This window comes from Gopherus flavomarginatus, chromosome 10 (assembly GCF_025201925.1).
Source record: "Gopherus flavomarginatus isolate rGopFla2 chromosome 10, rGopFla2.mat.asm, whole genome shotgun sequence".
NCBI classification, from domain to species: Eukaryota; Metazoa; Chordata; order Testudines; family Testudinidae; genus Gopherus; species Gopherus flavomarginatus.
In genome coordinates this window covers 44,396,552-44,540,730 of record NC_066626.1, presented here as the reverse complement: position 1 = coordinate 44,540,730, position 144,179 = coordinate 44,396,552, and the positions used below count along the sequence as shown (strand labels likewise).

At 43.6% G+C, this 144,179-nt stretch overlaps 3 protein-coding genes across 9 annotated transcripts; 1 reads left to right on the top strand and 2 right to left on the bottom strand.

The window, feature by feature from the left end:
- Positions 1-6,776: 6,776 nt before the first annotated feature.
- Positions 6,777-14,334, bottom strand: SPC25 (SPC25 component of NDC80 kinetochore complex). 3 transcript variants are annotated; one of them, XM_050916300.1, is made up of 7 exons: positions 14,163-14,334; positions 11,673-11,830; positions 11,527-11,592; positions 10,381-10,527; positions 9,719-9,823; positions 8,613-8,711; positions 6,777-7,056 (listed from the first exon to the last, which is right to left on the bottom strand). In XM_050916300.1, the coding sequence occupies exons 1-7, from the start codon at positions 14,261-14,263 to the stop codon at positions 6,932-6,934; spliced, it is 801 nt and encodes a 266-aa protein (XP_050772257.1). In that variant the 5' UTR covers positions 14,264-14,334; the 3' UTR covers positions 6,777-6,931. The 3 variants fall into 3 exon arrangements, with proteins under 3 accessions (XP_050772257.1, XP_050772258.1, XP_050772259.1); XM_050916301.1 differs by lacking the exon at positions 14,163-14,334 and adding an exon at positions 14,056-14,156; XM_050916302.1 differs by lacking the exon at positions 9,719-9,823.
- On the top strand, positions 14,280-43,853 carry G6PC2 (glucose-6-phosphatase catalytic subunit 2). Of its 5 annotated transcripts, none has more exons than XM_050916290.1 (7): positions 14,280-14,347; positions 18,259-18,330; positions 32,090-32,199; positions 32,527-32,631; positions 36,044-36,155; positions 41,391-41,506; positions 42,595-43,853. In XM_050916290.1, exons 3-7 carry the CDS (start codon positions 32,133-32,135, stop codon positions 43,104-43,106), a joined length of 912 nt encoding a protein of 303 aa, XP_050772247.1. In that variant the 5' UTR covers positions 14,280-14,347; positions 18,259-18,330; positions 32,090-32,132; the 3' UTR covers positions 43,107-43,853. The 5 variants fall into 5 exon arrangements, with proteins under 5 accessions (XP_050772247.1, XP_050772248.1, XP_050772246.1 ...); XM_050916289.1 differs by lacking the exon at positions 14,280-14,347 and adding an exon at positions 14,394-14,483; XM_050916291.1 differs by lacking the exon at positions 18,259-18,330 and having other exon boundaries at positions 14,303-14,347.
- A 17,467-nt stretch (positions 43,854-61,320) lies between these two features.
- On the bottom strand, positions 61,321-121,817 carry ABCB11 (ATP binding cassette subfamily B member 11). Its single transcript, XM_050916263.1, has 20 exons — positions 121,752-121,817; positions 120,356-120,530; positions 117,123-117,236; positions 116,102-116,212; positions 112,930-113,055; positions 111,316-111,519; positions 108,108-108,278; positions 104,682-104,883; positions 103,851-103,926; positions 96,005-96,137; positions 93,296-93,457; positions 85,296-85,400; positions 85,016-85,177; positions 77,414-77,617; positions 73,717-73,958; positions 73,447-73,603; positions 72,467-72,664; positions 70,564-70,770; positions 63,725-63,871; positions 61,321-62,036 (listed from the first exon to the last, which is right to left on the bottom strand). Exons 2-20 carry the CDS (start codon positions 120,479-120,481, stop codon positions 61,836-61,838), a joined length of 3,048 nt encoding a protein of 1,015 aa, XP_050772220.1. The 5' UTR covers positions 120,482-120,530; positions 121,752-121,817; the 3' UTR covers positions 61,321-61,835.
- Positions 121,818-144,179: the final 22,362 nt, after the last annotated feature.

Below are 144,179 nucleotides of genomic sequence, written 5' to 3'. Positions count from 1 at the left end.
TGGATATTCCATACCTAGTGGGTAGAACAAGAGTGATCCTTCAGTACTGAGGATCCTGGCCCATGTTAAGGCTGAGAAGATGCCATAAGTCGGCAGCTGAAAACTGCTGTCTATTGTGCCCTACCCATTGCCTCCTGAGGCTATTTTGCAATACTTGCTCTAATAATTATCTATGCTACAGGTGAGGCAATGGGATTACCCAAGAAAGGATCATAGATCCCAGAGGCAGAGATCCTCTGGTTCTGGGTTCAGCCAGCTGGCCCACCCTCCCTGTCATAAACAGATAGTTAAGGGTTAATGTCTTTTTTACCTGTAAAGGGTTACCAAACAGTGAACCTGGAACACCTGACAAGCAGACCAATCAGGAGACAAGATACTTGCAAATCTCGGTGGAGGGAAGCCTTTGTTTTGGGCTGTTTCGCTGGGATTTTGTTCTCTCTTGAGATTAAGAGAAGCCAGACATGTAACCGATTTCTCCCATCTTCTGAAACAGCCTATTCTGTTCCATTTAGTAAGTACCAGCTAGAAAGGCGGTTTAGTCTTTTGGATTGTTTTATTTGCAAATGTATATTTGCTGGAAGGATTGCATCTCTGTTGCTGAAACTTGTATTTGTGCTGGGGGGAGGATTCTCTCTAGTGTCTATAAGCTGAAAGACCCTGTAACATTTGCCATCTTGACTTTACAGAGACAACTTTTACCTTTTTCTTTCTTTCATTAAAAGCTTTTCTTTTTAAGAACCTGATTGATTTTTGGCTATCTTGTGTAAGACCCAAGGGGAGGGAGTCTGCACTCACCCAGGGAATTGGTGTGAGGAAGGAGAGAAGGGGGGAGGAAAAGCCTGATTTCTCTCTGTGTTAAGATTACCGTCTCTTTCTCAGGGAGAGTCTGGGAGGGGGAGAGAAAGGGGGAGAAGGTGAATTTTCTCTCTGTTTTAAGATTCAAGGAGCTGAATCACAGGGATCTCCTAGGAGAAGGTGAATTTTCTCTCTGTTTTAAGATTCAAGGAGTTGAATCACAGGGATCTCCTAGTGTTACCCAGGGAGGGGAGAATCTGGGAGGAATAAAAGGAGGGGGGAATGGTTTATTTCCCTTTGTTGTGAGACCCAAGGGGTTTTGGGTCTTGGGGTCCTCAGGGAAGGGTTTGGGGACCAGAAAGTGCCCCAAAACACTATATTTTTGGGTGGTGGCAGCTGTATCACTTCTAAGCGAGTAATTAAGCTTAGGGGGGTTCATGCTGGTACCCTATCTTTTGGACGCTAAGGTTCAGAGTGGGGTTTCGTACCATGACACCCCCGTATCCGCAAGAGCCCGTTTTAACTTCTGCTTCCAGAGAAGTGATCCAGTTGTGACCTCTCCAGCTCTGTCCCCCTATTCAGGGACAGGCTAACTCATTTTTAGTGGTTGGGACTCAATTACCATGGACGATAGGATCCTAAGCACCATTATATCAGGTTATGCTATACAGCTTCTCTCATCTGTTCTCCCCACTCTCCTACCCCATCCCTCTTCAGGGACCCATCTCACGAGACATCGCACCTCAAGCAGGTTCAGTCCCTACTAGCTTTGGGAGCTGTAGAGGAAGTTCTTCTGCTGCATCAGAGTCAGGGATTCTGCTCCTGGTATTTTCTGGTTCCCAATCCCAAGGGAGGGGTGAAACTTATTCTCAACCTCAGGCTGGCTGAGGCAATGCTGGTTCTCTGGCCTCCCACATCCCTACCTCTTCATCCTGACCTCCTGACTCAGCATGACAGTCAAGTTTTGCATCCGACACTAAGCTCCCTGCATCTCAGTGTGGATGCTGCATGATTAAATGAAGAGGAACAATATTTGGAGGCAGTTCAACAAGTCCTGCTCAGTAGCCGGAAACCCTCCACTAGTGTGACCTGTTTGGCCAAGTGGAAGTGGTTCTCGGTATGGTCATTGGCCCAGGGAGTTCAGCCTAGGCCTGCTTGTATCCAGGACATCTTGGAGAATCTGTTACCTTCTGTCTTCTGGTTTCATACTAAGTTCATTGAGAGTGCAATTTTGGCATTTTATCCACTCAACTAGGGGAAGCTGGTGTTCTTGAATGCCGTGGTAGCAACATTCTTGTCTCTACCCACCAGTGAAAGAACGTAGGACCTTGTCCTAGTGGCTCTTACTGATCTTCCGTTCGAACCTCTGGTATCTTCCTCTCTCCCTTCTGTGCCAGAAAACTGCCTTCCTCGTGGCAATAACATCTGCAATGAGAGCATGTGAATTGCAGGCCATGATGCCAGTGCCTCCTGACACACAGTTTTCCAAAGACAAAGTGTCACTGCAGCCATGCTATAAGTTTTTGCCTAAAGTGGTTTCTCAATTTCACTTGAACCAAGTCTTATATCTCCTGGTGTGTTTTTTTTCTAAGCCTCTTCACATGTTGGATGTCAGGCAGTGTCTAGCGTTCTACCTGGATAGGACTAAACCCTTTCATCTCTGTATGTGTCATATGCAGACTGAATGAAGGGTCAAGCAGTCTCTTACCATATGATCTCCAGATGGATAACTTTACCACATCATGACAGCATATGAAGTAGCTCAGTCTATCAGTGTCCAGGAGACATCAATTGCATTTCTAAGTGACATTCCCACTTGCACCTCTGTACAGAAGTTTACAAACAACTATGCCATTGCTACTGCATCCCGCTCAGGTGCACACTTTGGAAAAGCAGCCCTGCAGTCCTTGTTTAAACAGACTTCTCCTGCATGTACTGCTTGCGAGTCACCTACATGAATACATGGCTGCATCTACTCAAAGAAGAAAATACAGTTCTGTGCTGTAACTGTTGTTCTTCGAGATGTGATGCAGATGTATATTCCACAGCACATGCTCTACCCCCTCTGCATCAGAGTCTTTACTTCTGACATTTGCTGTGAAGGAACTGATCGGAGTCGGGGCAGTGCCACCCTGATATGGCCAGGGGAGGAGCTAAGGCCACGAGATGAGGACACCACTCCTCCGGGTACTGCTAGGCAAAGTTCTCCTGCTCCAGCGAACTGGGCACGTGCTCTCCTACATGGAATACATGTCTGCATCACATCTCAAAGAACAACTGTTACAGTAAGTAACCAAATTTTAGTCCTCCCAGGTGGGATTCTGAACCTTTGCTGACCCCACCCACTTGAAGGATTGAGGCCTTAGTTAATCCTCTTTGGATATTCTTGAAAATGTACTGCTGTGCTTCCTTGCTATAAAACTTGGTTTTCACACACAAGATATTTCAGGGGAAATTCTGGTAAGTGATTGTCAGGAAATAAAATCAGGCATCTAGAATTGATTGATCACTACAGAGACTCTTGCAAGCACAGTACCAAGGCAAACTCATTGCCATCAACAGTTGGCCAGTTCAGATTAGTTATCTTGTTATATCATAAACCTGCAAGTTTGTAAACAAGGCATTTCAGTTAACCCTGGCATCTTTCTTGTACCTAATCTACTGGGCCAACCCCCTCAGCAAACTAAAGCTTCTGTGGGTGGCAGTCTCCTAACATCAAGTATTAGTGAGACCTCCTTCTTTGTTCTGAACTTGCTCTTGTTTCTCTTCATAAAATTCAATCCCAGCATCTCCAGTGAAGGTTTTAATAGGGGTCTTATTTCTACAGTGTGGTGTCATCTGAGCTGCACATCTAAATGTTTTCTGTAAAGGAGGAAGAGTTTACAAATGGAATGGATAAAGCAAGATGAAAAGCTTCAATCAAAGCAAAAGTGCTGTGACTGCAGAAGGATCTAAACAAGGCAGCGCAGGAAAAAGAAGGTTCTTGTCTGTTGCTATTGCACTGAATGTCTTAATGGATTGTATTAAATTATAGGCCCCGTCACAGTGCCTCATGGAGAGTGGGAAATTGCAGGTCGTAAATGAGAATCCTCTAGGCACACTTTGGGTGTAACACAGAGAGATTGTCATTTTTTATTCCAAAACACAAATACTGTGCAAGTGAAAGCAAACAAAAACACAGGACAACAAGAGACTATGTCATTGCAATCTTAACTTTGGACCCACTAGTTGATCTTTATATTAGGTACCAAAAAAAAAAAAATAGCCCTTTAAAAGTTTCATGCCACTATTGCACCCCCCAATCTTAGGGCTATCTGGGGGTTGAATTGGTTCCAGCACAAATTAAAGTAACCACAGGTCTGCGCTAAAGTTGCAGCCAGCTGCCATGGCCCCAAATACTCTTTTGGGCAGTCAGGGATCACAGGAGCACACCAATATTCCGGCCATCTCCCCTTTCCATTGGGAACATTCTACACACTGAATGCTGCCTGGACTTCCTGACCAGACTTACCAAGCTGAGCCCAGGCTGGTCCTGGGAACAACAGCACATAGTTACATCTGAGACCATTTAGAAAAGGACATTAAAAATAGCAAATGGCTAGACTGACTGACTTGAAAGAAAAGATCAAAAGTTAAGAGTATACAGTGTAGCTACAGGATTATTGGGGTTGGTAGAGAAGTCTATGAGTAACAGAAAAGTTTACATATGAAGGAGGGAGAAAATATTGAGAGTGGAACACAGTGGCATATAAATGGGAGTAATAGGATGAGATTAAGGAATGAGAAATTTTAGGGTGAATATGACAGTAACAGGGTAAAGTATTAGCCAACGTGGACTAGATGACCCAAGAAGTCCTTCACACCTGTCAGTTTCTTTCATACTTTTCAGGACTGGAGCGGATGCTTAAAACATACACAGAGACCCCCTGATTTTCAGATGTAAAGAACCCGAACGAAACTGCTGTGCTCCTGGAGCAGGTACATTCTTATTTTAAACGTAGCATTTTTAACAACTGCAGCATTTCATTTTGAGAACCTGGCTATGTCTAGGTTTGACTCAATGCTTAGTTATAAATTCTTGACAGAACCAACTGGTGGCCATTTAGTGTAAGAGTACCAGAGTCCAAGAATTAGAGATCTGAATAATGAGTATCCAGAATTAATACAAATGTTTCACAGATGAAATAGGAGAGAAAGGAAGAGGAAAGACACTTTTTTAAATGTCTCAGAGTAAGACTAAAAATGTAAAACCAATTGAGAGGGTGATTTTCTCTTAGAAAAAAACTGCCTTTGATATTTTCATCAAGATACCTTGTAATATGAGGTCACTTCATTCGTATTTACTGTAATCACTTGCCTGCAGACAAGCCTAGACACCTATAACAAATTGAAATCAATAGGAAAATCCCACTAGGTGCCTGTCTGCATATGTAAGCACCTAAATACCTTTAGCCATAAGGCTATAAAAATGAACTTTAAGAAACACTATTTATTATTACACAAGACATGTTTATTTCATCCTGCTTTACTTGTGCTGTTAGTGATTGTATTCCAATGACTTTTACACAACCAGGGGACAGCAATCCTGCAAATGGTATCTGCAAGGCTTTGTATGACTACCAAGCTAAAAGAGATGAGCTAAGTTTGCAAAAAGGTAATTAACATCTTCCTGTTTTTTCCAAATCCCTTTTCAGCTGAAATGCTAGCTCAGGGGTAGGCAACCTATGGCATGTGTGCCAAAGGTGGCACGCAAGCTGATTTTCAGTGGCACTCACACTACCTGGGTCCTGGCTACCAGTCCAGGGGGCTCTGCATTTTAATTTAATTTTAAATGAAACTTCTTAAACATTTTAAAAACCTTATTTACTTTACTTACAATAGTTTAGTTATATATTATAGACTTAATAGAAAGAGACCTTCTAAAAATATTAACATGTATTACTGGCACGCGAATCCTTATATTAGTGAGTAAATGAAGACTCGGCACATCACTTCTGAAAGGTTGCTGACCCCTGTGCTAGCTTGAGGAATGAGACTGAGTGCAGTGGAGAATAGGGCCCTGTGATATAATGCTGTAGTAAATGTAGTTTGTCATCTAATTTTAATTCCATCTTAAACTAGCCAACAGACATATAAACTTAATTAGACTGTGCTACAAAGGAGGCAGGGGAAGAGAGAAATTTTAAACAAGGGTCCATGCAGAAATGGCACAATACACATGTATAAATCCAGTTGAATTAATAAAAATACATTCTCTCAACAGGTGACTTTGTCATCATTCACCAGAAGGATGATAATGGATGGTGGTATGGGACCCTAAAGGAGAGAAAAGGTCACTTTCCCACTACGTATGTGGAAGAGTTCCCTACTTCCATAGATGAAACATCCTCAGAAGCATAAGAAAATAATTAAGATCACTGAGGTGCCTAAAGATCATATTTCTTTAAATTGTTCAGTTTGTTAAATAATCAAGGTCTTTTCCTTGCCAAAGTGATTCAGATCAGACATTAAATCTACCCATTGTTGCTTGAGTTTGTCTTGACTCTTTTGTTGAACCCAGTGTACTGACACCTTTCTCTCCACTGATGTAGAACGGGAGTGTGATGAATGTTTCTATTATTGTAAGCCTTTACTGAAAAACAAACTAGTGACTGCTACTTTACTCTTGGGCTAAGTTTCTGAGTGAGTAGAAACACCATCTCTCTATTAATGTGGTAGCCTGATTCTTTTGGAAGCTTTTAAGTGCAAGACTCAAATCCTTTGAAGGTAAATTTAGCATAGGCTCCTGGATTGCTTTAGCTTTATTTCCTTGAAGATGATGCGCTGGCTTTCTTTTGAGTTACAAGTTTAATGACTGGATTTACTGCTAGTCCACAGTTACCTGTGCAGAGACAGTGGACTGAAGAAATATTTGCTTCAAATTATATTGTTTAAAATGACTTACCAAAAATACATCTGGCTGATAAAGATGGACTAAAACGTTTCACCATTTTTCTTTATTTAGAAAATGGAATATTAAAACAGACCTAAATATTACTTTTCACTCCACTGTTATGTTAATACAAAAAGGAAAAGCAGGGAATGCACACAGGGACAGGAAGAGAGGTACGAAGCCAATTTCACATATAGTTGCAGATTACTTATAAGACAAAGCTGTAAAAGCTTTTCTGATGTTGGCAATAAATGCAGCAAAGTTGTTGGTTTCTCTCACTTTTAGCTGGAGTTCTGCTATACAATCCAGAGGAGGAGTGCTGCTTGTCACTAGAAGGAAACAATTAGAAAACAATTTGTATTTCCAAGGTAAGTGAAGCATGCTGTGATACTTTCTAGTCTCAAGTATTCTTCCCCCGAAAACAAGAATGAGTCAATTCTTTCACAATGTTTGACTTGATTTTTTTCATTTAATGGGTTGGGTAAACAGCTACATGCCACCTCTGAGATGCACTTTAGTTCATTATATTAAGGGTCTCTTACCCTTTCACTGCTTTTAGTGTCTTAGTAATCTAACCATTTTCTGTAGCTTTGCATATGCTCCATTTGTCTATTTTAAGCCTAAAAATCCATGGACTGATTTTCAGCCAAGGAGAAAATGGGAAGAGAGAAAGATTAAGAGACGCTGAGGATTAGAGTATAGTTTCTACCTGAAATAGTAAAAATAGAGGTCTCTCATCATTGCCATCTGCTTCATTAATTTTGGAGGAATAATAGGGTTTCTATTGTGAAAATTAGGTTTAAGAAATGCCAGTAGTAAGAGAGCAGTAAGTTGAAAAGCAGCTCCTAAAAGCTGTATTTCCTTAGTGCGTTTGGATTATGGTGGAAGGAAAGGATCGTTAATGCTGTCTGAATTTGAGCAGTACATGGAAACGTTCAGAGGGGCATGAGTGAGTTCCCTATATTTAATGTCTCTCCCATTTAATGCACAAATTTCGATTTGTTAGCAGTAGGAAAAAAGGTTGTGTTGTTGTTAATGGGCTCCCGAAGTACAGATTGGGAACTGCCTCTAAGTTTTGGCATCCCAAAAAAATTTGAAGGTGGAAAAAACTGAGATGGTCACTCACACTCCTTCATGCTTTACTCACTTCTCTTTTCTCAGCTTTCCCCCAGCCATTTTTTTCCTTAATATCTCAAGGGCCAATACTTTAAACACGCAAAGGTGGGAGAGGGAAACAGTTGTGTATTTATTTCATAATTAAAAGAATGTTAGAGTTACAAATTCAAGCATTCAAAAGTTAGAAAATGCCAGAATTAAGGTTGTTTGTGCAATCTTAATTGAGCCCTCTTGTGCATCAGCATGGTGATTTAATAACATGAGCACATCCTACTTTTTCTTCTGAAATCCTATTTGTTTAAAGTGATGTGATGTTTTCGGATGGGTACCCTAGGCCAAATTCATTGATGCCAGGGAGTTTGCATAGAAGTTAGAAGGCCAAGTTCTGTCCTCTATCTTCTAATACAACAGTTCTAATGCTTAGAAAACTGGCCGGTCTAAGGTTTTGGAGAAGGTTTTATAGGCACTGTCAGATGGGTTTTGGGCACCTTGAACTATTACTTACAGTAGGAACCGGCGGGGGCAAGGGCTGATAGAGCTTAAAGTGTGGTCTGTTTCAGAAAGGCACCGCAGTGTCTGGGAGGAGACTGCCAAAGGATGGCTGCAATTACAGTGCTTGTTGGGACACACCTTCATCTGTAGCAGTCTAAAGACTGAACGGTTCGGTATGGAACTTGCAACCCCTCTGTGTATGTGCACGTGCATCTCCCGCATGAGACTGGTTCAAAAACCACTTTAAATAAAATACACATTTAATCTCTACACATACCTTCATAGTCTCCCTGTTCGTTTATAGAGAGAGTAAACGTGAATGGCTTGTCAGGATCTTTGTGGTCAATACATCGAAATATAAACTGTAACTGTTCATCTAAAGCAAAAGCAGAAATAGAATTCAACAAAACCACTAACTTCGCATAGGATACTAAATGGCATCCACATCCAATTAAATTTCAGTTAGTAAAAGATATTCCTGAGCTGACAAGTGTAATAAACCTAGACTTCTTTTTTTGTAAAAAGAGAAACCCAACTTTTGGACTTAAACTATTTGAGTATCCCTTTAAACCACTTGACTGTTGAGTATAGGTCCAATGAGTGCCCAAAATAAAATTAATGTTGGATCTTTTATTACATTTATATAGTCCAAAATATGTATTTTGGACCAAACTTTAAAGATTTTAATCATTATAAATTGAGATTAGTTTATCTGAAACATTTATAACTATGTGTCTTATTTCACCTCTATCCAGTCAGAATCGTTCCTATGCCAGTAGCAGACATTTTTATTGCTTTGTAGCTATACAGAACAGCCAGAAGAAAGGATTTCTATTGCTTTGCAGCAAACAAATCAGCAACACACTGTTCAGACTGACTATAAGTGCCAGTGAAGATAAGTCACACTCATAACCATGTAAATACTACAGTAAGTTTTTTCCTATGTGCAAGCACAATTTAAGAAAAAAAATCTACCCCATTTGTCTAGTGTGTGAGGGTGATTGTGTTTTGCCAACTTGTCAGGGGTATGACTAAGGCAGGGATTGGCAACCTTTCAGAAGTGGCGTGACGAGTCTTCATTTATTCACTCTAATTTAAGGTTTCGAGTGCCGGTAATACATTTTTAGAAGGTCTCGTTCTATAAGTCTATAATATATAACTAAACTATTGTTGTATGTAAAGTAAATAAGGTTTTTAAAATGTTTAAGAAGCTTCATTTAAAATTAAATTAAAATGCAGAGTCCCCCAGACCGGTGGCCAGGACCCTGGCAATGTGAGTGTCACTGAAAATCAGCTCGAGTGCCGCCTTCGGCACGCATGCCATAGGTTGCCTACCCCTGGACCAGGGGAAGTAATTGAACATGTGTGTGCTTGGAAACGTACCATAAATTCTGCGTATTTCTAGCCCAAGCCGCTCTTCAAACAGTTCTTTAGATTTATTCAATCTTTCCAGCCTCTCTTTGGTGGCCTTGTTTTTAGCAGATATAACTAAAAAGTGTCAAAGCAAGCGAAAAGCATTTTTAAACAAATTTTAGAACACTGGAAAGTCCTGCAGAATAAGTCTGTTAAAAGCAAGTGTATTTTCTTTTTTGAATCTCTCTGGTCATGACAACTACCCCATTTCTATTCATGTAAATCTGAGTAGCACTAATTAATTACACACTCTAGTGTGGGGCTATTTAGTTAATATTATGAATGCTATTTTAAGAATCAAATATCTGCTTTAAAGTATACTTTGTCATTCAAAGTATTGTTCATGTAGTTGCCAGTTATGAAAACATAGCTTGTTAGAATGATGAGTTACAGGATTTTAGTTTTTTTTAATTCAGTGCTCCACTGATAAGTGACCATTTATATACAACTATTCAAACTAAGGACCACCTTATCTCTACATCGTAAGCCACTGCTGTCTGTATTGTACACACATTACAGTATCGACATGCTAATTACAAAAAGATTTGCAAAGCCACCAGTATACTCTTTAGAAGACTTCATATTCTAAAAGTCTTGGAGTGTTTTCATGTTCATTCAATTTTACAACTTACTTTCCTTTTTTCTGGTCAACTCTTCCTTGAGCTCTTGGATGCGATTAATAAAGTCTCTCTTTTGTTCTTCTTCATGCTTTATTTTGGCATTAATTTCAGTTAAGTTCTCTTGCTTTTCTTCAGTGCGTATGTTCTGCTGGAGGATCTCTGCGAGGAAGAGAAAAAACTAGAATATTTACAGTTAGCCTTAGTTAAATAAGTCCCTGATTCTGCACACTCTTTTGTACATGTACATAGCTTTATGCACAAATGGTTCCCTCACAATCTAAGATTACTCATGTGAGTAAAGTTACGCTTAGGTGCTACAAAAACACATGTGTATAAGTTATTTCACGGAGACAGAGAAGTCAGCACTCTTGTTTGTATGAGGCAGCCCTTCAACTGCAGGCATCAAGTACAAACAGAAATTATTCTGAACGGTTTACGTGCTTAGAAGGAAAGCACAGAATAACTTCTAAATGAAGGCCCTCTGGCATCTCCTGGCTATTCAAAAGTGCAACGTGGCTTGTTTTCGGTGACAGAACTGCACAGTTCCTGTCGCTTTAGGAGGGTGCAATGATCCCATCATTACACATTTTGTGTCAAGAGATCTATCTGTAACAGTAGACTACCTATAGCTAGTTACATTGTGATTTTTTTATCCCTAACTTTTAACAGTGACTTGCAAAGCTAAAATGAGTGAGTTAATCCTAGATTTACAAGATGACTTTGCCCATTAATCAGGATGTGGGAGGCAGTTAGTCCAGAAATAAATTATTAGCCGTGCAGAACTGTGCTCTGCTGCACATGTAAACTTTGACAGATAAGTAATTTTTTGTTTTCTTATCACAGTAAACTGACTTTGTACCACAATTGGTATGTTTTCTTGAGCTTTGCAAGGCTCTTCTTTATTCATTTCTTATTAAGTGGCAACAACTTACTCAGTGCTATACAAGTCAGATCGTTTAACTAGATTTTGGGATTTCTGGGTTTGAAGAACATCCCCTATTCTGTTAATGAAATCATTTTGACCAGAAATCCTGGTCTAATATCTTCATTTTAGCTTTGCAGTTCACTTTGAACTGAACAACTTTAAGATGAAGTGTTTTGTTCTGACAGAACACATTAGTTAATTTTAGAAGTAATAAATATGAGCCGAGACCATACCATTTCTGTATTCCTGAATTTTGTCAATCATTAGATCCCCTTCTTTTAACTTCTTGGACCACTTCTCTGTAACAAAGAGATTTATTTTAATCAACTGAAGACAGAGTTAAAAATAAATTAGCTATGTAAACTCATGAATATTGTACCTGAGAGTGCTTTTATGGACTCCTTGCATGATTCTCTTAGTCCCAAAGTCTGGTTGGCGTGTTCACTTCCACAAATGCTTTTGAATTTCGTCCAAAATTCTTTGATCTCTTTTTCAAAAAGGATCAGTTCATCTTCTGTTTTTATCTGGGACATAGTGCTGCAGCAAACATAAAAGCACAACACAATCACACAAGACAATCTGAGCTGTTGTAGATTAATAAAGAGATTTATTCTCCCCAATACTGATTGCTATTGAAGCTTTAGGTGCTGTTCTTCTTGTATGTTTTTGAAAGCTCTATTGGTGACTTTTAAGCAACAGTTAGGTTACAGCATTCAATAGAGCTTACTTGTATTGGCCATATTATAAGTGATGTGCTGTTTAGATCAGTTTACTCTATTCAGCACGATTATGAATATAAATAGCTCTAAAACTGTCGAACTAAAAACCAAGGATGCAACATCATGTTTACTTCCTGTTTTGATGTGCTATCATGCACATATAGAGCAGAATAGAAAATATATGGAGGTGTGACATCATATTACCGTGCATGTAGTTTTTCCCCCAAAACTCCAAATACTGTAGTCCACTCAAGTAAAGAGGGGAAACTGCACCTGCTAACTCATTTTGAACTGAACTAAACGTATTTTAGATGGGGGGTGGAGTTGTCTGTGGAAAAAAGCAAAACATTTTCCCCTTCCAGAATGAGAATCAGTTATTAAATACTATCCGGTAGGAAGATTTAACTATGGTATAAACATAAAGAATGTTTTGAAATGGCTGCTACATATTGGACTGGTAACAATCATGGGAGTAGGGAGAATTCCTACAAGTTTTTATCTGGGTAGCGTACTGTAATCCTAAAATAAACATTTGAGACAAGTTTTCAAATGGCTTAAAGTTGCTGTTACTTTATAGTCACCTTCTCCCCAGGCCCGTCCCGGAGTGAGTCCTTTTTATGGACTGAGTAATTTTCCTTTTAAAAAAGAGCTATTTACATTTGAAGCATCTATTAAACACCACAGTGTACAAAAAATATTGCACTGACATAATTATGCATTATTGTAAATATTAATACATGCATTATACTAATAATGCTGTACACATAATTAAACATATTTTGTTTAGCCTGAAAGAACAAAGGGGATGGGTGTGGAGAGAGCAAGACTGTTCAGTCTGAGAGCAGTTCTACTCTGAGAATTACTATAAAAGATTGGTGGCTACTTCTTCAGCAGACATTTCTTGTATGTATTTAATTTTCATTCTGCTTACTTTACTAATGCCTTCATCCTGCAGAGTTCGGTATTTAACACTGTGCACTGTGTGTTGTCCCAGTGACATCACTGAAAGTCAACACAGTGCACAAGTCTTTGCTGAATTAACATTTTATTCCTGCCTGATCTGCACTGAAAAAACATAACTTAGGCCTTGGCTACACTCACACTTTACAGCGCTGCAACTGGGGTGTGAAAAAACACCCCCCTGAGCGCTGCAAGATACAGCGCTGTAAAGCGTCAGTGTAATCAGGGCAGCAGCTCTGGGAGCACGGCTCCCAGCGCTGCACGCTACACCCGTAAGGGATATGGTTTACATGCAGCACTGGGAGAGCTCTCTCCCAGCGCTGCCGCTCTGACTACACTCACACTTCAAAGCGCTGCCGCGGCAGCTCTTTGAAATTCCAAATGTAGCCATACCCTTACTCTCCTGGAGCTGTATCACATTATTAACAGAAGGGTGACCTAATCAGGTTCCAGAATCTCTATTGTTGGCAATGTACAAGCCAGAGAGAGCCCAGCTTGACTTTCAGATTCCAGGCTGACTTTGCAGGTTAATGTGAAACCCCATAATACCACCTTTAATTTGTCTGCCTAAAAACACGTTTCCTGGCGGATGCTTTGCACCATAAGGGTGCTCTGCTACTATTCCCTCATTTGCATTCTCGTAACTGCCAATTTTCTTGATTTTATGTGCAGCCTTTGATAATGAACTGCCAGGTCCAGCTTTAACATGCTGTAGGTCCAACTGCAGCAGTCATACATGCCAGTGCCACACAGCTGGCAGCTACATTGGCCCAGATCCTCAAAAGCATTTAGGTGCCTGACTTCCACTAACCTCAACGGGAGTTAGGTGCCTAGATGCCGCTGAGGAGTTGGGCCTTTAAGCCTGGTTAGACAGCAAGGGGCGTGAGCACCGGGGGCAAGGGCGGGAGGCTTCCTAGCAGATTCTGCTTCCCCTGCCCCTGAGCTGTGCAAGACGCCGGACTGTGGAACAGCTCCACGACGTGCCCGTGTTTGCTGCCCCGCGGCCGAGCTCCGTTCCGGGCGGGTCACACTTCCGAGCCCAGGCCGCTAATTCAGTGAAAGCGCCACTAAGCCGCCGCTTACTGTCCCTCTGCTCCCGTCCCGGGCGCTGCGCCCCCTTCTCCTCAGCCCGCGGGCGGGGCCCGGCGAGGCCGCCCAGCGATCACCCCGCGCAGCTCCCCAACACTCACCACCAGCGTTTGAACCGTAACCGTCCTGCCGCCGCCGCCACGGCCGCTCTCTGATTGGCCCCTCCTGCACCCAGCAACAGCGCACGCAACGACTGGTCCATTCCTGGCGCCGCCGGCACAGAAGCTCCCTCGCTATTGGCGGAGCGGCGTGGAGCATGATGGGAGTTGTGGTCCGTTGTCAAACGGTAAGCGGGAGAGTGACGGAGATTGGGGAGGGGTCGCGTACCTAGTCTGGCCCGCCGAGCTGCAGAGACTGGAGGCGGCTGAGGCGCTGCTGGCTGGGATGCGGGGTTCGGTCTCTGGGGCAGCCGCAGCCCGAGGGTGGGGTCGTGACCAGCCCGTGTTTCTACCGCCGCTGCAGCTCAGTTCGTGCCCAGCCCCGGGGGGGCGCTGGCTGCCCCCCTTGGTGTGCTGCTAGCCGGGAAATAGCCCAAGCCAGCCCCGGGCCCAAGGAAGAGAGGCCGCCCGCGGCGGGCGCTAAATGGCGCCGTGTGCCGTGTTCAGGCTGCGTGCGGCCAGCGGATTTGAAATGCTCGCTGCGAACGGACGGCGCCTGCAAACCCGCTCTGCGCGGCCCCGTCAAAAGGCCACTAAGCGGCGAGTGAGGCTTCTCACCGGTTCATCAGCGCAAATCCAGGGGAGGGGAGTGTGGGCCGCCGCTTGGGGCGTAAGTACCGGCCACAGACAGCAAACCTTTTGCAGCCACTGTTGTGTGGTTACAGTGACGTGGCTGTCCCAAAAGAATAGACAGGGCAGAAGATATTTAGCAGTAGCTGGCGCATGCAGCCCTGCACCACCCCTGAATTTCTGTAACAGGTGGCCTTTATCAGCCTAGAGGGAGCACTCTGTAATTGGTTCTCCTTCAGTGCACTTGAATGAATGTTTTTCCTTTCATGTAACTGGCACTGAGTTTAGGAGAAAATTGCATTTTTTCCTCTTCTTCCATTTGTATGCAACAGGGTAAGCAAAGACAAAAAAAAGATCAGTTACAAAAATAGTTCTCTGCAATAGCATAGTTCTTTGGTGGGTTGTTTAGTTACTAGTTCTAAAATTTGTAGCACAGACTGCTTATTTTTCTTTTCCCTGCATTGTCCAGCAACTTGCCAATGTAACATCTCCAGTTTTTCAGGATCTGTATGCAGTGAATAGGTTACTTGCAGGCCTTGTTTACATACCAATAAACGTATATTCTGCTGGTCCATCATCGTCCCAGAGGAGGAGCTGGATCTACATGCACAACTCAGAAGAGAAAAAAGTCTTTTAAAACAGGACTTAAAACAAGATGTTTACTGCATACTCAGTTGAATCTTTTGGACATTTAATTAAACAGTGTACCTGTACCACACAATAACAGCAAATGATTATTTATTTCATCACAGCAATTAATATAGAATGAATACTATTTTCCTGGAACAGGGATGGAGAAGGTTCTCTGAGGTTATGTCTACACTACGGTATTATTCCAATTTTACATAAACCGGTTTTGTAAAACAGATTGTATAAGGTCGAGTGCACGCGGCCACACTAAGCACATTAATTCGGTGGTGTGCGTCCATGTACCAAGGCTAGCGTCAATTTCTGGAGCGTTGCACTGTGGGTAGCTATCCCGTAGCTATCCCATAGTTTCCACAGTCTCCCCCGCCCATTGGAATTCTAAGTTGAGATCCCAATGCATGATGATGCAAAAACAGTGTCGTGGGTGATTCTGGGTAAATGTCATCACTCAATCCTTCCTCTGTGAAAGCAGTGGCAGACAATCATTTTGCGCCCTTTTTCCCTGGATTGCCCTGGCAGACACCATAGCATGGCAACCATGGAGCCTGTTTTGCCTTTTGTCACTGTCACCGTATGTATACTGGATGCAGCTGACAGACACGGTACTGCAGTGCTACACAGCAGCATTCATTTGCCTTTGCAAGGTAGCGGAGATGGTTACCATCCCCATTGCACCGTCTGCCGTTGTAAGTTGGCAATGAGATGACAGTTATCAATCATTTTGTGCCGTTTGCAATTGGAAAGTGGCGATGATAGTTATCAATCATTTTGTACTGTCTTCTGCTGTCATGTGTGCTCCTGGCTGGCCTCGCTGAGGTCGTCTGGGGGCGCATGGACAAAAATTGGAATGACTCCCCAGGTCATTCCCTTCTTTATGTTTTGTCTAAAAATAGAGTCAGTCCTGCCTAAAATATGGGGCAAATCTACTAGAGAGCCACAGAGCACAGCCGCTCCAGGTCAGAGCCCCAGAGATCCCACAGAAATGATGAGCTGCATGCCATTCTAGGGGGTGCCCCTGCAACAACCCCACCCATTGCTTCCCTCCTCCCACACCCCTCCTGGGCTACCATGGCAGTGTCCCCTCATTTGTGTGATGAGGTAATAAAGAATGCAGGAATAAGAAACACTGACTTTTTAGCGAGATAAAATGAAGGGGAGGCATCCTCCAGCTGCTATGATAGTCCAGGCAGGACATTAAAGGGCAGGGGGGAAAGAAGCGCAGCCTCCTGCTGCTATGATAGTCCAGGGAGTACAGAATCTTTTCTTTAGGCACAAAACACAAAAGGGGAAGGGCAGTCATGGTGCGCAGGCTCCAGCTGCTATGATGAGGACGGTTACCCAGCATTTTGTACCGTCTGCCAGGAATGACAGGGAGTCATTCCCATTTTTACCCAGGTGCCCCCGGCTGACCTCACCAAGGCCAGCCAGGAGCACTCATGGGCCGATGACAGTTTTCCACCATTTTGTACCATCTGCCATCAGGAAAGGAAGGGGAGGGGATGCTGCTGTTCAGCGCCGCAGCACCGCGTCTACCAGCAGCATGCAGTAGACATACGGTGACATTGAAAAATGGCAAGAAACGATTTTTTTTCCCTTTTCTTTCACATGGGGAGGACAGAGGGTAAATTGACGAGATATACCCTGAACCACCCTGGACAATGTTTTTGACCCTTCAGGCATTGGGAGCTCAGCCAAGAATGCAAATGCTTTTTGGGGACTGTGGGATAGCTGGAGTCCTCAGTCCTCCCTCCTTTCCTCCATGAGCGTCTATTTGATTCATTGGCTTTCCATTACACCTGTCACGCAGCACTGTGCTGAGGCCCTGCTGTGGCCTCTGTCTATCATAGCCTGAAGATTTATTCAAATGCTTTGTCATTTCATCTTCTGTAACGGAGCTCTGATAGAACAGATTTGTCTCCTCATACAGCGATCAGATCCAGTATCTCCCGTACAGTCCATGCTGGAGCTCTTTTTGGATTTGGGACTGCATCACCACCCGTGCTGATCAGAGCTCCACGCTGGGCAAACAAGAAATGAAATTCAAACGTTTGCGGGGCTTTTCCTGTCTACCTGGCCAGTGCATCCGAGTTCAGATTGCTTTCCAGAGTGGTCACAATGGTGCACTGTGGGATACCGCCCAGAGGCCAATACCGTCAATTTGCGGCCACACTAACCCTAATTCGACATGGCAATACCGATTTCAGCGCTACTCCTCTCGTCAGGGAGGAGTACAGAAACCGGTTTAAAGAGCCCTTTATATCGATATAAAGGGCCTCATTATGTGGACAGGTGCAGGGTTAAATCGATTTAACGCTGCTAAATTCGGTTTAAACGCATAGTGTAGACCAGGCCTTACTTTCTAACATTGTGCCTTGTGTTCTACTGTACTTTGGGCAGGAGGTTAACAAGTTTGATTCTTATCTTACTATTATTTGAAGTGAGGATCACTCATGCAAACATACTTTGTAAATCTTAAATGAATTTTATTTTAAAATACTTTAGATATGTACTGCCAAATGTCATATTTTACATTAAGCAATCATTTCTGTATGTTTTTCATTTAATTTCACTTAAAGTAGCAGAACTGATTAAGTGACCTGTAAATGTCTGAGAAGTTGTTTATATCTGAAATAAAATTTTACATGATTAAACTAATTGCATGGCCAGTCTCAGCTGAAAAAACATGGTGTCAGTCTAATGGCTGTGTAGGTTCTGATACAGACTCCATAACTGTGGTGTCTAACTATCTGCCCAATGATTTTTGAACATTATAACCAGAAATAACTCTCCTTTTAAGATTTTTTTTTCAAATTGCTTTAAGGTTTGTGTGCAGGTAAAGCTGTGTGTATAATGCAATCCTGGGAGGTATAAACAAGGGAACCTTGAGAAGGAGGTAAGAGGTTATTTTACTTCCTATTTGATATTAGTGCAACTGCTGCTGGAAAACTTTGTCCATTTCTGGTGTCCACAATTCAGAAAGGATGTTGATAAATTGGAGAGGGTTCGGAGAAAAGCTATGAGAATGATTAAAGGATTAGAAACCGCGCCTTAGAACAGTTGAGCTCGAGTCTATCTATTTAACATAAAAAAGAGAAGGTTAAGGAGTGACTTGATTACAGTCTATAAGTAGCTACCTGGGGAACATATTTAATAATTGGCTCTTCAGTCTAGCAGAGAAAGGTATAGCAATACCAGAGCTGGACAATGAAACTAGAAAATTCAGACTGGAACTAAGGTGTACATTTTTAACTGTGAGAGTAATTAAACATTGGAACAATTTACCATCTATACAATCCCATCACTAGTAATTTTTAAATCCAGATTGGATGGTTTGGGTTTTTTAAAAGATATGCCCTAGGAATTATTTTGGAGAAAGTTCTGTGGCTTGTGTTGTACAGCAGGTTGTCACGGAGTCACCAGGCGATGCTCTGGAACTGCTCCCCACCAAGCCAGTCAGGACTTTGGGGAGCCTCCTTTCCCTTGGAGCAGACTTGTTCAGGGCAAGAAGCTTAGACGTCTTCACCTCCTGGGTCTGTCCTTGGAGCATTCAGCATCCTCTGCCCCTCCGTGCGCTTCCCACAGCGAGCCCACCCCAGCGGGGTCCTGGGAAAGCCACAGGGTCCTGCACCCCCCACTTCGCAGTCAGATGTGACTCTCAGCCAGCCAGTAAAACAGAGGTTTATTCGATGACAGGAACAGGGTCTAAAACAGAGCTTGTAGATACAGCGAACCGGACCCCTCGGCCGGTTCCATTCTGTGGGGCAGTGAGCCAGACCCCCACGTCTGCCCTCAGCCAGCTCTAGCCTAACAACCCCTTCCAGCCCCTCCTCTCTGCTCAGCTCCTTTCCCAGGCCGGGAGGTCACCTGACCTCTTTGTTTCCAACACCTTCAGCTGGCACCTTTGCAGAGGAGGGGCCCAGGCCATCAGTTGCTAGGAGACAGAGTGTCAGGCATTTAGGTGCACCGGCCCTTGCTCTGCCAGATACTTAAGAACTGCCATGGGGACACTGAGGCACCAACACAGGATTCAGAGAAAACATTAAGAACATTCCTAGTTCGTCACACAGGTCAGACTAGATGATCACCTCCTGTCTTTGGAATCTATAAGCAAAGAAACTGTTTACTTATTGTATTATTTCAGTGGCTCTCAGAACCTACACCTGCTTGTGCAGGCAGTAAGAAAAACAATTTATTTTCTTGTAAACTGAGCACATTTGTTATTGTTCCTCAAGAATTTCCATAATGCCATTTGTACATGAGAATTTTCCATATGTATAATTTTAAATAAGGTCCAGGTAGAGGATAACTATTGTGAGTAAGATGCAAAACATTTTTTCTCATGTTTCAGTAACTTCTATTGATAATTCATTCTGAAATAGTAATGAAAGTGGTATTGTATGTCCACGTGTATAGGATACCTCTAGTGGAAGTACTGGAGGTACTATCCAAACCCACAGCCTTGTTATTCTGGGCATTACTGTGACCTCAGGAACCATTTCCATAGTGCTGATCTGCATCCATGTTAGTGATGGACATTTTAAATCAGCTTTCCTCTTCATTTTTTTCTCTTGGGAGTTAAGATAAACAATAGACCAAGAAGACCACTCACCTCATTGCTCTTGCAATGTGTGTCCGTTGATTAGAAAAAAGAATGAATTACAGTAATAGTCAATACAATGTGCAGGTTCTACATGAAGGATAATTCAGACAGCTCTCAGTGAAAATCTTAACGTAGTATATCTACCCAGTGGATGTATTCCTTCATTCTCCGGTTGTTTTCCTGAAAATCAAAGTAACAGGAACTACACATAAAATATTGTTCATTTAATACTAAATTCTTAATTGTGATTAGAGCAAGGAGTTTATTTGTCTTGGGAGAATGCACTCTAACACTTTGTCCCCCATAGCTGGGCTGCAGAAGGTGGGGTACTAGTGAAGCACCCACACAGTTGAGGGCCTCCATGAACCTTCTGCATCATGCAAAGGTCCATATACTAGTGCTGAATGTATTAGTATGCAGGAATGGGCATGGTAGAGGCCACCGGACTGACACTGGAATCCACTGACCCAAAAGTCCTATACAGGCAGGCGCCTAGCAACTGCTACTTCAACCCCTAGAAGAGCTAGTTAACCTAACAAGCACCTAAAAGTCATTCTCTGAATCCATCAGTTTCTTGACAAATGCTATTTTGGTTGCTTATAGAAACTTCAGCACAGGCTTAGACACCTAATATGTGCCATGTCTTAAATGCATATGTTACATTATCAATTCGCAGCTGCTAAAACTCTTCTTTACAAGAAAAAATATAGCCATTTAGGCCCCATCCCTCAAACACATATGTGGATGCTTAACTTTATTACAGTGAGTACTTCCATGGATTTCAGTAGAAATACTCAACAGCAATAAAGTTCAGCACCTGTGTAAGTGTTCGCTGGATCAGAGCCTCTCAGGTTAATAAGCCCTTCTGTTTTTTCTGGGTAGTACTGTCTGCTGAATTTTCATGATTTTTAGGTATAGCTCAGGGGTTCTCAAACTGTGTGGTCGGGACCCCTCAGGGGTCACAAGATTATTACATGGGAGGTTGTGAGCTGTCAGCTTCTGCCCCAAACCCCACTTTACCTCCAGCATTTATAATATGTAATATGTAAATATGTAAAGAAGTGTTTGTAATTTAAAAGGAGGGTAGCAAGCCTCTGTGTGCAATGTGAATGGGGTCACCAGTACAAAAATGTGAGCACCACTGGTATAGTTTTTGATAAGGAAGTAATGAATACTGTAATAATACTATTCCTCCAGAAGGATGCCAAAGTGCTTATCCTGTGAATTGCTTCTGATTCATAAAATAAGTTGCATGTATATTTAAAATCTGTATACAGTATATACAGTTACCCAGATTTCTTTTTTTGCACAGTTCACATTGCTCTTGCTCAACCTTCTCTGACCAACCCAAGAGCTATATCAATAATCATAGATTATTAGGGTTGGAAGGGACCTCAAGAGATCATCTAGTCCAACCCCCTGCTCAAAGCAGGACCAATCCCCAAATCCTTAAATGGCCCCCTCAAGAACTGAACTCACAACCCTGAGCCAATGCTTAATGGTTTAGCAGGCCAATGCTCAAACCACTGAGATCCCCCCTGAAGGAAAGTGTGTCTCTACCTGACCGGGGACTTGAACCTTGGACCCTTCCATTAAAATATCAGAGGAAACTTTAGCTAAAAGGATGGGTGGATCCAATAAGGCATGTTTGGTAGAGTAAAAAGAAAGAAAGGAAAAGGGCTTCCTGGAAGATTCTCCCCTCCTCTCCCTAAAAAGGGGCTTATCTTTTCTTATGTTCCATTTTGAAGGTATTATTTACAGCCTAAGAAGGCAGCTGTCAGCTCTAATTCATATGTAGAAACTGTACATTTACTAAATTAGTGTGGCAAGGCACCTGTTTCCCCTCAGTGGGTCAGCATTTCCTCTTCTGGCAGTCCATGGGTTGAAAGGAAGGAAAGGGGACTGGAGTAAATCAGTCCTACTCCAGAGTTTCTATTCCTCACTTATCAGAGAGGTAGCCGTGTTAGTCTGGATCTGTAAAAGCAGCAAAGAGTCCTGTGGCACCTTATAGACTAATAGACGTTTTGGAGCATGAGCTTTCGTGGGTGAATACCCACTTCATCGGATGCATCCGACGAAGTGGGTATTCACCCACGAAAGCTCATGCTCCAAAACGTCTGTTAGTCTATAAGGTGCCACAGGATTCTTTGCTGCTTTATTCCTCACTTGGGTTTTATTTTTCATTATTTTACAAGGTGGGCCTCAGGTGAGGCCCAGGGAGCATTCATTGGCCAAACCAAAGACACAAATTCATAACAGAAAAAGGGAACACTCTGGAGTGTTGCTTTGTTCTTACCTCTGGGTGCCAGTTCTTCCCCAACAGGCAGTTAGCTCTGTTGCTTCCCCTATAGGGAGGCAAGTGGCCTTCTGCCCAGGAGAAAACTTTTCTCTTTGTTGTCACTTGCCTTGTTGCAGCTTGTTTCTTGCCTGTCTCCAGCCCAGAGGGATTTTTAGAGGTCACAGGCATCCCTTAATTGGACTCAGTATCCCTTACTGGCCTGAGAAGCCTCTTTAGCTCATAGGGAAAAGGACGTTTACCATTCTATTGCTGATATACCTGCCTTCCAGCACTCTTGCAGCAGTCTGGTCTGACTTTGTCACACTAAGTAATCTTTGTAGCTGGACCAATGCCAGTGACAATTATGACATGTAAAATTAATGTTAGGGCTGCATTTACTAAAACAAGATGTACCAGAAAGTCAGTACATAGATTTCTGTTAATAATGTTACAGAAATCATTGGTTTGATGGGTGCTCTTTCTCTTTGCAAACATCTGCTTAGCAACGTCGAGCTCAGTTACTACCTAATGTTTGCTTTGATAGATGCGTGTAAAGAAATCATGAACATTTTATTTTCTTAGCTACAGTTGAACTTTGATTGTGTTTTTAAGTTATTGTCAGGGTGCATAGAACTTAGGGTGAGCTGCATTTTTGTTTGTCTTTATAAATCAAAAGTTAATGACAGAAATAAAAAAAAAGTTTTTGAACTTGGTTTACTTTCTGCTGAGTATGAAAACATTTAATTATGTTCAAAAACAAAACAAACCCATTTCCAAAATTTTAACCTACGAATTCCAAACATACTGTTTTCACATGTGTATTGTGGTCCCTTTTCAACTCAAGCAGCTAGTCAAAATTCAGGGCCTTGGGATTGTTCCAGATGGACGTAGAAATTGATGGAGCCTGGTATTTTCTTTGATGCAGTCTTTTTTATTTACAAGGAACTTACAAAGTCCTTTGTCTATGAACATAGAGGAAACCAAGAACAAAAGGAGCAGTGTCTTAGTTTACAGCCCCCAAGTCTCTTCAGCCAATACAGATCCCTCTCTTGAACTTTTTCCAGGGTCATACTACACTTACAAGTTCCTACCTGCCTTTCTCTCTCTCTCTCTGTTCTTGTCTGTCTCAGTTTGTGTGTGATCCTTTCTTTATCCCCCTCTCCCTCCCCAAAACAATACTCAGCTAAAAGCTCATTGTTAGGTTCACACACACCTTTTGTTTTAGCTAGAAACTTATGCTTCCAGTTATGTTTATTGAAGGGTGAGTTCACACCTGTCAATCTCAGTGGGGTTTCACTCGATCTATAACAAGGTTTCACCCAGTTTAAAACACTCAGTTTAGAAATTAAGACACAGTTCAAACATTTTCAAACATATTCTTGGTTGTTTATTTCCTTTAGCAATTGCATTTACTGAAAAGATTGTACAGTATGCTGTCCTTTATGTATACTATTAAATGACATCAAAGACCATATGTATTTCAGATTAGGAAACTTTTAAAATGTTCCCCCAACAGGGAGAAAGAAGAGGAGGAAAATCTTGGAACCCTCCAACAAATGAGGAAAATTTCGTCCAGAAAGTGACAGTGAGTTTTTCAAAGCACATTATTAAAGAATCATAACTTCTCCAAGACTCTCCTCAGCTTGTCGCTAAAGCTAAGAAAGCTGGTGTAGTTTAATTTATTATTGTGAAATCCTTTTGTATATAGACTATTTAAATGAACTAACATTATTTCCTAACTAGAAAGAAATACCTGTCTTTATTCTGAGCAACTGTAGAAAGCCCACATTCCACAAAGTCATCAAGATACATCAGCAGTCCTGGAATACTAGCCCAAATGGAGAGAGTGTTTTACTGAAAGCAGCCAGGACAAATTTGGTTTAAGCAAGAGTAGTTCATATATGCAAGGGTCATGACTGCATAGGTGAAAAGGTCCTGAAGAGAGTTTGTCTTTTCTGGTACAAAAGTGTATCACCCTGCAAGCCTTTGTGGGGCTCCTATAGAAGGAGAATGCGCTTCACATTGATGATGCTGGAAAATAAACCTCACCTTTGCATGATCTCACTCTTGAAAATACTAAAGAGAGCCCTGAAGAGTTGCATCTGTGAATGGAGTTCAGCCTGGGCAAATGGAGTTGCATTGTCCCAAGGCAGTGGAAAAGAATGGCCTGTTTTGACCCATTGTTTACCATATGAATGCTACAAGTGTATAGGGGTTAATAAAGTGGTCCCACAGGGCTCTATCTGGCAGCAGTCATTCTTCTAATAGTTTCAAGAATGGCAGATCTGGTGTCCAAGAAACAAATTGTGGTATGGCTAGAATAAGATGGGCTCTATTGCTTGTTTGTAGCTGCAGAAAAGTGGCTCCTGAGGTCATTTTGTACCTTGACAGGTGCCAGAATGCTGTAAACCTACTTGCTGTAAAATAGTTTTGTTAATGGGGCAACAGTTACTGAATAATAACTTCTTAGAGCTCTTTTAACTAAGTACTAGAATCAAGATGGCTGCTAAAGCACCACCTACTGTCACATGACATTTGCACTGCGATTTAAAGCTAACTAATATTTCTAAACCAGCAGTGCATATAAAAGTAGGAGAATGGGTTATTATATTTTTTCTTCATACTAAACCCAAATGTCCTTTGGAGAATTGGAGTTTACTGTTGGTGAGCCTGTTTACCTTATGAGGGAGAATTACTCTAACCTTTGGAGAGAATAATGATTACCCTAATTATGCTATAAAATTACTTGGGAGAGAGATTTTCAACCAACGAGGACATGAATCAGGATTAGTATCTCATTTACATGACCAGTCCACCTGTCAGGCTGTTTCAGAGCTACAAGCAGTTGGGCTCAGCATGAAACAAAAAACCCCAAATAACAAAGGCTCCTTTGGGACAGCTAATTTGCTGAGTCTGAAATTTCCATGTCTTGTGCATCCAAGAAGCTGTTAAATATTTATTGCTGAATTATCCTGAAGTTTTATTTTTAAGAGGATTTTGTTAGAGAAAATGTATGTTGATATCATGTGGTACAAATTGAAATGGACCATTCAGCAGCACTAATATAGGAGGAGAAATTGTAGGAGCAAATGGACGTTGTAAATCATGTAACACTAATTCTACTCAGAAACAGCAAAGAGAAGTCAGAATCATGATTTGGTAATTTATTGCTTTCTACATGGCTCAATGAAGCTAGGAGCAGTAAACAGGCTCAGATCTGAATCTGCTAAAAAGCGTCTAAAAATAGACTCTTAATAGCTAAAGTAAATGAGAGATGGCAGTGGGTAAAAGAGGTCTTTATGTCCATTTAAATCATACCTTCTTATTTGTTAGATCTACTTATAATTTTCCACTTTATTTCATTGAATGCACATCATAAGAATATTTTGACTTTTAAAGCTCTCTTCAGCAAAAACTTGGAAGGTAAGTAGTTTTGACCAAAGCCTCCATTGCTTTTTTCAGCTTGGCTTGAAAAGTCCAGTGCAGTAGGGCACCATTTGGGAAGAGTACAGTGCCTTGTGTGCAGCTGCTTTTGTTTCCAGAGTTTAATTCTGTAGTTTCTGTAATGTTGATCATCTGATTATCATGGGGAGACACTGACTATAGGTGGGTAATAGGGATTTCAAGCAATTTAGGGATTTTCAATGTGATTCATAGATGTCAGGGAGCATAACCCTGTTTCAAATAAAAGGGTCTGTACTGTATTTGAGTCTGTACTGTATTCTGGTGATAAAGTCATGAGTTGTTCCCATCTGTTGACCTGATCAGATTTTAATTCACAAGTGTAAAGTGTTATGGTCTCTGTTAACAGCTTGAGAGAGAATATTGGTTCTGATTACAAAGTCACAGCACAAGTTGGTATAATATATTTTTTCTACAGGAAATCTCAGTGCAGCTGTAATGCTTGTGTTTGTGACTCTAGTATGAGATGCCTTGGCAGAGCTTCGTGGAGAAAGCTTGCTAAGTCCCGGTTGTGCCTCTGTCCCATTTTTATAGTCACTAAAATATACTAAAGTTGTGTACCATTTTCTCTCTGCAAATATATGTAAGTATTACACACACAAAATCTTTGTGCAGTTTTCATAATGTTCTTTTAACAATCAAACATTAAAATTTAGCAAATACCAGAATTAAGGTTGCTTGTGCAACCTTAATTCAGCCCCTTCGTGCTTATTCATTATGATGCAGGCTTTAATTACATGGTCACAGGCTATTGTTTCCAAAGAGTGCCTGACTCATACAGCACATAGGAGGGACAGTGCTCGCTTAATGAGCATCTATTAAATATTTTGTTTTCTCCTCATTGCTCAGTGTGTGGCCCCAGGCCTTTTTACTGCACAGTCTTCTAACCAGCTCAGAACACAAAATTATTAATTCATTAATCATAGAATATCAGGGTTGGAAAGGATCTCAGGAGGTCATCTAGTCCAACCCCCTGCTCAAAGCAGGACCAATCCCCAGATAGATTTTTGCCCCAATCCCTAAATGGCCCTCTCAAGCATTGAATTCACAACCCTGGGTTTAGCAGGCCAATGCTCAAACTTCCTTTTCTATGGCACTCATCACTGTAGTAGCTGAGTGCTTCGCAAACAAACAATTTCTCTTCACAATGTTTCTGTGAGCTCAAGTGTATTATCATCTCCATTTTACAGATGGGGAACTGAGGCACAGACAGATTAAGGTCAAAAGTATCAATAAATTTTTGGACCCCATTTGAGATGCCTAGGACCTGATTTTTTGGAGTCCTTAGTATTGTATAGCACTTTATATATTCAAAGTCCAGCTCCCATTGACTTCAGTTGCAGCTGTGAGCACTCAGCACTACTGCAAATCAGGCCAAGGCTTTAAAGTCAGGTACCCATTAAATGAAGAACACAAATTAGTGACCTCCTATAAAAAGTTTGTTTTAAGTGACTTGACTAGCATCACATAGGAGCTACGTGGCTAGGGTGACCAGCTGTCCTGATTGTATAGGGATAGTCCTGGTACTTGGGGCTTTGTCTTATATAGGTGCCTATTACCCCCCAGCCCCGTCCCAATTTTCACACTTGCTATCTGGTCACCCAATCCATGGCAGAGACAGAATCCCAACCTCCATGGCAGCATTCTACTGCCTTAATCTACTGTCCTTTTCTTTCATGCAATTCCCTGCCTCATTCCCTACACAACTTCCAACTTCTGCAACAAATGAATCAGGGGTCATACAGACAACAACCATCATTAGACAAGCCTGATTCATTTTAAATAAAAAGTCATTTCAAAACAAAAAATCAAAATATTTTGTTCCATTAAGGTCAATTTGCTATTTTGCAGATTTTTTTCAATTTTATTTTTAAAATGTCGAAATCAGCATGTTCCTGTAGAAAGTTTTGATTTTGATGAAATGGCATTTTGCAATGGAAAAAAACATTTAATTGGAAAAAGTTTGAACCAGCTCTAATTATAATGTATACATGAAAGGAGGGTGAATTAAAGTTGTACAGGCAACCTTAATTTTGGTATTTTCTAACTTCAGAGTGCTTGACTTCGAACCTTAATAATGTTCTTTTAAAATAGTTCTGTTGTGTGTCATTTTTAAAAAGCAAACTGAAAAAAAAAACCAGAAATTCCATCATGTGGCATCATACTGACACCCAGATGGATTTTAGCAGGGTTGGAACCTTTAGATCCAGCTCACAGACCTCTGCTGCTTGAGCTAATGGAATAACTGATAGCAGTAGTAGGTTGTTATCCTCTCTATGGACCAGCACTAGAGGAGGCAAGGACACTCTGCTTTTGGGTTTTACAGATATTTGCTGGCAGAAGAATGGTGATTTTGAGTTTCATTCTAGGCTCTGGAGGGGAGTGTGCTCTAGTAGGCACATAATCTTCTGCCCGTCTCCCCCACCCCAGCATGACTTCTGCCCCATTTTCCTCATCTAGCCAGTCCCACTCTCCACTTCTCAGGCTTTGCATCCCAGTCACAGTCTTCTAGACAAGGAAGTTCTAGTCTCACCTCTCCAGACTCCCCATCCAGTACTAGTCTCCTTGCCCAGCTATTCCTAGTTTCCCCATCCTGGCGCCTCCTCTGATGTGTTCTCTCCCACATCCTGCCTCTGGTCATGCCTTCCTATCCCACATTCTTTGTCCCCACTGGATCCCAGTCCCAGTCTCCCTTACTGGGCTCATCATCCAATCTTTGCCCACCTAATTTTCCCAGTCTCCTTGCTCAGCCAGTCCCACTACCATCTAAACTCCAAGTCCCAATTCCCCTCATCACCCAGTTAGGCTCCAGCCCTACCCCTACCCCAAGGCTCCTTGTCCCAATCTACTTCCCCCACCTTCCCAGTAGGTTTTTTGTTTCTTCCTTCTGCATTCGAATGCAGCAGCTTCCTCCTCTTTTGTTCCCTGAACCAAGCGTGGGGAGGAGGAGGTTATTGAGGTACAGTAGAAAAGAGTAGGAGAGACACAGGTCCCCTGCTCTCTATTCAGTGCCCAGACCTGGCACGGTTTGCAGCAGGCCAGAGTTGCAATTACAGGTAAAGTCCTGCTCCACGCTGAGCTGTAGCATGCTCAGTGTGTACAGAATCTAAGAAGTCTCTACTGAGCATGTGTGAAGTACAGTTTTTCAAAAGCCTTATAACTTGGCCAGATTTGGTTGGATTTTTACAGAGATGGCAAAAGGAATATCCCTGACACCAAGGCCCCCTCCTGCTGAATTTCAAGTCCCTTCTTCAAAGCATGGGGTAGCTAGAGCTTTTCAAACAGAACATCACCAGCATTTTTAATATGGGTAAAACAATGTATTTTCCCCTAGTCTTGTTCTCAGAAATGGTGGAACCATTTTAGCTGAAATTTTCCAAAAAGAAATTCAGCCAGAGGCAGACACCCAGCATGGAAAATTTCAGGTTTGACAAATTTATAAGCAATTGAAAACAGGGTCTTATAATGGGAAGTGTTGGACAATCTTAGGTGGGACTGGTATCACATAAAAAGAGCTGGTAAGGGGAGGCTCGATGGGTCAAGTTTCACTTCTGAATCCAACTGGGATTGGTAAATGACTGAAAGTAAATCGATTGGTGGTTTCTGTATAGTAGACAGGGGACCAGATCCCCAAAAGTCCTTCCTTAGTCACCTTAGTTGGCATTAATTGGCACCTGCGGGCAGTCTACACAGAAAGATCAAGAACTCAGTGGCTATGAAGTGTGATGTGCTCTCATTCTAGAAGTGGTCCCTCAGAGTATGGCTGAGGCACAGTGGCAGGGCAGTGTGGAAAGGCTGCTCTACTGTGCCCCTGCTGGACCTTTCTTTAGTTCTTCAATACTAAAGAAATACTAAATTTCAACAATACTAATTCACTTGAAAAATAACCCAAAACCTCAAAGAACTAGTCATCAGTTTAGGAAATTTTTAAAATAAATGTCTTAAATACCCTAAATATGTCTCTAGTGAAGAAAGATATTACATTTATTTTTTTAAAATTAGAGATGGGGCTGAACTAAAGTCCTATATCCAAACCATAAACTTGGATTTGAAGTCACAGCTTGAACTTCTTTCTAGAAAGGACTGAATCCAAGCACCTTGAACTTTGATTTAGACCCAGATTTCAACCCCACCTTATTCTCCATGTTTGGGAATATTGAGATCCGTCATTTTAGGATATGTCTATACTATGATTTAAAAAAACCCATGGCCCTGAGTCTCTGAACCTGGACTCTAGCCCAGCAGTTCTCAAACTTCATTGCACTGCGACCCCCTTCTGACAACAAAAATGACTACACAACACTAGGAGCAGGGGCCTGAGCCTGCTCGAGCCCTCCTGCCCCGAGTGGGTGGGCCCAAGCCCAAGGGCTCCGGCCCGAAGCAGAGGGCCTGTAACTTGAGCCCTGCTGCCCAGGGCTGAAGCCCTTGGGCTTCAGCCCCAGGCAGTGGGGCTCGGGCTTCAGTCTCGGGCCCCAGCAAGTCTAAGCCAGCCCTGGTGACCCCATTGAAATTGGATCGTGACCCACTTTGAGATCCCGACCAACAGTTTGAGAACCGCTGCTCTAGCCTGAGCCCAAACGTCTAAACTGCAATTTAATAGCCCCCGAGCCAGTTGCAGCTGTGCTGTGGGTCTTTTATTGCAGTATGAGCATACCCTTAGGGGCCAAACCAATGCTCTTTGACATTAATGAGAGTCTTTCTATTACTGATTTCAGTGGGCATTGGATTGGGCCTTTAGTTCTGCCTATTCATTAGGTACACAGGTCAGAGCTAGAGTTTTGGTTCAGGTCCACTTTTTGTTTCCTCAGAGAAAGTATATATTTAAACATTAAAAACCAGCTTCTGCAAAATATTACTTGTTTAAGATCTACTATCCCTTTATTGCATTCATATTAGACTATGCAAAAGAATTTAAGGATGCAGAAGGTTATGCTTGAGTTGCCTTGGCAGAGTAGACTGCATAGGCCCTGCTTTATCCTCTGAATCACTCCAGTCAATTCCATCATTATTCTGTGTTAATTCATACTGAAAAAATCCATCCTCAATGTGTCCTCAGTTAACGTGGTATCTTGTGTAAAGGAAATAAATAATTATTTTTTCAACTCTTAGGGGAAAGTTATCACTTTAGAAAACAACCTGTCATTTAAAATTCTTTTTTTAATTTATGTCTGCTGTTTGGATTTAATTACAATTTAAAACATGTGCCGTGCTAAGTAATAAATACAGCAATATAGCCACATTCTATTTCAAATTAAAATGCACAAATTTAATGACTCTTCTGCTAAGAGCAATTAATCATGAATTCTTTCTAGTCTTTATAAGGGCAACACTTAATCAAGCATACAAATTACTAGTGTCCATCCTTCAGAGAAATGAACTGTGTTAAAATTCAAGCAAACATTTTCCGACTGTTCATACAAAGGGTTGCATAAGACAGTCATTGTGTTGCCACAAAACTTTCCCCATGATTTGCTGCTGATCAGCATATACTTCACCTCTTTTCCTCCAATTAAAAATTGCAAACAGAAAAGCTTTCCAGCACTAACAGACCCACGTGTCTCCTCATAGATGTGGAAAGTCACATGTTTCAGGAATGGCCAGACACCCCACTCTGGTACAGTATAAAAGCAATGTTAGTCATTGTCTCTCATTTTTAATAGCTCTCCTTTCATGGTTCTAATTTTGCCATTAGGAACTAAACATTACAGGAACTTTCCTTTTAGCATAGTGTAACCAATAAAGATGGATCTCCTTCATAGTAATGGTGTGCTTATAATTCAGCATTTACAGAAGGATTACAGGTCTTACCAGGATTTTCTAAATTTCATGTCACAAGTAGGAGATCCCCGGAATATATTTTTAATATATTTTCCTCTTTGGTTCCAACTTAACCAAGTGGTTGGTACTAAAATGATATGGGTGGCAGTCATTGGAGATTGGTTCAACCTCATATTTAAATGGTAAGAAGTTGTGTTTCTTTTAAAACTTTGTATTTTTTGTAATGCAAGTTTTTAGCTGCCTCAAGATTATAGTACTTCCTGTAACCTGTAGATTTACCTATGTAGTTTTGCCTTTTAAATATAAAATACAATGTGTTTCAAAATGCAGGTTTAACAAAATGAGAATGTGTGTTTACAGTGACATTTTGGTAAGCGAAGAAGAACACAAATGAGCATTTGTATGATTATTCTAACAATAAAAATGTTCATGTATAGCGTAAGGTGAATTATCCTTTCTGCTTTGTTTGGACCTTTCTACTCAGAGATCTTTTTATTGTATTTGTATAGTATTTACTGTTCTCTTTTTTGTTAGGATTTTATTTGGCCATCGTCCATATTGGTGGGTCCAAGAAACAATGATCTATCCCAATCAATCGAGCCCATGTCTTGAACAATTTCCTATAACATGTGAAACTGGGCCAGGTAAGGAATGTTTGTGGTTCAGTGTTGCACATATTGTAAGTATTACTTCAGCAAGTAGCAGTCAGTGATAGTGATTATACTGTAAATTTTGATATACCTGCTAAAAATAAAGTACAGTATGCAGGCACCTGAGCATAAAAATACTTCAGTAGAAATGTAACAGAGAACCTAAACATTAGATGTGTTAAGAGCTGAGACTACCTGGTCTGCGTATTGGTAAGAACTTTTGTTTCAATGTCTTTAACCTATGAAAGGAATCACTTTAAAAATGATAGTTATTACAGGTAGCAATGCTGGAGAACTGTCCTTCCAATAATTACTTTATAGCCCCAGAAATGCTGGATCACCTTTGTTGTGAAGTCATTCTTGGAGGTAGTTCTGCTGCAAGTGACACCAACTTGCAGAGAAGAGGTCCACAGAGATTTATTGAAGGTAAGTAGATGCCCTAGATTTGTCCTGTTCAGCACATCAAATGAACGAGTGAAATATTTTGATATCTAAGCATATATTCAAGTACATGTTGCCCAAGAGCACTCCAGATTAGAACAGGTGACTCTTATGGAGTTTGAGGATTTCTGAGCTACTGCAGCAATTTTTAGGGTCACAAAAGTAAAACAAATTTGTGATCACTGCTCTGATATTTAACCCCCTAATCCCTCTATTCTCTTCCTCCCAGAAGCTATTTAGTTTAAACAAACAAACAAACAACAGCCACCTATGTTCTAACTAAAGGGAAGCCTGAGTTATCTGTTCAGAATAGAACACCCCACTCCTGTCAAAGCTACAGGCTGGCACAAGAGAATACACTATATATGTGATATATTCATTGTAGTGTTTCACTGAGCACCCTCTCTGCTTCTGTTTTTACCTCTTTCTTAAGTGGAATGTAAATCCAGTACTGCTCAAGTCTCAAATGAACTTTCAAATCCATGAAGTTTGAAATTAAGCAAATTAAGCTCAGACATTCCAACTCTATACTGGATTTGACATGTTTATACAGCTTTAATTATGGCTCTTGTGAAATGGATTTTTTTCCCCAATATATGAGAAATGTGCAGTAATTGTTATTAATGTGCTTTGTGATTTTACAGGCTCTCATATGGATAAAAATGCTGCATTTTCCCCTTCTCTGTTAGCAAGATGCTGCGTCATACTTTACTCTAATTTTGAAGAAGAGACTTGAGCTTTTCTAACTGACAGTTTGTTTACTACTTTATGCATGGACCTGCTATCAGCTGTTAGGGTTGTTCTCTGTCTCACCTGATCATTAAATCACTTGGGACCCAACCCAAGGTGCTAAGAGCCTCCCTCAGCTCCTTTCAAGTGACTTCAGAATTGAGGGCACTCAGCCTCTTGCAATATTGAGACCTTGCTTACATACCAGTTAGTGTGTTTCCACGATTCATTGGAACAAAAATCCTGTTTCTTCCTGTTTAAGAAGAACTCATTTTTATTTTACTCAGTATGGCCTTTTCCAAATGTGTTATTTAAAATGTTTAAATATGTAGTTTAAATGAGAAGACTAGAGCAGCAGATGTACTCTGACATGAATATTTAAATGAGCAAAGTAGATAAAATAGTGAACAACATAAGGACTGCAGATAGCTTGAACTAAAAACCTGTATCTGGACAATCTCAAACTTTGGGATAGAGGTTCTGGAATTTGAATTTGGATCTAGATCTGAATTTCGCAGCTGGCTCCAATGAGCTGAACCAAACCCCCCGATCCAACCCTCTCACAAATATTGGTGGAGTTTCGAAATGTGGGTCTAAATTTTGGAATTTAGGCCTATCTCTAATAAACACATTGCATATGGGGTATGATAAACATTTTAAGATGAAAAGACTAACAATAGCAAGTAAAAAGTGTTTTCAAACACTGAAATATGAGATCATAAGTTGGTTTAACCAATAAAATGAATTCTAATGTGTGGAAAATGCCATGCAAGTACCTTTTGAAAAAAAGAAGGAATGAAGGAATCATGATCAAGAATCTCCTAGCCAAGTCCAGAAAAGGTATGTAGGTGGCACAGAAATCAATGTAATTTTCCTTCTTAGATGCCATTTTCTACCTTACCAAGATATCCCATACCTTTGTGAACTAGGAATTGGTCAGAACATTTTCTCAAGTGAAAAAAATGATTTCCACTGCCTACCAAATAAGCCCTACAAACTTTTCTACTCTTCTAACTGCACAAGAAGCCACGTTGCATCATCTTAACACATACAAAGTCAGATTATCTGCCATGTCTGAATCTCCCCTATCTGAGTTTTCCTGTGGCATAATGGAATCCCCAGAGGGGTTAGAGCCAGCATACTCAGCTCTAAGCTATTTCTGCAGCCCCTAGCTGGGAGGGCATGCTGGGACTGGGAAAGGGTGTGTTAGAGGTAGTGATGTGAGGAGCAGGAGTGGCTGGAGCACACTGCACTCCAGTTATACTAAATGGGTGCATGGATTTGGGGAAGCATTCTGAGCTGACACGTGCTAGAGACACCTTTAGGCAGTAGCCTCTGCACTACTCAAGCCTGCACCAGGGCTGAGGACCAGTGAGAACTGGGAAGCCATAACCTCCCTCCACCAAATGTAAATCTGATGAAGCCAAGAATCTAACCCCTGGTATGTGCAGAGAGAACTGCCATAGTAATTTTATGAATTACTTCACTAGCAGCATTCCACTAGGATTAGATCTTTGGTCAGCGCCACAAGATGTGGGTGAAATCCTCTGCATCTCCACACTGCCTTCAGTATGCTTGAAAATGGCTTCTGTTAAATTTGGGTAAGGTTTGAGCATTGGCCTGCTAAACCCAGGGTTGTGACTTCAATCCTTGAGGGAGCCATTTGGGGAACTGGGGTAAAAATCTGGGGATTGGTCCTGCTTTGAGCAGGCAGTTGGACTAGATGACCTCTTGAGGTCCCTTCCAACCCTATGATTCTATGAAATAATAAAGCATTCAATATGCAGACATTTGTTTATATTGAGTCCCCCATTTGTTGCACTGCTATACAGTACTGTTAATTAATTCCAAAATGTTACAACATTATTTCATGAGAAGGGATCTATTGAAATCTTTTCCCATACCAATTTTCATTCAATTTTCAACACTTTTGGTATTGTGTCAAACTGAACATAAATAAGCCCCTTTCTTCCAACATAATAGAAAAGACTTTCCCCCCTCCCCTTTTGAGGATCTACAGAAAATATAGCTTCCTAACTGAGGAAACGGACAAAATGACAATTTGGAAGGGCTATCTGAAGTCTGAAATTGCTCTAGCATATTTTACAATTTATTGATACAAGGAGATCATTCCCTGCTTCTCCCATATTTCAATGTACACCTGTCTTCCATCTAAGCTGTATTCTGTATATTTTTCAGAGGGCAGCCGTGTTAGTCTGTTTCAGCAAAAACAACAAGGAGTCTTGTGGTACCTTAAAGACTAACAGATTTATTAGACCATAAGCCCACAAAAGCTTATGCTCTAATAAATGTGTTAATCTTTAAGCTGCCACAAGACTCCTTGTTCTGTCTGTACACTTTGTGGCTCTGTTCATATCAGCACTATAATACAAAGTGCTTTTTCTTTCTATCCTAAAGAAACTATCAGACTAACATAAAATGACTTCCCTTAGGTAATTGTAAGGATAGGCTGCCTTCCCAATATCCATCTAATCAATGTCTGTTTTGTACTTGACATGCCACAATCCACCATAAGGTTCCCTTAGGTTTTTTAGTTTTTACTGTTTTGGGCTCATTGATTGTTTGAATAACTGATGATTCTTTTTCTATATTCCAAACTTGTACTAATGATTTTTAAGTTAAAATATTCCTTTTTTTCTTTTAACAGGAAGCCCATCTGGCCATGCCATGGGCTCTTCTTATGTCTGGTATGTAATGGTAACAGCAGCACTTAGCTACACGATGAGGTGGAAAGATGAATCTGCAATTACACTGCACAGGTCAGTCAGTTTCTGATATTCTGAAACCTTTATTTTGATGGATTTATATATTTAGTTTAGATAAACATTATTATAGCAAATATTTGTAATTCATTTTTGGGCCACTTCACTTTTAAATTGTTAACATGTCTTCATTCTTACAGGTTTTGGACAAAGAATTAGACTAGCAGTTCTCAAACTGTGGGTTGGGACCTGTGACGAACTGGGAATGTTCTTAATGTTTTCTCTGAATACTGTGTTGGTGCCTCAGTGTCCCCATGGCAGTTCTTAAGTATCTGGCAGAGCAAAGGGCCAGTGCACCTAAATGCCTGACACTCTGTCTTCTAGCAACTGATGGACTGGGCCCCTCCTCTCTAAAGGTGCCAACTGAAGGTGTTGGAGACAAAGAGATCAGGTGACCTCCTGGCCCAGGAAAGGGGCTGAGCAGAGAGGAGGGGTTGGGGAGGGGCTGTTAGTCTGGAGCTGGCTGGGGTCAAGGGTGGAGGGCAGACCTGGGGGTCTGGCTCACTGCTCCCCAGAATGGACCCAGCCGAGGGGTCCGGTTTGCTGTATCTACAAGCTCTGTTTAAGACCCTGTTCCTGTCATCGAATAAACCTCTGTTTTACTGGCTGGCTGAGTCACGTCTGACTGCAAAGTGAGGGTGCAGGACCCTGTGGCTTCCCCAGGACCCCACTTAGGCGGGCTCGCTGTGGGAAGCGCACGGAGGGGCAGAGGATGCTGAATGCTCCAAGGAGAGACCCAGGAGGTGAAGACGTGTGAGCTTCTTGCCCTGAACAAGTCTGCTCCAAGGGAGAGGAGGCTCCCCAAAGTCCTGACTGGCTTGGTGGGGAGCAGTTAGAGAGCATCGCCTGGTGACTCCGTGACAACTGGTGGCAGCGGTGGGACGTACTGCACCCCGTGAATGGCGCTGCTTGCAGTAAGTGACTGGGGAGCAGTAAAACAAAGGAGGGATAATGAGGACCAGGTGTGCTGAAGGCTCAGAGAGGCACGGTTTCAGGGGGCAGTTAACCTCTGGGAGTGTGTGACCAGCGAGAAGGACTGTTGGAGTAACGGGGTCCCCCTGAGGACTGCAGCGAGCAGTCTCAGGGGCGGAGGAGCTTGCCACTCAACCCTGGGAGAGAGAAGGATTTTGCAGTAGCAGGGTTCCCCTGGGGATTGCAGGAGCAGTCCCAGGGGCGGAGGAGTCTGCAGCTCGACCCTGGCAAAAAGGTGGTGATCACGAGAAGGGCTGGCATACCAGGGGTTCTTCCTGGAAACCATGGGGGAGCCAAGAGCACACAGGCCTGTGAGTCCAGAGCCACTTGGGAACGGTGAAGTGATGGCCTATCACCATCTCCTTAAGAAGGACATTGTGATCCTGTGCACAAAGAGAGGGTTACGCATGGGGAAATTCACCAAGGCACAGTTAATCGTGCAGTTGGAGGAGAAGGACCGCTCTGAGGAGCAGATTCCTGGCCCAGATGGGGCTACAAGAGGATCTGAGAGCAGCTGGAGCATCAGCCAGGCATCCCCGGGAGTCTGGTCCCCAATCAGACGAGGGTCTTCACGATTGGGTTCCCCATCAGGAGATTGGAGACGGATGGGATGGGAGCAGAGCCCAAGAGAGCGAGAGGACTGTGAGAGAAAGCAAGAGCCCGAGGAAAAGCTGCAGGAGAAGCAGCAGCAGCGTGGACTGGTGATGGTGGAGCAGAGAGACATAGGGGGCTGCCCAGGGGTCAGTGGGGAAACATGCCTGTAGGGGCGAGACCCTGGGACAGAGAGAACTGTGGTGGTGCAGCCCCAGATGCTGAGGGACTGTGGGACCTGGGTGAAGTTCCCTGGGGTGAAGCCCCTCGCCCTGCCTATGGCCCAGATCCCTGTGCAGACGCAGGAGGGGTCGGGCTGGCTGGTAGTTGGGGTTCTCCAGGATATCGGCTTGGAGGCCCTGTTGGGGGGTGACTGTCTCCCCATGGGACAGGATCCAGGCCCCGCTCCTGTAACGGCCGAGGGTTTGAATTCAAATCCAGGGAACCAATTGGCTAGGATGGAAATGGTCATTGAAAATGCAAATGACCTGGCTGGCAGGGGGGAGGGGCTGCTGGGCTCAGGATACCTGCCTACCTGTAACCAGCCCCCTGGGGCTGAGTGGGAGGGAGAGATGCTCCCTGCCCCCCTGCACACCGGAGAGGGGGCTCACGCTGGCTCTGTTGCTGTGACCAGAGCAGAGAGCTCGCTGCCTGCCCCCACTGGGACAGCAAGGGCAGCGCTGAGCACGGGGGGAGCTGAGACCCCAGCGGAGTGGGGGGACACCCAGGCAGGGCAGGTCAGCTGCCAAACAGGTTTGCCTGGTCCAGACATGCTGCTGGGAAGTGATTACACAGCAGGGAGGGAGCTACCAGGGACAGGGCTCAGGGGGGCTGTGACCCCAGGCTCAGCCAGCTAGAGGGAACAGGTCCCACTCCCTGCCCCAGCTGCTGAATCCAAGACCGAGCTGCAGAAGGATCCCTCCTTGGAGAAGCTGAGGGAACTTGCTGGCCACAGCGCTGCAAACCCCCTTGGGGAAGGCTGCAGGGACAGAGTCCTGCAGGAGGAGGGATTCCTGTACCGGGAATGGGCTCCCCAAGGGGAAGTAGAACTGGGGGGAATCGGAAGGCAGCTGGTGGTGCCCCAGGAATCCACAGGGTTCTTCCCATTTGAGCTGCTGGATGGGAGGAGAGTGAGGGGACCCCTGGACCTGAAGGGGGAGGATTGGATGGAGAGGGGGGAAGACCCCCTGGGGGATCTCATCCCTGAGGTGGGAGACAATCTCCCCATCAGGTGTTCCCCGTTCAGAGTCACTGGGAAAGCAGCCCAGAACCTGGAGAGAGAGGTCAGGGACATGCTGGCTTTAGATGGGATCCAGCCGTTTTACAGCCCATGGGCCTCACCCGTGGGGCTGGTCCCCAAGGGAGAAAGGATGATCTGGTTTTATGGGGGCTATCAGAAGCTTAAAGCCATCACAATGTCCGATGCCGACACCATGCCTAGGCCTGGGGAGATTCTAGACAAGCAGAGGGCAATGGAGAACTTAGCCCTGGCAGACACTGATAACATGTGCATCTTTAGCCAGACCTGGGAGGAACAGGTGTCCCAGGTGAAGAGGGGGCTGGGCTGCCTCAAGGAGGTGGGACTGACGGTAAAAGCTGGAAAGTGTAAGGTGGGGACGGCAGAGGTGTTGTGTCTGGGCCACAAAGTGGGAAGTAGCTGCCCAAGCCCAGAGCTGGCAAAGGCCAAGATGGGGGCTCTTAACCAAGAGAGCCCAAATCACAGACCAGAGGGCTGGGAAAAGACCCAGTCCCAGCTTGAACCCCAGGGGTATTGGGGTGGCAAAGGGTGTGGGCTGCATAAACCTTCCCACATGCGGCCTGCAAGTGCCATCAAGCACACCCGACCTAAGGGAGGGCGTGAGACTGGACTGTCCTGGTGTAACTCAGACCAAGGAATGGCAGAGATGCTGGTGCATCCATGGGAAAGTTGGTGGGTTTGAACTTCCCCAGGTCACTGGCTGGAGTGACCTCGCTCAGTTCGGTCTCGAAGGGGGGAGAGATGTGACGAACTGGGAATGTTCTTAATGTTTTCTCTGAATACTGTGTTGGTGCCTCAGTGTCCCCATGGCAGTTCTTAAGTATCTGGCAGAGCAAAGGGCCAGTGCACCTAAATGCCTGACACTGTCTCCTAGCAACTGATGGACTGGGCCTCTCCTCTCTAAAGGTGCCAACTGAAGGTGTTGGAGACAAAGAGATCAGGTGACCTCCTGGCCCAGGAAAGGGGCTGAGCAGAGAGGAGGGGCTGGGAGGGGTTGTTAGTCTGGAGCTGGCTGGGGTAAAGGGTGGAGGGCAGACCTGGGGGTCTGGCTCATTGCTCCCCAGAATGGACCCAGCCGAGGGGTCCGGTTTGCTGTATCTACAAGCTCTGTTTTAGACCCTGTTCCTGTTATCGAATAAACCTCTGTTTTACTGGCTGGCTGAGTCACGTCTGACTGCAAAGTGGGGGTGCAGGACCCTGTGGCTTCCCCAGGACCCCGCTGGGGCAGGCTCGCTGTGGGAAGCGTACGGAGGGGCAGAGGATGCTGAATGCTCCAAGGAGAGACCCAGGAGGTGAAGACGTGTGAGCTTCTTGCCCTGAACAAGTCTGCTCCAAGGGAGAGGAGGCTCCCCAAAGTCCTGACTGGCTTGGTGGGGAGCAGTTAGAGAGCATCGCCCGGTGACTCCGTGACAGACCCCAAAGTGGGTCGTGACCCCATTTTAATAGGGTCGCCAGGGCCCACGCCCCACCACTCGGGCCGAAGCTGAAGCCTGCGATCTTCAATACTAGGCGGCTGGGCTCACATTACAGACCCCTCGCCCAGGACTTCAGCTTTGGCCAGCTCGCCCACTTGGGGTGATGATGTTCAGGCTTTGTCCCCCCCGCTTGGGTGGGCTCAGGCTTTGGTCCCCCCCTCTTAGGGGTCACACAGTAATTTTTATTGTCAGAAGGGGGTCGTGGTGCAATGAAGTTTGAGAACTGCTGAATTAGAATATAGAGGAGATTTGTATTTTTCTTTGGAGTGACATCTAATTAACTTGCTGCCATTGCATTAACACAGATCTGAACCTGTCTCCTTTAAACACTACAGGAGTGGGCCAGGTCAATAATGTTGGCAATCTTGATTTATATTCAGTGCCTTTCTTTGTCTGATCTACTGGTTAGTGCATTAAATTTACCACTTTGGGAATGGTCATCCATATTTTATTCTAAAGAAAATACTCATAATATTGGCACAGACAGCATGTTACTCAGTTCTGTGTAAAAGCTTATGACTGGCTGGATATTTTACCACGATTGAAAGGACTGTTATTCGATTGCATGGATCATGAGTTTAATTATGCCTTCATGATGATAAACACATGGAAAAATACATTGGACACTTTAGCTTTCAATTGATATCTTACAGCAAAAACAAAGCATCTGATCTTAGATCCTAAAGTATTAGTGTCTGATCCTGAAGTCTTTAATCGGGTAAAATTCCATTAAAGTAAATGGGTTTGCAAGATCATACCATTATTCTAACTGTTTTATTTCAGTATCTGGCTCCAGGTTTTGATCATCTGTCTCTACACTGTTGAATTTGTACCTCTATCTGCTAAAAATATGGGACCCAGTTGAATGATGCACAATGAAATATAACATTTTGGATTTTTTAAATTTCATATATACAATTTCTTTTTCTTTCATAGACTTACCTGGTCATTCCTCTGGAGTGTGTTTTGGATTATTCAGATCAGTGTGTGTGTCTCTAGAGTATTCATAGCCACACATTTCCCACATCAAGTTATTCTTGGAGTAATTGGTGGTAATATTGCTTATTCTTACTCTTTGCAACATAAATATATTATCTGAACATTTGTTTTAAGTTTAAAAACAAGTCATAGGCATTCAAAGGGCTTTTTATGCTGTCTCTCTAGAGCTGCATGTGATTTCTGGGGAGACTACAGGTTTGAATATATTGTTATTATTATTATTTATTATGTATTTGTATTACTATGGCATGCAGAAGCCCTAGTTATGGGCCAGAAGCCCATTGTGCTAGGTGCTGTACAAACACAGGATAAAAAGATGGCCCCTGCCCCCAGGAGCCTACATTCTCAGTATAATACAGCCTTTGGGTAACATTTTCAAAAGCACAAAAGTGTTTTAGGAGCCTAGTCCCTTTTTTTTTAAAGGAACATAGACACCTGGAAGCCTGAGTCCTGTTGATTTCCTATGAGGCCTAGGCTCCTAAGCCCCAGCTCAGTTGTAAAAATGGGATATGGCACTTTTGAAAATGCTTCCCTTAGTCACTGTCTGATCTCAGAATGATTGGCACATTAATTCCAGGGGAACTCCCTATGCTACTTTCCATGTGCAAATCAGCATGTTTAGTGCTGAGCCAATGGTTTGAAGCTACTGGGGTCCATCTCTGTTCCTCTTCATTGCCAAGAAGGGGGTGAATGAGGAAAGGGAGAGAGATGAAAAACGTCTCCCCCTCCAGCACTCAAAAAGAGAAAAGGACTAAGAGCATAGATAGGCTTGATTCACCCGTGAGAGTAGGGAGTTGCAATCTGCATCCCTCTCTACCGGTGGGGTAGCATCTGAAGAGTATGAAAAAGGAGAGAGACAGAGAGACTGGCCTGTCTGGGTTCATTAGTGAAAAAACTACATGTCTCTTCTGAAACTGTGGCTCTTGGCATTTTAAGTAACGAGGTAGACACATTATTTTGACTTGGCAGTTTTGGAGAAAAATGAGGTTTTGGGGTGTACTATAATAGTGGAAAAACCATACATATTCTTTTTCTTTAAGAGGTTTAATTCTGCTTTTTAGAGGTAGGCCTTGGAAAGCAATATCTTTTTCAATATCCAAAAGCACAGTGCCCAGCCTAATATTGCACTTCTAATTCACAGGAATGCTTGTTGCTGAAGCATTTGAACATACCCCTGCTATCCAGACAGCGAACTTGAGAACGTACATCAAGACAAATTTGTTTCTATTCATCTTTGCTCTTGGCTTTTATCTGCTTCTCAAACTTATTGATGTTGATCTTCTATGGTCCGTTCCAAAGGCAAAGAAATGGTGTGCCAATCCAGACTGGATAAACATTGACACAACTCCGTTCGCTGGACTGGTGAGAAATTTAGGTGCACTCTTTGGGTTAGGTCTTGGCATTAATTCTGAAATGTTCATCATGAGCTGTAAAGGTACAAATGGATATAAGATGAGTTTCAGACTACTGTGCATAGCTGCTTCTTTAGTTACCTTGCAGCTGTTTGATTTTATCAAGTTACCCACACATACTGAGTATTTGTTTTATGTTCTTTCTTTTTGTAAAAGTGCAGCCATACCTCTTACTGTAGTTGCCTTGATTCCGTACTGCATGCACTTGTTAATGAGGCCAACTGAAAAGAAGTTAAATTAGATGAACTTTAAAATGTGGGTGCATTTAGATACAGGTGGTGTTCTGTGACCCACTACATAGGTAATTATTTTGGTACTCCATTCTGAACAGTGGTGGGTGTCACTGTGTGTTTGATGTGCTCCCGGTAAATCCCATGCCCAAAGGCAGTACATCCAGGAATGACACTGTCATGTCAGAACCACTGATTGGCTTGCATTTTGACTTCATTCCCAGAAGTACTGCAAGGATTGACAATGCAGTATGGCTGCCTAACACCACTGCGGGTATACACATGTTTTGATGCGTGTTGGGATTAGCCACAGTTTGTAGATTTTCTAGTTCTTGTACACTTTCAGTTGGATGGTGCTTCATCTCCCATATCATCATTTCATTCCACTTTCCATTTTATATATATATAAATGCTGCATGTTAATCTGCTGGAAAATTAGGTGTGAAAAAATCACACTAACTCAACCACATGAATACAGCCATGTAGTGTGGTGAAGTTCTGTATAGTTTGCCAAACTTTAGATTTAACTTAGTGTTTTCTGAGCGAAGCATCTTCTGAATCAGGAAAGAAGAAGAAAATATTTTTAAAAAGATTAGTCTGAAATAATTTAATTTCAGTCCACTTGATTCTATTTCTAGGGCTATTGACAGAGCAGATAACTTTGTATTGATATGTTGCTTTTTGTATTTTTCTTTCAAAAATAACTAAATGCAAAATCTTGAAATGAAAAGGCAATAAATTCTATTTACTAAAACTACTATACATTTAACTTTGTGGAAATTCATGAACATAGCGCATGAGGGTAGAGATAACTCAGTGGTTTGAGCACTGGCCTGCTAAACCTAGGGTTGTGAGTTCAATCCTTGAGGGGCCACTTAGGGATCTGGGGCAAAAATCAGTACTTGGTCCTGCTAGTGAAGGCAGGGTGCTTGACTCAATGACCTTTCAAGGTCCCTTCCAGTTCTAGGAGATAGGATATCTCCAATTTTTTTTATTGTTATTTTTAAATCAGTGTTATTTGGGTATGCATCTGCACAGGGTAACTGCAGAAAGTCATACAGCGTGAATTCATGTAATCTCAACACACCTCCTAGTGTGTTATGCATGGTCCTGTCTTTCCAACGTAAATCAGTCTAATAATCTCATTTAAAGAGTATCACTATTTGGGGGTGCAATTGGTCAAGGTAATTCTTTGTTGCCATACAGTGAAAAAGCGATTCAAGAGTAAAACATGACATGCTTGTATTTGGCCAACTTTGTTTGCCCGACCACAGAGATAACTATTATTATATTATTATAATAAATGTAACAAACTCATTTGTGAATTGATTATGCTGATTAATTTGCTGCTGTAAATATATAATGTCAATTATATCCCTTTTTACACATTTTAATGCACTTCTATCATTGCTCATTGACTTTCTACGGGAATTTGTACACTACCCGCTGGATCAGCAGGCAGTGATCAATCCAGCGGGGGTTGATTTATCACGTCTAATCTAGACACGATAAATCGACCCCCTAGCGCTCTCCCGTTGACTCCTATACTCCACCGCTGTGAGAGATGCAGGCAGAGTCAACGGGGGAGTGACAGCAGTCAACTCACTGCAGTGAACACACCGCAGTGAGTAAGTCTAAGTACATAGCCTCCAGCTATGTGAATAACATAGCTGAAGTTGCATAACTTAGATTGATCCCCCTCCCCCGGTGTAGACCAGGCCTAAAATTCATATCCCATGTAATTTCTGGGTGTGATACCTTTTCAGAGCACAGCTGAGCTATATTGTATTGGTGCCTCGGATAAGGTTTTCAGATCCTACACTAAGGCGAAGGGAAGGGCTGGAGCAGTATTGAGCCTGGAAGACTCTGCCCCTCAGGCATCTTGGCTGAGGGTTAGATTAGATGACCCTTGCAGTCCCTTCTAATCCTATGGTTCTATGATTCTACTGGCCAGCATGCTCCTAGGGACAGGACCAATATAAAAGAAGCTCCAGTAGCCCCAGGCAGGAGGGAGACAAGAGGGAAGCCATTTCCTGAAGAAGCATCGTTTTGCAACAGCAGAAGAAACCTCTACTGAGAGGGGTCTGGATGCAAGTCTTCCCCTCTTGACACTACCCAAGAGGGAGGTAGAACCAGAGGCAAGGGCTGACTTTAGCCTGTGGGAGTTCAAGGCAAGGACTTTAATTCAACTACTTGTACTCCATTCCCCACTTCCTATGACCATCACTGGAACTTCCATGTGCCCTAGTGATCCCTGGTTGCTGCCATAGCCTTTTGGGACTATTGAAAGCTGGTTTAATTTAGAACTGCCCTCAGAATACTCTAACTTACCCCTGGGAACCAAACCAGTGGGCAGGCACCTTTGCCCTCCCCTCCCTGAGTTGTGCCATGCACTCCTTGGCCTTGGTGGAGGATCTAGAACTGTATATTCAGACATGCACAACACATTTTATATTCTCTTGTGCTAAGCGGGAGCATAATAGGGAAATAATACTGCAACAGCGAAAGCTTACTATGTATTGATTGAGTGCTACCAATGTGCTCAGTGTTATACGGACATCCAAGATTACATAGTCAATCTCACAAGGAACTTGCTATCTACTGACACTGCATCTACTGCTTTTTAGAGACATGAACAAAGGTCAAGTTCCTACTTGAACTGCTTTATATTCTGTCTGCAAGTATCTGAAAACATCCTAAAAACAAGAAGGATGTCAGACATGCATAAGAGCGTCTATATCTGCACTAAGTGCTTTATCTGGCTATTTACAAAGCATTTTCCTCTTCCTCGATGCAATCATTTGTGACAGTTCAGTGCAGAGTGAATAGTAACAAAATTTAGGCAAAGCTTCGTGCACATCCTTCAGCAGTCAGAAATAAAACCTCTAAAGAAAAGTGCTGGAAGTTAATGTGAACTCAGTTTGCAAGGCATGAAAGGCTCTATCTTGTAGCCCCAAATCTGTGAAATACTGTTCATATCAAGGAGGAGACATTTTGGTTTCAGATCCCAATATTCATCCCATGTTAACTGTGCTTTCTATAAAATTGTAACAATGGCCTAAGGGAATTTTAATTGTATTTTCAGCAATGTTGATAGATTAACAGATTGGCCAGAAGGAGGTTATTTCATGACTGTTATAATTATTTTGCACTAGGAATTAGATAAATATGGAAATCATTTTATATTATCCTAGGAACTCTTAATATTTGGGTCTTTCATGCAAAGAGTATCTGTGAACTTGGATGGCAACTTTTCTTGGTTCCAGAAATTGCAATTTTTCCCAGTAAAAGCACATCCAGTACTGAGAACAGGCACCAATGCATAGGAAAGTCAGGAATGGATTACAACATACAGGGATAATCCATAACATTACTGTTTTCCAAGTACTGATGCATGTACTCAGGTACTCTAATTTATCAAACACAGTCAGTTCCAAATACTGACTTGCCTTTAAATATTGGATTCATGTTCAGTTTTGGAGAGTAACAAGGCAGGGTTTTTTATGCATTCCCTACCACCAAAGTCAGTGTGGTAAGTACACTGTAATTACAATGTGAATGAAAAATAACTTTGGTTGTAGCTAGTCTGGGTTACAAGGTCTAATATGCCCACTTTGGTTTGTAACAGTGCGCATGGTAATATTAACAAGAATGGAAATTTTCTTTCCCAATCATTTTCATTCTTCTACCAGCATCTTCCACAATTGGGCTATTCCCCTCCTATCTGCAGCTTCTGGAGGCAATTCAAAGCTCCAGCCATGCTCCCTTTGCCAGCCTACTGCCAGTAGATTCAATCCGAAGCAGTGTAAAAAAATAATTAATGGCAAGATTATTAGTAACAGCAAGGTTATTATTGAACCACCACATACAAGCACCCTCCTGCCAAAGGAGGCTTCTGTGAAAGACAGAAGACAGAGTCTAATAAAGGTGTTAGCCAATATCCGTGTCACTGCTCTGCAGTTTTCTTCAGTGAAACAACATGCTCTTTCAGCCCACAATGTTGCCATAGATCTTGTGGCATGGATCTTGATTCCTTCTGGATGCCTTGAATGCCTCAACAATACGTAGTCCAATCCATCTGGCTAACATACTCTAAGTCCTTGACACCTTGGGTGAAAGGAAATGAACAGAGAGGCTGATCTCTTTGTGAATTCTGGACACTTGATATAAACCTTTGGTACTTATCTGACAGCCAAGGGGGGTGCCATATCTTCCCATTGAGTTGCTGTGACTTTGGACAGACTGAAAGATGGACAATCTGCTGTTAGGCATGAAAAGGATAGTTTACTTTAGGCAGGAACATTTCTGCACCACCTTGACATCATTGAACATACTGTAAGGTTCCTGCATGGATAAGGCTGTGGACATGATGGTGACCAGAAAACAGGTTTTGACAGAGAGGTAAAATTGTGATACAAATGTCAGAGGTTCAAAGGGATGGATGGTTGGGGCTTTCAACACCAGTGGTAGGTCTCACTTAGGCAAAATTGGTCTGACTGCTCTGCGGGACCAAAGGATCCCCCAGGGAGCCAAAGAATCCTGCAAACAGCACAATAATGAGGATTGACACCTGGAGTACTGTGGTGTTTAGCTCTGGATCTCCTACAAATGCACAGATTCACAACAAACACCAAGAAACATTTCATGATTCCTTCAATTATTCATCTGGGTGCGGCAATAGACATGTCAGCAGTGGAGATCTACCCATCATTCGACAGATTCCACAAGATTCAGGACCTGATATCCATGCTAGTCAAGAGCAGGAGCCCAACAACAGTTCAGTACCTTCAACTAGTGGGCCTCCTGTTCTCGTGCTGAGGGATCACTCCATGGATGAGATCACAGATCAGATGTCTCGGGTCTATTTGCTGAAAGTATGGGACCATAGTCTGGCATGGATGCAAGATCGGTACTGGTCCCAGACCAAGTCATTGACTTCCTGAGATGGTAGACAGTCCCGGGCAATGTCCACAGGTGTTTGTCATGAATCTGTGCTCCTGCAGGAGATTCAGAGCCTGGATCATGGCACTGTGCACAGTGGTCTGGGTAGAGTCTAATTTAGATGCCTTCCAGAAAGAGGAATAGATGAATTCTCTGGGATCTGGGTATCGAATATCATCAGCATCTTTGTGAATACCTTGGGGCTATGGGAGACTGAATGGCACTGTTAGCAATCCATGCCATAAGCAAATCTCAGTAGGTTGTCTTGGCAGGGGCACACTGGAATGTGGAGGTATGGGTGATGTGCATCTTGGTGCCAACCGGCAGAGGGCACAGGGGTGCATAAGGGTTACTGGGATCCCCTGGATCTGATATCTTCATACTAGTTCACCCAAGGGTGTCATGTAAAGTCTTTACTGAAAGCCTGTATTATTATTCTCATCATAAACATTGTACAATCTACGTACAGGTAATAATAAGTTATGTATCTGTACTGGAAACAATGTTCTTAAAGCTTTGAAATTAAAGCAGGTCACCACAAGGTGACCAGCCTTGGACAGATTCTGGTCTGCCTGGGGACAGGAAATGCTTCTCACTCTTTGTATCAAGTGTGTATTGTGCAATTGTGTGTCTCACAATATAAGTCTATCTGGGGCAGAGCCAGCTGCTGATTAAAAGGTTGCAAGGTGAACAAGCAAGGGAGCCCAGAGGGAACAACAATTGACAGTGGTGCTCTGATTATGAATAAAGCGCAAAGGACTGATTTGATATATCTGAGCTTGCAAAGAGACACAGGGGCTCTTTCAGCTGAGGAGTCAAGCATGACACATCCGATGAGTGGAAGCTCACAGCCAAGCTTGGCTGTAAGACACTGGAAGGCTTTTGGGGTGAGCTTTTGCACTATATGCCATAACAATGTCATGAAAGCACATTGTGATTTTAATTTACATGTAACCATTTGTTTCCACTATTTCTATTTGCTTCTTCTTGAATATCTATTTGTTAAATAAACTTCTTGTTCTTACTATAAACATAGCTAAGTGCTGTGTGTTGAGTGGGATCCTGAGGCCCATCTGGTAAGCTGGTGTGAACTATTCCTTTGGGAATAGTGGATCTGTGAATTCTGTGAGTGCCAATGGATCAGGGTCTGAATGCTCCAGAGGGGATGCCCAGTGGGTTCAGGGGTTGGAGTATGCCTATCATTAGCCTGAAAAGAGTAAGACCTGTGGAGACCTGGAAGGCAGTGCTAGTGTTGCCAAAGACTGGTGGTGTTGGGGAACTGACCCACAGCAGGCACACTCCTATGTCCAGGTGATGGGAGATCTCGTTCTTGACCAGCTTGCCCCAGTAGGGTTGCTGGTGATGGGAGAGTGGATGAAGAAGGGATGGGGTGGAGCCCTTGTGCATCAAGAACACTACTTCAAGCTATCTCTTGCACCTGTTTTTCTGTGATGGATGCAAACCTTTAATCTGAAAAGTGGGAAATCCTACCTCTTGATCTCAGGTCTGGGTGGACTCCATTCATTCAGTGTCATAATGAGCCCTTGGATGTTGTGGAAGCATCTCTAGGTTATCCAGTCATTCCTTCGTTCCAAGGTTTTCCCTTTCCTCATCTGTTATCTTACCTCTAAAACCTCTATGAGGAAGGAGGATGAAAGATATTTCTATCTGACAGTGAGTTTTTAATCCCTTATTAGAGAACTAAATGGAGAGGGGAAAGACTGTTTGTTTAAGTTTGGCAGAGTTTCCAGCCACTAACTTATCCAGCTTTCCCCAAAGAAGAGAGCCTATGAATTTAGAGGCACACAAGACTCATCTGTAGTGAGTATCTATCCTCACAGATGAAGTCATGTGTGTCTCCTGACCACTGAGCTGGATGCCATGGCAAGGGCAGAAAACCTCATTAAAGCATCTGCCACAAATGCTGGTTCTAGCGAGATTTCTTATGTATAGCCTTAAAGACATATTGGTCTCTGCATTCTTTGCTCTTGCAGCTTGTAGAATCTGAGAATATGCCCACTAATGTGTTTACCCTTGTCAGGAAATTTCCACTCCTCCCTGATTACCTTCTCAAAGGATGCATGTAGGGGAATCACTGGCTCAGGCTAGGATTTGGAAGGGAGACATTTGCTCTGAGATTTGTCATTGAGGACTTGCTCGGGTTGGATCTGGCTCATGGATACAACCTTTTTTAAATATGGTTTCAAACTTGTTGAAGGGAGTAAAACCTTTGTTAAATTTTGTCTGTGTCCTGCTCAAAACCAGTTGTTTGCTCTCCTGCCACAGAAGAGGAGAAGGAGGGGGGCTGAGTCAAAGGACAAATACCTTTTAGAGGGGTTTGTTTGTTTGTTTTTTATTTTTTCTGACCCTTTTTGTTTAGTTTTTGTTTGGCATGCCTTGCAGGCCTGGCAGCTTAGTTATGCCCTGGGTGCGTGTATTTGGGGTTAGCTTTGCTTGGGCCTTGAGCCTTCTAGAAATTTCTCCCTTGGAGTCCTCCCTTATAGGCTCTCACTCCCAAGGTTGGGAGGTGGAGACTAACTGCCAGCATTTTCTGATTGAAGCTGGGGACAGGGCCGGCTCCAGGCCACAGCGCGCCAAGCCCGTGCTTGGGGCGGCACGCCACAGGGGGTGCTCTGCCGGTTGCTGGGAGGGTGACAGGCGGCTCTGGTGGAGCTGCTGCAGGCGTGGCTGCGGACGGTCCGCTGGTCCCGCGGCTCTGGTGGACCTCCCGCAGACACACCTGCGGCAGCTCCACTAGAGCCGCAGTATCATCGGACCCTCTGCAGAAAAGCCTGCAGCAGCTCCACCAGAGCCGCAGGACCATCGGACCCTCTGCAGAAACGCCTGCGGCAGCTCCACCAGAGCCGCAGGACCATCGGACCCTCTGCAGAAACGCCTGCGGCAGGTCCACCGGAGCCACGGGACCAGCTGACCGTCCGCAGAAACGCCTGCGGGAGGTCCACCGGAGCTGCGGACCTGCGAGCGGCAGAGCGCCTCCCGCGCCATGCTGCCGTGCTTGGGGCGGCAAAATGGCTAGAGCCGGCCCTGGCTGGGGAAAAGGGCAGAGCTGATCATGAGCACTGATTCTCTCCCCAGAGCACTTAGGACCTGTTTCAGGATGCAGGGTGGGACCAGGAAGCGTGCTAGGGTCTTAGCCTCGTGGTCCTGAATTGCTCCATTCCCTAGCAATGTGAAAGGAGGAAGGCTAACTGGCAGGACCTAATTTGCCCTCTGTAGAGCCTGTTAAAGCTACCTTGCAGATGGAGCACCTTTTAGGCTTAGCCCAGTTCTTGCATGGCTGCTCTGCCATCTCTTAAAGGGGGCAGAGAGCTTGGCAGGGAGGCACTGCAGAAGGCATTCTGGGTGGCTTCAGCCACATGCTGTTAAATCCCTGGTCTAGGAGAAGGAGAGAACAAAGGCGGGGAGGCAAATGATAGGACAGCAGGGCTGACTCTAGATTTTTTGCCGCTCCAAGCAAAAAAAAATGGCTTCCCCTCCCCAGTCCTGAGCTCCCCCCCTCACCAGTGCCCTCCCCCACCCATGCCGCCCCAGCACTGGGCTCTTACTTCCCCCCTACCCACACCCCCTGCCACCCCAGCACTAGGCTCCCCCTCAAACCTGGGATCTGCTACCAGCACATAGCAGCCGAGCCCTGGCCCAACTGCGACTCTGTCCTCATGCAGGTGGAGCTGCTGGGCGGCGCGGTGCGGGAGTACTTCCAGGTGGCGGTGTGGCTGCGGGGCGGAGCGGAGAACACTGTCCCCCTCCCTGGGCTTCATGGCACTGCTGGTGGCCGAGGTGGATCAGTTCATGCTCACCACCCTCATCCCCGACATGCTGGCGACCGAGGACCTGGAGAGCCCCCCGGACCTGCTACTCTTCAGCCTCATGGTGCCCTGGCCCAGCCATGGAGGCCGGGAAGGCAAGGAACTTCGGCTGTGGGGCTACCTGCTCAGCACCGACGAGCCCAGCCGGCCGCTCTCTGCCTCACACACTCCGGGAGCCCCTCTCGCCACTGCCGCAGCCCGGGCTCGTCTCCAAGGGATCCCACTTCCCTCCCTCTCCAGCTCCTCACACACTCTGGGCAGGGCTGCCCAGAGGATTCAGGGGGCATAGGGCAAAGCAATTTCGGGGGCCCCTTCCATAAAAAAAAGTTGCAATACTATAGTAACATGTATTTGGAAACGTAAGAAATAACTAGTGAAATACATTAAAAAATTAATTTGTAAAAATTTGAAAATACACTAAATACATTATTTAAAAACATTAAATGCTTTACTGGTATGTATACATTTGCAATTATATAATGGGCTATTGCTGGGGGATGGTGATGGTTGGTGCCAATGGGCTGTCGCTGCCTGGGGGTGGTGCTGCTGTTGCCCAGGGCTGGGTAGGGAGCTGGGCTCTGGGTTGGGGGGTGCCCGGCTCACAGGGGCTGGGCTCAGGGCTGTGGGGAGATGGAGTTGCGGGGTGTCTGGCTCAGAGCGGCTGCGCTCTGAACTGGGGCTCAGGGCTGGGGGGGGGGTGCCCGGCTCAGAGGGACTGGTCTCAGACTTGGGGGTCTGGGCTGTGGGGTATGGGGTCTAGGAGGTGTCTGGCTCAGAGGGGCTGGGCTTAGAGCTGGGGGTCAGGGCTGGGGGGCGATGGGGTCGGGGGGTTCCCAGCTCAGAGGGGCTGGGCTCGGAGCTGGGGGTCAGGGCTGGGGGGGATGGGGTCAGAGGGTGCCCGGCTCAGAGGGGCTGGGCTTGGAGCTGGGGGTCAAGACTGTGAGGGGGATGGGCTCGGAGCTGGGGGTCAGGGCTGGGGGGGAGCCCGGCTCAAAGGGGCTGGGCTCGGAGCTGGGGGTCAGGGCTGGGGGGGGATGGGATCGGGGGGTACCCGGCTCAGAGGGGCTGGGTTCGGAGCTGGGGGTCAGGGCTGGGGGGGATGGGGTTGGGGGGTGCCCGGCTCAGAGGGGCTGGGCTCGGAGCTGGGGATCAGGGATGGGGGGGTATGGGGTTGGGGGGTGCCCGGCTCAGAGGGGCTGGGCTCGGAGCTGGGGGGGATGGGGTCGGGGTGTGCCCGGCTTAGAGGGGCTGGGCTCGGAGCTGGGGGGGGATGGGGTCGGGGGGTGCCCGGCTCAGAGGGGCTGGGCTCGGAGCTGGGGGGCATGGGGTCGGGGGGTGCCCGGCTCAGAGGGGCTGGGCTCGGAGCTGGGGGGGGATGGGGTCGGGGGGTGCCCGGCTCAGAGGGGCTGGGCTCGGAGCTGGGGGGGATGGGGTCGGGGGGTGCCCGGCTTAGAGGAGCTGGGGGTCAGGGCTGGGGGGGATGGGGTCGGGGGGGTGCCCAGCTCAGAGGGGCTGGGCTCAGAGCTGGGGGGGATGGGGTCGGGGGGGTGCCCGGCTCAGAGGGGCTGGGCTCGGAGCTGGGGGGGATGGGGTCGGGGGGTGCCCGGCTTAGAGGAGCTGGGGGTCAGGGCTGGGGGGGATGGGGTCGGGGGGTGCCCAGCTCAGAGGGGCTGGGCTCGGAGCTGGGGGGGATGGGGTCGGGGGGTGCCCGGCTCAGAGGGGCTGGGCTCGGAGCTGGGGGGGATGGGGTCGGGGGGTGCCCGGCTCAGAGGGGCTGGGCTCGGAGCTGGGGGTCAGGGCTGGGGGGGGTGGGGTCGGGGGGTGCCCGGCTCCGGCCCTGGTCCCTTACCATCTCTCCCGGACAGCGCTGCAGCGGCCTGGTGTCTTCAGCGGGTCCGGAGTTCCCGCCGCCCGGCTGCAGCTCGCAGCCCCGCCCCCTTACCAGCGGAGACACCGGGGGATGGGGGAAGACGGAGGCGGGAGGAGCCTCCGACATACTCGTGGGGGCCCCTGCGGGGCCTGGGGAAAATTGCCCCTCTTGCTCCCACCCCGGGTGGCCCTGACTCTGGGAGCCCGTCTCGCCGCTGCCGCATCCCGGGCTCAGCTCCAGGGGACCCCGCCTCCCTCTGCGGCGGCAGCGAGAGGGGCTCTCGGAATGTGTGAAGAGCCGGGGACGGAGGGAGGAGGGCTCCTGCCGCCGCTGCCGCTCTGAGTCTCCCCAGGGTGGCGCTGCGTTTCCCCGAGCGGGCTGGGCAAGGGGGCGCGGATCCCGGCTCCCGCGCTGCCAGGGCGAGTGGCTGTGACAGGGCCAGCTCCCGGCAATGCCACCCTAAGCAAAAAAATAAAAAAAAAAAGGAGGGCGGAGTGCAGCCCCTCAGAAAGTGCTGCCCCAAGCACATGCCTACAGCCAGTCCTGTAGGCAGGGCTGGTGCAAGGATATTTTGCACCCTAGGGGAAACTTCCATCTTGCGCCCCCCCCCCATCACATACATTATATAATACATGGTCACAAATTGTGCCCCAGACCTTTTTTTTTTAATCTGCCATGAGGCTGCATCAACTGTAAATGAAAAAAAAAGAAATTTTATTCCTATCAGTCCTTTCTCTTGTTCACTATGAAAAGTAAAGGATAGAGAATGCATGTCACTTACTATAATTAACTATTTGAATTTCATCAACTGTTTGACGTAAATATTGATTAAGAGATCAAGATGACTTTCAAGCTTAAGCCTGAGTATTCAAGCCTTGTTAGGTTTATGTTGCAACCATTACACTAAACAAAAGCACAGATGTAGGCAGATCTTATCCTACTGCTGTAACAGCAACTGCTCTGGATAGGATCAAAAAGTTGTTCCATATTAGGGGTTGTCAAGTTTCTCAGAGGCATTGTGGTGCAGGTTTGTTTTAAAGAAATAGACCCCTATCCTGCAATCACGTATGCAGGAGGTATCTGTTAAGATGTTCTGCCTTGTTCTATTTTACCTCACTTGAGATAGGTGCAATTCAAGCATCTGACAAAATAATAGGAGAGCAACCTTCCAAGTTAGTAAGGAAAACATCTGGCTAGTACAACCTAGGATCCCACTATTGTGCTGCTCTGCTAGAAAGAATGATAAAAGATTAAAGTTCACAGAAGGTACAACTCCAATGTGCTCCAAGCTGTCCAGCTAATCCTTGAACGTTACATTGTAAGAATTCACATGCAAATCCCATTTGCTTGATTCGAAAGAGGAGGCCATCAATGGGAGAGGCCTGGGAGCTCTAGAGATATTAATAGTTCATGTCTGTTCCAGTATTTAGTATCAAATCAGGGCTTTACCTGTCAGCAAACAACCACCACACCTACTTATTTCTCAGCATCGTGCACGTTGTGGCTAGATGGTGATCCTGAGTCACTTGTTACCTTACACAAGAGAAACCTACATTTTAAAGAATTATTTCAAATGGGACAATAAAACAGGAGTAACAAACTTTCTGCTTTTCTGAGGTAATAGCCACAGAAGTTCTTTATTATTTAACAGAGAGCCTGAGCTGAATGCTGGAACAGGAGGCAATATGATGTTGAAGGGCTTCTGTGAAGGAAGAGGAAGAAGTGGCTCTTGGAGCCTCTGGGCCTGATCTAAAACCCATTGAAATCAGTGGGAATTTTTCCACTGACTTCAAGGTCTGGGGATTGGTCCTGCTTTGAGCGGGGCTTGGACTAGATGACTTCCTGAGGTCCCTTCCAACCTTGATATTCTATGATTCTATGAAGGTGGATCAAGGCCTCTGATAACAAGAGTAACTTTTGTAAACTTCTCATTTCTGGGCAATGAAAATACTTACTGAAATAAGGACATGATTGCTGGGGGTGGAAGAGATGTGGAGATATCAGACGATGAGAGGCTTACAGTCACCTGGGTTGGGGATCTGGGCTAAGGGTGGTTGGTGGTGAAGTAAGATAGGAAATATGTGTAAACGACCTCTTAAGCTAAGAAGTGGGGGCTTAGTAGGTTTTAACACATGCAATAGTTTAAAACAACACACAAGGGTGTATGGATTGTTTGTAAGGGGTCTGTTTAGTAATGAAACAGAAAATCACTTCAAGTTTAGAAAACGCGGGAACAGTTTAGATACAAACAGGAAAGGGAATATAAAAAACTGTACAGATTTTGCAGAACATGATGTGAACCTAATAAGTAACTATGTCACCTGATTTTTGTATCCTCTTCTTCCCATTTCCTTATTTTGCTCCCATTGTTTGTCACTATCACTTGGTGTCATTTTTAATTTAGATCACAGGCTCTTTGGGCTAGTGAGTCTCTTTTATTTGTCTGCAGAGATCCTAGAATATTTTTGGACACAGAATACATAAGTAATAATATTCATAACAATAATTGCCAAGTGATATACAAACTTAAATGGGAAAGAGCCCAGGGGATTCCCCTGGGTCAGCGCGCCGCCGCGGCAGCTGTCAGCCCAGAGGATCCCCTGGCCCAGGGAAACCCTGGGCTGCTGGCTGCCGCGGTGGCGCCCTGACCCGGGGGACCCCCTGGGCTGCCAGCTGCCACGGCGGCGCCCTGACCCGGGGGGCCCCTGGGCTGCCGGCTGCCGCGGCGGTGCGCGCTGACCCAGGGTCAGTGAGCCTCCGCGGCAGCCGGCAGCCCAGGGTTTCCCTGGGCCAGGGGATCCCCTGGGCTGCGGGCTGCCGTGGCGGTGCCCTGACCCGGGGGTCCCCCTCGGCTGCCGGCTGCCGCAGCAGCGCCCTGACCCGGGGGACACCCTGGGCTGCCGGCTGCCTCTCTGTCCCAGCAGCAGCAGCCGATCAACCATTTCAAAAAAAAATTGGGGGGCACTTTTTGGCACTCCCAAATCTCGGCGCCCTAGGCAACCGCCTAGTTCGCCTAAATGGTTGCACCGGCCCTGCCTGTAGGCCAAGAGCAAAGAAAACTGCCTCTGACCACTGCCATGGAAGCAGAAGATCTGGCAGCAGGCCAGAGGGGGGCATGCCTAGCATAGGCTATGCTATAGCTTTGCAGTGCTTCTGGAAGCTGCAGACAGTAGGGGACTAGCCCATACCTAGCATCTCCCACAGTTGTGCTGCGCTGCAGAAGACGTAGGTGTTAAAAAGTATTTGTCTATAGTAGTATAGTTTACTGCCTAAATTAAGATTTAGAGTTACAGTAGAATCCTGACTTACCAGACTCCAAATAGCCACCAGGCTAGACTACTTGAACGTTATCAATAGAACAGGAGGCTGCAGACTTTATTTAGCGAAGTTTCTAAGCTCTGCAGAGCGGAAGCTAGGCTCTTGCAGAGATCAGGAGCTTCAGCACCCAAAGGCTCCCAATGGATGAAGACTGTAGATCTCCAGAATTTTCCTATATGCAAACTGAACTGGGGTTTTCCAAGCAATGGGGATAATCAAACTTCAGCTGTGATTTCATAGCATGACCATTTTAAATCAAAGGCCAATACCTCAGTTAGCATAACTAGATGTATCTTCATTTACTTCAGAATATTGCATGCCTAAGCTTTAACTATTGCAGTTTTGGCTGAATAATTTGTGCAACTAGCACATTATGATGGGTGGCCTACTTCAACCCACTTTGGGCCACAGGGAATGAATTTCCTGTTGTGTTTGTATTAGGAATAAAGAGATTAAAGGGCTTGATTAATTCCCTCAGTCTGCTAGTGAAAACTAAACAGGAAGTCTGCCCTCCATGTCTCTGGTGTTGAGAATGGGCCAGTGCAATTCAGAAAGTTGGTTAGCTAGCTAGAGAATGCCTCCCTGCAATGAGATGACGTGTAGCTACAACTGGTAGAGGTATATGGAGCCCTGGCAGTAAATTAATGGGGCCCTTCTTGGCGTAACCCTTGGAGGGGGGGCCGGGGGGCAGTAGTTCCATCACCAAATCAGCCCCAGGAGTGAATGTTCCTGCACATCATTTAATCTGTTCTTAAAATCAGTGGGAACTTATGAATATAGGAATTGTCATACCACTTCGGTCAGTGTTCTGTCATGGACTCCCATTGGATCAGAGGAATAGAAAAACTACCTTATGAGAGGAGGCTCAAGGAGCATAGCCTAACAAAATGAAGACTGAATATAGCTGGGGTTGTCAATTTTCTAATTACACAACACCGAACACCCTTGCCCCAGCTCTGCCCTGCACCTTCTCTGAGGCACTGCTCCCACTCACTCCAGCCCCCCCATCACTAGCTCTCCCCCACCCTCACTGGGCTGGGATAGAGGTGTGGGCTCCAGCTGGAGGGTGTGGGCAGAAGTGAGGGGTTCAGGATGTGGGAGGGGGCTCCAGGCTGGGGTAGGGTGTCAGGTGCAGGAGGGGTTATGGGGTGTGGTCTCTGGGAGGGCGTTAGGGTGTAGGAGGGGGTTCTGACCTGGGGAAGGCAGCTTCTGGTCGGTGGTGTAGTGGGGCTAAGGCAGGATCCCTGCCTGCCCTGGCTCTGCTCTGCTCTTGGAAGTGGCTGGCATATCCAGCCCTTAGGCAGAGGCATGGCCAGGCAGCTGTGTGCGCTCCCTGCGTTCGCAGGCACTGCCCCCGTAGCTCCGATTGGCCACAGTTCCTGGCCAATGGGAGCTGCGGAGTCAGCGCAGCAAGCACAGCTTCCCTGATCACTCCTGCACCTAGAGGCAGTGGTGAGCTGGAGCTGGTTCCCACCGGTTCGCAGGAACCGGCTGTTAAATTTAGAAGCCCTTATAGAATTGGTTGTTCCAGGACATCCGGTTCTAAAAGAGCTTTTAAATTTAACAAAACTTGGGCAGCTGTCCACCTGGCCCTCAGCTTCAGCTCACATCCCCCTCCTCCCCTGAACGCTCTGCACTCCTTCTCCTGCTTCCCACGAATCAGATGTTTGTGGGAAGCCTGAAACAAGCAGCAGGCAGGTAAGCTGGGGCAGGGGGATGCGAGGAGGGCTCCAGGGAGGCCTGGCATGGCTCAGTCCAGCTTCCGCTGAGCGGCTCCCTCCGGCCTGGCCTCTGGCCTGGCCCTGGATGAGCACCCCAGCTCGGTCCTGGCCAAGCACCCCCGGCTCTGGCTCCAGTGGCTCCGGCCCTGCGACTCCAGCCCTGCTCAGGCCCCGGGGTGCCGGGGCTGGTCTCGGCCGAGTGGTTCCGACCCGGCCCGGCAGCACTGGTCCCAGCCAAGCAGCTCTGGCCCAGCCTGGCCCAGGCCCCACAGCACCGGTCCCGGTCGAGCGGCTCCAGCCCAGCCCTGCTCAGGCCCCGCAACACCGGTCCTGGTCCTGATCCCAGCCGAGTGGCTCCGGCCCGGCCCGGCCCAGCCTGGGGAGTCAGGCCCTGTGGTGCCGGTCCCGGTCCCGGCCGAGCAGACCTGGTCCGGCTCAGCTTGGGCCCCGTGGCACCGGTCCCGGTCCTGGCCGAGCGGACCCAGCCCCTGCCGAGCAGTTCCAGGCAGTGTGGTAAGGGGGCAGGGAGCAGGGAGGGGGTGTTGGAAGAGGGCAGGGGAGTTTGGTGGGTTGTGGGGGGGTGGATAGGGGTTGAGGCAGTCAGAGGGCAGGGAACAGGGGGATTGAATGGGGGCAAGGGTGCTGGGGAGCAGTCAGGAAGGAGCAGGGGTTGGATGGGGCAGTGGGGGGGCAGTCAGGGACAGAGAGAAGGAGTGGTTGGATGGGGCAGGGGTCCCGGGGGGCCATCAGGAATGAGAGGAGGGGTTTGGATGGGGTGGCAGGGGACAGTCAGGGGACAGAGAAGGGGGTGGATAGGTCAGGGGTCCCAGGGGGGTGTCAAGGAACATGGGGGGTTGGATGGGGCATGACCCCCCGGGAGGGGCATGACCCCCTCATGGGGTGAGGAGGAAGGAACTTGTTGTTAATAGTTTGGCAGCTCATCAGCGCCTCGGGGCCTGACATGCCAGCCGCTTCTGGGGATCTCCCCAGAACCAGGGCAGACAGGCAGCCTGCCTTCGCCTTGGTGTGCCACCGAATGGACTTTTAATGGCCCGGTCAGTGGTGCTAACCAGAGCTGCCAGGGTCCCTTTTCGAACAGGTATTTTGGTTAAAAACCAGGTGCCTGGCAATCTAAAATATAGCTGAACTGCTTGGTAACAGCAACCACAATGTAATTATGTAGTGGGAAAGTAACAATGAAACCCACCACAGTAGCAACTTCAGAAAGGGGGACTATACAAAAATGAGACAGGTATTTAAATGGAAGTTAGAAGAGTGAAAGATCTGCAGACTGCATGGAAACTATTTTAAAAAAACATAGTAGAGGCACAAACTAAATGTATACCTCAACTACAAAAGAAAACAGTAAGAGGACCAAAAAAAAAAAAAATGACACCATCTAAGCAGCAGAGTAAATGGGTCAGTTAGAGACAAAAAGGCATCCTTTAAAAATTTAGAAGTCAAAATATGCTGCGGAAAATAGAAAGGAGCATAAACCCTGCAAGTCAAGTATAAAAGTATAATTAAGCAGGCCAAAAAAGACACTTTAGAGAAAGATGCAATAAACCTCATAATGGAAAATTATAGAATAACCTTCCTCCAGAGGAAGGCTGTTCCTAACCTTCACTTAGTATTTGGCTTATGCCTTGAAGCATGATAGTTTATATGTACAGAGGTCAACTCAATCTAATATAACTGGGAACATTCTCCTTGAGCAATAGAAATGGAAAGCTTTTTTATTCTTTAAGCTTTACAGAATTTTTACATTCTCCTTAAAAATAAATGGCATGATATGGTCACCAGTGATGAAAATGTGATATTTCTCTATTTATCTAGCACAGTTTCAAGGTAAGAAAGAAATTAAATAACAGTGAAAAATAATTATTGCGTTATTGATTTAACTGAGTATTTATTCATATTCAAATCAGTTAGCAGAGGCCCTTTAATAAAGTGGCTAACTTAGAAGAATTAATCTTTACCAGCTTTCGTTCCTCGTCTCAATCTCTTTCCTTAGCATAGTGGTGTGAAACTGACTTCATTGTTATTAGTTTTTATTTATGTCCCAAATAGCAGCTAGATCCTCCACTGTAGGTCAGGGATCCCTGGTGCTAGGCACCATACAACACACACAGTAAAAGACAGTCCTTGCCTGGAAGAGCTCACAAGCTGAATAGACAAGAGAGCCAAAGAATGGGGCAAAAAAGTTTTCTATAACCACACTGAGAGTATCGATTTTAATTCTGTCTGTGCCCTCGTCCAGACTAACCCGCGGCATCGACGGGTTAAAATCGATTGCTCGGGGATCGATATATCGCGTCTAGTCTGGACGCGGTGTATCGATCCCCGAGCGCGCTTACATCGATTCCGGAACTCCATCAATCCGAACGGAGTTCCGGAATCGACGCGGAGAGCCGCGGACATCGATGCCGCGCCGTCCAGACTGGTGAGTACCTCGATTTTAGAAATTCGACTTCAGCTACGTTATTCACGTAGCTGAAGTTGCGTATCTAAAATCGATTTTAATTCCTAGTCTGGACGTGGCCTGTAAAACCTTCAGGTTAGGAAATATTTGATCCCACCACTAAAATAGAAGCTAGTATCGTACTTGGTGTTATGTTTTACTTGCCAAAAGAAGCAGTCCCTGCTCTGACATGCTAATATTCAGGGTGGATTCTTCCTTGACTAACATTTAGTCCAGCAAGTAAGGCACTGTGCAGCCGGACTACAAAGGCATTTTACACGAGCTCCCTACCCTCCAATAGCTCCACAACTCCCAGATAAAGAGCTTTCTTACCAGGAAATTCCTTTTCTCCCTTGCACAATGGGCTAGGCTATCTCTTGAACAAATCAGCCTACTCTGTAGTCACCATATATGATCCTACAGGGCTTGCCGACTCCAGAAGGCAAGATACATTTTAGGCTTGATAGTGTCCCATGTAACTGGTCATATGACAGAGTTTTGTACCATGCAACAACTTAAAGGGGTACCAGCATTGCCAAACCAACTGCAGAGTTCTCATTTAGAAAACTCATCCTTCAAGTTTACACAGAGCCTGTGGTAAATCAGCTAATTGGTGCTCCAGTGGTGACAAGTTTGTAATAAGCTCCTTCCCTGGCCATCAGTTCATTATGAGTGCCCTTTTCAACAACAATTCCTTGAGACATGACAGCTATGATATCAGAGTTTTGAATTGTAGACAACCGATGTGCTATGACAATGCTGGTCCGTCCTTCTCTGGCTTTATCCAATGCATCTTGCACGGTCTGCAGACAATAGACAAAGTATCAGAATGAAAACGTGCCAGCTAAAAAGGAGATCAAGATCTGGAAAAATCCCTGATTAGTCTTTACCAATAATCAGATGGCTCAGCATTTCTAAAATTTACTGTTGGACATTTGAACCAAAGCTGAATCAAAGGTGAAGTTATTGATGTGCTTGGCTGACCCTTGAATTAAACCGATGGAATATATAGGGGGTGTTAGCAAATATGCATAACTCTAGAAATTATACAGGAGTCCTTCAGTTACATCCTGAATGTCATTTTAGTGCTGATGTGGTTTAAAACTGCCAGTGTTACTTTCATCTCAAGGTGCAAGAAAGCCATGCAAATCCTTGCCTGAGTTCTTAATCCCAGTGCTGCAGTCTTTAATTGAAGTTAATGAAATTACTGCGTGCTCAAGCCCTTTATGCATACAGTAACTCCTCACTTAAAGTTGTAGTTATGTTCTTGCAAAATGTTACTTTAAGAGAAATGATGTTAAGCAAATCCAATTTCCTCATAAGGATTAATGTAAATAGGGGGAATTAGGTTCCAGAGACATTTTTTCACCAGATCAAAGACATTATATACATATACAATATAAGTTTTAAACAATTTTAAACAAACAATTTAATACTGTACTCAGCAATGAAGATTGAGAAGTTTGGTTGAGGTGGTGGAGTCCAGCTGCTCCTCTTGCTGTTCTTTCCAAAGTGCCTGGGAGTGTTCAACCCCCAGCTCTTCCCTAAGCCTGCCCCCGCTCCACCCCCACCCCACCTTTTCCTGCCCCTGCTCCACTCCCTCCTCCCAAGCGTGCTGCACCTCACACCTCCCTCCCCGCACCTCCAGCTCACAGCAATCAGCTGTTTTGCGGCGTTCAGGAGGCTGGGGGAGAGGGGGAGGATGCAACGCACAGCCTCCTCCTTCCCTCCCTGTACCTTCTGCCCGCAGCAATCAGCTGTTTTGGAGCATTTGGGGGGGAGGCGGCAGGCTGCACGCCTCATCCTCACTCCTCCCCCAATCCCCCCAGCCTCCTGAACGGCGCGAAACAGCTGATTGCTGCAGGAGGGAGGTGCAGGGAAGGAGGGGGGAGTTGCTGATCTGCAGGGCCACAGGTGGATGGGAGGCGCTGGGGGACGTGGAGGGGCACTGATAGGGGGGCTGCCGGCCGAACCTGGTTCCAAGCCCGCACAGCCAAACAACATTATAAGGAACATTGCAGAACTTTAAATGAGTATGTTCTGTAACAGATCAGCAACGTAACAACAAAATAGCATTAACCGAGACAACGTTAAGTGAGGAGTTACTGTACCTTTGTTCTAATATGTAATTTTTGGTGTACAATGGCTGTGCATGTGAAACTTGGTTATTGAATGCTTTGAAAATGGAACTAGTGTGAACTACACTGAGAGAGGTGACCTCTGTAAGGTCTAAGTCTAAGAGCAGCTATTGCTGGTTGGTTTTGTATTTTTACAAAATAGAACGTTAATAGTGTTTTAGGGCTGAATTTACTCAAAGAAAAAATACTGTCTGTGATAAGAGGGTATCTCTTTATCTTGTACTTTTCTAAGGTTTCTGTATCAGACAGAAACAAATTAAAATTAAATTTTATTATTGTGGACATTTCTTTTATGAGAACACAACTAGATAATAATACTGCACATGGCTCATTCTCTTTTATTGCACATTTACCTTTTCACTTTCTGTGTCTAAGGCAGATGTTGCTTCATCCAATAATAAAATTTTAGGATCTCGTATGATAGCCCGAGCTATAGCGATGCGTTGCTTTTGCCCACGAGAAAGCTGGGATCCCTGAGCCCCAACATTAGTTTCATATTTCTGAAAAATATACCACAAGGGAAATTTTATTCCCAAATGAGCATGTCTTCAATTACAACAATAGATAAGCTGGGACAATATTGTGGTGCCTCATGGGGAGTGGGTCATGAGTCTCCTTTCTGTTTGGTAACGCTGTTTGCTTCCTCTCCTTTCTGTTTGGTAACGCTGGAACCTTTCCTTTCTGTCTCCTATCAGATTTTGAAATTTTGAAAATATTGCTTCTTCTTCGAGTGATTGCTCACATCCATTCCAGTTAGGTGTGCGCGCCGCGCGTGCACGTTCGTCGGAAACTTTTTACCCTAGCAACTCCAGTGGGCCGGCAGGTCGCCCCCTGGAGTGGCGCCGCCATGGCGCTCAATATATATCCCTGCCGGCCCACCCGCTCCTCAGTTCCTTCTTACCGCCGTGTCGGTCGTTGGAACTGTGGAGCGCGGCATAGCTGTCCTCCACGTCCCTAGCTCTCCTTGTTATCTCTCGTTATCTCTCGTATTGTTATAGTTGTTAGTTAGATTGTTAAGTATAGATAGTAGTAATTAAGTGTAAATAGTTGTTCGCCGGGGGCTTTAGCCCTTCCCGGCACCCGGCACCGGGCTCATGCCTGGTTTGCCGGGCTTCAAGCAGTGTGCGGCCTGCAAGAAGCCTATGCCTACCAGCGACCCCCATGACGCGTGCCTGAAGTGCCTGGGGGAATCGCACAGATCGGACAAGTGCCGCATCTGCAAGGCTTTTAAGCCAAGGACAAAAAAGGAGAGAGATCAAAGACTCCGGACTCTCCTTATGGAGGCGGCACTTGACCCGGCGGCTTCGCAGGCCGTGATCTCGGCGCCGGCACCGGATCGCACCGGCACCGAAAAGACTCCCCGGCACCGACCTTCTCCGGCACCGGGGGCAGAACCAAGACCGTCGAAGTCTGCTACTCCGGCAAGGCAGACCCGACTGGAGCGCCCGGCCTCAACATCGGCCGCGGCGCCGCCGGCACCGTCGACTCCGGGCCTGGCGGGTCCATCGAGTCCAGTGCCGCCAAGCTCCCCCATGAGATCTGGGGTTGAGATATTGGTCCCATCCACGCCGGAGACCTTCGCCTCGGCACGGGACCTCATTGCCTTGACTGAGCCTACTCAGCTGCCACCCCCGGTACCTCCGGTGCGGGTCGCGTCTAGAGGCAAGCCCATGATGTCGGCACCGTCTCGGGACTCGCGCTCGCGGTCCAGGTCCCGACGTCACGGCAGGTCGAGGTCTCATCGCCGCTCGCAGTCCCGGCACCGCTCTCCTCGGCGGTACCGGTCGCACTCGCGGCACCGGTCGACCTCAAGGCGGTCGCGGTCGGACTCCAGCCGCCGATACCGGCACCGTGACTCGAGGAGCCAGTCTCGCCGTCACTCGCCGCACCGGTCGACCTCCCGGCACCGAGCTGGTGGCAGGTCCCGGTCCCGGTCGACCTCCCGGCACCGAGCTGGTGGCAGGTCCCGGTCCCGATCCCGGCACCGAAGCAGCGGCCGGTACCGGTCCAGATCCCGGCACCGAGACAGAACCCGGTCCCGGTCCCGATCCCGGCACCGTTATGACTCCCGGCACCGATCCCCGGCACCGAGAAGATCTTCGGTGCCAACCCGCGCAGACCCTTACCAGCCAGGGTCGGCCCCGCCGTGGCCTTCTAGACAGCCGTCGGTCTCCTCGCAAACGGACAGTGGGTATGCGCTGGGCACCGACCAGCAGGTGGCGCTCTTTCACGACCCGCCGCAACACGACCAAGGCCCGCAGCAGTGGGGGTTTTGGACACCCTGGGCATACCATCAAGCCCAGGGGCCCCAACAGCTTCCTGCTAGGCCTGCGACGGAGGAGCACAGGGTGCCGGAAGCCTCGTTGTCTCGCCCCCCTCCCTCCCCGGATGGGGAGGAAGGGTCCAAGCAGCAAGACTCCACTCTGGCTCCTGAGACAGAGGCGAGGGCCGAGAGAGACCCCCCATTAGACACTCTCTTGCCGGGGGTCTCCTCATCCTCCTCCCCTGATGAAGCGGTGGCTGGTACCTCCTCCAGTTGCCCCCCCCCCCCGCTGGATCTCAGGGCGCACCAAGACCTCCTCAGGCGAGTAGCTCAGAATCTGAGCCTACAAGCCGAGGAGGTCTCGGAAATAGAGGATCCGATTGTTACCATCCTCTCATCGGATGCTCCCACCAGGGTCGCCCTACCCTTCATAAGGACCATCCAGACCAACGCCAATACCATCTGGCAGTCACCGGCCTCCATCCCCCCTACAGCGAGGGGCGTCGAGAGGAAGTACATGGCCCCCTCTAAAGGCTATGAGTACCTCCATATACACCCGACACCGTGTTCCCTGGTGGTACAATCGGTGAATGACAGAGAGCGTCATGGGCAGGAAGCTCCAGCCCCCAAATCCAGGGAGGCCAGGCGAATGGACCTCCTCGGACGTAAAGTATACTCGGCTGGGGCGCTGCAGCTCAGGGTTTCGAACCAGCAAGCCCTGCTCAGCAGGTACGCTTTCAACTCCTGGGTGGCAGCAGACAAATTTAAAGAGCTGCTGCCGCAAGACGCCCGCCAGGAATTTGCAGCCATCTTAGATGAGGGCAAGAAGGTTGCACGCACATCCTTGCAAGCTTCTTTGGACGCCGCAGACTCGGCTGCCCGCACCCTCGCGTCGGGGGTAACGATGCGCCGCATCTCCTGGCTGCAGGTCTCTGGCCTTCCTCCGGAGCTCCAACATACCATCCAGGACCTCCCATTCGAAGGCCAGGGCCTGTTTTCCGAAAAGACAGACCCCAGACTTAAGAGTCTGAAGGACAATCGGGTCATTATGCGCTCCCTCGGGATGCACACACCGGGAACGCAACGCAGACCCTTCCGGCCACAGCAACAACAGCAGCGCAGGCCATATTCCCAGTTCCGCCAACGGCAGGACCTTAATAGGCGCCGTGGCAGGAATGGAAGGCGCAGGCATTCGGGGAACCAAGGGGGGCAGAACCAAGGCTCCTCTAAGCCCCCGCCTGGACCCAAGCCTTCATTTTGAAGGTGCGCCCGAGGGCGCAGTAACAGTTTCCCCCACGGATCCTTCCCCCCCGTTTTCCAACCGCCTTTCGTTTTTCCTCCCGGCGTGGACCCAAATAACATCGGACCGCTGGGTCTTACGCACGGTGCAGACGGGATACCGCCTGCAGTTTGTATCATTTCCTCCTTCCCGCCCCCGTTCCTCGTCCCTCTTCAGGGACCCCTCTCACGAGCAATTCCTTCGGCAGGAGGTACAGACGCTCCTCAGCAAAGGAGCTATAGAGGCGGTTCCGGAAAACGAGAAAGGCAAGGGGTTTTATTCCCGTTACTTTCTGATCCCCAAGGCCAAGGGAGGCCTCAGGCCTATCCTCGACTTGCGAGAGCTCAACAAGTACCTGGTGAAGTTGAAGTTCCGCATGGTATCCCTGGGGACCATTATCCCATCCCTGGATCCGGGAGACTGGTACGCCGCCCTCGACATGCAGGACGCGTATTTTCACATTGCCATTTGGCCACACCACAGACATTTCCTTCGTTTCGTGGTGGGCCCCCTTCATTACCAGTTTGCAGCCCTCCCATTTGGCCTTTCTACGGCCCCAAGGGTATTTACGAAATGCATGGCAGTTGTTGTGGCACATCTTCGACGCAGTTGTATCCACGTGTTCCCTTACCTAGACGATTGGTTAATTCGGGGCACGTCGGAACGGCAAGTTTGCAGCCATGTCCGTGTGATCACCGGCCTGTTTGCTACTTTGGGCCTCTTGATAAACATGGACAAGTCCACCCTGATCCCCACGCAGAGGGTGGAGTTCATCGGGGCCGTCCTGGACGCCACTGTGGCCAGGGCTCTGCTGCCGTTGCAGAGGTTCCAGGCATTGTCGGCGATCGTTCAACGACTGCGGGCAGCCCCCTTGACATCAGTGCGGACATGTCTAGCCCTGTTAGGCCACATGGCGGCTTGCACCTTTGTGACCGGTTACGCTCGGCTCTGCATGAGGCCCCTCCAGTTGTGGCTCATCGATCATTACCGGCCGGCAAGACAGCCGCTAGACATGCTGGTCACGATCCCCCAAGGGGTGTTAGATTCCCTCGACTGGTGGCTAGACCAGTCCGTGCTATGTGCGGGGCTCCCTTTCCACCCACCTCAGCCCTCGGTGTCCCTGACAACGGATGCCTCAGATTTAGGCTGGGGGGCCCACCTGGGAACCCTGAGAACGCAGGGCCTGTGGTCCCCGAAGGAGGTGGGGTTGCACATCAACATGCGGGAGTTGAGAGCGGTCCGCCTTGCTTGTCAAACGTTCTGCCATCAGCTTCAAGGTCGTTGTGTCGCGGTGTTTACCGACAACACGACGACCATGTACTATATCAACAAGCAAGGCGGCACCAGATCCTCTCCCCTGTGTCAGGAGGCGATGCGACTCTGGGACTTTTGTGTAGCCCACTCCATTCACCTCATGGCTTCCTTCCTCCCCGGAGTACGGAACACGCTGGCGGATCACTTGAGCAGATCCTTCCTGTCGCACGAGTGGTCCCTTCGCCCGGACGTCACCCTCTCCATCTTCCAGAGGTGGGGTTATCCCCGTGTGGACCTCTTCGCGTCCGGGGGGAACAAGAAGTGCCAGGCGTTCTGCTCCTTTCAGGGCAGGGAGCCCGGGTCGATAGCGGATGCCTTCCTTATTCCGTGGTCGACCCACTTGTACTACGCGTTTCCCCCGTTCCCACTGGTCCACAAGGTCCTTCTGAAGGTGCGCAGGGACAGGGCTCGCGTGATCATGGTAGCCCCGGCATGGCCCAGGCAACATTGGTACCCCATGCTGCTGGACCTGGCCATAGCCGACCCAGTTCCCCTGCCCCTTCACCCGGACCTGATTACCCAGGAGCACGGGACCCTCTGTCACCCGGACCTGCAGTCGCTGCACCTAGCGGCGTGGTTCCTGCGTGGCTGACCGGCTCTGAGCTGCGCTGCGCCACACCAGTGAGGGAGGTACTTTTGGGCAGCAGGAAGCCTTCCACGAGAGCGACATATTCGGCCAAGTGGAAGCGTTTCTCCTGTTGGTGCGTGGAGAGAAATCTCCGCCCTATGGAAGTTTCGGTGGCCAATATCTTAGACTACGTTTGGTCCCTCAAACAACAGGGTCTGGCGATATCATCGCTGCGAGTCCACCTGGCAGCTATCTCCACCTTTCACCCGGGTGCGGATGGTCGCTCTGTTTTTTCTCACCCGACGGTGTCTAGATTCCTTAAGGGACTGGAACGTTTATACCCTAACGTCCGACTCCCTGCTCCAACCTGGGATCTTAACTTGGTGTTGTCTCGGCTCATGGGACCCCCCTTTGAGCCGTTAGCTACTTGCTCCCTGCTTTACCTCTCTTGGAAGACTGCCTTTTTAGTAGCTATCACCTCAGCTAGGCGGGTGTCGGAACTCCAGGCTCTTGTGGTAGACCCCCCGTATACAGTCTTCCACAAAGATAAGGTACAGCTGAGGCCACACCCTGCCTTTTTCCCCAAGGTAGTCTCGTCCTTCCACATCAGCCAAGAGATATTCCTTCCGGTTTTTTTCCCAAAACCTCACTCCTCAGGCAGGGAGCAGCAGCTCCACTCGCTTGATGTCCGTAGGGCTCTCGCGTTCTACGTGGAGAGGACCAAGCCCTTCCGCAAATCCCCCCAGCTTTTCGTGGCGGTAGCGGACCGCATGAAAGGGCTTCCTATCTCCTCCCAGAGGCTATCCTCTTGGGTAACGTCCTGTATCAGGACCTGCTATGACTTGGCCCACGTCCCTACGGGCCGTGTGACTGCGCATTCTACCAGGGCGCAAGCGTCGTCGCTGGCTTTCCTCGCCCGTGTGCCCATCCAGGAAATCTGTCGGGCAGCGACCTGGTCATCGGTCCACACCTTTGCTTCCCACTACGCCCTGGTCCAGCAGTCAAGAGAGGATGCGGCCTTCGGATCTGCAGTGCTCCATGCCGCGACTTCTCACTCCGACCCCACCGCCTAGGTATGGCTTGGGATTCACCTAACTGGAATGGATGTGAGCAATCACTCGAAGAAGAAAAGACGGTTACTCACCTTTGTAACTGTTGTTCTTCGAGATGTGTTGCTCACATCCATTCCACACCCGCCCTCCTTCCCCACTGTCGGAGTAGCCGGCAAGAAGGAACTGAGGAGCGGGTGGGCCGGCAGGGATATATATTGAGCGCCATGGCGGCGCCACTCCAGGGGGTGACCTGCCGGCCCACTGGAGTTGCTAGGGTAAAAAGTTTCCGACGAACGTGCACGCGCGGCGCGCACACCTAACTGGAATGGATGTGAGCAACACATCTCGAAGAACAACAGTTACAAAGGTGAGTAACCGTCTTTTTCTGCTGGATATTTAATTTTTAAAGTATTTGCCCAACAGTAAAACAAAAAACAAAACAAAAAAATCAAACCCCAAATCCCCATAAAATAAATCACGACAAAACATTATGCCATTCTCCATTCACCACCACCACCACCACCACCAAGATCTGTGAAAATAAAAAGATCAGTGCTGGCACATGAAAAGGTCTAATTTGTTTTGGTGAGAAATCTCATTACAATGAATACCTTGCCTTTCTCAGCTGTCTTTTGTAGTCCCACTATTTAGGCCCCATCATAGCATTTGTTTGATTTTAGTTTTTAGTTTTTTACTGTCCTTGCAAATATACTTACATCTGGAAGGGACATGACAAAGTCATGCAGCTGGGCCTTCTTTGCTGCTTCTATAACTTCTTTCATAGTGATCTCTTTGCTGTTATCACCATATTTAATATTATCAGCAATACTACAGTCAAATAACACAGGCTCCTGAGACACTATTCCAATTTTAGATCTAAGAAACTGTATATTTATTTTCTTGGAATCGTGGCCATCTATTAACTACCAGTAAAAAAGACAAAATATGATACATCATTTCGGACTTGTGACATACAATGAATGAATAGCTTTTGCTGAAACAAAATAGTCACAACAACAAGGCTCTAAATATATACAGCTTTGTAAAATGAAGTCTGCACAACATCACACTACTGTTAGTAACTAGAATGAGAATACTGTTTAGATTTAGCATCTTTGTTTTTAGCAACTAAATACATATATTGTTTGTGTCTCTGATCCAGCAAAGTACGTAAACCCATGCTTAACATTGGGCAGGTGAATAAACCTGCTGAAGTCAACTGGAATTTAAGCATGTGCTTGAACTAAGAACTCTTTGATTACTCCAATTATTTTTTTTTTCAAATGGAAAAGAAAAACAAGCTAAATTGTGCACTACCTACATGGGGAGAAGATTTCTGACAGCTCTTTAATCTAGCAGACAAAGGCATCAAAAGATCCAATGGCTAGAAGCTGAAGCCAGATGAATTTAGACTAGACATAGATGCACATTTTTAGCATTGAGAGGAATGAACCATGGTGGGAACAATTTACTTAGGGATGTGGTGGATTCTTAGGCACTCACAGTGTTTAAATCTGAATTCATTTTAAGAGAGGTTCTCTAACTCAGACAGAAGTTAAGGGCTTGATGCACTAATTACTGAGTGAAATTCTATGACCTGTGTTATGATCAGGCAAAATGATCACAAGTGTCTCTTCTGGCTTTGAACTCTATGGAATTATACAGGTCCAAGGAGGTAACAGTATAGTGCACCAGGAATGGCTCCAGGGTTTTTGCCGCCCCCTAAGCGGCAAAAATAAATAAATAAATAAATAAAAGCTGTGATCGGCACTTCAGCGGCAGGTCCTTCCCTCCGATGGGGGCTGAGGGACCCGCCGCCAAAGAGCCTGACATACCGCCCCTTTCTGTCGGCCGCCCCAAGCACCTGCTTGCTGCGCTGGAGCCAGCCCTGTAGTGCATTTTCTGAGTGGAGAGCAACACGCACAAAATATTTGTATGCCCATTGTGACCAAAGAACTATAGTAGGCCAAATGCTGAAGTCTTTACTCAAGGCCATGTGCATTGACTTTTAAGCAGATTTCACAACTGATAGTATGATACATGGACCTTAACTACTCAGTTCTTACTCAGGCAAAGCTCCCGCTGATATCAATGAGAATTTTGCCTACAAGAAGAGTGAGCAAAAACCAAGGGTCAGCTCATTCTAGGTGGACCTTCTTGAAGAGGCAAGTCTCATTTTCCCTCCCTAACTTTCTCAGATGTCTCTACACTTGGGCTATGTGGATTCTGAGGGGCAGGAGGGTATCAAAAAGGAAAGGTGCTGCTCTCCGTGACACCGTTCCGATCTGTGTGCCTGGATTTCTGCATAGAGGTGTATTACCTTCTTCTAAGGCCTCTTTATGACTGTTACAGAGCATCAGCAGAGAGAACCAACCAAGGTTCACTAACTTAGGTTGGATCATTGGAGAACTTTAGACTGTAAATTTGAGGAAAGATCAGGAGAGCTACACCTTAATGTGAATGGTGTGAAAATCCACTGAAGTGATCCTCAGCTGTGCAAATGTTACTTAGTGCCTCTTTGGCAAAATCTCCTAGGTAACATTGGAGAAGAACTTTGGAGTCTGAAGATTTCTGCAGCTGGCAAGCACTAAAAATATCCATGTAGCAAAAGCTGCTTACCACACGTCCTTTGTCAGGGTCATAAAAGCGCTCCAGAAGCTGGACGCTAGTGCTTTTGCCACATCCACTACTTCCAACCAATGCAAGTGTCTGCGCAGGTTTAACAGACACTGAGAGGCCATTCAAAACTTGGATGTCAGGCCGAGAAGGATACGTGAACCTGCAGTTGATAAATTCAATGTTTCCCTTGAAATTGTCCTAGTGAAAAAGTAAGAAAGAAAGTGCTAAGAATTGAATTCTAAAGAGTGACAAAACTCCGCACATTAAATATGATTCTTGTTTCCACTATTAGTTTTTGTGAGTGACTTAATGCTTGTGAAATAACCCTGGAGACTGAGGAACCCGAAGACTGACTGGCTTGACTGTCCTGGGACAGGAGTCTTCTATTTAGCCAGAACTATGCTGCTGTATTCATTCATTTTATCAGTGGAAGCTTCCCCACACTGCACTGCAACTAGCCTAAAATAGAAAGGGACTAACTTTTGAGCTGAGATGGTAGTTCATTCTCCAACTCCATTCAGAGGTTGTGATTGCCAAAAGAGGTGCCAATTAATGCCAAATTTGATGGTGTTTCTGTGATATGCTCATACAAGAACCAGGAGATTATAAACATGCTTAGCAACTGAACCCATCTGGATTTAAATCACCGTTGTAGAGGTGGAAGAAAATCTCATTATCCAGTGAATCCATCCCACTCCCAACTGTCAGATCAGTTATTAGTATGTATTCACCATTTATTAATACTCCGTGTGAAATTTCTGGCAGACTGGGAATAATTTGACTGCATGTCTCATGCTTACATTATAGCACATAGCTCAGTACTTCCCAAAAGCAAGGATATCTAGCAAATATTCTGATGTTAACTTACCTTGCTCACAAACAGAGGTGTGTATGGAATAATCCATAATTACTGGGGTTTCAATACCTATATCATTGGGCTGAATAATGACATTACCTGCATTACTCATGTCTACTCTTACCCATTTTTCTCCGCTATCATTGTAAACACTGATTTGGGGAACCCGATCCACCAGTTGAAAAAAACGTGCAGCAGATATTTTTGCTTTAGCATAGTTTGGAGTATAAGAAGAAGCTCTTCCCAAAGCAGTGCCACTGGTCACAACAGCAGAGATCACCCTGCAGTCGAAAATGAAAGCTTTTAGCTCGTGGGTTCTGTAAATTTGTGAATTTTATTGTAAACAACATACTTCTGTAGTATAGCATGTGCCTGTCTGCAAGTATCTTCTTACCTAAACACATAGCTATAATGAAGTCCTTCATTCTCCACCAAAAAACCTCCGTATCGATAAGAGACTGAATTGGCTATGAACACTATACATTGGGCAAAGCCAAAACAGATTCCATAAACATTTGCTTTACTGATTGCAGCTCTGTATGGGATTTCCAGCTGTTCTTCAAATGCTTCAATAAACTTTCTCTCCTTCCCTATGCCAGCTACAGTCCTAATGTTAGAGAGGGCTTCACTGGAAATCTGAAGAAAAAATTAGGTTACAGGTAAAACATTTAGGAATCACTCTGAAAAAGTGGGAAGACCTTCTCTTTATCCCACTTTTCAGTGAGAGGGCAACATGATTGTTTGGCAAATTATAGAAACTAATGATGTACAAATTGGTTCAGATACAATAAGAACTGATACAAACCTCAAACAGGACTTTTTCTGACGTCAACCCTCCTCGGACTAGACTCCAGCAAAACATTCAAGCTGTGGATGGCCTTGCTTGGGTTCTTGCACATAGGTGAATTTCACTTTGTATATGTCACCAGCACCACTATTCCTTACTGTGTCCAACTCCAAACAAAGAAGTGTGGTTATTCTGGCAGACCCTCTCATCAGCTGAAACCTGGCCTTCCTCAACTTCCCATGCTGATATTGTGTTGTGCTGGGAAATGCTTGTCTGGCTGAATGTAGGACTAGGGATTTGTACCATATATCTTAGTATGACTGGCATTTTAGGCAGCAATCTCTAGCTAAACTGAGCAATACTGAATATGCCATAATGCTAAATATTTTTATATATATGGAACTGTGGGAATGCTGGTGTTAATCATAGATGAAACGTGGATTTTTTTTGTTTGCATTTTTTAAGAACGTTTTTATTTCAATTGTTTTGTTTCTGGTTTTTTTCTTAAACCAGTGGTCTTGGGAGAAAGGGTGATAGTGTCCCGTTCTCTTTCTTCAGAGCCTAACCTTTTATAAATTAAAGGCAGCTGAATTTACTACTTAATCTTTTCCATTAATACCTTGCCAGTTCATGTTCAAGAAAAGTGGCTAGATGGAACATACAGATGAGAGTAAAATCCTGGCTGCACTGAAGCTAATGGCAAAACTCCCATCAACTTCAGTGGGATCAGGATTTCAATCAGAGGGTAGAGAAGGAGCAATCCCATGCCTGACTGCATGTACAATCTATTGTATAATAGTATGATGCAGTGCAGGAAGCTGGTATCAATTCCCCATTGTTTTTTTCTCTGCTTTGGAAACTTTTTTGAGATGACTGATAATTGTAAGGATAGCAAAGAGTCTTGTGGCACCTTATAGACTAACAGACTTTTGGAGCATGAGCTTTCGTGGGTGAATACCCACTTTGTCGGCTCGTAAGGATTACAATCTAGTTTTGTAGCTTATAAAGTTAGTCTCAACCCACAGTGGAGCTATATTTTCATCAGTGGAAGGCATACAGCGTTTATTCTATACCAGATTATTGCTTCATTCAATTTGTCTTGTGTATTTTAATTCACAGGTTTGTCATGTTTCAATATACTTGCTGTTTGCCTTGCCATTTGTAATGGCTCAGTCTGTTTTGCCTTCTCTTATCTATGTATAGATATTCTTACTAAATTTTGTTTCATTGCCTATGAAAGCTTTCTGCATGCAGCACAGAGGAAGTGACCTGAATATGAATACTTAAAAATGATTTAGGTCAATTTTCCATTCTATTTTTTCCAGGCTAGCGTGTAGAATTAGTGCTGGAGCATTAGCATGTACCTTGAAGGAGAGAATAAATAGGCCTTGCGAACGTGAGTACAGACTGTCTTTCTATATTTTAAAATGGCAGATAAGCAAGCATTGTAGAAAAGACTTAAACAAACCCTTTTGTATTTAGATGCTAGGCTGCTGAATAAATTGGAAAATATCACCAGACATAATCAGTCATTGAAGCATTGAATGTCCTTTTCTTCCTAGCCTCTGGGTCATTCCATTGAGTAATGGCTGATGCACTGGCCATTTGTCAAGTTCCTATCTGTACATCAATTTCAAGATGGTGTTCTGATTGATCATTTGCTGTAAATAATTTAGCCATTGTGAATGAGAGAATAGTCAGCATTAACTCTTCCTAGACTTTGGGTGTCTTTGTTTGAACTAGTGTTATCAACACCATGAGGTGTTAATTATCTTAATTCATGTTGTATACAGGCATGTTATTTTTTTTTTTAGTTTTCCTGGAATTCTGTTAACATGTAAGGATAATCTAAATTTGTAGAACTTATTCATTTCTACAGTTTAATTTATTTAGACTGCGTATCCCTGTTTGTCTGACAAACTGTTTGGCCTCAGTCCCAGAGATGGAGGACTTGTGCTGTATAACTCTGCCAGCAAGCCTACTTCTATGAAAAAAATCATTCCATAATCTCTTTTTTCCTCTGCATAAGGGGGAAAAAAGGAAGTCTGCACAATTACTAAATGAGGAGTATTTCTAATACCATGTCCTCCAACTGTCCCCATTTTCTTGGTGCAGATCAGTATTTGCACTGTTCTACCAGGTACGTTTTAAAATGGATCCAGTTCTGGCTACTGGCAACATGTGGCTGGCAGCATCAGTGACAGATTTTAAGACAAGGAATCTTATGAATGCTGTCAGGGCAGCTGCCCTGTTCACCTCCATTTCTGACTAGGAATGGGGAGAAAGGACAGCTGCCATTCTTTGTCTCTTCCCCACCTCCGTTGCTGCTACATACACTAGAGGTCTTCCAGCAAATGCAGCTAGTGGCTTTGGCTGAAATGCTCTCTAAGTAATTACTGATCTGATTGAGTGCATATAACCTTGCCACAGAGACCCCTTTTAAGAACCGCATGTGAAGCATCCCCTAGATGTTCATTGCCAAAAGAGCATGAAGGTTTGCTAACGAGGAAATAGGGAGAGAATGGGAGTGGGAGCAACTGAAAGAAGGCAGACAATCAGGGAACACTGCACATACAACTTATTCCTCCCCGTGAAGGCTCTCACTCCTGTGATGACTTGCTTAACAAACTTGACCTGTATCTATTTCCCTTTGGAGAACACATACTGCAGTTATAATGTACACTTTGTTTGGTATCAAAATGAGACAGCAGAGGAAGACATGCTGCATGGTACAAAAAGTCAAACCAAAAAAGTTTACATAGGAAAGGCTTTACTGTGCTATGTTCTAGCTTAGAAAATCCAACTGATGTGGAAACAGTGAGCTCCTAAAATCTAGCCCATCCAGTTGCAGAATACAGCTCACTACAAAAACAACCCAGCTGTCTTTAAAATAAGCAGATACTGTTTTCTGGGTTAGTGCTGAATTCTAGAATGCAATGATTTCTTAATGCACATGACCATTGTTTCCTGATGGGCTACAAAGAGTATAAGAGGGTGCCTTCAGATATGCATTTTAAAAGCAATAAGCTATAAAAGAGACTGGAATTAGAGACTCATATCTTACCGTCCGAGGTCATAGCCTTTTTGAGGAGGAAGTCACATTCCAAGTAGTAAGTACTTTTAGAGCTGGGAAAGTCACCATGAAATTTCAGTGGCCTGACAAGCAGAAATACTGCCCCCTGTATATCTCTGCCACTTCTATAGCTTCTGACTCACTGATAATTCCAACTGCATGAGCCATGACTGGCACACACACATGCCCCAAATGCCTGCTAATCTAAAATTAGTTTTCAGAAAACATTACCTGCCCAGTAGTTTCCATAGCTTGCTTGTCCTGCGAGGCAAATCCTGTCAACATTTTAGCCTGCACAGCTCCAGATAAGGCTAAAAAGGGCAGGAAGCACATTATAACTAGAGTTAGTTTCCAGCTGAAGTAGAAGGCAATGATAATGGCCACTCCAATGTTGGTTAAGGAACTGACAATCATTCCTATCTGAGAGCCGGTAGCCTTAAAAGAAAACAAAAGTAGATTACTGACTTGTATTCCCACAGTAACATCAATCATCATATATGCTTCAAAAGACAATCAAATACCTTCCCATCAAGCTTGGAGCATTCTAGCTACTAAAATAACATGGCATGGATTAGCATGTTTAGACTGACTCCATAGGTATTAGCCCAGTCTAGCTGTCCTCTTTCCCACTGGAGTCAAATGAGAATTTTTGTCAAAACAAAGACCGCAGACTCAATCCCTAAATGTTCTCCTGACTCACAAGCCTTCCCAAGTACTAGGAAAGAAAAACAGCATCTAAGAATGCTAATAGATGCAAAGATGTAATTGGTGAATTTTTACCATTTAGATGACTCCCTTTGACTTCCATAGAAGCTGCTCATGAGCATCAGTACGTGGCATTTGGCCCAAATATTTATTTGTTTTATGTATTTATTTATCTTTGAACAGTAAAGAGGTGCCCATAATAGGCTCTATGAACCCTAACATATAGCTAGAAATAGAGCAAAATTCCAGCAGAGCTGAAATAATCAAACAGTACTTGGCAAAGATTTTAAAAAACAAGTACTTGGCAAAGATTTAAAAAGGGATGAATCACAGTTGCTGTTTATCCCTATTTCAGATAAAGTTTAAAAATACCTTTGGTAATTTTATCTTTGCCTCGTGCACTATGGGAACATTTTTCTTTCTGACAATTTTACTGTATTTGGTTGGTCTGTCTCAGCAGCAACAAACATTTAACTTCACTAAATGGGAATTAAATTGTATATTTAAAAAAAGTTTGAGCTCTTAAATCATTAGGTGTGAAATTCATCACCCAGGTGTGGCATGCCAACACCCAGTTCCAGTTTGTCGCACTACTTTACCTCTCTACTAGAGCTCCAAGGACTAGGGGGGACTGGGACTAGTGGCTGTTTTGGGAGTCTCCATCCCCACTGCGTACCATGGAAAGGGTCTCTTTGTGGGCTCTACATTGGTCAGTGTGGAGTGCAACAATGAGACAGGTTACAGGCTCTGTTCCTACATGGATCCTCTGGCTATAACATGCCACATACATAGCACAAAGTGGCTGCAACTGTTATGTCAGATACTTAGAGGTGGTGCTGAATGGGAACAGTTAGCTCCACAGAAATCCAGGGAAGTTTGGATATACATTCAGCTCTGAACCTGGTGACTGGCCTTATACCTGTATGTACCTAGGGTTGTTTCTCCCTGTTTCGTTCTGATTTACCTCACGTGGCTAAGGTGTACATTAGATGAGACATTTCTATTTATGTATTTTTATGTGTTTATATATCACTCCCTAAGCTGATGAGGAAGTTGTCCAATCAGAAGACTTCCCTTCCTCACAGCTCATTTCTCTCCATTCTCAGAAGCAGTGGAGAGGCAAGTGTGTTTTATTTCTGTTAGAAAATGAAGTTGTAAAGAGAGGGAAGTCTTGAAGGCTAGCCAGAAGCAGATACAGAGTAGGCACACAGTAAGCAGCAGTTTGACAAGTGGATTATTTGTTTGTTTCTTTCTAAGGGAGAATTTAGAAAACCTGCCACATTATTGCCTAGCAAGGCATAACTGAGCAATCTCCTGAGCAGGTCCGGTGTTCTGTTAATTCAGTAACTACAATGTTTTCTGATTTGTGTGTGGGAATTTGAGCTTAAAGTTTTCTCTTGTCTCTACCCCCCTTGCACCCTTTCTTTGTTTTAAAAGAAAAGTTAACTCTTTGTAAAACAAGATGTGTAAATGGTGAGGGGAAGAGAAAATAAATCCTTTACTGTGAATTGTAAACTCTGCTGTCTGGCAATCAGCACTGTGAAAACCATAGTATTAAATATGTGATAATTCAGTGTCATGAAAAGTAATAAATCACATGCAGACAGGGGAAAAAATTTACAGGACTTGCCTTAAAAATGTTTCAAAACAAATTCACCTTAGGAGATGAGAAATGGACAAAATATGCAAGCGACGATACAAAATTAACACAACTAAACCTAACACTATTTGTAAAACAATTAATACTTTAGAGATAACTTCTATCCATATATTAGAAATAAATAGGTCCATGTCACCATTATATGTGAAATCTTCTACATCTTTATACATGTTATTGCTAATTTGAACAACATAAGTATTTTTTCAAGCTAGTAATGTTTTTATAGTTAAGGTTAGTGGATCAATAATATGTAATTTTCAATTTTTTTTTATGGTTGGATTCACTTTGAATAATAGTTTCATTCTGAAATGCTGGTACAGGCATAATTGTAGTTTGGACAATAATAGGCCATTTTACTGCTGGGAGCCATCACCTGGTGAGTATTATAGGAAAGGAGACAGTGGCAGCTAGCTCATCTGTCTTGTTGGGCTGGGTCCGGCAGGCATGACCACATACAGGTGTTGTGATGTTGAATTCATCACACCTCCACATGTATTAATAGCTCTTTGGAGGAGCAACTAGCCATAGGTGGTGCCTACCAGGTTCATAGAATATCAGGGTTGGAAGGGACCTTAGGCAGTCATCTAGTCCAACCCCGGGCTCAAACCAGGACCAATCTCCAACTAAAGCCCCAAATGGCTCACAACCCTGGATTTAGCAGGCCAGTGCTGAAACCACTGAGCTATCTCTTCCCCCCCCCATTTGTGTTGCTTAATAAAGCACCAGCAGATCCATGTAGATATAGGTGTTCTTTGTAGATTCCTGTTTTTAGGTAACCTTCTACTGTGCCTAATTTATTAACTATTGCCATATTTGGGTTTACTATTGGTAAAGATACCATAAATACAGTATACATAGAGTCTGACATTCAACAAGATTGTTTAGAATAAGATGTGCCTTGATTAGGATGTGGTATCACAGAGCCCAAATTCTGAAGAGTGCTAAAAGGAATTTGTTTATATGCTTTAACACATTGCCAATTCGCAGAAGTTCCTTTTGTATATTTGGGACAATACTATTTATTTAGGTGTTTATTTTCAATAAGGTTTGGCACCTTTACAATTTCAACATTTCTTAGTGTATTGATTACCTTGTCCAATGTGTAGGCACCATAAGTGGTACAAATGAATTTCATTCCCACTTTGTTTTTTGCTTTCTTATTATTAACTTTAACCAATTCATTGATTCTTTTGCCTGTCTATTTAAACAAATGAGCAATGTCATGCATATTTAACAGTGTTCCTGTCTTCATTAGCTAGACTCGCAAGTCCATCAGTCATTGGTGAAACACTGTTAGCCCCAGCATATTTAATGTAGCTGACATGTCTTCTTTATGTCTTGAAAATCTACTCTATCTTAACTGATATACTTAAAAAGGCCTAAAACAGATCCCATAATTTGTTTTTGCTTTGTAACTAAGGCTGTCGATTAATCGCAGTTTACTCATGTGATTAACTTTAATCACAATTGATTGCAGTTTTAATTGTACTGTTAAACAATAGAATATCAATTTAAATTTATTAATATTTTTGTATGTTTTTCTACATTTTCAAATATATTGATTTCAGTTTCAACACAGAATACAAAGTCTTACAGTGCTCACTTTATATTATTTTTATTACAAATATTTGTACTGTAAAATGATAAAAGAAATGGTATTTTTCAGTTCACCTCATACAAGTACTCTAGTGCAATCTCTTTATTGTGAAAGTTCAACTTACAAATACAGATTATTTTTTGTTACATAACTGCACTCAAAAACAAAACTATGTAAAACTTTAGAGCCTACAAGTCCATTCAGTCCTACTTCTTGTTCAGCCAATCCTTAAGACAAACAACTTTGTGTACATTTTTGGGAGATAATGCTGCCTGCTTCTTATTTACATTCCACCTGAAAGTAAGAACAGGCATACACAGGGCATTTTTTTAGCCAGTATTGCAAAGTATTTACCTGCAAGATATGCTAAACATTTTTATGTCCCTTCATGCTTCAGCCACCATTCCAGAGGACATGCTTCCATGCTGGTGACACTCATTAAAAAAAAATGTGTTAATTAAATTTGTGACTCAACTCCTCTGTGTTTTACCTGCATTCTGCCATATATGTCATGTTATAGCAGTCTCAGATAATGACCCAGCACGTTGTTTCTTTTAAGAACACTTTCACTGAAGATTTGACAAAATGCAAAGAAGGTACCAATGTGAGATTTCGTGAGTGTGTGAGTGAGTGAGCTACAGCATTTGACCATAGGTTTAAAAATCTGAAGTCCTTTCCAAAATCTGAGACAGACGAGGTGTGGAGCATGCTTTCAGAAGTTTTAAAAGAGCAACACTACAATGTAGAAACTCTAGAACCTGAACCATCAAAAAAGAAAATCAACCTTCTGCTGGTGGCATTTGACTCAGTTGATGAAAATGAACATGCGTCAGTCCGCATTGATTTGGATCATTATCAGTCAGAATCCATCATCCGCATGCATGTCCCCTGGAGTGGTGGTTGAAGCATGAATGTGACATAAATCTCTAGTGCATCTGGCATGTAAATACCTTGGAACGCAAGCTACCACACTGCCATGCAAATACTTTTTCTCATTTTCAAGTGACACTGTAAACAAGAAGCGGCAGCATTATCTCCTGCAAATGTAAACAAGCTTGTTTGTTTGAGTGATTGGCTGAATGAGAAGTAGGACTGAGTGGACTTGCAGGTTCCCAAGTTGTACATTGTTTTATTTTTGAATGCAGTTATTTTTTGTACATAATTCTACATTTGCAAATTCAACTTTCATGATAAGGAGATTGCACTGCAGTATTTTTATTCAGTGAATTGAAAAATACTATTTCTTTTGCTTTTTACAGTGCAAATATTTATAATCAAAATAAATACAATGTGAACACTGTACACTTCATAGTCTGGGTTGCAACTGAAATCAATATACTTGAAAATGTAGAAAACATCCAACAATATTTAAATAAAGAGTATTCTATTATTGTTTAACAGTGCGATTAATTGAACAATTAATCATGATTCATTTTAAATCACATGATTAATTATGATTAATTTTTAATCACTTGGAGGTCAGACTAGATGATCATATTGGTCCCTTCTGACCCTAAAGTCTATGAGACAGCCCTATTTGTAACTCTTCTGTCCTAAAAATATCAGAGTAGGACTGAGTTTTCTGACTCCCAATAGCATCTCTTATTTGCTCATGGATATGCAGCCTGTCTTTCAATTGGTATAGAAGCAGATAATCTAGACATAGTATTTTTACACATTTCAATTTGTGCCATATTCCAATGTAATTAATTTAAAACCATAGATTTATGTATAAATTGTATATTATTAACTAAAGTCCTGGGTATTGAAAGAGGGATGACTCCACTCTTTGGTCCTGGTTCCACTTTTGGACATGAAATAGGTTCTGTGGTTGTCGCCATGGTAATTGCTACAAGCGGGTCTACTACCCTTAGGGTAATTCTTTTAGTTTCTGGTACGCGGGACCTGTGGTCTTTTTTCCTTGGAGAAAGTGTTAATACTTATTTTATAAAACCCTTGATATTCCTTTGTTAAGCTCTTAACTAGCAGGGAACCATTTTTGGTTCACCTAATTTCTATTTACACTGTTCATTGCATTTAGATAGGAGTAAATCGAGCTGCAGTAACTTGTCCAGTTTCCAGATTGGTTTGGTAACCATAGCCTGCCTTTCTATATTCTGTATTGGGTTGTGTTAATCATTGATTAATAAATTCCAGATGAGCTTCATTATTTGACCTTTTATTAATAATGGAACTGAAACTAAACCCAAGAGTTGGGAAAAGTTTTTGGCTTTGTTCATTTCACAGCTGTGTTTATTGTGTATAGTGCAGTCACTAGAATCTTCAGAGAAGGCAGAGAATACTGCGTTAGGCTAGAACAAGGCCTTCTCTTATGCAGCTACTGTAAGGCAGAGTTGGTGTTAAGAAGTTTGTGCATGCAAATTAAAATGGAACATGTAAGTGTTTGCAGCTTAATGTAACTGTAAGAAGGGGGAGGGAGATGGCTGCTGATTTCTGAGATGCTGGGGAAATATTGACTGCTTGCTGCTGACAGGAAGCTGTAGGCTGCAACTTTTTCTTCTTTCTCTCCCATTCTTATTTTAAATTCCATAAAACTCCAAGAAGGAAAAAGTCCAGCAAAACTCCTATCACCAGCTTAAAAAAGTCCATACATTTCTTTCTGTGTTTGTAGAAACAAAATTACTTGCTTTAAATTTAGAACCAAGTATCAGTGCTAATGTTGACCACACACATAACTCATCAGCACACACCTTCAACCAGTAGGGGGTGCTAGAATATGGTGCTAACAGGCAGCCTTCCCAAAAAATAAGAGCATTACTTCTGCAATATTAGTCCATGAAGGCCTGAGACTGATCCCAAAATGGCATCCCTTGTAGTAGTAGAGAGTGCTTTTCTTAACTGGATTGTTAGCATAAATCACAACAGCCACATGTAATAAACTCCACACCGCGCTGAAAATTCTGTTTAATCAGTGATATTACTATTGATTAATTTGGTTGAAAATGACTGTGATATGTTTCAGAAATATACATTTAGTTATTATGGCAAAATTCCACCTTCAGGAATGAGAAATTGAAGATTATGTCCTGAATTCGTCTTTCAGTTATATTGGTGACTTGTGGTAACTTTAGTGACTTTTATGGCACTGATCTATTTACACTGGTACAATGGACAGCAGGATCTGTCTCTAGTTCTGCATATAGTTCTTTATACGGAGAGTAACTAATTGCTGTGCCAGTCTATGCTAGATAGAGCATACATTGGAAATAGCTTAGCTAGGCAGAGTGAGGGTAGAGACCATGAGATTAGATATATACAGAGGTGAAAGTAAGCTGGTACTGTACTGTATGGCATACCAGCAAGAGCCAGTACGCCGTGCTGCACTGGACTGGCTTCCATGGTGGTGATTTAAAGGGTCCAGGGTTCCAGCCTCTGCGAGGAGCCCTGGGCCCTTTAAAGCACCGCTGGAGCTCCAGCAGCCGGGCTTGGGTGGGAATTTAAATGGCCCAGTGCTCCTGCCACTGTGGGGAGCCCCGGGCCCTTTAAATCCCCACTGGAGCTCTGGCAGCAGGGCTCCCACAGTGATTTAAAGGGCCCAGAGCTCTGCGGCAGCTGGAACCCCGGGCCCTTTAATTCGCTTCTGAGCTCCAGGGTGACTTAAAGGCCCTGAGTCTCCCAGGCACAGCTGGAGCCCCAGGGCCTTTACATCGTGAAAGGCCCCGCCTCTTCCAGTTGAGGCCATGCCCCTGCTCAGGACTCCAGCGTACTGGTAAGTCCTTTAAGTTACTTTCACCCTTGGATATATATTTATATTACTGTTTACACACTAGATAATTCTTGTGACATCACATACCATAGTAATGCAGTAATTAACATGGAGCAAAATAATTCCTATTATATGGTTTCTTACCCCTTGAACCTGTGATGCATCTGTTGCAAGTCTTGTAGTCAAGGCACCAGGGCTGTTTCTGTGATCATCAAACCAACCAATCTCTTGGCCTAGCATAGCTTGGAAACCCATTTTCCTTAACCGTCTTGTAAGCAACTCACCAGATTTTGCAAATGTGTATCCCTAGTATGCATAAGAACAAATACACTTATTATACAGAACACATATATGCACACAAAGCCAGACATGAACAGAAAAAAACAGAAACTAGCAAAGCAGAAGTTTAATTAATTGCCATTACCTGCAGGAACTGTGTGAAAAATGATACAGCTCCAACAAGGACAAAAAGCAGGCAGATGCCATTGATCAGTGCTCTTTGCTCTTCTTTATCAGGCATGGAAAAGGTCTTTTGGAAAAAAAAAAGAATGTCATAACATTAGATTGTCAATGATAGTATTAGCGTGAATAAGGTGAGCAGAATTTGTCTATGCCAGTGAAATATAGTATAAAGTTTTCATGTCAGCCTCTAAAGATCAGGGTCAGATGAAAACATCCTGGGCTAGATCCTCAGTTGGTATAAATCAGTGCAAATTCATTGACTTCAGTGGAGCTTTGCCTATTTACATCAGCTGACTGTCTCGTACAGATTTTTGCAGTTAGGTTTATGAGAGCATTCCCTGTTTTCATTCATAGAAATCTGTGATCTCCCAAATGTAAAATTCTGCTATTTCTTAGTCTGAATTCATAAGATTAAGGAATCAAAACAGTTATCCTGATTGGTGCCCTGTATACTTAAATTTAAAATTCAATCAGGCTTTATTACTTGATTATTTCACACACAATTGGAACTACAGTACATCTATATAAATAAATGGAACCTGTCTAAACATACTAGAGAAATTTTAACCAATTGTTTAGAATCTTTTAAAATTTTGAAAGGACATGGATTTCATTTCACTGCATTACTCCCATTTATATTAATATTCTAATCTATTGTAAGGGCTGGGTCCTAGTGTGAGGTCTTGCCTTTAGAAAACCTGCATGGTCTGGTTATGAGTTTCTGTGATTTTCACAGAGACCCCCCAGGAGAAATCCAGGTGCAAAATACCACAGTTTCAGTAGATGGGTTTCGTTTTATTTCTGTTGAGTTATATGACAAGCTTACAGCACAAAATGGCCTTATAAATTTGCTAAATGTTTTAGTTTCTGAGTTAGGTTGCATTTATTTAAAGTCCCAACTTCCCAGTCTCTTGTGAAGAGCCAGACTCTCAATATAACAAGAGGGAAGCCTGAGGTGTAAAGATAAGATCCAGATCATGATCTGAAGTAAGTTCTACTTTGGATGTACTTTGTAGATATGGACCGCTGCCACAAAGCATGGATCCAAATCCAGATCCAGATTTTCTCAAATATTCCTGTTCAGGACCATCTCTCTGTATAATAGAAGTAAAAGCAAATGATCCTTATTGTACTCTTGCAAACTCATGAGTATCAGCCTAGAGCTTGAGGGCATGCTATCGTTTGTACTCTCTCTACAGCTACTACAGTGTGTCCAAAGAACAAGAACTTATCCCCAAAACCATAAACCTCAATTGCTACTGTAAAGCAACAAGCTGGAAGAAATTTTCCCTTGGAATAATTACCTTTTATATGGGTTTTGCACTTTTCTCTGAAGCATCTCATAGTGGCTAGTGTAAGCGACAGGCTACTGGATGGCATTGTTAAGATTAGTATGGCAGTTTTTATTTTCCTAAACAAAGTCATAGAATTATAGAATCATAGGCCTGGAAGGGACATCGAGAGGTCATCTAGTCCAGTCCCCTGCACTTGTGGCAGGACTAAGTATTATCTAGACCATCCCTGACAGGTGTTTTTCTAACCTGCTCTTAAAAATCTCCAATGATGGAGATTCCACAATCTCCCTAGGCAATTTATTCCAGTGCTTAACCACCCTGACAGGAAGTTTTTCCTATCGTCCAACCTAAACCTCCCTTGCTGCAATTTAAGCCCATTGCTTCTTTTCCTATCCTCAGAGGTTAAGAAGAACAAATTTTCTCCCTCCTTGTCTGGCCTTTTCTTCCTGGTTAAGGCTTGCTATAGGGTTAACAAGAATAAAAACAGAGGCAAAAGATATGATGTGCAGTCACTGAGCGTATGATCATTTGCTGCACATAGCTAGTTACAGCCTAAACAATTCTCCTCCCTACTCTGAAAAGGAGTTAGGGGTTCTGATAGTGATCCAGAGAATACTGGCTGAAATCACAACACTGTGGAAAAGATTAGTGGACTCAATTACTCTCTTTTTTCTGTAAAGCAACAATAGGGCAACTCCCTTAACACCCATAAAATCTATGACAGCTGTTGGCTCATTGGGAAGTACAAAATCAAGCACTTATGTTTCAAGTACATACTTGCAAATCAGGACAATTTGCCCTTTGGTACACGTGAACAGCTCTCACTGATGCTGCTAATAGAAGACATAGGCATACTTCAAAGGGAGAACGTAGGTCCCACATGTTGTTGAACCAATGTGAAAACAAGTCATTCTCTTGTCAGTGTGGCTTGGGAAGAGAATCCATTAGAAAAAATGTCCAGAGCTCAAATTAGGAACATTTTTCCCTCCCTAATGCTGTTTTTTTTATCTCTTCTCTTTATGTCTGATCTTTTTATCTACTGCTATGAAACTAATGGCTGATGAAGTAATGGTCCAAATCTCACTAGTCATCTTTTAGCAGTTCCAGTTCATAGGAATTACTGTCAATTGAAATACCTACCAGTTAATTATCTTAGGACTTATATTTGGACTTCTTTGCTAAAATGACAATAGTTCTAATATTCTAACTGGGTTTCACAAATCAAATCTCTATTCATCTGCCAATCCTCCAGGAGAGCAACGTGTTTAGCTCTTGGGGACGGTTAAAAAGAGCTTGCAGATTTGACCTTTAAGACTTGGGTCTAAACTGTCTTACATTCTGGTAACTAAATAGCTAACAATAGAAAGGGCTGCTGGAATTTTCTTCTTAGTTACAGACGCAAAAATAAAATTCCACAAAATTCATTTAAGTCTGCGTCTTAAAAGGCCACCCCCAATGTATTTATAATTCTGCAGTGATCTATAAACATTATTGTTTGGAAGGAATTGGAATAGGAATTGCACAGAAATGGTTATTCTCCACTGGTAAGCCTCTTCAAAGTAATATTTAACCTTCAGTATCAGCTCCCTGGCAACAAACCCTTCAAAATCCAAAACAATGATGCCTCGTTTGCATTTAGCGTTGAGAGATTAAAGTCTGCTCCGGATGTCTGTGCTCTGCCATTACCTTTCAACAGTAGAGCATATGATTTGGCCAGACTTAATTTCATTTATTTAAAAAAATAACACCTCTTCTCATTAATCCATCATAATAAGAGCATAATATATAAGGGTGCATCTGCTGCACTTCTTGTCCTCTTGATGCAACCTACAATAGTTGCCATAGCTCATTTTATCCTTATTCTTGTTGGAAATGGGCCATCCTGATTATCACTACAAACATTTTTTTCTCCTGCTGATAATAGCTCACCTTAACTAATTTCTCTCATTATAGTTGCTATGGCAACACTCGTTTTTTCATGTCCTCTGTGTATATATCTCTTCCTATTGTATTTTCCACTGCATGCATCTGATGAAGTGGGTTTTAGCCCACGAAAGCTTATGTTCAAATAAATTTGTTAGTCTCTAAGGTGCCACAAGTACTCCTTGTTTGTTTCTCCTCATATCTGTCACCCAAAAAGAATGGCTCAGGTTTGGGAATCACATCCTCAACAGTGAAGACCAATGCAAAGAATTCGTTTAGTTTCTCCGCAATGACCTTATCGTCTTTCAGTGCTCCTTTAGCATCTCGATTGTCCAGTGGCCCCACTGGTTGTTTAGAAAGCTTTCTGCTTCTGATGCATTTAAAAATACGTTTGCTATTACTTTTAGATTCTTTGGCTAGCTGTTCTTCAAATTCTTTTTTGGTCTAATTATATTTTTACACTTCATTTGCCAGAGATTTTGCTCTTTTCTATTTATCTCATTCAGATTTAGCTTCCACTTTTTAAAGGATGCCTTTTTGCCTCTCACTGCTTCTTTTACTTTGTTGTTTAACCACGGTGGCTCTTTTTTGGTTGTCTTACTATGTTTTTTAAATTGGGGTATATATTTAAGTTGAGCCTCTATTATGGTGTCTTCAGAAAGTTTCCATGCAGCTTGCAGGGATTTTACTTTTGGTGCTGTACCTTTTAATTTCTGTTTCACTAACCTCCTCATTTTTATGTAGTTCCCATTTCTGAAATTAAATGCTACAGTGATGGGTTGCTGTGGAGTTTTCCGCACCACAGGGATGTTAAATGTAATTATATTATGGTCACTATTACCAAGCGGTCCAGCTATATTCACCTCTTGGACCTGATCCTGTGCTCCACTTAGGACTACATCAAGAATTGACTCTCCTCTTGTGGGTTCCAGGACTAGCTGCTCCAAGAACCAGTCATTTAAGGTATCAAGAAACTTTATCTCTGCATCCCTTCCTGAGGTGATATGTACCCAGTCAATGGATAGTTCAAGCCCCTCATTATTATTATTTAGTTTTTTATTTTACTAGCCTCTCTAATCTCCCTGAGCATTTCAGAGTCACTAATACCATCCTGGTCAGGTGGTCTGTAATATATCCCTACTGCTATATTCTTATTTTTCAAGCATGGAATTACTATCCATAGAGATGCTATAGTACAATTTAGTTCATGTAAGATTTTTACTTCATTTGATTCTATGCTCTCTTTCACATATACTGCCACTCCCCCACCAGCACGACCTGTTCTGTCATTCCAATATATTTTGTACCCTGGTATTACTGTGTCCCATTACTGGCATCCGACGAAGTGGGTATTCACCCACAAAAGCTCATGCTCCAATATGTCTGTTAGTCTATAAGGTGCCACAGGATTCTTTGCAGCTTTTACAGATCCAGACTAACACGGCTACCCCTCTGATATGTGTCCCATTGATTATCCTCATTCCACCAGGTTTATGTGATGCCTATTATATCAATATCTTAATTTAATACTAGGCACTCTAGGTCACTCAGCTTATTATTTAGACTTCTAGCATTGGTATATGAGCATTTTAAAAACTTGTCATTTTTGGGCTGTCCCCTATTGCATGCTGTAATTGAATGGGAATTTTGACTGTTTCTCCCTGTATTTTATCATTTTCTATCCTCTCCTCCTTATTAGGACATAGGGAATCTCCATTTATAGATCCTCTCCAAAAAGCTGAAGTCTGTGACTCGAACAAATTATGTCCAATGCTGAGTCTAGATTAGAACACAGATCTAATTGCTCTTAGTTCTAGTCTTTTTCTGTATCCTTGGACCACGTGGCATTATAAGCACATAATATATGTCTAAACTTTATATAAATGGGATGAAAAATGCTTCATAAAAATGAGCATTTTGTGTATATAACCAGCACAAAACACAGGAAGTGTGAGAATAGATCATCCTCACACACCAGATGTTAATTGTTACAATTGCTCTCAGAACCAGCTTTCTTCATCTGAAATGGTAGAAGCAGAAAGTCTATTGAAGGAACAGAAATATGAATTTATAAAACTAACAGTGTGTTATGGATCAGAATACATGGCTGTGAAAGCGGCTAAAGCATACTTTATTTTCTAGAATTAATGAGAGCTCTAAATGAGGGGAAAGAGTTTGGAATTTTCCCAAATGCACAAGAGTGCATCCCTGTAAGTGTTTATACTGAAACATGCTATAAATATGAGTTTACTACTTCTGTAGGGCTAGATGATAGGTGACTGCGTCCAGAAGTCTGCTCCTGATCCCATTGGAGTCAAAATGACAAATTTTCCATAGGGCAGGCTCAAGCCTCAACTGTGCAAGTGAAAGGAGTGAGTGCAAAGCACCTTCCCTTCCTTAAACGCTGCATCATTCACCATCCACATTGTGGCTGAAGTAGTGCCACTGCTTCCCCTTAGTGCAAGTGCAAACTTCTCCAAAGGCTGCAAGGAAGATGTTCTGAGGGGAGGGCCATAGCCATGCCTCCTTCTCTCACCAGCTGGCAATGCTAGATGAGCACACAGGAGAGAACGCAGTTGGCTCCCATTTAAAGGGTTGCAGTGTTATTACTGTAGTGTGTACTGTGCAGGAGCCCTATGGGGAATTCTGCAGAGCCAATCACAATTCATTCTGGGGCTCCTGTTACAAGCCCTGATTCAGGAGCAGTCAGTGGGATGTAAGCACATGCATAAGTGCTGTTCTCAACTGAGACTACGGTGACCAGACAGCAAATGTGAAAAATCAGGACAGGGTGTGGGGGTAATAGGAGCTTATATAAGAAAAAGACCCAAAAATCGGGACTGTCCCTATAAAATCTGGCCATGTGGTCACCCTGAGACTTAAGCATGTGCAGAAGGTCTCTCCAGAAATGGGACCATAGTGCAGAACCTCTGCTTTCCCCTTCTCTCAAATTGCACTATGTAGATGCAAATGCAGCTGGGATGGAAGGGAGGCTATTTGCTCATGTGTCAGAAGCAGCATTATTACTTGTAATGTAAGTAGAATAAGCCAGCTCTGTGTTTGCAACAATGGTTTCTGCTGCATTCATGTACTGACTTCTTTCTAAATATCTTGTCTGGAACTTTTATTTTTTATTATTGATTCATTTTAATCTCAGTCTATTTTTATAGCAACATCTGAGACCTTTCCAAGTAACATTTCTCTTCCTACTAGATCTGGCTTCTTCTAGTCACAAATGTGTTTTCTCCCCCTTCTCAGAGTTTATTTCTCCTCCAGCAAAAGCCAACATGTCTATCACCATCATCAGTGAGGATATTCATGAGGATGTGTGCTCCATCTATTAGCAGGCTGTCTGCCTGGCCCTGCACTAGCAGAGCAAAAACGTTCTAGGCCTATAGATAATAAAGCATGGCTGTTGATTGTTAAAGTATCTCAGTTGGAGCCCAATTCTTCCAGGACGCACAGTACCTCCAGCAAAGTGCTGAGCATTTTCAGCTCCCACTGGACCCAATCCTTTGAGATGAGGGATTCATCCAGGGAGATCAAGGTGCTCACTACCTTGCAGGAAGAGCTCTGGCCAAGAGCCTTAAGGTATTTTCATATTCTGAAGTGTTTTAATTTTGCTCTATATTCTATTACATTTTGACACTTGTGGTCAAAATATAGACCTGATCCTGAAAACCATTGATTTTCCATGGGAGGAGAGTGGAACTACACAGATAAGTAAGGTTTAGCAGGAACTAGGCCCCATTTTCCCAGTAATTTATTTTCTAGACAGGAAATTGTATTAGCTGTGGTCTTCACTGAGTGGATGCTAAGTAAACCAAGAGTCCTTGGCCCTGTTAGTACATTCATGTAACACACAAATTCCTGCTGAGGGTGAAGGACAGATTAAGAAACAATTAAAAACTGAAATAATATTTTGTTATAGATACTTTTCTCACATTTTTTTCATTTTACCTGAAAAAAATGGTATTTGAAGCAATTTAATTAACACTAGCAGTTTCAACATACAGAGCACTTTACAAACATGAATGAATTAATTAGAGCCTGAATCATCGTCTTATTGAAGTCAATAGCAGAATTCTCACAGACTTCAGAAAGAGCATGAATCATGCCCTAATTAATTTGGTAAAGCTCATCTGAGCAGGAGATAGAGCTTTCTTGGGAGTCGATCCAAGGCTGTGGAACAAACTCCTGCAGGAACCATAACAAACCTCACCACCTCCTGTTCCAAGTGTAAGGCACACTTCCTTGACTATGCCATCTCTTATGCGAACACAGAGCAGCATATACATATACAAAACACCCCAAGATACCAACCCATTACATTACACTGCACAAATACTTTTTTTCCCCTTAGGGAGAGGTTAACAGAAAGAAGGAACCACACTTGACAGATGTTAGTCATATTGCGTAATGTGCTTCTGCAAAGTTGATTAGATACTATGGTGACCGTAGTGGCATAAGAAGCTATGTAGAATAGACTAGAACAGGAATAGGTTCTTACTCTTCAGATCACCTTGATCAGGTAGGTAAGAAGAATTATCCCCACTTGCCAGACTCGGAAGATGAAGCAGAGAGGTTAAAAGACTTTCCCAAGATGACAACATCAGTGCTGAGATTAGCATTTAGTAGTTCCTGTGTCAGTTTGTTCATCCGCTCTTGCCTGCTATAAGCTCTAAAGGTGTAAGAGTAAAAACCAACACTACTGTATGAATTTTAAAATATTAGCATGACTTACTGCAAGAATCTGACTGAATAATAGAGCATAGAGTGGATTGACTGCCCCATTCATAGCTGCGCCAACAGATCCAAACAACATATAAGGCCACTCTGGAGAATTGTATTTCAAAATCCTGGTGACTGGTGCAGGCTCCACTTCCTCTTCTTCCTCCTCAAATGTCTGCCAACAAAATATATTTGGTTTATGAAGCATAAACATTCCCTCAATGACACCCATAAGGGATTCATCTCCCCACATCAGGGTGCCTTTAGTAAGTTCCACTTTCACAGCCCATCACCCTGTTCAGACCTATGAACTGCACATCTGCAGAGAATTTCCAGGCACTATAGCTTCAGCATGCTACTTCACCATGGTCAGATTTTTTTTTAAATTGTGTTTTTATTAGCGTGGCATCATAGTCGTGCTGCTTCTGAGCAGGCTGACAATCAACAACCCCACACCATACACAAAGTGTATTTCCTGGGAAATATTTGAGTGGTTGGTACTGGAATGAAGCGTAGCCTCTGCACCCACCTATCACTAAGCCTTCACTCCCAGCCCCAGCCTGCACAGTCCCCATAACCTGTGGAAACCCTGACCCTACAGAGAGTCTTCTGTTAGGACCCAGAAGGAGAAGGGACAGTGCCACAGAGGCAGATCACTCCCTACTACTGTATGGAAGTTAGTAAGAGCCACACACAGGGGCTCCCATGGCTCTTGGGAGCATAATTGTACTCTCTGTATTCAGATCACCAGACAACTGTGTCTCTCTTAGCTACAACTTGTACTATGAGCAAATATGACTGAGCCAGGAAGGCCTAGGCAATGGTGGTCCTAGGTTTTCTTAGTTGTGAAAGCAGAGCCAAGAGGGAGGTATAGAAAAATCGTGTGCTCGCAGGTGAGCCATCCACTCATAGATTTAGCTTGAAACTTCCACATGGTTTCATAGGATTCAGTGCTCAAGAGAGGCCTAGACCCTTTAGAGAAATATCATGCTGTCAAGGTTGAAAAGCAAGCTGAAATTCTTTTGGGAAGTATTAAAATGAACACAGACACATCATTTCTATGGTATATATTTGCTTTCAAACTGATATTTCAAAGGCTTTATAGTAATCTCTCTCTGCCACTCACTGGTAGTAAAATCCTTACTCAATAGTAAAATGAAAGTATGTCTCTTAATTTTTATAATTGCCACACTTAGGGCTTCAGTGGCCATAAGAAAAAGTGCAGGGAGGGAGCCACTTTCTTTCCATTGTCTGTGCACAGGAAACAGCCATAATAAGAGTGCCTTGTGCTCCCTGCTGGGGCCTGCTGTCACAGGTGGGCATCAGAACACATTCCCTCTAACATGTCAGGAGACAATGGGGCATGGATCCTTGGGGTAAATTCCCTGACTCCAGTGGAGTTATACCAGGGTCAAGAAGATCTTTACACTTGCTGCTTCCCTTTGCTGCCATTATGCTTCCAGCCACTGCAGTTCAGGCAGTTCACCCTCTCCTCCCTCCAGAACCCATTACAGAGCTCTCAAATTACTTCCTCACAGGGTGTCTTCTTGTAATGTTCATGGCAAATTCTTAAGTAGTATTTCAAAACATGGTGGCTGTAGGCATGGATTAGACACTGTGTGGGAGATGAATAGGCATCCATTACAATTAGAACAAAAAGGAGGCCTCTGAGTTATACACTAATTACTCCTCACGTCATGTGGATTGTCCTCACGCCAGGTACAAGAATGCTCATAATTACTGTAGTAAGTGCAGAAGATTCATCATCAAATGGGTCCTTACCTTATTCTTTGATTTAGGAGAGAATGGCTATTACAACACTTACTGTGCTGAGCCCTGCTCATTTATTTCAGCTCAGTTTACTGGAAGTGGACCTTTTTGTACATCTTTTTACCAGAAATATAAGGGGGAAGGGGATAAAAGCATGTTCTGTTTTTTTCCTTTTAGGTTGGTGAAAGCCAAAGGTGCCAGAGCCACAGCTCTGATGACTGGAGTCCTCTGTTTACCTTGGCACAGTGCTGGCAGCAACAGTGCCACTTCCCACACTGCCCTATACAGAGCTAGGAGTGCTAGGAAGTGCTAGGAATTGATGCTGGCAGCTTCAGGGCGGTTTGTAAATAGCCACTGTGCATATTCCTGAATAGTTAGTTCTGAACCGTCCATTTAAAGGCATCCTGCCCTGATCCTCCATGCAGCAGAACCCCACCAGAAGACTGATCCAAAGCCCAGGGAAGTCACCAAGACTTTCCCATTTTCTTCAGTGGCCTCAGAATGAAGCTCCGGTTACACTATCGAAGGACTACCACATGTCCACAGAGGATATAGGGGATTTGCTCCATAATGAACAAGCAGTGCAATTTCTACCTCTGGGCAACTGTTATACTCCACAAAATGAGCATTTTCCCTCATGTAACCTGTACCTGCTTTTAGATGTTCACTTCAACCTCACCTACACCCAGATCACCAGACTTACTCTGTGCTAGGCTTTGCATGTGGATAGATGCGTATTAGGTGCCACCCAATGCAGCACTTAGGTCAGTGAGTGTAGAGGCCGGGAGCAATATCTTTGTTTAAATATAAAAAAAAAGATACATGCAAGATGATATATCTACCAACAACCACCTATAACAGAAATACCTAACTGTATATTATTATCAGGGCCAAAAGATGTAAAAACATGCTTTATCTGCTGGCAATCTAATAATGAATGATGATGTCTGACCTTTTGCGTAGATGTGCCTTCTTCATATTGATGCAGTCGATATACAGTGTCTGACTGGTCTCCAGTGACTGATAATGGATGGCTGGGTACTACATTAGAGAGCTGAGACCTGGAACGCTGTCGAACTGAAGCGCTGTGGAACAGAAATGTGTGAAAGTCTGTTCCTCAGGGGCTGAATGACACAATATGCATTTTGAAGAGTGGGTCAGTTTTTATCCTGGCTTATATCAGAACCTGAAATCAGAACTTGTTGCAGCAAAGCTGAGGACACTTGCAAACGCTATGGCTGCAAAGGCCCAAGATTGCCTTTCATGCTGCCATCGTCCTCAGTCTCCTAAACTGTGGGAAGGAGGAATTCCATAGCAGACAGAGATACTTTTATTCAGGTTCATATACCGCACCTTGTTCTCTTATATCTGAAAACGCAGCTTGTATTTATGGGGAAATTAGGGAAATAGTGGTTGAGTTTTCCTGTTAAATCTGCAATATGTTTGCCCAGGCCACAGAAAAGTGGGGGTATCCTGCACCCTCACGGTACTCTAGTCAGTTTCACCACAGGCCCTCAGTCATTACATAGTAGCTGTACTTCACAGGCACAGTACGGGAGCATGAGCACTCAACAGCATATTGTAATTTTCCACCTATCTGTGACAGTAGGGTGCCCTAGTCTACAGCCACTGGTTTGGCAGCGTCACCTGAAACAACCCTGCCTAAAAAAACCAAAATTTGTTGTATAGAAAGAGGATTTCACTGAGAGAGAAGTGAGTTGTGAAATCCAAACAGACCCTGCTGTCATTTTCATAGACTTTTTGATAGCAATGCAGAAGAGAAGAGTATCAGTTCCTTTGGAATCTATTTCTAAATTAGCAGCTGAGCACCCACAACTCCCATTAAGGTAAGTGAAATTTTGGGCTGGCTGCTCCTCTCAGGATCTGGTCCATTAATTATAATCTTTAATGCTTGATTCTGGGAAGAACTGGTAACAAAAATGCCCTTGTGTGTTAACACTAAGATGTGTCTTCTGAGACAGAATGTCAATGTTCCTCAAATTTATCAATACATTCCACAGCAAGTAATTTTTTCCATGTTATTGGATTGATTTAACTAGAATACACATGAATATATGCACAGGCATAGTACATAAATATGAAAACATTAAGCCAGAAACCCGACTGCCTTCAGTGTGAGATGAAGAAGTACTGGATACCATCTTCCATTACCTGTGCATCACAGGGTAGGATTTGGGCCTATATCTTCAACACAGTGGTCATCTTCATCAGTTATTATAGTATAAGATGAATGAGAAGGCTTGTACAGTCAACATAAATGGCTACCCAAATTAAAGCCCCGGATCCTGCACTTGCACAAACCAAGGTCTGCTGTATGAGTGCAAGAAAGTTAGCTATTAATGTGACTAGATACCAGTGCTACTCCCCAGCCTCATATACTGTTGTAAAGCAAGAGTAATTCTTGGCTTGGCTTGTGAACAGGGGCTGCTAACAGGGAGTTTTGCAAGGGAGTTCTCCAGGTGAATGAGGAGCAAATACAGCATCTGTGGGGTAAGGGATTGTCTGTAGTGTGTGTGTGTTTGTATTTGGGGGGTTACTTGTTGTGTGCTGAGCTTGTGTTTGTCAATCTGTTTGTTTGTTTGTTTGTTTGTTTGAAGGACTGTGTGCTGTGGCTGGCAGTTGGAGGCCATGAGCTTCAAAGGAAGGTTTGAAAGCTCGAAGCCTCTGGTAATTGGCTGAGCCTTAATCAGTGGGAGGCGCATTAACTCAGGCCAGGACTTTATAAAGCCGTGCACAAGCGACCAGGGGCTGCTAACAGGGAGTTTTGCAAGGGAGTTTGGACAGGGAGTGGGAAGGGAGGGGGGGTCCCTTGTCGGTCCTATCTGTTCCCCTGTAGTCCCCTTAAAATCTATAATCCAAACCATATTCCAAAACCCCTTTCTTTAACCCACCCTTTCATTAACTAGGAGACAATGCAGGCAGAAGCTCAGCAGCAGAGTGGGGCTATCCAGTTTATTGCACTGAATGTAGCATGTATGATTACCTGCCTTGTGGGCGGGTGGCGTATGTGTGCAGTCGGTGCAAGGAGCTCCTGGCCCTCAGAGACCACGTACGGACTTTGGAGGCCAGGGTGGCGGAAGTGGAGGAGCTAAGAGAGGCAGAGAGGTATGTTGAGGAGGCTTTCCGGGACACTGTAGAATTGTCCCACCTCCGCTCAGACAGCCTCTGTGCTGTTGAGGAGGAAGAAAGGCCCAGGGAAGCAGAGCAGTCAATGGGAGCAGAGGGAAACCTTCCCATAGTTGGGACCCTCCTTCCAGATGGTGCTGGGGTTGCCTCTCGCACTGAGGTTACCTCTCCAGGGGAGGGAACTCCAGTTGCTAGGAAAAGGCAGGTGTTAGTAATGGGAGATTTGATCATTAGAAACGTAGATAGCTGGATTTGTGATGACCAGGAGAACCGTATGGTGACTTGCTTGCCTGGTGCAAAGGTTGCGGATCTCTCGAGGCATCTAGACAGACTTATGTGTAGTGCTGGGGAGGAGCCGGTGGTCGTGGTACATGTAGGTACCAATGATATAGGGAAGGGTAGGAGAGATGTCCTGGAAGCCAAATTTAGGCTGCTAGGGAAGAGACTGAAATCCAGGACCTCTATGGTGGCATTCTCAGAAATGCTCCCAGTTCCACGTTCAGGGCCAGGTAGGCAGGCAAAGCTTCAGAGTCTCAATGCGTGGATGAGACGATGGTGTAGAGAGGAGGGGTTTACGTTCATTAGGAACTGGGGAAACTTTTGGGATGGGGGAGTCTATACAGGAAAGATGGTCTCCACCTAAACCAGTGTGGAACAAGACTGCTGGCACTAAACATTAAAAAGGTTGTAGAGCAGTTTTTAAACTAGGAGATGAGGGAAAGCCGACTGCTGCAGAGGAGCATGTGGATCAGACACAGACTTCTCTTAGGGGAGAGTCTGATGATAGGGAATCTCCAGGTTATAGTCAGGAACAGAAGATGGAAGAGGATAATGTAAGGGCTGGACCAGATGATAAACAGTCACATAAAAAAGAATCTGGCACATCAGATAAGGGCAGACAAATAAACAGGGACAAGTTTTTAAAGTGCTTGTACACAAATGCTAGAAGTCTAAATAATAAGATGGGTGAACTAGAGTGCATTGTGATAAAGGAGGATATTGATATAATAGGCATCACAGAAACCTGGTGGACTGAGGACAATCAATGGGACACAATCATTCCAGGGTCAAAATATATCGGAAGGACAGAACAGGTTGTACAGGGGGAGGAGTGGCACTATATGTGAAAGAAAATGTAGATTCAAATGAAGTAAAAATCTTAAGCGAATCCACATATTCCATAGAATTGCTATGGATAGAAATTTCATGCTCTAATAAAAATATAACATTAGGGATCTATTATCGACCACCTGACAAGGACATTAATAGTGATGATGAAATGCTAAGGGAAATTAGAGATGCTATCAAAATTAAGAACCCAATAATAGTGGGGGATTTCAATTATCCCCATATTGACTGGGAACATTTCACTTCAGGACGAAATGCAGAGATCAAATTTCATGATACTTTAAACGACTGCTTCATGGAGCAGCTGGTACAGGAACCCACAAGGAGAGAAGCAACTCTAGATTTAATCCTGTGTGGAGTGCAGGAGCTGGTCCAAGAGGTAACTATAGCAGAACCACTTGGAAATAGTGACCATAATACAATAGCATTCAATATCCCCGTGGGTGGAAGAACACCTCAACAGCCCAACACTGTGGCATTTAATTACTAGTGGAGTTCCTCAAGGATCGGTTCTGGGACCAATCTTATTTAACCTTTTTATTACTGACCTTGGCACAAAAAGCGGGAATGTGCTAATAAAGTTTGCGGATGACACAAAGCTGGGAGGTATTGCTAACATGGAGAAGGACCGGGATATCATACAGGAAGATCTGGACGACCTTGTAAACTGGAGTAATAGTAATAGGATGAAATTTAATAGTGAAAAGTGCAAGGTTATGCACTTAGGGATTAATAGTAAAAACTTTAGATATAGATTGGGGATGCATCAGTTGGAAGCAACAGAGGAGGAGAAGGACCTTGGGGTACTGGTAGATCACAGGATGACTATGAGCCGCCAATGTGATATGGCTGTTAAAAAAGCTAATGCGGTTTTAGGATGCATCAGGCGAGGTATTTCCAGCAAAGATAAGGAGGTGTTAGTACCGTTATATAAGGCGCTGGTGAGACCCCACCTGGAATACTGTGTGCAGTTCTGGTCTCCCATGTTTAAGAAGGATGAATTCAAACTGGAACAGGTTCAGAGACGGGCTACTAGGATGATCCGAGGAATGGAAAACCTGTCATATGAAAGGAGACTCAAAGAGCTTGGCTTGTTTAGTCTAGCCAAAAGAAGGCTGAGGGGGAATATGCTTGCTCTTTATAAATATATCAGAGGGATTAATATTAGGGAGGGAGAGGAATTATTTAAGCTTAGTACCAATGTAGATACAAGAACGAATGGGTATAAACTGGACACTAGGAAGTTTAGACTTGAAATTAGATGAAGGTTTCTAACCATTAGAGGAGTGAAGTTCTGGAACAGCCTTCCAAGGGGAGTAGTGGGGGCAAAAGACATATCTGGCTTTAAGATTAAGCTTGATAAGTTTATGGAAGGGATGGTATGATGAGAGAGCCTAATTTTGGCAATTGATCTTTGATTATCACCAGATAAGTATGCCCAGTGGTTGGTGATGGGATGTTGGATGGGATGGGATCTGAGTTACTGCAGAGAATTCTTTCCTGAGTGCTGGCTGGTGAGTCTTGCCCACATGCTCAGGGTTTAGCTGATCGCCATATTTGGGGTCGGGAGAGAATTTTCCTCCAGGGCAGATTGGCAGAGGCCCTGGAGGTTTTTCGCCTTCCCCTGCAGCGTGGGGCATGGGTCACTCGCTGGTGGATTCTCTGCAGCTTGAGGTCTTCAAACCACAATTTGAAGACTTCAGTAACTCAGGCATAGGTTAGGGGTTTATTATAGAAGTGGATGGGTAGGGTTCTGTGGCCTGCTTTGTGCAGGGGGTCGGACTAGATGATCACATTGGTCCCTTCTGACCTAGAATCTATGAATCTATGAATTTCAAAAGAGGAAACTATACAAAAATGAGGGGGTTAGTTAAACAAAAGTTAAAAGGTACAGTGACTAAAATGAAATCCCTGCAAGTTGCATCGGCCCTTTTTAAAGACACCATAATAGAGGCCCAACTTCAACGTATACCTCAAATTAAGAAACACAGTAAAAGGACTGAAAAAGAGCCACTGTGGCTTAACAACCATGTAAAAGAAGCAGTGAGAGATAAAAAGACTTCCTTTAAAAAGTGGAAGTCAAATCCTAGTGAGGCAAATAGAAAGGAGAACAAACACTGCCAGCTTAAGTGCAAGAGTGTAATAAGAAAAGCCAACAGAGGAGTTTGAAGAACGGCTAGCCAAAAACTCCAAAGGTAATAACAAAATGTTTTTTAAGTACATCAGAAGCAGGAAGCCTGCTAAACAACCAGTGGGGCCCCTTGATGATCAAAATACAAAAGGAGCGCTTAAAGATGATTAAGTCATTGCGGAGAAACTAAATGGATTCTTTGCTTCAGTCTTCATGGCTGAGGATGTTAGGGAGATTCCCAAACCTGAGCCGGCTTTTGTAGGTGACAAATCTGAAGAACTGTCACAGATTGAAGTGTCACTAGAAGAAGTTTTGGAATTAATTAATAAACTCAACATTAACAAGTCACCGGGACCAGATGGCATTCACCCAAGAGTTCTGAAAGAACTCAAATGTGAAGTTGCGGAACTATTAACTAAGGTTTGTAACCTGTCCTTTAAATCGGCTTCAGTACCCAATGAGTGGAAGTTAGCTAATGTAATGCCAATATTTAAAAAGGGCTCTAGAGGTGATCCTGGCAATTACAGACCGGTAAGTCTAACATCGGAACCGGGCAAATTAGTCGAAACAATGGTTAAGAATAAAATTGTCAGACACATAGAAAAACATAAACTGTTGTGCAATAGTCAACATGGTTTCTGTAAAGGGAAATCGTGTCTTACTAATCTATTAGAGTTCTTTGAAGGGGTCAACAAACATGTGGACAAGGGGGATTCAGTGGACATAGTATACTTAGATTTCCAGAAAGCCGTTGAAAGGTCCCTCACCAAAGGCTCTTATGTAAATTAAGCTGTCATGGGATAAAAGGGAAGGTCCTTTCATGGACTGAGAACTGGTTAAAAGACAGGGAACAAAGGGTAGGAATTAATGGTAAATTCTCACACTGGAGAGGGGTAACTAGTGGTGTTCCCCACGGGTCAGTCCTAGGCCCAATCCTATTCAATTTATTCATAAATGATCTGGAGAGAGGGGTAAATAGTGAGATGGCAAAGTTTGCAGATGATACTAAACTACTCAAGATAGTTAAGACCAAAGCAGATTGTGAAGAACTTCAAAAAGATCTCACAAAACTAAGTGATTGGGCAACAAAATGGCAAATGAAATTTCATGTGGATAAATGTAAAGTAATGCACATTGGAAAAAATAACCCCAACTATACATACATTATGATGGGGGCTAATTTAGCTATGAGTCAGGAAAAAGATCTTGGCGTCATCGTGGATAGTTCTCTGAAGATGTCCACGCATTGCGCAGAAGCGGTCAAAAAAGCAAACAAGATGTTAGGAATCATTAAAAAGGGGATAGAGAATAAGACAGAGAATATCGTTTTGCCCTTATATAAATCCATGGTACTCCCACATCTCGAATACTGTGTACAGATGTGGTCTCCTCACCTCAAAAAAGATATTCTAGCACTAGAAAAGGTTCAGAAAAGGGCAACTAAAATGATTAGGGGTTTGGAGAGGGTCCCATACGAGGAAAGATTAAAGAGGCTAGGCCTCTTCAGCCCGGAAAAGAGGAGACTAAGGGGGGATATGATAGAGGTATATAAAATCATGAGTGATGTAGAGCAAGTGGATAAGGAAAAGTTATTTACTTATTCCCATAATACAAGAACTAGGGGTCACCAAATGAAATTAATAGGTAGCAGGTTTAAAACAAATAAAAGGAAGTTCTTCTTCACACAACCCACAGTCAACTTGTGGAACTCCTTACCTGAGGAGGTTGTGAAGGCTGGGACTATAACAATGTTTAAAAGGGAACTGGATAAATTCATGGTGGCTAAGTCCATAAATGGCTACTAGCCAGGAAGGGTAAAGAATGGTGTCCCTAGCCTCTGTTCATCAGAGGATGGAGATGGATGGCAGGAGAGAGAGATCACTTGATCATTGCCTGTTAGCTTCACTCCCTCTGGGGCACCTGGCGTTGGCCACTGTCGGTAGACAGATACTGGGCTAGATGGACCTTTGGTCTGACCCGGTACGGCCATTCTTATTTTCTTATGTTGTCTTGTTTGATGGTCACTTTGTGCCTTATTAGGAAGCCCAGAAAGGTATAAGACAACCCACCTATGGCCACCCCCAGTTTTCTCCCAAATCCTAGACCCTTTGAGCAGGAGGCCATAAGATTAGAATGCACATAGGATGGAGAGAGGCTAAATGTAGGAGTTATTTCATTGACTTCATGGGTTTGGATGTCTTAGTATGCAGTTTATACATTTCCACACCTGCCATGCCTCTCTGTGCTTTAGTGAAGGTGTTTGCAGCATTCGCTCACCCTGTTCTGCACCATCCACGGCACTGCCACCTCAGCACCACGTGATTTAGGAAGTCACTAAAGAATACAAATGTCTGGAAATGTATCAAATAGTGTCAGTGTTTTAAAGGCTTACCGCAAGCTGCTTTGATAGCTCCCACGGCTAAATGACTGGTCTTTCTTAAGGTTTGGTGTAACAAGCAAGTTATTTTCTGCAATTGTAAAATATAATGTTAGAAGCTACTTAGTTTGTATTAAAATTGAGCTAAACCAATTGTTTATTTGCAAAACAAAAAAATATCTCCAATTCATAGCTGGAATATTTTGTAGACTACATTAGCAAAAGGAATGCAATTCATCTTTGCCACTATGTCTTAGATTACTATACATTTTATATTACCGGTAATTTATATTTGACATAGTAAAGTTAGGTAAATTTAATATGAATCCCATGACAATCATATTTTGAAACTGTGGATGTGACTAGTATGAGTGTTTCAACATTTTGGTACTACAGGTTGTTAAGGGGCAGGAAATGCTTTCATCCTCAAAGATGATCACAGTCTATTGTTTCACAGCAGTATAACTGATCACTATAATAGCTTTTTACTTCTGCCTCAGATCACTATTAAAACAAATAGGGTGGCCTTGGCATATTCCCTAATTTGTCTGTTTTTCTAATACAACATGGCCAAACTATCAATAGTAAAGAAGATATAAAATGCCAGGGTACTGAGGGTCAAAAAAGGTATATGCTGACAGATCTGTATGAGGAAGGTTGCTCAGCACACGTGCAAAAAGCACATTTTGACCAGTGCTATTGGTATATCACTTTTATGGATACTAAAATTCAGGCTTGAGAAAAACCAATGGAGAATAATCAACTAACACTAACAAAGGAATCTATAGATGCTCTGTGTTCTGTGGGATTTAACTTAATTTCATAAAAACAAAATAAAAAACTTGCTTTCCACTGCTGTTTCAGTAAGTGCTTTGTCTCCTTGGCTTTGCAAGGTCACCAGTGTGAAATAAACCCCTTTCCTTTCCAGTAGCTCCTCATGTGTTCCTCTCTCAACCGCCCTTCCATGCTCAAACCCAATGATGACATCAGCGGCTTTGACTGTGGACAGACGATGAGCTATTGAGATTGCAGTGCGCCCAATGCGTGCCTGAGAGAGAAAGGAGGAACAACAATATTGTTAGGACAGCAGCCTGATAACCTGAGAGCAGGGCTGGCTCCAGGCAGGTGCTTGGGGCGGCATTCTGCAAGGGGCGGCAGTCCCTGTTGTTTTCCCCCCCGAGCAGCATGCCGAATTGCTGCCATGGAGGGCGAGTGCAATCCGTGTGCTCTTAGGGCGGCAGGCGCGTTTGCGCGGTGAGGGCAATTCGGAGCCAGCTTCTTTGTTTAGCTGTCCGGGGCGGCTTCAGCTAAACATAGAAGCTGCTGCCGAATTGCCGCCACCACGGAAATGTGCCTGCCGCCCTAAGGGCACATGGACTGCCTCCACCGTGGCGGCAATTCCGCCCGCTGCTTGGGGCAGCGAAAACTGTAGAGCCGGCCCTGTCTGAGAGCAGGGCCGGCACTTCCATTTAGGCGACCTAGGCGGTTGCCTAGGGTGCCAGGAATTGGGGGGGTGACATTTTGTGGCCCTCGGCAGCAATTCGGCGGGGGGGTGTCCTTCCGCGCTCCGGGTCTTCGGCGGCAATTCTGCAGTGGGTCCTTCACTCACTCTGACACCCGTCGCTGAAGTGCCCCAAAGACCAGGAGCGCAAAAGCACCCTCCCGCCGCAGAATTGCCACCGACCGGGAGCACGGGAAGGACCCCCTCCTAGGCAGGGCCGGCTCCGACCGGGAGCGTGGGAGGGTGGCAGGCGGCTTCGGTGGACCTCCCGCAGGCGTGCCTGCAGAGGGTCCGCTGGTCCCACAGCTCCGGTGGAGCATCCGCAGGCATGCCTGCGGCAGGTCCACCAGAGCCTCGGAACCAGCAGACCCTCTGTAGGAACGCCTGTGGCAGGTCCACCGGAGCAACGGGACTGGCAACCGGCAGAGTGCCCCCCACAGCGTGCCGCTGTGCTTGGGGTGGCGAAATGGCTACAGCCGGCCCTGCGCCTAGGGCGCCAAAAACCCTGGCGCCGCTCCTGCCTGAGAGATGCTGAGCTGAGCACCTGGAGCATGATCCATAAGTAAAAAACTGACTTAATAGGCTTTAGATCAAGCCCCTGCTGAGCACCAATCTCTCCCACTGACATCAGCATCTCTCAGGACCCAGCCCTTGGATTGTAAGTTCTTCTGAATGTATTAGAGAGCACCACATACATTTGCAATGCTATATAAATAATTATTACCAAAAATACTACATCTAAGGGTAATGAATGCTCGTTTGAATGGTAATTAAAAGGTTTAAGGCTTTTAATATAAAGCAAAGCTGGAGTTGAGGTGCATATGGAAACTGATAAGAACTCTCTGATTTCAAGAATGATCATGCAATCAATGAAAAGTGATCACTTACCAAGGTAACTCATGCTCTGTGAATTTATTGCCTCCTCAGAACCACTCTGTAGGAAACGTGCCTAGCACGTAGCCAATCTATCTGGGTGTGTAAAGGGCCCACATCACCATAGTATCTGTGCACCGCAGAACTTTTTAAAGCAGTATTTGACAGTTAGGTGTCACACACAGCTCCCTGGACCCTTATATTCCACTGATCAAAGGTATAAATAACATGCCTCTTCAAACTGTCCCTCAGTTCCTCTCTACCTCCAGGAGCTTTAGAACTTGAGCGCTGAAGTAGAGAAGAGGAAGGAGGGTCCATGCTGCTCTGGAGAACCAGTATAATCAGAGAGCAAGAGTTACCTTGGTGAGGAACCCCTTCGTCTTCTTAGACATCAGAGATTAAAGGAAGCCAAAAATGGACAAGAGAATGGATTAAAATATTTGTTCTGGATGAATTTCTTAAATAGAGTCTGCTTGGAAGCATAATTATTTCCCCTGTGGAGACTTTCTGGACTCTAGCAGCATTGTATTTGCTCTCTGGAAGAAGCGTCATCTTGACCTAGGTGCCCTTGATGTTTGGGTGCGTTACCCAATTTCCCTGCTGGGGCAAAAGATCTTGGCTCAGAGGAAGAATGCAAGGCTGGTCCCTGGAAAGAGCCAGCACAGCTGAAAAGCAAGTTTGTCAGGCTCCTATCAGAGCAACAGAGTTCACCCTGGCCTTGCACTTAATTCCTAGGGAATGAAACAAAATGAAGAAAAAGGCACAGAGGAAGCCTTCCCTCTAGTGTGAAAGAAGCATCTGATAGCATCATGGGTCCTTGCCTGTCATGGACCAAAGTCTCACACAACTGTTTGCTACAAGTTAAAACAAGTCCAAAACCAGGTAACCTCACTTGGCAGAAATCAGATATGCAGTGAGGACCTGGGTGACTGATCACACTGATCGACCCCTTTCTGACTCAGATTATTGGCAGTAGTATGTTTGGCATTTGACAGATGCTCTGCAGACATGTTTACCTTGCTCTGAATGCACCATTCCCACAGACACATTGTTTCCTGACCTAACGAAGGGGACAGAGAACATTTGTCTGTTCAGATAATCCATTGCAACCATGTTGTTTGTGAAAAGAAATGCCATCTGGTCCGTGGAAGAAATCCCTAAGCGTATGTGAAGTTTCCTGAGACCTCTATAGGCCATGAACCACTGAGGATATTCAGTGACCCCTTCAGCACAGCAGACCTTGGACTTGAAGCAACTGAAAATTTTGGTCTCTGTTTACAAAAATATATCACAGTTTGTTCATGGTAAAATGGTTTCTATATTCACAGTGAAAAGCAAAACTACTTAAAATCTGAGTTATTTCATTTAGTTATTTCATTTATTTCATTTAGCTACAAATTTTATCACATTGCATGAATTTTTCATTCATAAATGGACCCCCAAGATCAAGCTGATTTCTGAAGAAAAAAAGAGGATCATTTCTGAGCAAAAGGTGCTTTTTACATATAAGCTCAAAATAAGAATGTTCACATTTTGATTCCAAAATAGTCATCAGCTGAAATGTGTAGAAAAGCTATATTATGGACTTTCATATTGATAGACTGTGCACAATGACTAACATCTCTCATTTATATAAAATCATTCTTCTTGTGTATAATTTCAAATGCCAGCTTTGGAACTTTAATATAAAGCATTAGAACTTTTATTGAGAGCTCTACAGATTTTTTTTTAATATTTCAGCTAGATTGAAAATGTGAACAGCAATTCTTTGTCACTGCTGAGATTCTTAAAAAAAGGTCAAACAATAATTTATAACAGTACAAAAGTATCTTCCACACAATGCTTTGAAAATGTATTTCTGTCCCGTTAATACTGACTACTGATATAACATAGCAAACCTTATGAAGTGCTTCTTGGACAATAGCTTCACTTTCATTGTCCAGTGCTGACGTGGCCATATCTAGTAGCAGGATTTTAGGGTTTCGGACAAGGGCTCGAGCAATAGCTATCCTTTGTTTCTGACCTCCACTCATCTGGCCTCCACCCTTTCCAACAAGAGTGTCAAATTGCTGGGTAGAAGAGAAAAATGGAATAAATAACAAAGAATTCTATTCTGTTCCCATTGATGTCAATAGTAAAAATCTCTCATAGATTTCCATGGGAGCAGGCCCAAAATGAATAACAACCTTTGGAAGACATGTACAGTGTGTTAGGGTTCTAGATCCTTCATAGAGCTGTAGAGCAGACGCCTCCATATTTAACAAACCTTTTCTTCCCAAACTGGGCTTCTCATGTGTGCCAGTCCCAAACAAAACTTATATACTTAAATAAAACCTAAGGTTCATTTTGACCCAGTATAATTCAATTAGCAAGAACTGCACCATGGATGAAAATTACCCATTTCTCCCACTCCACTGGGCAGCTCACCAGCTAACATTCCAGCAGTTTGGGTTTGTCTGTAGATGGAAGGGACTCATGTGGCCTTAGATGACTGATGACGGTCATGTAGCAATGTCAGGCACATGGGCACTGTTTAGTCCAGGTCAGGATTTAGGTGACTGCACAGCTTGTGTGGAGTTAGTTTGGGAGCTAGAGAGCCAGATATGGCCTTGTCTATGTCCTATAGCCCCAGTGTAGAATCTCCATATATTCACTTATAACCAAATTCTGCCTTTTCTCTACTGCCAAGGATGCTGCAAGCTATGTGTGTATTGCAGTCTTTCTAACGTGGCCTATCTACTCCACCTGGGAACCTAGGAAAGCATCTTGGGATGATAAAATGTATGCCTCTGGGCAAATTAATTGTATTTTAATCCTGGCCATAAGGAAACTATTTTAACCCTGTCCAGGAATCTGTTTAGGCCAGTCAGATACTTAAATAATATCCTGAGAGACTAAAGTGACAATTAATATGAGCTGGGGGCACAAAGGTTACTGGGCCTAACGAAACAACAGCTATAGGAAGTTGGGGTTCAGGGGGCGGGGAACCTCCATATGCCAGATGGTATTAATATACAGGGGTGGGAAGTTTCTTCATAGACTATTCAGAAACACATTTAGGTAAGTGGGAGGACTGGATCCTAACTAGCTTTTTGCCTGGGCAGAAAAAGACTGGGAAGTGTGAAAATCTGCCTTTCCTCTCTTTGATGTATTGACTGTGACCATATAGGTCTAGATTTCCCCTGGTACTGAATGTTCTGTGTATGTGTCTTGGGAAGTGTATTCATCTTTACTCCCAAACGTGGCCGAATACATGTAGCACACTTTATATAGTCACTTCAAAGGAATGTCTGTAATTCTATTGTTCTCATTCATTCTATGCTTTGTCCCCATCCATTTGAGTACCCAACAGGTTGCACATAGAATCACAAAACTGTAGGGCTGGAAGGGTTCTCAAAAGGTCATCTAGTCCAGCCCCTGTTTTCCCTGATGAGGCAAGACCAACTATACCTAGACCATCCCTTACAGGTGTTTACCTCATCTGTTCTTTCAAAGCTCCAGTTATGGGGATTTCACAACCTCTCTTGGAAGGCTATTCAAGAGCTTAACTATCCTTATACTTAGAAAGTTTTACTACTATCTAACCTAAATCTCCCTTGCTGCAGATTAAGCCCATCACTTCTTGTACTACCTTCAGTGGACACTGAGAACAATTGATCAGTGTCCTTTTCATAACAGCCCTTAACATATTTGCAGACTTGCTATCAGGTCCCTCCTCATCTTCTTTTTCTCAAGACTAAACATGCCCAGTGTTTTTAACCTCTCCTCAGAGGTCAAGTTTTCTAAAACTTTTACAATTTTCATTGCTTTCCTCTGGACTCTGTCCAATTTGGCCACATCTTTAATAAAACTTGGAGCCCATAACTGGACACAGTACTGCTGCTGAGGCCTTTCCAGAACAAAATAGAGCGAGACAGTTGCCTCTCATGCCATACATACAACACTCGTGTTAATACACCCCACAATGATATTAGCCTTGTTTGCAACTGCATCATATTGTTGATTCATATTCAATTTGTGATTCATTATAACCCCCAAATTCTCTCAGCAGTATTATTGTCGAACTAGTTATTCTCCATTTTGTGATTGTGCATTTGATTTTTAATTCTTAAATGTAGTTAGAATTATAGAAGATTAGGTTTTGAAGAGACCTCAGGAGGTCATCCAGTCCAACCCCCTGCTCAAAGCAGGACCAACACCAACTAAATCATCCCAGCCAGGGCTTTGTCAAGCCTGACCTTAAAACCTCTAAGGATGGAGATTCCACGACCTTCCTAGGTAACCCATTCCAGTGCTTCACCACCCTCCTAGTGAAATAGTGTTTCCTAATACCCAGCCTAGACCTCCCCCACTTCAACTTGAGACGATTGCTCCTTTGCACTTGTCTATATTGAATTTCATCTAGTTGATTTCAGACCAATTCTCCTATTTGTTAAGGTTGTTTTGAATTCTAAGCCTGTCCACCAAAGTGCTTGCAACCCCTCCCAGCTTGGTGTCATCCACAAATTGTACAGGCATACTCTCCACTCCATTATCCAAGTCATTCATGAAAATATTGAATAGCACCAGATGCAGGACTGACCCCTGCAGGACCCAATTAAATACCTTTCCCTAGTTTGACAATGACCCATTCATAACTACTTTTTTGGTATGATCTTTCAACCAGTTTTGCACCCATATTATAGTAATTTTATCCAGACCACATTTCCCTAGTTTGCTTATAAGAATGTCATGTGGGACTGTGCCAAAAGCCTTACTAAAAATCAAAATATATCACATTCACTGCTTGCCCCCCCATCCACTATGCCAATAACACTGTGAAAGAAGGCAATTAGGTTGGTTTGGCATGATTTGTTCTTCACAAATCCATCGTTTGCTATTATCCTCGAGGTGGTTACAAATTGATTGTTTAATCATTTGTTCCAATATATTTCCAGGTATCAAAGTTAAGCTGACTGGTCTATAATCCTTGGGTCCTCTTTTTTCCTCTTTTTGAAAGATAGTAGTATGTTTGCCATTCTCCAGTCCTGGTCCTGGTTGCAGAGGGAAAGAAAGAGGAATTTTCTCACTATTCATCAATGAAATGCTTTAACAGACAAAATTTACCAGTGGCAGATCCATGATAAAGTTGTAGGCGTTGGCTTCCTTGGCTGCTTTGATGATGTCTTCCATACTAGCATCATCACGGCCATAGCGAATATTCTCTGCAATTGTGGTGGCAAACAGGACTGGTTCTTGCTCAACAATACCAATCAGTGAGCGCAACCACTGAATGTTAAGGGAGCGAATGTCATGGCCATCCAGGGTAACCTACAGAAGAACACCAGTTAAAAGCGAGAAAGCAGCTGAGCTCACAGTGCTGTAACTCTACAGCCTCAAATGGAGTTATTCCAGAGTCATTCTGGTACAAGAGAGATCAAAACCAGCCTTATTTGGACTACAGACTATAGATTCAAAAATAAAACTATAAAAAGAAATAATGAGAATACTGGCCTCAACCTGGCAAGAAGATGACTGCTTCCCACCCCGGAGTGAAGTAAACAATTATGTTTGCTGTACTGTATCATAGAAATCTTTAATCAAGATTGGATGTTTTTCCAAAAATATGCTCAAATAGGAATCAATGCAGGGAAATCCTATGACCAGATGTTATGATCACAGTGGTCCCCTCTGGCTTTATAATCCATGAATCTACGAAAACCTAAAGATAAATCGCTTCCCATTCAAAATTTTACATTTGACTTTTCATCCTAATTCAGAATGTAAATTTCGGCCAAAACTGAAATTTTAGTTCATTTCCCTCAGTTTCTTATACCTACATCTCAGGGGCTGGTTATGAGAACTAATCAGTGTTTGTAATAGAGCTGGTGGAAATATTTCAACGTATTTGGTTTTGGGATGAGAAACGGATTTTAGAAAATAGAAATGTATGCAAAAAAAAGGATTTTTAAAAAATGTTGGGTTATTTTTTGTTTTTTTTTAAGAAACTGGAAAATGAAAATTTAGGGGTTTTTGTTTGTTTTTCAGTTCTATATTTCCCTCCCTTATTTTCCTGCAGGGTGTCGGTGGGACCCTGGAGCTCCTGGCCGTCATGGGCACGGGGGAACCTCAGAGCACCGAGCCCCCACAGGCGATGGGGGTCTCCAGAGCTCCCATTGGCCCCCACAGCTGCCCAGCCACTAAGGGCAGTGTGGGAACCCTGCAGCTGAGCTCCCCATTTTGTCATGGGTATTTTTAGTAAAAGTCACAGACAGATAATCGGCTTCCATGAATTTTTCTTGAGACCTGTCCACGACTTTTACTAAACATATCCGTGACTAAATCTTAGCCTTAATTATAGGATAATGATTAAGTGCTCAAGACTATATTTCTCAGGATTTAAAACTGTTTGTCACTTCCGGATTCCCTACCCTAAAAATGACCTTTATATGCATAAGTGCAGTTCTCATTGAAGCTTAGCATTTAATTCTTACTTTGTAGGGAAGCCACTTTTGTCCTCATTAAACACTTCTTTTCTTTCCCATAAATATCACTGTTTATATCATTCAGGAGACTCCAGAACAGAACTAAACAAAGCATCCTGCTCATTTCCTCAGTCACTGTTTCTTGGAATGGGTTTTTTTAAAAATCCAGAATCCTGCTTCCCAACTTTGAGTAAAAATGATGATACCCTTTAAAGTGAGTAAGGCTAGAGAAACCTTGCTGGAGTGAGACACTCACCATGCCTTCAGAGGGGTCATAGAACCTCTGGATGAGCTGCACTGTGGTGCTTTTCCCAGCTCCACTGGGTCCAACAAAAGCGGTTGTATCCCCTGATTTAATAACCATGCTAAGATTATCCAAAATCTGAAAGCACAAGAGAGACCATCCATTGTAACTACAAAATTCCTGAAGCCAAGCAGATGGATTGGAAATCATCATGTTTTCCTTTCATCTTAAATGAAGAGGGGAAAAGAGAACCAAAGCATTTTTAAATAAACTGAAAAGTTTGATATTAGAGTTCATTAAGAGCATTATTTTCCATGAAGGATATACAGACAAATTCTGATTTTTGTTGGTTATGTCAGACTCCTACTGAAATGAAGAGGAGTTGGATACATCCCAGAGGATAATTTAGCTCTAATACCTTTTGATAAATGCTGCATATGTGTTATGAGTGCCTGCTAAAATCTACATGTTAAGTTTGCACCAAAGACATTGTATAGAATAATATGATACTTAATATGCTGCTGTGTCTAGAAGTTGCTGCTATATTTGATTGCCCAATAATACTCTTTTCAAACAGACCTTTTCACAGCAGCAGTGAAGCAAGAGGACATACAGCCAGTGCCCATTTCCCTCTTCCTAGCACTTTACAGTATAATGCACTGCACTTCCCCAGGACAATGGAAGAATTAAATTACAAAATCTCTCCTCTCATTTTGTTTTACTACCTTCTATACTATTTTTGCATAAATGTATAGAACTGTATAATTGATTAAGGAGCTCTGAAAAATAAAAGGAATCCAATAAAAAGTGGAAACATGGACAAATTGCTAAGGAGAAGTACAAAAGAACAGCACAAGCCTCTAGGGACAAAATCAGAAAGACTAAGGCACAAATTGAGTTATACGTAGCAGGGGACTTAATAAGAAGAGATTCTTTACGTACACTAGGAGCAAGACAGCAGGAAGAAGGAAAGTGTAGGTCCTCTACTTAGCAAGGAAAGAGATCTAATAACTGATGGTGTTAAGAAGGCTGAAGTGTTTAATGCCTATTTTGCTTCAGTTTTCACTAAAAAGCTTAATGATGGACAGATACTCAGCACAATTAATATTAACAACAAGAGGGAGGGATGCAAGACAGAATAGGGAAAGAACAGGTTAAAGACTATTTAGATAAATTAGATATAATCCAGTCAGCAAGGCATGATGAAATTCAACTTCTGTACTTAAAGAGCTAAGTGAAGCAATCCTGGAACCATTAGCAATTATCTTTGAGCACTCATGGACAATGGGTGAATTCTGGAGAAAGGCACACATAAAGCAACCTTTCAAAAGGGGATAAAGAGGACCTTTGGAATTATTGACCAGGCAGTCTAACTTCAATATTTGGAAAGATAGCGGAACAAATGATTAAACAATCCATTTGTAAGCACCTAGAGGACAATATGGTTGTAAGGAATAGCCAGCATGGATTTGTCAAGAACAAATCATGCCAAACCTACCTAATTTCCTTTTTTGACAGGGTGAATGGCCTAGTGGATGGGAGGAAGTGGTGGACATGATATAGCTTGATTTTTAGTAAAGCTTTTGACACACATGACATTCTCATAAGTAAACTAGGGAAATGTGGTTTAGATTTCCATACCATAAGGTGGGTGCAAAACTGGTTTAAAGACCATACTTGAAGAGTGGTTATCAATTGTTCACTGTCAGTTTGGGGGAGGTATCTAGCAGGGTCCCAGAGGGGTCAGTCCTGGGTCCAGTACTATTCAATATTTTCATGAATGACTTGGATAATGGAGTGAAGACTATGCTTATAAAATTTACAGATGACACCAAGCTGGGAGGGGTTGCAAGCACTTTGAATGACAGGATAGAATTCAAAACAACCTTGACAAATAGGAGAATTGGTCTAAAATCAGCAAGATGAAATTCAATATAGACAAGTAAAAAGTCTACATTTAGGAAACAAAAATCAAATGCACAACCACAAGATGGAGAATAACTGTCTTAACAATGGTACTGCAGAAAGGATCTGGGGGTTATGTTTGTAAATCACAAATTGAATGCAAATCAGCAATGTGATGCAGTTGCAAACAAGGCTAATATCATTGTGGGATGTATTAACAGGAGTGTTGTATGTATGACACGGGACACAACTGTCTCGCTCTATTCGGTTCTGGTGAGGCGTCAGCAGCAGTACTGTGTCCAGTTTTGGGCACTACGTTTTATTATAGATGTGGCCAAATTGGACAGAGTCCAGAGGAAAGCAATGAAAATTATAAAAGTTTTAGAAAACCTGATCTCTGAGGAAAGGTTAAAAACCCTGGGCATGTTTAGTCTTGAGAAAAGAAGACTGAGGGGGAACCTGATAGCAAGCTTTTGCCAGAGGATGTTGTGAAGGTAAAGACTATAATAGGGTTCAAAAAAGAACTAGATAAATCCATGGACGATAGGTCCATCAATGGCTATTAGCCAGGATGGGCAGGGATGGTGTCCCCAGCCTCTGTTTGCCTGAAGCTGGGAATGGGCGACAGGGGCTGGATCACTTGATGATTACCTGTTCTGTTTATTCCCTCACAGGCACTTGGCAATTGGCCACTGTTGGAAGACAGGACACTGCGCTAGATGGACCTTTAGTCTGACCCAGTATGGCCATTCTTATGTTCATATGTCTGCACATATGTTAAGGGCTGTTATGAAGAGGACACTGATCAATTGTTCTCAGTGTCCACTGATGATAGGACAAGAAGTAATGGGCTTAATATGCAGCAAGGGAGATTTAGGATAGCTGTAAGAAAAAACTTTCTAACTATAAGCATACTTTAGCTCTAGAATAAGTGTCCAAGAGAGGTTGTGGAATCCCCATCATTGGCCGTTTTTAAGAACAGGATGAACAAACACCTGTCAGTGATGGTCTAAGGGAGGGAAGCAGTATGCAGATGAACCCAACTGAATTTTTTTGAGCTCATAGTCTACAGAAAAGAATTCTCATAGATGTGCTGGAAATGAAAACTACACAACTTCTAACACTGTTGACACCAAAATAGTTAATTGCCTACTTTTAAACAAAGGACTTGTGCTTTTGGAAAGTAAGCTTTAACATAGGAATTTATAGATTACTGGCATAACAGCATATTCTATTTAGTTACAGTAAATTATTGAAAAGAGGAATGATGAATAATCACCTTTACTTCGGGCCTGGATGGGTAATGGAATGTTACATTATGGAATTCAATGTCACCTCTTATTTTATCCAACTTGTAGCCCTCTTCTGACATGCAGTCAATGGTAGGTTTCTAGAGTAGAATTTGTCATGTTATTTATTTGGTGTTAAACAGCTGAGACTTTGCTGCAGTAGATACAGTATTCCTTCCAACATACAAAACAATGACATTTCAGTTTGAACAGCTCTGGGCTGTACTCCAAAGCAGTACAGACTCTGCTACAGGAGCATAAGACTCTAATCTAAAGTGACAATGTGGTTATCACTGGTGAGGAAAGTTGGGAAGAGAAGTGACTTATGCTTGGACCACACAGACCTCTCTCAGTCTGTTACGTCACTGGGGATAATCCATTAGAAAGGCTGGGTGTTTCTCATGGCAAAGCATTAGAAATATTGTGACTTTGTCATGGTAAAAATGTTCAAGGAAAAGTCACAGCACACAATGGTATAATTATGAGTAAGTTCACTTTTTATTAGAATCATGTTAAATAACATATAAAGATAGCATAACAACCATTAAAAACACAAACTTCATTTCTCTTCTAAACACGCAGACAGGCTTTGAGAGACAGAGCCTCAGCTGGTGCAAGTCTGCATAGCCCATTGACATCAATGGTGCTACATCCATTTACATCAGCTGAAGATTTGGTGTTTCCTGGAGCTTGGCTACAGTATGAATATTAAGACCTTCTTCTGTGCCTTTAGCCTTAATTCATAGCTGATCATTAGCTGCACTTATGAGACCTGAGCATGAAATATCAGTGTTTGGTTAAAAACTTGAATATTCATAAACAAAACATTTAAAGATGTTGCTTCAATGCCCTCTTTATAAATTGCAGCTGGATCTTTTTCTTGTGCAGTCAGCTGTTTCTTAATTACCCTAATTTTTCTCATTTACACTGCTAATAAAAGCCTACCCTGCGTGGGGCTTATTTAACTATTTTTCACAGCAAACTGACAGAGCTTAGGAATTCCGTACTTACTGCATCTATCGTCTCAAAGATGTTTGTTGCAGCCCCGCGGCCAGTGGCAAAAGCCTCCAAACAAGGAGAAGCCTGACCAAGATTTAAAGCACCTATTAAGACTCCAAAGAAAACCTGAAAAAACATGGGAAGACATTAACGACTTTACGTTAATCTTTTTCTTAGAGCTTAGAAAACAACCTGGTACAGAACCTGGGTGGTAACTAGATAAGGACTGAGCCTTCTGGACATGTTTGGGACCAGCAAGCAGGGTTGATGCTCCAATGCTTGAAAACATATAGGACTGCATGGTGATGTGCCCTCTGTATCTGGAGTTTTAAATGCATTGCGTTACTTGATATTATGCTCGAGCAGCAGCTTTAAAATACTCTTTGGTTGAAATACTGTTGCTGTTAATGTGGGACCAATGGCTATATATGTATCACACCTGCAAACCTTGCTACAAAGGCAGGTTCCTGCCTCTGAGAGGATTCCCCTCCTACACATAAAAGCGACCACAGCAGTAGTGCCTATGCCATCAGAATCCATACTCCACCTGCCAGTGCTTGAACTGAGCAAATGTGGGATGGGCCAGCATACAGGCCCTTTTGGTAGAATGCTGTATCACTTCATAGCTGCTGTATTTGTGGAAGCCGCAACTCCACTCCTAGAGCATACCCACATTCCTCTTCTGAAGGGATCACTAGAGAGCTCAGCCAGCAAGGGCGAACACCAGTGGGCTGAAGATACTGCACTCTAAGAGCCCAACAGGACCTGGCAGGGTAGCTGGGGAGGAGGCCAGAATGCTGAAAGCATTTGCCAGAACTTGTCTTCACTGGGAGCTGTGAATGCTCAGTCCCTCTGAAAATCAAACCACTTTTATTAAGGTGCATAAATCTACATTTATGTGCCTAACTGTAGGCACCCAAGTCTTAAAGTATTGGTCATTGTAATCCGGGGTGGGGAACTCAAAGAATAGGACACTGCAGGACAGAGTTCATAAGAATGGCCATAATGGGTCAGACCAAAGGTCCGCCTAGCCCAAAATTCTGTCTTTTGACAGTGGCCAATGCCAGGTGCCCCAGAGGGAACGAACAGAACAAATAATCATCAAGTGATCCATCCCCTGTCCCCCATTCCCAGCTTCCAGCAAACAGAAGCTAGGGACACTATCCCTGAACATCCTGGCTAATAGCCATTGATGGACCTATCTGCCATGAATTTATCTAGTTCTTTTTTGAACCCTGTTATAGTTCTAGCCTTCACAACATCCTCTGGCAAAGAGTTCCACAGGTTGACTGTGTTTTGTGTGAAGAAATACTTCCTCGTTTGCTTTAAACCTGCTGCCTATTAATTTCATTTGGTGACCCCTAGTTCTTGTATTATGTATTATTTACTTTCTCCGCACAAGTCATGATTTTATAGAATTCTATCATACTCCCCCTTAGTCGTCTCTTTTTCAGGATGAAAAGGCTCAGACTTATTAATCTCTCCTCATACAGAAGCTGTTCTTATCCCTAATAATTTTTGTTGCCCTTTTCTGAACCTTTTTAAGTTCCAATATATCTTTTTTGAGGTGGGGTGACCACATCTGCATGCAGTATTCAATATGTGGGCGTGCCATGGATTTATATAGAGGCAATATGATATTTTCTGTCATATTATCTATCCCTTTCTTAATGATCAAGGACAGGGGAAGGCTTCTTCATTACTTTGCTGCTTTTATTTCAAGGAACTGGGCAGTAATATATTCTATGTAATATTAATCTGGTACATCTTCTTCCTTTTGCTACAGTACAAATTGCCCTCATTAGAATTAAACTTTTGTTTAGAACTTATTTTGATTTACGCCATCCTTTCTTGGCTATTATCACTCAGATGGTAGCTTGATGTAGCAAATAATGAACATGCCCTTTGATTTTGGCCCATCTTTTTGCTCTGTTATGACTGATCAGCTTGGAAACAATTAAAAAAATGTGAAAAGGATTATGTGTAACCATTTACATTAGTTTGGTGATGTCTGTGGAATTCTGCAAGAAGCCGTCAAGGACTCAGCTAGCCTTCGGAGACCAGCAGACAGGCATGTGTAAAGGAAAGGCTGGCAGCGGGTTGGGGATTTTTTGGTTTTTTTAACCACCTTTTTTTTTAAACCACCCCAAAAGTTATTTACAGTAGTTTTTTGCTGCATAAACTTCATTCAGAGGATTCTTCCCTCCCCTTTGGTGCTTCACTCTCCACCGACATCCAAGCCCAGCCAGGAGGGGCTTCACCATCAAGATACCAAACAGGATACAGCCATGTTGTGCCCATGCTGGATGGAGCAGTGCATTGTGGAAATTGCAGTTCTCCCCCTCCTTTATTAGGTAAACTCGATTGCCCGGGGAGAATGAAAAATACAGAGGGGCAGATTCTCCTCTCATTCACACTATTATAAATCAAGACTGAACTCATCCACTGAACTCATCCAAGCTACACTGCTGTAAAATCAGAGTAAGCAAGAGGGAATCAGGCCCAATGGTTTTGATTATAACAAGGGAAAACATTGCTTGGTAAACCCTTATTGAATTAATTGGATGGGTGTTCAGCACAACCTCTCAGTGTCCCAGAAAGGAATATTTGGAGACTGGGCGTATATGTTTAGAGCGCTAAGTGAGAAATTTGAAGTGAAAGAAAGATGATTGGCAACTCAGAAAGCAGAGAAAAGAAAGGCAGCACTGGAGATATTCCCTTCCAATGTTGGCTACAGTTTGCCAGTTCCCCGCTGGCTGCCATTTACCAGTTGGAAATGTGGAACTACAGTTATTGGGTGCAAGTCAAGGAAATCTCTGGTGGGCTTTATCACTGCATCTGCCAGCAGTAGAGAATAATTAAAATATCTAAGGATTCAGGTTCCATGACATTTAAACCACTGGTATCTAGAACAGCCATTCTACTTCACCTAACAGCTTCCAGAGCTGCATAAAAGTTGGCACAATGTGCTTCCAGCACACCACTACAAGACCCAGAGTTTGAACTTTACAGACAGAAATAGCAGCTGAATCCTGGAGTAGTGGAGAAGAAGGTCCTTCGGGGAAAAAATAGAGTGATTTGCCATTTTATATTTGGCAACTAAATACGACAGCAAAGCACAGAAAAGAAAAGCATGGTCAGATAGTAGTCACCACTCTGAAAACTAGGTGATAACTAATGTACATGTTCAGGGACAGTTGTGAAAAACTATCAGATATGAAAGGAGCAAGTATTATAACCAGTACCTGTAAGAGAGTCCCAGGTGAATACTCATCTTCTTCAAGGACAAGTTTTGAGCCATACCAAAAGGCTAATGCATAACACAGGAAGATTATGAACCAGATGTAACCAGTGAAGAATCCCATTATCATTCCTTTTCTAATTCCCCAGCGCTGGGCAAACACTAGGTTTTTATCATATCTAAGGAAAGAATAAAAATGAAAGTGGACAAAGTGCATTTAACAGAAAACTAGGATGAATAAAGACCAGTACAATGAGATTGTTTCATGGAGGGATGTTCCTTCGGTAATACAGTGGATACCATTAAAAATTTAGCATTTACTACTCTGTAGTAAGGGCCCCGTGCTGCTCTCACTGAAATTAACTGCAAAGATGCTAATGATTTGAATGGCTATAGTAGCAACCTCAGACATTAAAATTGTAAAATGTCCTATTATAAGTATAGGAAAATATCAGAATTACTGCAACTACCTGCCCAAAAGAATTCGTGTTGTTCTGACGCAGAAGTTTTGGATAATTTGTGACAGACCTGCAACCATGCTGTATTTTAAATTAGTTTAAAAGAGAATTGCAGTATAATACCAACAACTCACTATATCTAATTACAAAGAGTAAATCATTGAAAAACATATAAATAATCAAGTTAATTAAACAGGAATCTGCCATCTTGGCAGTCTGATGATGCTTGAAATGCAGCTCAGCACCTGAGTGACTAAGACAAGCAGTTGATGCCAAAGTTGTATTAAGGTTTAGGGTGGTTTGTTGTTGTTATTGTTAAAGAGATTGGTTAGGTTAAAATCATACATTTAAAAAAATGTCTTTACTAGACCTGGGTGAATAATGGGAAAAACTGTTCATGAATGTCTTGGCAACTTCTAAATAAAATTTTGTTTTGACTGTTCATTACATTCCATAAGCTAAGGTATAGTTATACAGATATTTTCAAAAAGCAAATTTTGGTGACTAATAACACTTCACATTATTAACATGAAGGATTTTTTAAAAAATCTAATTTACTTTTAAGTATTTATACCGTTCATTTACTATTTGCATTTTTCCCAATTTGGTCAACAAAAATAGACTAGTCAGTTTCACAATTGCTTGTAATCCATTTCACTTTCACTTTCTCAGGTACCATAAAGCTATCTTTGGTTGCAAGCAATGTAAGAAACCTATGTATGTGTTTTCAGATACAATCCTTACATCATTTGCAATCCACACAGAATTTTTAAAAAATCATGGAATCATTTCTATTGGGACTTCGGCAAAAACCCTTATTTTGGAGCACACTGAGCTGAGCATCCTTGATTTTTTTAAATAATGGCTCATATCTGCTATGGATCACTGTCGTAATTAAAACTTGTTAATTTCTAAACAATCATATAATGTACTTTACAGTACCTCAAGCAATCTGCTGCCTTTTTCACATATTCAAATACTGAGTTTTCAGTCTTTCAAACAGGCTGCATTTCCTTCAAGTCATTTCTCATTGAAAGACACCTACACTACTCCATCTTATGGAGATATTGTAACTGTATTTCTAAAATCTTTTTTGAAAAGCCCATTTTAAAGTCATAGATATAGTCTTATTTTATAAACAGCTGTCTTTAAGTGGGAATGACAACAGGGATAATGGCTGTTATATTGGCAAAGTGGCTTTTGCTATTTAGAGCAATGTGGATGAAACAGTACCAGTATGCATCAATATCTATCCATTTGGAATGTTAATTCAAAGAAATAAAAGAGACAGGGCTGCTGGAAGGGCATTTTCTGCAAGGGCCCTGTGGCTGGAACTTGCCCCCCTGCTTGTCTTGAAATAGCTTGCTATTGAGGACTTTCCAGGAACCCTGAAAAAGCCACATATTTACCAGGGTTTGGGGGAAGGCTGTAAGTATGGTCCTGGAGGTGGTGGGCAGGTGGAAAGGAGTTATTCTGCTGCTGTAATTCACTGGCTGGCTGAGTTATAAGGTGTCAAAGTTTATGACTGCATGCTGTTGCTGGCAGGCTGAGTTTATGGGTTAGCTACGTGTATGTTTTTTGAATGCTGTTGGGAGGTCATTATTTTGTAGTTGTCAGGCTAATTGCCAGGGCCTTCGAGTTTATGATAACCTTTTTATTTATTTATTTAGTTTAAACCTATTGTTTGAATCTAAAGAAATAAGAAACCTCATAGAAATGTGACTGAACAAACCTTTCAACTTCTTTCCTCTCCCCACCAAAAGCAGCCACTGTTCTGATTGATGACAGCACTTCATCAGCCACAGCACCAGCTTTTGAATATGCCTTTAACTCTAGGCCTGTCAGTTTTGCCACAGCCTAAAAAGCCATAAGAAATATTAGTGGCAAAATATGATCCTGCTCCAGTTTTAGTGCCTACAGTACCGTGTTTAACCAATCAAGCATGATCAGCAAGCACTCCTCATTGTCAACAATACTAGGCAGACTTTATGCCTCCCCAGCGTACTCTAAGTGGAATTTATAGACCACAGATTTTTATTACACACTTCATCTCCTCCGAATCTTCTGTGTTGTCCTGTCCGTGCACAACCCCCTGCTAGCATGTGGCCACAATGTATACCTGCACTCTGAGCAGCATGGCCGTATCCCATTGCCAACTGCTTTGCTGAATGTGAGAGTCACTGATGAGAGCAGCTGACGAGTGTTTTCACATTCTCCTCCTTCCTTGCTCCTGCCTGGCTCTAAGCAGCTCTGGGAAGGGTTAAGCAGAGTTAAGCAGCAAGGGAAGGATTCCCAGAGGATGCCAGCTGGAAGTAGAGAGGAGCAGCGGCTGTAAACTCCAGGTGCCATCCAGTTTCCAGTGCTGAATCACTCTTCAGCTGGGCTGACAATAAGGAGTGGGAAAAAGCAGCAAGCAACTACTTCAGAATTTCCCACCTGCTTGTGTATCTGCTCCTGTTGCAACTAGTGTAGCCATAGGAGTAGCTTAAGTAGAGACCTCAGCAGTCCCCCTTTGTTCACTTGTGGCAGTCCTTAGCAAAGCCACTGGAGACCAGATGCATGGGCAGCAGCAGGTGGGGTGATCAGATAGCAAGTGTGAAAAATCAGGATAGGGGTAATAGGTGCAACAAAGCCCCGAATATCAGGACTGTCCCTATAAAATCAGGACATCTGGTCACCCTAGTGGCAGAGCAGTTGCAGCAAGTCATTTAAGTCTACCCCTTCCACATCCTCCTTTATTCCATGGCAGTAATCAGCTGTACTGCTGCCACAGAGCCCTAAAAGCAGCTTAGGCTTCTCCACCCAGACACTCCTGATAAACTGAACAACTAGGAGTACAGTGACTCACCAGAGACGAAAAGAATATCCATCAGATAGTGGAGAGATGGAAACACCACGGGACAAGCTGGGAGAGGGTGGCCCAGATATCAGGGAGATCAGGTTTGTGGAGAAAACAGAGAGAAACAGGGGCCAGAAAGAGATGGGATGAGGGATCCAGGCAAGTGGGCAAGACAGTGAGTATATGGAAGAAAAAGGTGGGGGGACATTCTATGAACAGAAGGACAAAATGACAAATGGAGAGGATGGAAATAGAGCAGCCACCACAGAGAAAATGGAGAGCAAGAATAGCCATGCAGAACTTGAGGGGTATTTTGGTTTTATGTTTTCAACCTGCCTTTCATTTCCTGGCAGTAAAATGGGGAATTGCAATGAGGAAGGTTGCAGAAAAGGAGAAGCTTTGGTTCACTTGCACTTGGGGTAGTGAAAATGGGGGAGCAGAGAAAGGGGCAAACAAGACACAGCACTATACCAGAACTTCCTTCCTCTCACACGCATGCACAGTTCAACCCCTTTGTTGAGAATTTTCTAAAACAGAAGGTATTACAGTGAAAGAAAGCTGTGGGCCAGGTTCTGATCTCAGCAAAGGCAGTGTCAATCCAAAGTCTCTTGCATCTTGACATAGTTCAGTGGAAGTATTTACACCAGTGCCACTATGATCTGAATCCCTTAGTGCTAGGGTATACTAGCATCTCACTCTAAATGATAGTTGCATTAAGACGTGAACTTACCAAGCTCAGAGTAGCTGCTCCGATCCCAAGTAGTGGGCTGACAGCAATAATAACCATGGTCAGTTTCCAGCCACTAGCAAATCCTAACAGGAATCCACAAATAAAGGTGGTGAAGCGCTGGATAAAGAGTGCTGCTTGATCAGCAATAGCATCATTGATTTTGTTCACATCACTGTAGAGAACAAGAAAATCAAAGAGAGATGAATCTCATTTCCCCTGTATTATAATTCAGAGCTGAATTGGGGTCCTGTAATTTTCCTTGCCTCTATTCTTTCCCACTATCACCAATTCCAGAAACTCTGGGCTGTAGTGAGGAGTGGGTGCAATTCCCCCCACTCCATCCAATGGCAAGAGTTATATGTGTGTGCGTGTGTGTGTGTATGTGTGTGTGTGCGTGTGTGTGTGTGGGCAATCTAAAGAAGGACTGAGCATCCTGCCCTTTGTCCCTTAAAATAGACTGCATTGCCTCCCTTGGTGGGATGATTCGGAGGGAGGATAAGGCCATGACCCCAACTCTTTCCTCTCTCTCTTAGCCCCTCCCCACCGCTTTTCCAGCTTCATGTTCCCTTGGAGGGGTGGCAGAATGGAGCAGGAGGGAGCAGGGAGTGTATGAACTGCTATTGTGGAAGGTCCTTGGAAGGCTTCCTGTGCAATCCCTTACCCTTCCTGTGTGACAGGCAGTGACTATTACAATCTAGCCCTCGAGCAACTGCACAGTTTTCAGTAACAATGAACACACAGGTGCATTTCTCCTGTGTAATGCGCTTTCTCAGTGCAGAAAACATTTCTGTCAGGTTTTAATATGACTCAGTGGTCACACTCTTCTGCAGCTCTTTGTTGTCACCCCATGCATGAGAACTGCAAAGTGGTCCACTCATGTCACCCTTATCAGGAGCAGAGGGCATGGAGGTTTGGAATAGCCATAAGAAGCAGAACTACTAGCACATTGGTGCATTCAGTAAGATGTTAAGTTATCTACTGCAAAAATGAACATGTTTGATTTATGAAACATGTTTACAAGTCTGTAAGGTTTCTCTGGCATGTTTTGAAGCTGAGTATTCTCTGGGTGTGTGACACAAAGCGGTGCCAAAGATGAGAACTGGCTTACATCAGTGTAGTTGGAAATACAAAAGCTATTTACATCATCTTTTTCCCCTGAAATTCTTCTCTCTCACACAATTGACCTTGGCACAGAACTTTACTGGAAGGGAAAGGCACCACTATGCAATGGCAAGAGGCAGAAGGAAAAAAAAGTTCTGCAGCCACAGGAAAGTGACAATGACAATAGTTGGAATGTAACTTCCCTGCTCTTACTGTATGCAGTATATTTTTATGAATGGGATCCTCGATATATTGTTTTAGCTCTTTATAAGATTCAGTTCTCCTGTTCTCCAAATGTGGACTGTGGAACTTACAGTAGAATTTAGCTGATAACCTCTCTGACAGTCTATGTATTTATATGGACCCCTGTCATGAAAGTATCTATGTTTTACCTACGTTAGGAGTCCATAACTTGGGTTTTAAGGTCTCATATAAAACCCACTGAAGTCAATGGGAGTCTTTCCAAAGGCTTGAAGGGGTTGGATCAGGTCTTTAGAGCCTGATCCAACTTCCAATGAAGTAAATTGGAGATGGATTAGCCCTTAGTGGACTGAGTCTTCTAAAGTCTTTTATGTATTACTCATTGTTCAGGACACCTTAGAAACTAAAAAGACATGCACTGTGGCCAGGGCCCGCTCTACAGTTTTCACCGCCCCAAGCAGCGTGCCAAATTGCCGCCACGGCGGGGGCAGTCCATGTGCCCTTAGGGCGGCAGGCGCGTTTCCGCGGCGGCAGCAATTCGGCGGCAGCTTCTATATTTAGCTGAAGCCACCCCGGACAGCTAAACATAGAAGCTGCCGCCGAATTGCCCTCACTGCAGAAACGCGCCTGCCGCCCTAAGAGCACACGGACTGCCCCCGCCCTCCATGGCGGCAATTCGGCGCACTGCTTGGGGGCAAAAAAACAGGGACTGCTGCCCCTTGCAGATTGCCACCCCAAGCACTAGCTTGGAATGCTGGTGCCTGGAACCAGCCCTGACTGTGGCATAGGGTTCTTCTAGATTACTTACTCAGAGATTCGTGTATTCAGTTCTCCTACTGACGTACAGTCAAACCAGCCTATATCCATTCTCATTATTTTCCTGAAATATGCTTTCCTGATTTTTTTAATCTGACGAGCTGCAGATATTATCCAAAAACAGATCTGGGAAGACAGTAATGTGGATACTGACTTACTGTTAAGAAAACCATTTCCACTCCCACAACTGCAAAAAAGTGTTGGTGTCACTCTGGCATAACCCTAGGTAACTTGAAAAGGTGGTAGACCACAAGTGTCAATGAAACTCTCCTGTTGTAGGCCTCAATGAACCAATGTTCCTCCATGTTAAACACTTTGTGTAATCTAGTGTAACCTAATGTACTAATAGCTGCAAAAATGTAGTATTAGCAGTTAGTTTTTGATTGTAACAGCCAGTTCTCTGCTGTAATACATTGAAGCTAGGCTAAAGCACGCTCAAGGCCGTTTAAGATACTGTACACTTGTCTCAGCAGCAGAGGGGGGGGGAAGGGGAAGACAAAAGATTGAATAAAAAAGGATACTGCAGCTGGATGGGAAAGTACAGGGGAGTGAGAGATCAGCTAGTCAGCATAAAGAAAGGAATACAAGAAGAGGGGTATAAATATTACTGCTGTGCCTGTGTGCGGTGTGCAGGATCTGAGATTGTTATTTCTCCCTTGCACCTTATTTGAGCTCAAATAAATTTGGTTGTTTGCTTCTCCACCCTGGTGTGTTTATTGGTGCTTAAGCACTCTGGGCAACGAACCGCTGTTGCTTGCCTCCGGCACCTTCTGTGCCTGCAACAAAAGTAACATGGCTAATGATGAAATAACCATTATAATTCTAACTACATACATGTGACACCTACTTGATGTACAGCTGCTTGGGAATCTTCATCAGAACCTGGGATTTGGGAGGCCCTGCTTCCAGATTCAGAGCAAAGACTTGAACATAGGCCTCCCAACTCTGAGGTAAGTACCCTAATCACCGGGCTATTGGCTATTCTAGAGTGGGTGGGTCTCTGTCTCTCTCTCTCTCTCTCTCTCTCTCTGTCTCTCTCTCTCTCTCTCTCTCATTTTGTATTTTATTTCAGGTCTCAGTTTTGTCCCAATGCAGAATAGGAAAATTTCTGACGCCTCCAAAATGTTCATGGACTGCTCAAGCAGTTGCCTCAATTAGAAGAGTTGGAGAGGTAATGCAAGACAACTGACTTTGATGAGGTTGCACATTTATCACTGGGACAAAATTTGGCCATTTGTATGTGTATGTAATGTACAGATCACATCACTCACTGGCGAAACAAAGCCAGCGCTAGGGCAGCAACCATTCTGCACCAGCAAAACTCCATGCGCTTTTAGGAGGAAGAGTGAAAAATGGCTTCCCCTGTTGAAAATAATGCATGGGGTAGAGACAAAAAAACTCTAGCAGAGTATTCTGCAGGAATCGTCCAAACCCCAGAGCACATCACACAGGGTTAAGCTGTAGTGGTCTGAGCCATGACTTCAGAAAATTCTGGGCCTGATTCTCCTCTTAAACTAATTTTATACTAGTGTATCTCCATTGGCCTCATTGCAGCTACTCCTGATTTATGCCTATGCAGGTCAGAGGAGAATCAGGTCCTTTATACAGTAGATAGAATGAAATATATAAATCATATTGTATAGTATAAAGACTAAAGAAATAACTTGTCCTCACTGACATTTGGGTCTGATGCTTTTGACAATTTGAACTTGGCTATGTTAGTCAATTTTTTGTTTCCCTAACCACTGTGAAGCAAACTTTGCACATGGTGTAACAGAAACTGCATGCAGTTATCTCACACTGCGTGACATTCACCCCATGCAGTGGACCAACATGGGCCTATGCCCTACAATTATCTAGACTCAGGCTTGCCCTCTGCACAGAGGTGAGTTTCACCCCATGACATTAAAGTCTGAAACACTGCAAGAGCGCATGCCTTCTCCATTACATTGTGCAAAAATATACAGCCAATAGGAGCCTTTCTTATAAAACATAACAATTTAGTGTTTTATATATTGGAAATAACATGGGGAACCGAATACTGACTTGGAGGTATCCTAACACAAGCACTGTACAGCCAATTCCTGCATAATAACTTGCAAATCTGATCATTTCACTTTCAATGTCCAGGAACCTATAAAATAAAATAAAATTAGAAGATTAAACAATATTGCTACAAATTTCTGACAGTAAATCTGCTTAACAGTCCACTTATCAGTGATGTTTCAAGGGCATTCCCTGCATTTATTATTCAGGACAATTTAAAATAATGGCACTTTGGTAATTGATTTCTAAAGCTGGTGCAACATCACATCTTGGGGGTAAGAAGTGGCAAAACTGCTTCTTCTGATATCAGAAATAATGGGGTATCCCGTAAACTGCTGTTCATTAACAGTCTATTGTTCTCAAAGGACAGATTGTTTCTGAGCCTAATGCAGATGTGGAGGGGACTGGGAAGTGCAAGGAGTGCTGTGGAGTAGTTTGCAGTGGATGGTTGTGAAACACCACCGGATCTCATGCAATGAAAAGGGGCAGGAAAGGATTGTTTGGGGGAAGAGGTGTCCAACATAGTTTCAGTAGATAGTGACCTTATATAGGACTTGTCTATATGGACAGCGAGTGCCCGGCAGGCTAGTGTGGGGTAAATTCATACCCCAGGTTGGCATGAACAAAAGTAACATTTAGTCCACCACAAGCTGGGGTGTGAAGTTACCCAACGCTAGTCTGCTGTGAACTAACTGTCCATATGGACCCTGCTGATGTGCACTAAAAGTTCTATAGCTACTCCTGGGGGAATTCAGTGTCACTGCATGCATGCAGAAACATGTCTCCCCTTCTTTCCCCCACCACTCCTCAGATTCCTTTTGTTTTCCCAAACCAGCACTCACTCACTCTTCCCCAGCAGCGCGGGTGTGTCTGTTCAGGCACCCGCAGCAGCCAGAGGGAGAAGCAAGTCACCGTGGGAGGTTGGGGGTTGGAAGGGGAGGTCTGGGGATGCCCTGGCTGCCCAGGGATGTTAGTTCCAGTTGAGCAGGGGGTGGGGAGAAGGAGGAGGACAATGGAGATGAAAAAAAAAATTCTGCAGATTGTATTTGTCAGCATAACACAGTAACATAATAAGAATATAATCACACTCTTTTCAATTATTTTGGTAATTTATTTCAAAATACTTGTCAGCAAATAATTGAAAAGAGTGTGATTATATTGTGTTATTTTGACAAACAAAATATGTTGAATTTTAAAATATTGTGCACAGAATTTTTAATTTTTTGGCCCAGAATTCCCTCAGGAGTACATATCGTACGTTGATTTATCCCACTTTCAAACAGGACTAGATAAAAGCACAGTAAGGAACAGTCCACATGGCCAGTTAGTTCACAACAGGCTAGCGTGGGTTAGAGTCACACCCTAGCTTGTGATGAACTAAATGTTCATGCGGACAAGCCCTGAGTTACTTTTTACCAATATAGATGCTAATGTGGTAGCAAAAATCAAACAATGTTCTATAGACAAGTATGAGGGGTGGTGGCTGTACATTCAAATATTACATTATATTATGAAAAAGGTACCCAATCTGAAATAATCATTTCCTTCAGATCATGTGGAAATATTAATTATCCACAAAAAGAACAGGAGTACTTGTGGCACCTTAGAGACTAACCAATTTATTTGAGCATTATCCCTAATCTCCATGGTGAACACCAATTTGCTGCTGTTACTCTTACATTATTTCAAAATAGTTCAGTGGCGCTTCCTGGCTATTTCTCTAGATTTCTATATGTAGTGATGAGAGTAGGAGCCAGTCTATTTGCTTAAAAGCTCATCAAACACAGAATTAGAAGAGCCACAGATTTTAAGGCCAGAAGGGATCATTATGATCATGTAGCCTGACCTCCTGCAGAAACTGAGCATTGGAAACATAAAACATCAGAGGCGGTCAGATGAATCATTTTCAATTCAACAAAAGTTGCCAGGAGCCTAGATGACTGAGGGAATTGATACCTGGCTACTGAGCTTTTTTCTCTTAAAGTGATTAGTTCAAATCTAGCTCAAGTAGGCGGAAAACAACCAAAAGTCTTTCCCTTCTAATGGATGTTTAATTACCTGTGTGAAATACATTAGAGGTCTCAAATATGTTCCTGGATGCAGGGGTCCCTCCCTATCATAGAAACAGCCACCACTTAACAGAGTCCTTGCTGACAGTTCTAGTTGAGAGACCAAGGGCTGAATAGGCATGAGATCCCTCCCGCCCCTAGACGTGGCCCTCCAGGTGAGACTTGAGGCATCGTAGTAGAGCAGAAAGAACATCGGCAAGTTAACTACGGATAGAACATTTAGCCTCTTAGATTGAACTGGGACCTTTTCTCTAGCAAGAAATTCACTTACAGTGTTTAACAAGAGAAAAAAAAGAAACAAACTCCATGGACCACTTACCCACAACTTATTGGTGTATTTGTTTCATTTGGGTGAAGGGAACTGTTGATCCACACTATGGTGCTATTCACACATGCCTTGTCTGGGTTGCTAAGCTCTTGCTTCTCAATGTCATATTGAATAAATGTGTCTGTCATCAGACCAAAGACAAGCAACATGCATGGCTGGGCTGCTCCATGAAGAATGGCACAGAAACTACCAAAAGCCATCATTAAAATCTCAGATGATGAAGAGAATCGAAACTAAGAGAGGGGAAAAAATACTGTCTGAGTGATTTGGGTGTTAGTTATGCATTAATCATTCATATTTCCCTGATTGATATTTCAGGAGAGTAATTTCAGCAATGTTTACTAGTGAATATTTGTTTCAGAATTGTTTTTACTAAGATGTAGAACCAATCCTACTTTCATTGCATGGGTGTGTAATCCTCCTTGATGACAGTGGGAGTTATCCATGAATACGGGAGCAGAGTTTGACCCTCTGAGTGAACATATAATCAGACTTGCAGACAGTAACAACAAATGAAACCCAAATAATAAAACATCACTGCAAGATATCAGTGTTCCACACTTTGATTCAAAGATTGACTGTGAATATGTCCTTGAAATTCATGTTTACTTGTATAGTCAACTTTGCATGTTTTTTTTTAAATTAGGACATTCTACACGACATATGAATAAGGTAAATTATTGTGACTTACTCCTAATGGTTCTGTGGTTATATCGTAGAAATTTGACTAAATATACTCAGGTTGGGATGTTGCATAGATACACCCAATCAATTGATGTATATAGAGTGTTATGGTCAGGTACTATTAGAGAAGTGATCTCTCTTTGCTGAAAAGGGGACTGATATTTATAAGTATGCAGTGTAAAATATGAAGTTTACATACTGGAGAGAGGTGGAGTATAGATACAAGTAATACACAGATGCTGTAATGTGTCAAGGGACAAAAAAGGCACAGAAACAAAGCAAAAGACAGAGATATTCTGATGGTGAAAAATCAGGGGAAGAAATAAGACAGACTAAAGCCTGGTGTACACAAGAAAATTAAGTCGGCTTAACTACATTGCTCAGAGATGTAAAAAGCCACACCCCATAGCAGCGTAGTTAAGCCGACCTACCCCCCCCCCAGTGTACACAATGGTAGGCTGACAGAAGAATTCTTCTGTTGACCTACTTACTGCCTCTTGAGTATGTGGATTACCTACGCCTGCTGGAGAATCCCTCTCATTGGCACAGATAATGTCTACAGCAGGGTGGGCAAACTATGGCCCATGGGCAGGATCCAGCCCACCAGCCATTTTAATATGACCCTCGAGCTCCTGCTGGGGAGCGGGGTCTGGGGCTTGCTCCACACAGCTCCCAGATGCAACGGCATGGCCCCTCTCCGGCTCCTGTGCATATGGGCAGCCAGGTGGCTCTGCTCTGGACACTGCCTCTGCCCCAAGCGATGCCCCTGGAGCCCCCATTGGCTGGGAACCACGGCCAATGGAAGCTGAAGGGGCAGTGCCTGCAGACGAGGCAGTGTGCAGAGCCATCTGGCTGCGCCTCTACATAGAAGCCAAAGAAGGGACATGCTGCTGCTTCTAGAAGTCACTTGGGATAAGTACTGCATGAAACCAGCATCCCTGACCCTCCCTCCATGCCCCAACCCCCTGCCCCAGCCCTGATCCCCCTCCCACCTTCTGAACCCCTCGGTGCCAGCCCAGAGCACTCTCCTACACTCCAAACGCTTCGTCCCCCAGCCCTATCCCCGAGCCCTCATCCCAGCTGGAGCCCTCACCACCCCATTGCATCCTCACCTCGCTCCAGCCCAGAGCCCCCTCCCACATCCTGAACTCCTCATTTCTGGCCCCACCCCAGAGCCTGCATCCTCAACCAGAGCCCTCACCCCCTCCCACACCCCAACCCCAATTCTAAGAGTATTCATGGCCCACCATACAATTTCTATTCCAGATGTGGCCCTTGGGCCAAACAGTTTGCCCACACCTCATCAACAGTGAAGTGCTACCGTGTTAAAAGGGAGAAAGAAAAAAAAAGTCTGAGAAAAAGAATGAAATTAATGATCTTGCCATAAAACCTTGGAAAATGCCCTGTTTTGTGTGGCATCAGCTCTCTAGCCACATATGGTACGTATATGCTGGACATTTTACACCTAACTATCAAAACAGTTTAACATATGTATGATGTGAGTATAGAACTCTGAAGCCTTTGCTCCAAAATCCCAGCCCTCAACCACATGATCTGAAGGAGAAGCGCCAAAATCTTTCAGTGAGATATATAACAACGCTTTGTATTTCTATGCCATTTTCCAGCTGAGAGTCTCAACACATTTTATGAGCACCAAACCTCACAATACCCAGGATGTAGGTAAAGATTTAACTGAGGCGAAGAGCAGTTAAGTGATTTTCCAAAGGTCATGCAGTGAGTTAGCAGCAGAAATGAGGAGAATCCAGATCTCCCAATCCTTAGTTGTGTGCTTTAATCACTGAACTAGCTTTCTTCCACATACACCACCTAAGTACATTACAACTAGGGCTGGTTGAAATCTGGAAGTTTTGTTTCATAGGAAACTTTGACATTTCAATGTTTTTTGCCATTGTGAATCAGAGCAAAAACAAATATTTTGAAAATTTCCTGGAAATTTTTCTTTTTGGATTTTCAAAATTTCATTTTGACTTTGCTTTAATTATTATGTTTAGGGCTGTCAAGTGATTTAAAAAATCACGATTAATCACACTGTTAAACAATAATAGAATACCATTTATTTAAATATTTTTGGACGTTTTCTACATTTTCAAATATATTGATTTCAATTAGAACACAGACTACAAAGTGTACAGTGCTCACTTGATATTTATTTTTGATTAAAAATATTTGCACTGTAAAAAACAAAATGGTATTTTTCAATTCACTGAATACAAATACTGCAGTGCAATCTCCTTAACATGAAAGTTGAACTTACAAATATAGAATTATGTATAGAAAATAACTGCATTCAAAAATAAAACAATGTAAAACTTTAGAACCTACAAGTCCACTCAGTCCTTCTTCAGCCAATCGCTCAGACAAACAAGTTTGGTTACTATTTGCTGGAGATAATGCTGCCCATGTCTTGTTCACAATGTCACCTGAAAGTGAGAACAGGCATTTCCATGGCACTGTTATAGCTGGCATCACAAGATATTTACGTGCCAGATGCCCTAAAAACTCATATGCCCCTTTATGCTTCAACCACCATTCTAGAAGACATCTGTCCATGCTGATGACAGGTTCTGCTTGCTAACTATCCAAAGCACAGCGGACCAATGCATGCTCATTTTCATCATCTGAGTCAGATGCCACCAGCAGAAGGTCAATTTTCTTTTTTGGTGGTTTGGATTCTGTAGTTTCCGCATCGGAATGTTGCTCTTTGAAGACACCTGAAAGCATTCTCCACACCTCATCCCGCTCAGATTTTGGAAGGCACTTCAGATTCTTAAACTTTGGGTCGAGTACTGTATCTGTCTTTAGAAATCTCACATTAGTACCTTCTTTGCATTTTGTCAAATCTGCTGTTAAAATGTTCTTAAAACTAATGTGCTGAGTCACCATCTGAGACTACTGTAACATGAAATATGGCAGAATACAGGTAAAACAGAGCAGGAGACATACAATTCTCTTGCAAGGAGTTGAGTCACAAATTTAATTAACACATTTTTTTGAGGAGTGTCATCAGCATGGAAGTATGCCCTCTGGAATGATGGCTGAAGCATGTGGGGCACAAAAATGTTTAGTTTATCTGGCAGGTAAATACACTCTCCAGAGCTCCTGCTGTGGCCTTTACCTCCTGGGGCTCTGCTGCCTCCTGCGCTGGTCCCTGGAGCTGCCCTCTTGCCTTGGGGGTGGAACAACACCCACCCCCTGGCCTTGTTCTTCTCCCAGGCCTCACACTCCATCATCCTGTGCCTGCAGGAGGCCTTGCTGTAGCCCACAGCCCTTGGTGCTGTGTCTCAGGTCTACCCTGGGAAAGTTCTCATGTGTCCTGATAAAGGTGGTGTGAAATGAAGACAGTTCCAGCCCTGCCTCCACTCACTCCCTGCGGCATGGGCTGCTCCCTGGGCCTTGCAATAAAATGTGACAGCTCAATCTGGAAAAAAAAAATGCCAGCTACAAAAGTGACCTGTGTACGTCTGTTCTCACTTTCAAGTGACATTGTAAATAAGCGGGCAGCATTATCTCCCAAAAATGTACCCAAAATTGTTTGTCTTAACGATTGGCTGAACAAGAAGTAGGACTGAGAGGACTTGTAAGCTCTAAAGTTTTGTTTTTGAGTGCAGTTATGTAATAAAAAATATCTACATTTGTGAATTACACTTTCATGATAAAGAGATTGCACTACGATACTTGTATGAGGTGAATTGAAAAATACTATTTCTTTTGTTTATCATTTTTACAGTGAAAATATTTGTAATAAAAATAATAATATAAAGTGAGCACTGTACACTTTGTATTCTTTGTTGTAATAGAAATCAATATATTTGAAAATGTAGAAAAACATCCAAAAATATTTAATAAATTTCAATTGGTATTCTATTGTTAACAGTGCGATTAATTATTTTTTTTAATCCCAGTTAATTTTTTTAGTTAATCGCATGAGTTAACTGCGATTAATTGACAACCCTATTATTTTTATATTAATTACATTATTTCATGACATGTCAGTATCTATTTTCAATTTTTAGTAATTATTATTATTATTATTATTGTAAAATGTTTCAGTTAGTTCTAAATGGTAGCAGATAGGCATTCCGTATTCCCTGTCAGAATCCTGAGCATAAAGTGGTTGGACTTTGTGCAAAATGTCATAATCTTGCAAAGGTCTGGCTTTCCTTCAATTGCTCATTCTATTCAAAAGCAGGACTGTGTGCTCTTCAGCTATGTTACCAGGGAAAATAAAAACATCCTAGCACACCGTGCTCTTAAACGGTCCATCAGTATGCCAAGGAGTGCATGCCATGACTCTACTTGATGCAAACCAGAGGGCCGCCCCAGAGACTGAGGGATCCACGAGACTGAGCCAGATCTGGGAACTTCACTACATGATGCCTGGTGCAATGCCAGCAGTCAAGATCACTCTGGCTGGAACAACGGACCTTAGGAGACTATGAGTGTTTGATGATAAGTGGCAGCTGCCCTTCATAATTTTTTAAATAAAATAAAAATAGTAGTATATTTCAACTTTTAAGTTATGTCATATTAAGCACTACTACTAGTGGCATGTCATGAAATAATAAAAACAGCATAAAAGTGTAAAAAAAATTAAATTAAAAATGAAATTTAAAAATTCTATAGCAAAATTTCAAAATAGTTTCCCATTGAAATTGTCATATTTTTCCAAATATTTTGTAAAATAAAAAAATTTCTGACCTACTCTAAAGACAATGTGCCTAGCAGAAAATTACGACCCATAGGCAATATACATGTGGCATAATGACAAAGGGTGAAATACTGGCTCTGCTAATGCCAGTGACAAAACTCCTGTCGACTTCAGTAGGGTCCAGATTTCACCTTAAAGGTTTGACTGAGTCACAACTACATACTGCATCTAAAGGTACATTTCAGTGACCCCACAATATAATATGTGTAAAATATTTAAATCCAACAGTTTCATTACCAGTTGAAAGAAACCAAGCTGAATGTCATTTTCTTTCTTGTTTGATGACCTTCAAGAAAACAAAATGCAGAATTATAAAACTGCAATTTCCAGCTATATCATATGTTTTCTTGTGCCTAATGATTGCATATAGAGCTGAATTTAACTCCCTTGTCCCCTTTTTCTTATTCTCTGGAGAAGATTCCTCATTTGTATAGAAATACCTATAACATGAGTCTTTTTTTACGCTTATATAGGGCATCAATTTTTTTTTTTGTAGAACACTTTAGCCACACAACTTTTCTTCTAAAATCCTATATGATGTGGTTCTCTCTCAGACTTGTTCTAGGGCAGTGATTTGATGTAGGTTTTTCTGAAAGCTGTAGACATATCACCATTGTAGAATGACTCCAGTTCTAAACCTACTTTAAACAGCATCTTGGGCCTGAGTGCGCCTTTCTAGCTCTGCTGATGGAGGGGACTGTTGGCTTGGGGTGGAAGATAAGCAAAAAGGGGAGCAGTGACTCCATCACAAACTCCCCCATGCCTCCAATCCTGCAAAATCCCCCTCACCCAGGAGTACCAGGAGGATGGTGCACTGTGCATGAGAGGGGATGAATCAGAGAAGCAGATGCTAATATGCAGCACTCAGATTAGGAACAAAACTCTGTGGTTAAAGAGACATGAAGGCCTATGCTGCTGAGGTCACCACTAATCCCACTTCACAGCACTGTTTATAACACGGATTGGGAGTTCCCTGAGGTCACAGAGAGGAACAACTGATTTGCAAGAAGGCCAGAGATACACAGGATATAGGCCTGTTTCCTGTGAATCTCCGGTGTAAGTGTCTTCTCCTGCTCCCACTGCTGACTGGACCAGACCAGACCACACCTGCATGCCTGAAGTCTCTCTCCCTATCCCATTGCACAGGTTTCTGCTGGAGAGTATTATCTGACCCTCCAGAAATGCTCACATTAGCCTACTACACACAGCAGTAATTTATGAAGCCTAAAGGTCCTATCAAGTCAACAGGAATGGGATCTATGTTATACTAAACATTTTTGTGTGGTGAGAGCTGTATGAGTAGTGGATTTGGATTTGAGTTTACATGACATTTAAAATTTTTAAAATATGTAACAAATAAATTACAGCCATATTTATACTGCACATTCTTCAGAGGCCTGAGCCTCTGATGCTACCAGTGAATTTCATGTGTGCTAAATAAGATACATATGTGACGTGGGTGTGTTTCAAGAAACCGCTAGTAACTAGGGCAGGGGCAGCTTGAATTTAGGTCTGGTGTCCTGTGAGATGTGCTGTTACAATAAAACCTAAATCAAAAAATAAAACAACACTAGTGATTCCCTTTGTGGCCATGAAGAACGGGTGCAAATTACAGAAGCTCTCAGGATGTCTAATCTGGCGTGGAGCAACTCCAGAATCAAGGAACACAGAGGTGTTATGTTTTCCAAATGCACTTGTTGGTCACAGAGAATGATTGGGATCTCTATGACCTTTCAACTTGTGATAGGGTGACCAGAGTCCCCATAAAATTGGGACTGTCCTGATATTTAGGCGTTTGCCCCATTATTTTGCACTCCTGGTTTTTTTTGTGGCTCCGCCAGCATGACATCCCCACCCAACGTGTCCCGATATTGTCTTCATCCCATCTGGTCACCCTAACCTGTAAATAGCTGGGAATTTGCATTTCAATCTCAATTCCTCTCCTTTTGAATGATTTGGACTGAATCTTTTTCACTTCTAGTCTCATATTTCTAAAAGTTCTGAAGTTTATGTTAATGTTATTTGCCAAACCACACTGGGTGGTTAGGGGTGTGTGTGTGTGTGTGGTTTGAACAGACACAAAATGAATATTAAAGGGATTTGCTGAAGGAGACCCAGATATTTTTCAGCCATTACTCTACATCTTCAACACTTCTCTTCACTTCTTCTGTAAAGATTGCTTTAGCCTGCCTCAGCTGAATAGAATAGTGCAGTTTCAGAAGCAAAGTGCATGTCTGAATCTCAAATACCATAAATGCACTAATGTCATGTGTTAATAACATTTTTCACTTGATAATTCTAGAAACAAATAATGATTGTGTGATCAATGAGCAACTATAGGACTTACTCTGGTTTCTTATGGTTGTTATCTGTAGGGGGAAATAAATACAAACCATAGTTAATAGTTATTGATAAAGTGCATAGTCTCCAACAGACACACTCTCGAAATAAACCTTAGGGCCCAAGGTACCCAGTCCTCCCCAGATTCAAGGAGACTCCTCTCACTCATACAGCTCCTCAGGCACTAATGCTGGTGAAATAATTCATTGCACATGTTGGTGCTGGAGCTAGGGGTGTAGTTTCCATCATATACAGAGTTTACGGTTTGGTTCAGTGGCTCTCAGCACCCTCACTCTACAAATTGTTCCAGCACCCCTGATTGCGCATAATGAATTAATTGCAAATGTTGTCACTCTCCCCTTGAATAATTAACCACGAATACATGACTGAATATTATTCACTCAATATATTATTTGGGGCATATTCCCATCAAATGGCAAATAATTTGATGGTAAATAATGTTCACTGTTATCCAGCTGGTTCTGTCAGTCACAGTCCTGATGAGTGGCATGGTCACGTACAGTATGCCAGCAACTTAAAAAAGGCAGTAAAGAGGAAGAGCTGTAGCTTTGCCACCAGCACTGACAGTACATAGAAAGGAGTACCTGCTCCATCCCCTGAGAGGAAGGTTGAGCTGTCACACGTATGTCCACTTCTGGGAAGCCCCTGGAAGAACTATGACTTAGAGAGACAGAATTCCACCAGGGGACTCTGGCTGCAGTACAGCACCTCAGCCTCCATAGCAACTCAGGCCATGGCCTAACAGCCACAATCTGACCCTTTGCATCAAGACACGCTATCAAGGATGAGGGCCCTAAAATGTAGCTTGGTCTTGACAGTGGCCCCACTGGGGAGGTCTTACCACAAGAATCAGTGAAGCAAGAATGGAAGGAGGAGAGAAAGAAAGCTTTGGAGAGGGGTGAGGAAAGCAAGAGCTGGTCACACATTTAAAAGAAATTCTAAATATAATGAATCAACCCTAGAAACCTGCAGGACATGGGTGTTTCAACTTTTATTGTAAGTTCTAAAATGTGAAGAGGAATGCCAGATCAATCCCTGCTGAAAGGCCATTGAAGTCAATGGAGTTATTCAGATACTATGGTGATGATCATGGTATAAAAATCTAGATAGATTAGTTACATTTGGTAGACAGATGATGGGGACATATAGACAGATACTGTGGATAACTAGGCAGATAAGAAGAGATCATCCACTTACATGGATTGTTGCTTTGGGCTTGTAAACAAAAGTTGTTTTGAATAAAATATGCCCATAATTATGTGAACTGCAATATCTAGTATGCCACGTGTTTTCCACAGGCTATCGAAATTAAAGTAAAAGCTGATTAAAGAATAAATGTCTTACATGATCCATCTGAGTCAGAAATGTAGTTATCCTCTTCAAATCTCCTAATACCACGCAGAACAACAGGATTGGACATGATGATTTGCTCCTTTAATCAGAAACCCTGAAAAGGCAAAAAGTATCAGCATAGTAATGTCTTTTAAAATGATAAGACAACATTGTACGGGCCATATTCTGATCTCAGTTACATCCACGTTATTCCGGTGTAACTCTGCTAAGCACATTGAATTTACACCAGTGTAACTGAGAACAGAATACAGTCCTACAAGTCTAGTGACACTACCGATAGTGAAGATAGCTGAAACAAAAGCACATTTAACTATCAATGACTAAAGTGTTAGTCTTTCAAAAGGAGTGAAATATTACAATACATGCTGAGCATGGCTCAGACGCTACTCAGCAAGGATTTCTCCAACTTGATTATAGCTAGCAGGGCCGGCTTTAGCAAGTGCAGGGCCCAATTCCTGGGGGCAGGGCTTGTACTCACCTGGTGGCGCTCGCGCTCCCAGTCTTCAGCAGCACTTCAATTGCCGGCCGGGGGAGGGGAGTCGAGGGGCTTGCTGTGCTCCAGCCGCGGCTGTGGGACCGCCACGCTCCAGCCGGAGTCACGGGGCCATGGGGCTGTCGTGCTCCAGCTGGAGCTCCAGCCAGGGTCATGGGGCCATGGGGCTGCCTTGCTTCGGCTGGAGCTCCAGCCGGGATCACGGGGCCGTGGGGCCACCGCGCTCTGGCCAGGTGAGCGGGGCCGCTGAAGACCCCGGCAGAGCAGACTGCTGCTGGAGTGAGTAAAAAAAATTCAAAAGGCGCCTAAGGCATGGGGCCCAGTTCCGGGGAACTGGGCGAATCAGCCTAAAGCCGGCCCTGAATTAGCTAGCATGGTTGTAGCACAGTTTGCCTAAACAATACAAGCAGGGATTTATCTTTAACAGTCATGCTAGCAGAAACAATGCTTCAGGCTAAGTTGCCCTCCACGGGTAGTTTATTGCATGAGGTTTTAACATGGTTAAACCCTGAATGGGTTTTGAAGGGTCCTCAGTCTGCCTCATCATCTCATTGGGATTAGTGAACCAGTGGCTGGATAAATCAGGAAAGGTAGCATCCAGGACATCTTATATGGCCTGGAAACCACTGGACAAACACATGGAGTCCTCCCAACCCGTCCCGGAAGTCCTCCACTGCTGCTGCATTCTCTTAGGCCTCTCCCAAGCTTTGCAACACCATTGGCTGGTCCTGCACTTGTCTGTTCTCTCACTTTTTTTTTAATCTTCCTACGCCCTCTTGTGCATAGGGCATCTACCTGTTTCTGCCATTTATTTCGGTCTTATGCTGGTCTGTTCAGGCTTCTGAGTGTCATGTTGATGGATTTGGCTTCCTTCTCTACTGTGTATATAGGTTGCCCTCTTGCCACTTGCTTATGTCTTCACATGTCTTAGTATTAAACGGTTTTTTCTTCATACTTCCCTTTTCCACTGTGGCTGTTTACCTGCCTATTGCACTGTATGAAATCCATGAAGTGGCAGTTACATAAAAGCAGGAGGAGTTGTGATGCAATTTCTCTCTTAAGTTACAGCTGGATGCAAGAAATATAAGCACACTCCTCCCTGTCAAATCAAGAGTGAGGGATAAATAGGAGATTGATCACTAGATAATTATGTTGATGCCACTTCCTGTATAAATCCTGCCACTTCCTGTCTATTCCCTTCCTTTCATCCTCACCTTTCAGAACCATTCACTCCCACCCTGACTCTTCATCTTTCCTTTTGGCCTCTCCGCCTCTGACTTGCCCATATCCTCTTTTTGGTACTTGTATCCACCTTTCTTTCGTAGAAGACTAGCCAGTGGGATATTGATGTGTGGACTGGAACTGTTAATCCACTAGCCAATAAATAGTGATACTCCTAGAAACAAAGTGTTGCATTCAACAATCACAAGAAAAACTAAAAGGGAGGGGAGAGAATTTGGTGCATAATTGTTTTAAATATGTTTAAGGGGTAAAATTAACATTTGTGGGGAAAAGAGATCTGCTAGAATCAAAAATTAACTAAAACACCACAAATGTTTTCTTCCTCTAGAATGATTAAAGAGAAGATTTCAAACACTCTAGGGCCCATATTGTCTCCTGGCGTAAATATGTAAAGTTGCAGAGAAATTAAAGGAGCTGTATCCATTTACACCCCCAAAGAATTTAGCCCTGTGTACTTAAAATAACCCATTATAATAAGGTGTGTTGTGAAGAAAACTCTTCTTTTACACTGTAATAAACAGATAAGAAGAGTTAACAGCACAGAAGTGCTTCATATCTCTTTGCCTGGAAAGGGTTAACAAGAACAGTGAGCCTGGCTGTCACCTGACCAGAGGACCAATCAGGGGACAGGATACTTTCAAATCTTCAGGGAGGGAAGTTTTTGTGCTGTGCTGTTAGTTTTGGTTGTTGTTCACTCTGGGGGCTCAGAGGGATCAGACATGCAACCAGGTTTCTCTCCAATCTCTCCAATGGAGGCTCTTATAAGTTCAGACTAGTGAGTACTAGGTAGAAAAATAGAGTTAGGCTTATGTTTGTTTTCTTTATTTGCAAATGTGTATTTGGCTGGAAGAAGTTCAAATGTGTATTTGGCTGAAAGGAGTTCAAATTGGTATTTTGCTGAAAAGATTTTAATTTGTACTTGTATACTTAGGTTGGGAGGGTATTCCCAGTGTCTATAGCTGACAGACCCTGTACCTATTCCATTTTTTTTAAATTTACAAAGATAATTTTTACTGCTTTTTCTTTAATTAAAAGCTTTTCTTGTTTAAGAACCTAATTGTTTTTTTATTCTGGTTGAGACCCCAGGGGACAGGGTCTGGATCCACCAGGGAATTGGTGGGGAGAAAGGAGGGAAGGGGGAGAGAGAGGCTAATTTCTCTCTGTGTTAGAATTACTGTCTCTCTCAGGGAAAATCTGGAAGGGAAGAGAGAAGGAGGGAGGAAGGTGCATTTTCCTCTCTGTTTCAAGATTCAGGGAGTTTGAATCACAGTGATCTTCCAGGATAACCCAGGGAGGGGAAGTCTGGGAGAGGCAATGGTGAGGGAAAGGGTTTACTTTCCTTGTGTTAAGATCCAGAGGGTCTGGGTCTTGGGGGTCCCCGGGCCAGGTTTTGGGGGGACCAGAGTTTACCAGGCACTGGAATTCCTGGTTGGTGGCAGCGCTACGAGTTCTAGGCTGGTGATTGAGCTTAGAGGAATTCATGCTGGTACCCCATCTTTTGGACGCTAAGGTTCAGAGTGGGGAATTGTACCATGACATACACACACTTCACAACTATAATTTTTAGTCCCCCTGCAGACATGGTAGCTGAGTTAAACAAGGCTGCAGGAGCCAGACACTATGCCTGATTTCAAAGCCACAAGTGAAAACAAAAAATGCTTGTAGTGTCAGAAGTCTATCCTGTTTTTGTAGACTGTGTATGATATACGTTTATGATAATATGAGCACAAAATCTTGTATAAAGATTATTTTCTCAAAGGCAAATGTAATTCAGACTCCTCCCCCTCACCACCTTTTCAGAGGGCAGCCAAGGTTTGTGGTGTCAAATGTTTGGTGGGCACGCAGGCACTTAAGCTTTGTTGCACTTGATTTTAGATTAAAATCACAAGAAGAAAAACTGCTGTCTGTAACAGGAAAAATTTATAGGCCAACAGGAAAAAATTGCAGCCCTGTTGGAAAAGGAAAAGTGATCTTAGTTAAGAATGGTCACAAGCTACACATGCAGAAGAAAAGGGGGACTTTTGAGAAAACATGTAAAGCCAGGATTTGGCCAACTAAAGGAAATGTCACAGGGGTTGGGAATTTGCTGTATACAGATTCACCCTCCCATGCATGGGGCCTGATTCAAAGTTTATTGAAGCCACTGGGAGTCTTTCCATTAATTTCACATCAGGTGCATGGAAAGAAAATTTTGCAAAAACCCAGTATTCACATGGGAGTTTCTAATTTATTTTTATATTCATAAACACATATATGCAGCCCTCCCCGCCACCCAAAAAAAGAAAACAACTAAGCATAAATGCCTAGCAGTTTAAAATTATTTTGTAGACGACAACTCACCCACTCCCCCAGTGAAAATACACAACAGTTCCTCAGCT

Coding starts and splice junctions, on each gene's coding strand:
- SPC25 (XM_050916300.1), bottom strand. CDS start 14,263: ATGGACCAGTCGTTGCGTGCGCTGTTGCTGGGTGCAGGAGGGGCCAAT. Junction 10,528..11,526: donor AATTCAGGAATACAGAAATG/GTATGGTCTCGG, acceptor TCTTCCTCGCAG/AGATCCTCCAGCAGAACATA. Junction 7,057..8,612: donor CGAACAGGGAGACTATGAAG/GTATGTGTAGAG, acceptor GTTTCCTTCTAG/TGACAAGCAGCACTCCTCCT.
- G6PC2 (XM_050916292.1), top strand. CDS start 31,520: ATGGATCTCCTTCATAGTAATGGTGTGCTTATAATTCAGCATTTACAG. Junction 31,738..32,089: donor TTCAACCTCATATTTAAATG/GTAAGAAGTTGT, acceptor CTTTTTTGTTAG/GATTTTATTTGGCCATCGTC. Junction 32,200..36,043: donor AACATGTGAAACTGGGCCAG/GTAAGGAATGTT, acceptor TTCTTTTAACAG/GAAGCCCATCTGGCCATGCC.
- ABCB11 (XM_050916263.1), bottom strand. CDS start 120,481: ATGATAATGGGATTCTTCACTGGTTACATCTGGTTCATAATCTTCCTG. Junction 111,520..112,929: donor ATGACCCCTCTGAAGGCATG/GTGAGTGTCTCA, acceptor GTTCTTCTGTAG/GTTACCCTGGATGGCCATGA. Junction 104,884..108,107: donor TCCAAGAAGCACTTCATAAG/GTTTGCTATGTT, acceptor TTTCTCTCTCAG/GCACGCATTGGGCGCACTGC.